Here is a 123,574-nt window from a genome sequence, read left to right on the forward strand (position 1 = left end):
GAGCCGGGAGCTGGCAGAAGCAGAGGTTCTGGTCAGGACTGCAGGTCAGCAGGGATTTGAGGGCGGGAGGGCAGGGCAGGGCAGGGCAGACTGAAGATGACCAGAAGGCTCCACCAGGTTCTTACCGTTGGAGTCCTAGAAGGTCACACTGGCTGGTGGCCGCCCCCATGGAAGACAGGGCCTCTCGGTCCTGGGGCACACCAGCTCTGGTCCTAGTGGGGGTGAGATGTTGCTGAGACCTGGGGGATGGCGGTGGAGTACCCCTGGGGGTGGAAGTGGGGAGCACCCTCCTTCATGAAGAGGAGAAGTCCTAGAGGCCTGAAGCGGAAGCGGAACCGTGCTTCAAGGTAAGGCTTTCTGCGTTTCAGGCTAGCGCTGGAGAGGGGTCTGGCACCACACCATGGATGGTTCCAGCTTCCAGGGCCAAAGTAAATTGAGACTTCAACCTGCGAACAGCATAAAGACTTCATGTGGATGTGGGCGACACCCCAGAATGGTGGAGCCACCAAACAGTAGGAGCCTGGCTCCCTGACACGTGACCCACCAAACCAGCCCAGATTGCTGTGCTTAACCAGATGATTACACGAGAGAGCAATAGCTTCTTTTTATCTACCACATGACTGTGTTGGGTCTCTACTGTGGCTGAACCTATAGCCTAATGAAGGAGTAAGTACGAGTACTGGGTATCCCTCGCCACAACAATGCTAACTGAGAAACCATCCCCAAACTCAGTGGACTGGAACGCCAGTTCTTGCAGGATGGCCAGGACAGCTGTACTGGAATGTTCTGCCAGCTGGGCCAGCGCTGCCTCTCACTGCTGGTCTACAGATCCGCAGGGCTAGCTCTTTGCCACCTGTGTTGGTTCTGGGGTCCAGGCTAGAGAGACTACCAGAAAAAAGCATAATAAGAGGCCAAACGGAAACTTCATCAGGCCTCTTCAAGCCCAGTCACAGAATAATCACACTTTCATTTCTGCCCATCTCATGGGCCAAAGCAAGTCACATGGCCCAGCCCTGAGGCAGGGGACAGGAAAGCACACTCTGTCCACAGGGACACACAGCAAGAGTGTGGACGCAGGGAGGGCCAATAATCCTATCTTTCCTGGGAAGGGACCGAGTCCTGGTTTAGAGGTTATGTACCGAGGCCCTGTTCCTCTAGGTGTCCTCCATAAATGGAGCAGAGGGAAAGATAGTCCATCAATGTGAAGGCCCCACCGCAGTTCTCGATTAGGGCAGGAACCCTGACAAGGCAAGAATCACATCTCCTTCCTCTCCCCAATGCCTAGTACCAGACCCTGCCTGCAGTGATGACTCAGGGATCTTACTGGGTGAATTTTAAACCACTTCTTCATTCTCCATATATGATTTCCTTATGAAATAAACTGACCTCCTATAGGTCAACATGTAGTGCTGTGAGTTTGCCCCAGAAGCTGTAAAGCGACTGCGCCACTGGGAGCTGGGATTTGTACATAAATCTGTCTACACTAAATCCTGTATCCACTGCCTCCCAAAGGAACCTCCAGAAGAAAGGGCTTCTACAAGTTAAACATCAAAACAGGGTAGTGAGGGTCGCCTGGGTAGCTCAGCTGGTTGAGCAACCAGCTCTTGGTTTCTGCTCGAGTCATGATCTCGAGGTCCTGGGATCAGCCTGTGTGGAGCTCCACACTCAGTGGGGAGTCTGCTTCAGGATTCTCTCTCCCTCTGCCCCTCCTCCACCCAAATAAATAAATCTTTAAAAAAAAAAAAAAGGTAGTGAAATTTCTTTCTCTGGAGTCCTTTTGAAACTAGAAAGATTCTCATTGCCTGAAACATCCTAAGAGGGAGGCTGTCTAAAGGCATCTGCATGGACTTCGGACAGGGAACCTGCATGGACTTCAGACAATTTGAAGAACAGTGAGATTCGCCACCACAGCCCCCAGGGCTCCACAGGGCATCCAGCCCCCCTCATCATCTCTTTTGCCAGCTCTCAGGGCAAAAGCAGAACCGGCTCCCTTAATTTCTGCCTTTCCCCACAAACTTCACACTCCAAAGGAGAACCATTTGAAGAGAGCCAGGATGAACCCCAGAGAATACCACCATCGCCACTGAATTCCAGGGATGGAGTGTGTGGGTGGAAAATATATTTTAGGGCAGTGACTCATGATAAGTTGCTTCCTCCAGTCCCTAAATGGGACTATTCAATGTCAAGCTATCTCGGTCTCGGGCTGATAAAAGCAGACGGATAGGGAACCTAGTGTTGTTATGAGCTGTTGGTCAGCATACATGAATATAAATACGGCTTGTGTAACTTGACCAAATTCACAAAGACATATCACTTGCAGTTATTTATGCTCCAAGTGAAAGAAATCCAACTAATACGCTTGAACCAAAAATGTCATACAATGGATCAGCTCATATACCTGGGAAGCCTAAGTGCTGGCTGCATCTAGGGCTCAAAGAACGTCATCCTCTCCCCATCTGTCCCTCAATTGTGCTTTCCTCTGGTTTCAGGCTTTGAGGGACAGTGATGTAGAGGAAAACCCATCCTTAAAGCTTGGACACCGTATCTGGGAAGAGCAGACTCTGATTGGCCAGCCATGGTCATGTGCACATGTGAGGTCAGGCCTTAAACCAGTACTTAAGTCCAGTTAAAGCACAGAGACTGAATTGAAAGTTGAGAGGGAGGTTGTCTTACTGGGAGATAAGGAGGTGAGGTGATAATGGAAAATCAGAGGCTGAAGCTAGATTTAAGGAACACCCACAGATGCGAATGTCAGTAAAACACAAATTCACTTAGGAGCAGGAGTCCATGATAATTTTGGGTCCTTAAGTATTTTTTCCCAATTAGTAGATCCTAAAGGTAGAACTACTATCATGAGCAGGTCCAAAGACTCTTCTGTTTTTTAATATTCGATAGGGATTCTTAACTGCAGATGTGCTCCATCAGAGAGAGAATAAAGAAAGCAAAGAAGAGAAGGGAACCAGGAAAAGGCCAACCCAGGAAGCATCAAGGGAAGATTTCAGGGTGAAAGCTGTGGGATAGGTCAAGGAGCGAGCTGGAGCGCAGAGGAGGACAGAACCCAGACAGAGGGTGACATGAACAATATTTACATAGTCACAGTTCTGTTAACACTATCAGTTACCGGGAAAGAGTGACATAACCAAAACCACCAAAAATGGACTGGGTTGTTAAAGAACTACTTGTCTGTGGTACTAGGAAGTCTGCTGACAGTAACTAAAATGGGTAAATCAAGAGCTAGAAGCACAGGACAGGTGGAGCTAAGCACCAGAAGATTCAGCCAGAAATAACCAGCCCCAGTGACCTGGCTCAGAAGTGTGGGCATGGGGAGAGGCAAGAAACTTCCATGGGTCATTACATTCCCTCATCATTTCATTTCATACTATTTGAACTGTAAACTGTGTATAATGACATTTGGGGTTTTTAAAAAAATTATTTTGTCAAAGCTTTATTTTTGTCCAGCTTTATTGATGTATAATTGACAAATCAGTAATTAAAAACACTTTAAATCCATTTTTTAAAAGGGTGGGGAGAACCAGCTTCCTACAACAGAACCCAGGAGAACATTAGCAATTCCAGTTTTGAGAGAAATGATTGCATTAGTACTAGTTTGATGACTTCAGTCAGCTGCCAAGTAAGGATACATCTGGGGTTCAAACAAGAAGGGCTCTCAAAAAATAAGAAAAAAAGAAATTCTCTCCAGTGCTCAGAGAGCAATTAAAAGCAGAGATCTGATTGGATTGGGAAGGTGAGAATTAGCTTGAACAATAATATAGCCAGTCATCTTTTTCTTTTCTTTTAAAAATTTTGTTCATCCAGGGACTCCTGAGTGGCTCAGTCGGTTAAGTGTCTGCCCTTTGGCTCAGGTCATGATCTCAGGGTCCTAGGATTGAGCCCTGAATCTGCTCCCAGTTCAGCGGGGAGTCTGCTTCTCCCTCTCCCTTTCTCCCCCCCCCCCCCCCGCTCATGCTCGCTCTCTCTCAAATAAATAAAATCTTTTAAATAAATGAATAAATAAATAAATTTTTGTAAAAAGAAGCAAAAAGAATTTATTCATCCCTTTGAGAGAGGAGCAAGAGAGCATGAGCTGTGGCAGGGGCAGAGGGAGAAGGGCAAGCAGTCTCCCCGCTAAGCAGGGAGCCCATTGTGGGCTGGACCCCAGGACCGACCTGAACTGAAGGCAGACGTTTAACCAACCCAGGTGCCCTACAGCTGGTCATCTTCAAATGCTTACTGCAGGCCAGAAACCATCCTAAGTATATTAACTTATTTAATCCCCTCATCAATTGATATTTCCCCCAATTTACAGATGAGAGAACGCAGGCTCAGATAGTCTGGGGGAATTTACCTAAAGGCACACACCCTGGCCCCTCTGCCTGAGGCTAAGGGGCCTCAGGGTGTTCTGACTTACTTCTCTTTTCTAATCATCAGTCGAACTTAGAAGTTTCTATCTTCAGTACTACCTCAAGGGGCCTGTGAAAACCACTGACCGTGGCAGTGGTCTTAGCCCCACACTTGCTGGGTTGTCTCAGGCCCCGCATATCGTAGGGAAGGCCGAGGGAACAGTATGTGCTGGTGTTCAAACCGAAGCATTCCTGGCTCCAAACCCCGCTTGCTCTGCCACTGATCTATGCCAGCCCACCAACTAGAATTAGAGCTGGCTGACAGTCCTTCCTCTACCATTCATTCACTAGTTGTGTGGCCAAGTTACTCAGCTTCTCTTAAGCCTGTTTTTGGTGGTTGATGAGGACAAATCACAATTCCCACCTGGCAAACAACAGAAGCATTTGCACAAATGTTAATCCCTTATCCCTCAGCTCCTAAGTTAAGACAGATTCTTGTATTTTCTTAAGCTTCGGATCCATACTGAAGGCAGGGCACAGGAGAGGTGGTCAAGCCGAAGTTCTTGGACCGCATCCCAGAGTGACTCCAGGGTAGGAGAGCAGTTCAGAAATCTACACGTTGGACCTGTCCCCAGGAAATTCAGATGCCTCACAGTTCTCCTGTTCTCCTATGACTTTCTGCATAACTCTGCATAGTGCTTGAAATCTAAGCAGACATACCAGTGGTGTATGAGCTGCCTTTTCAAATGTTTCAGCCCTTCCTACACTGGCCTCCAGCTGGGTCTGTGCCTCCTCCCTTTCCCCCTCACCCAATCGGTATCTCCCCACCTGTCCCAACCGCCTCCCCTTCCTCTGTTCTTACCTCCTAGCTTCCTCTCCACCTCCCTGCGGCACCGGCACTGTCCCCTGAGCTCAGCCCACATTCCTACCCACCAGCCATTTCTCTGCCAGTCTCTTCACCTGCAATGCTCTTTCCTCTATCCACCTGGTAGGCTCAGATACAAGTTGCCTCGTCCAGAATAACCTTCAAGCCCTCTTCTCTAGCACCATGGCATGTTGCATGTGCCTTTATTACTGCTCAAATGAAATGGTAATGTGAGGTTTTTGTTTTTTTGGTTTTTTTTCTGGCTGGAGACTACCTGGTGGACTCACGGCCCATGAATGGTGGCAGTGCGCACCAGAGCAAGATGAAGAGAGGAAGACAAGCCCTTGACTTTGCAGAGGAGCCAAGAGGCCTGGGAAGTAAAAGACCAGGAGATGGGGGTTCCTGAAAAGGCAGACAAGAGATTACTATGTGGGGGTTCTCACAGCTTTTTCAGACAGTGGCTGTGCAAAAATTCATTGGAAGAACTGAAGAATGTTGCCGGCTCCCTTTGGGGGAAGGCATGCTTGTGTCAAGACACTGATGCTCTTGCTGAGCTATTTTAACAAGAAACACTATTCTTTTGCCTAGGAAACGGGATTTCCCTAGAAAATTCCTTACTTTCCACCTTGTTTAACACCAAGAGAATACTTTGCCTCTATGTCCTTATCCCTAACTTCCTCCTTGATGATTAACCATATTGAATGCACTCAGATTCATCTAGTCTAAAACCAGGAAGAGGTGGTTCTTACTCCTAGAAAGAGAATTACTGAAGGGGCAGCCCCCACACACTCAAGTGCCATATCTCCCAACAGCTGGTTTTATAAATAGAAACAAGCACCGGGACCCTGACCTTCCCAGGAAGACCAATGGAGCCCCTGACCCAGATCAGTGGAGCTTGCTTCCAAGAACTGTGCTGTTCCTAGACCAGCCCTGTAGATACTCCTTAAGTTTCCCTGGACCTGCAGGTAGTACCTCTCCACCGGGGCACTCACCCCACACTCAGGCTCTAAGCTCCCATTTGACCAAAGCCTGCAGGTGTGAAGTATCGGAAGCAAAAGACACCACCCTCCCCCCCAACACACACACACACTTTTGACCTTTTGTTCTGAGTCCATCTGAAAGAGAAATGTCAACTCTATCAAGGAAAGCAAAGGAAGAATACCTGGCTAGATGAGAATATCCAGACCCTTGAACTTCGCGCCTTAGGGCTGAAAGGCAGGTTACAGGAGAAAGCCCTGGGGACCTAAAGGCTCCCTTGGTAAAAGGTGTGATCAAAACACGTGTGCTTTTCCCCAGAGCCGCCAGGCAGGAAGCACCACCCTCGCTGATGCCCTCAGAGAGGCAAAACTAGGGTAGGCTATTGGTCCAATTTTACAAGTGGGAGCCTTCCCACAGGAGGCCAAGAGACAGTCGCAAAGTTACACAGACGGTGCTGTGGCCAGGCGAGATCAGGAACCCAGAAGCCGGGATCTAGACTGACACAGATGCTGCTGGAGGCGGACAGGAGGACAGGTTCCGCCCGAGGCTGGTGACCTCGCCTAGTGGCCCCACCTCTTCGCGCGCACCTGGGGTCGTTGAGTTGCGAGCCTCCCAGATCCGCTCACCTGCTCGAGGTTTGGCAATTTGGGCTTGCGGGAGCGCTGGCCTCGCCCCCACGGCTCCTTCGCCCTACGATTGGCTCCGCGGGCTAGGGGCGGGTCCGGGCGTCCAACCGACGTGATTACGTCAGGCGCCGCGAGAGTCGTTTCCTGTTGTCAGTGGCGGAGAGGCCGCAGTGTCGGGTCGGAGGCTGAGAGGCTGCTGCGGCCAGGAGTGCTCCTCGTCCCCTCCCCGCTCCCTCTGGTGAGTTAGCGGTCGGGGGCGAGGAGGGCGAGAACGGGCGCCGGGCCCGAGACGCGAACGGGCGGTGGGCCACCAGCTCTGTCCGTGATCCCAAACGCCTTGTTGCCTTGAGACTGCCCTGCTTCAGAGCCCTTTCCCTTCCCGGTGTGAGCCCCGCACCCCAACCCACTCGGACCCGAACCTTCAGCCCGCACAGCCACTGCTGACCCGTCCCCTCCATCTTCTCCCGCCGGGGACCGAGCCCAGGCCTTTCCCCCAGCCCCTCACCACTGGTGTTGCGTAAATGCGGCCACGCTCTTGACCCCCACAGTAGCCCAGTTCCATCCCCCAGCGCAGCCACATCCCTCCGCTTCCCTCACCCCCCCTTGACAGCCGCAGTGTTCCACGCTAACCTCCTCTGATCCCCACCATTCTGGTTTCCCCCTTTTCTGGCTCAGCTTTCTTATCCCAATCTCCCTGCTCAGCCCCCCAAGTTCTGCTCAGCCGTAACACCCCACCTCCACCCACCCTCATTTAATACCTACCACAAAAGCAGACGCTCTGTTGAGCTCACCCCCTCTTCTTAATAACTCTGACCTCAGCCCTATACTAAGTTTTATATGTATTTTCGTGTCCTCACAGACTCAACCCCTAACTTCGGCGCCCACCACATCCTTTCTTATCACCTCCAGCCATCCTGAGGACCCCTCATCCCTAAGTCTTGGCTAAACTACCCCCAACTCTTGCCTCCCCAGTTACCACCCCTACCCAGTGTTACTAAAATGAGATCTCCTTGTCCCCATTTCTTCACCCCAGCTCTGCACCCATTCTTCCCTTGACGTGGTTCCCATTTGATCTGAGAACTTAGAGCAGTCCCCTGCCAACCCCACCTGCTTCCCCTCAGCAGCCAAATCAGGGTGCTTTCTCAGAGCTGGGCAGTTGCCGAGCAGCTGCAGGGTGCAGGGCCTCCGATGGTAAATAAGAAATAAGTGTGGAGGAGGGGAGATCCACCGCCTGTGGTTCAAGGGTTTTTCCTGGATGTCTGGTCCCCTGTACCTGTTGTCCTCAAGGATTGTGTTTTTAGCATTCATATTACATTACTTGTGTTGGCTGCTGGAATGGTAGGTATCATCCGAATAAGTGGAAGGTGAGGGATGGCTGCTCAATCAGACTGGGACAGTGGAGACTTACCACTTCCTTGTGGACGGTAATCTGTAGAAACTCAGAGGCTTCCACTGTGTGGGTTTGGCTCTGGTCACAGAACCACGTCCATAAGTGTTGTCCCGGCACTTAGAAGGGACCCTCACGTAGTGCTCCCCGCCAGCCAGAGCTGATTGCAGATTCGTCCCAATACCGAACACAGGGAAACAGTGCCAGAGGTGATGTTACATGTTGTGAAGAGTGTAGGTGAGTGGGTCCTGGGGAGGCTGAAGAACTAGGTGGATTCAGAGGCTGTTGAATTGCTACCTCTTTTTGCCGGCACTGAGTCATTGATTTTTGACCATTTTGATGACCCATGAACTCAAAGAGCCAAGTTATCTCAGTAGTTAGACCTTCTTGAGACATCCAGGCCCCATTGTTAGTATTTATGATCTCCTGGGCTTTTTGGGTGCACATCCCCTCTTAGTTCTGGTGACCAGACTCCAAAGGATTGGCCGTTTTGCAGCAATTGTAAGGGGCCCCAAAGAGGACCCATTGTCTTTGCTTGACATTTATAGTCTCGCTTCTTTGAAAATTGAATTCCCTTCTACCTTCAGTAAGGTGTGATATATCTACAGGGTTCACAGCCTATTGGCAGCTTGGTATGATGGACAGAATTCCACAGGGGCCCTCCCACTGAAAAGTTGTATACCCCAAATTCTTACAGTCTGGAGTGGAGATACCTGCCCTGAGCCTTCTTATTTTACTCATCTGTTCATTCAGCAAGTATATTTTGAGCACCACTGTGGGCCTTGCACTGTTCTGGGCACTAGAAATGCAATGGTGAATGAGTTGGGGCAAAGTTTCTGCTTTCATTCATTCAGAGTTTGGTCCCTGCTGGAATCCTAAGGGATGTGGGACAAGAATATGGGGGTGACATGGGGTGCCTGAGTAGTTCAGTTGGCTGAGTGTCAGACTCTTGGTTTCAGCTCAGAACATGATTTCATGGACCGTGAGATCGAGCCCCCCACTGGGCTCCATGCTGGCCATGGAGCCTGCTTAAGATTCTCTCTGTCTCTCCCTCTGCCCCTCCTCACACTCATGTGCGTTCTCTCACTCTCTTGAAAATAAATAAATCTTTAAAAAAAAAAAAAAAAAAAAAAAAGATGGGGCGCCTGGGTGGCTCAGTGGGTTAAGCCGCTGCCTTCGGCTCAGGTCATGATCTCAGGGTCCTGGGATCGAGCCCCGCATCGGGCTCTCTGCTCAGCAGGGAGCCTGCTTCCTCCTCTCTCTCTCTCTGCCTGCCTCTCTGCCTGCTTGTGATCTCTCTGTCAAATAAATAAATAAAATCTTTAATAAAAAAAAAAAGACTATGGGGGAAATGTGTGTTGTAGGGGAGGAGGAGGGAGGGAGGAAAGAAAGATACCCAGTGTTCATACACTTCACATTTCTGGCCTCACCCACTAGCCTTTAGACTGAGAATCACGAGCTAGAAGTTTCTTGCCCTCCAGCTGGTATTCATTTGCTTCAAAGGCCTAGTCGCCTTCACCCCCAGACACACACACCCATCCCACCCTTCACAGGACCCTTGTCCAGAACTCCCAAGTTTCTTCAGGTAGAGGGAGGTGCTGTTCACTCACTCAGCACTCACATGTCTGGAGGATCAGCTGCCTTTCTGAATCAGAAGATAACTCTGTCTCTCGTTTCCGACTGAAAACCCTGACTCATCACCTGGGGCAGCAGCTGGAGGGCTTAAACACCAGCCTGTTGTTCTGCATAGCCAGGTACAGGATCGGATTCAGGCTGTAGAGACCGAGGCTGTCACGGATGGCGGGGAAGTCTCCAAGAAGAGGAGGTTGCTGTTTACTGGTGAATGGAGTGTTTCGAAAGCGGTGAAGCCAGGTCATCCATTTCTTCTTTTAATGTAAGTCTCGTCTGAGCCCTTGTCTTCTTTTCATTTTTTCCTTCGTCTCTGGAGGAAGTGAGATTGGAAGCATATAGAAGGGCATATAACAAAGAAAATCAACCAGAATGTTTCCTTCCTGTGCGTTGGAACATTTAGGAAAGGACAGTTCTGAAACCTAGCTACCATGGAAAGAAACTGTGCTGCAGAGGGACTTAGGGAGTATCTTCAGGGCTGGCCTGGGAGCAGGACAATTCTTGGAAGCAAGCTCCACTGATCTGGGCCAGGGCCTCCACTGGCCTTTCTAGGAGGGTTGGGGTCCCAGTACCTGTTTCCATTTGTAAAACCAGCTGTTGGGAGATGTGGCACCTGAGTGTGTGGGGCCTGTCCCTTTAGTATGCTACGGATCTGGTGGGCAAGGTTGTTTCTCGTTTGTTGGCTTTCTTTGATAAAATGGAGCTTCTGAGTCCCCCGGAACAGTCTGAGTGGTAAGTTTGCCTACAACTCTTTGAACCAAGAACTCAGAGGCACAGGACTTGAATGAGGAAACCAGAGAATTCTGTCCCTTACCTGAGGCCCATTTCTACTGAGCCTCAGTTTTCTCCTCTGTAAAATGGGGGATAATCATCCTCCTCTTACAGGATTGTTTTAAGAATTAAATGAGATTAGAGAATGAGGTCCTGTGCCAGGGGGAATCAATACTAAAGGGCAGAGGTAGACTTAGGATGGCTTGGAGTTTCCTAAAGGTAGACGCCACTCACCCTTTTCTGCTCAACTGTGCCTATAATGTTTGAGGCTCTCTATTTGTTCTCCTCAGCCTGGGTCTCCTGAAGAGACACCCCTCTTTGGTTTGGTTTTTGGTGTCAGTGAAGACTGTTCTGAGGATAGGAAGTGAAGCCAGTCCCATAGGATGGTAGATTGGGGATCTGGGCCTGCCAGGAGCCTGCTGGAGTGCTGACCTAGCTATCAGGAGACCCAAATCCCAGAGATCTCCTAGATTGTCATGTTGCTGCCTCTGAGCCGGTTTCCTGCCTCCCTGAGGCATTGGGGGACAGGCAGGCCTAGGTAGGGTGCTTTGGCTCCTTGCAAAGAAAAGTGTGCCCATAACTTTGGCCTGATCCCAAAGTCTCATCCTATTTTGTGAATTGTCAAGTGGCTCTTCTCCTGGATTTCTCTGCACTGTTGTCATTTTGTGGGTTTTCTGACACTTTGTTTTAGGCGACAGTTGTCTCCTATCCAGCCCTGCTCTGACCTCTCAGTGTCCATTGACTTTTTTTTTTTTTAGCAGATCCTGACTTGGCCAGAGCACCCACTCACTGATAAGCCTTCCTCCCTCTGATGAATACTCTATTATTTTGGCTTAATTCTTTAATGAGGCCTTAATGGACCTACTATTCTGATTGTTGCCATCCAAGTCCTAAGGCTGGCCAGGGGAAGGGCAGTTTGGGAGCTTGAGGTTCTTTCTGGAACAACAGGCCTAAAAGGAGGCCTTAGGCCTCTGGAATTGCTGAAAGGGATTGGATGCCAGGGTCTTGGGACCAGAGAACCTGGACTTGACCTTCAGGGCTACATAGGATAGGCTTGAAGGAACCTCACCTCCAGGATCAGGCACAATTTCAGGAGGGGACTCTGACTGCAGCCCATCCCCTGTTCCCATCGCCCTGTGGCCAGAGCATGGAGCTGGTCGCAGAGGAGGGTTCTGAGAACCTCAGGCATTAGGAGCCGGGAACATGGTGACAGGAGAGGTGGTCAAACGGGCTGTGACCAGGGGCCAGCATTCTTTCTGGCGGTCTGTCGTGCTCTGACCAGAGCTGGTGCTGCAGGGGCCATCCCCCCACACACAGATCTCCCTCCCTCTGCATGCCCTTCCTTAGGAAGCTTGGCTCTGGGTCCTGTTTACCCTCACCAGCTCCAGAGGCCAGGGCTTAAGTCAGAGCATCTAATGTCATTTAGGGCCACCCTGCAGTTCTCTATAAACCTTTTCTACCTGACCTTGACATTCCCTTGCACCCCCTCACCTGGGCCCTTAGCTAAAGAGCCCTCTCCCAAACCTTCCCCTGCTCCCTCCCCACCTACCCCTTAGCCCTAGCTCACACTGGCCTCTTCCAGAAGGGTTGAGAGAAGGTTAGTCCTAATGGGAGGTGGTGGATTCTGCCACTTATCAGCCCTGGAATCTAAGGAAGTTCCTTGACCTGGGTCAGCTTCTATTTCTTATCTGTTAGATCAGGATAATAAAACAGCCCTCCCAGGGTGATTAGGAGGAACGCAGGAAGCAGTATCTGGAAAAAGAGTACAAAATCCATTTAGCAGGCCTCAGCTTTATTAACTTCTTTGGACCAGGAGTTTTTGAGAACAAGGACAGCAATGATCTAGTTTTGGGTGTCCCCTCATGCTCAGCTGCGTGGTCACTAGAGGTCTGTTTAGATGGGAAGGTGCCTACCCCATACTGGTCCGTCCAAGTGGCTAGGGTGGGGTCAGGCCAGCCAGCAGCCCCCTTCAGGCTCAGGTGGAAGCCCTCCCACCTCAGCCCCCCTCAGGAGGAAGCCAGTGCCCTGAGGGATTTACTTCAGCTACTAGCACAAGCGCATTCACGCCCTGGCAGTCTCCTGGCAGTCTTCTCGTGTAGGTTTGGATGGCCACAAACACTAGGGTTGTAGATACTATTCCTCCTTAGTACCTTCAGGCCCTGTGCTGGGCATTTTCCACATTCTTTTCTCCATCCGAGAGGTCTGATACGGTGCCCTAGCATGCTTAGCTGGTTAGCAGCAAATCGAGAGTCTAGCCCGTCTCCCTTTAGACATGTCCCTGTGCTTCTCCAGCTTAGCCTGAGGAGAAGCAGATGTGTAGTGAGAGAGCCCTCCCTCTGGAAGCTGTTTCAGTTGTCACTGTCACTGCTGAGCTGGCAGACACCAGACTGGGACAGGAGTCACAGGGGGCAGTTGCAGGGCCCAGGCCCTCAGTGTGAATTGTGAGCGCCTGCTTCCTGGCCATGTGGGCCCTTGACACCTTCTTGCCCCCTTAGCTTGCGTCTAAAGCGGCCTTATATGCCCTGCTTTTTGTGGCAGTACTGGGTGTGGAATCCAGAGCCATTTCTGGGCACTGCTTGGGCCAGACCCACCCGTGGCATACAGGACTCTGCATGTCCTGAGATCTGAGCCCACGGATTTGTTTTCCTTCCTCCTTTCCTTCCTTAAAGTCCACTCTTAGCTTTTCCCTCTATATTCAAATGCCCTCCCATTGCAGTTTAAGGAAGAGGGGCTGACCTCCTGCTGCCTGCTGGGGGCAGAGGGCGAGTTGGCTGGGGCTGTGAGCTGGAACTTGCTCAGCTGGCCGCCATCTGTCTCTGCAGGTGTCATGTGATTCTCCGAGGGAGCTGCTGTGTGAGTGGAAATGCTCTCAGTGGTGGAGAATGGACTGGATCCCCGGGCTGCCATCCCGGTAGGCTGCAGCGGCGGGCGGCGGCGGGGGGGGGGGGGGGGGGGGGGTGGTGCTGAAGGGTGGGGAAGGGTGCACAGGACAGCCATTTCATCGATTTTTCAATGAACAAGGACTGCCCGGAAAGTGAGGCCTTGGGTTGAGAAAAAGTGATAGCATAAGCAGGCTCTGAGAAGATCCTGGCCTTTCTAGAATATCTTATTGGTGATAAAATGGGAATTTACAAAAAACGATGGTCGTTTAATATAGGCTACCTAAAGACCAAGGATTTCTCCAAAGAAGGCACACATATGACCCACAAGTACATGAAGAGATGCCTAACATCATTAGACATTAGGCAAATGCATTCAAAATCACAAGAGACTTCTTTGCACCCTCTGGGATGGCTAGAATCAAAATGACATAAGACTAAGTGGTGGCCCAGTTCCACTGCTAGGTGCGTACCCAGGAGACCTAAAAACTTACGTCCGCATAAATACTTGTGCATGAATGTTCATAGCAGCATTATAGCCCCGAAGTGGGAACAACCCAGATGTCTATTAATCGGTGAATGGATAAATAAAATGTGGGGTGTCCACGCAGTGAAATATGATTTGGCAATAGAAAGGAATGAAGTCCCAATACATGGTGACAGTGTAGACAGACCTTGGAAACATGCCAAGTAAAAGAAGCCAGACACAGAAGGCTGCCGCCTGTGTGACTCCATGTATACAGAATGTCCAGAATGGGTGAATCGTCAAGACAGAAAGTAGACGAGTGGGTGCTCGGGGCTGGGGAAGCAGCGAATAGGGAGTGACTGCTGATGGGCACAGTGTGTCTTTCTGAAGCAGTGAACATGTTCTAAAATGAGGTAGTGGCTGTAGTTTCACAACTCTGTGAATGTACCCAAAACCACTGAAATGTGTACTTTCAATGAGTGAATTTTATGCTATGTAAATTAGGTCTCATTAAAGCTGTTGTTTAAAAAAAAAAAAAAGAACATTCAACTTTTCAGAGAACATTAAAATGAACTGTTTGGGCTAAAATAAAAACAAAAACAGCAAAATATTTATCCGTAATCCTATCAGCTAACGATTCAAACCAGTTTTTCTGCATTCCCTTCTAGTCCTTTTCCACACACTTAGGTAACTTTGACACGCTCATATTATGACCAGACTAACCTTATATTTCCAAACGATTCAATGTATATGTATTTTATAATTTACTTGCTGAACATTTAACTGAGTACCTACATGTGCCTGGCACCGTGCCAAGTGTCAAGGACCCAAAGACGAATAAAAGACCAGTCCTGCCCTCCGGGTAATCCCCGCAGTGCTGTAGTTCAGGAAGTATGCTTTCTGTTTAATGGTGAGAACATTAAGCTCAGCGAGGTTAAGTGAAATGTCTGGGGTGACCCCTCTGGTGACTGACCGAGCTGACACTCACCTGAGCCTCTGACTGCCCAGTTGGGATCTTTCTCAGTGTGGACTGTGATCCCTTTTTCTTGTTCAAAAGTAGCACTTGTTGCTTCTTGGTAGAATCGTAGTCAGGCGAGTGAGGTAGACGGCTTCCCCGCTGCGCTGGGTGGGTTCCCCGAGCTCGCATAGCTGTAATGTGATGGAACCAGTGTTTAAACACGAGATTTATATGGATGTCAGTTCACTGAAGTTCAGTTTCTTTTGTCATTGTTTTCATTTGAAGTTCAGTTTAAAAAACAAAACAAAAATATACAAATAGCTTTGCAAAAAAAAAAAAACAAAAAAAAAACATCAGTACCACTGTGCTCTGGCTTTGTTTTGTATAATTAGCTTGTGTGAGCTTTGCTGTATAGACACACACATAGATGTGTGTGCCTGCGTGGGTGCTTGTGTGTGTGTGTGTGGCGAGAAGCAGTCCCACTGCAGGATCTCCTAAAGGGGTGTTACGTCTGCCGCTGACCAGGTGATCAAGAAGAAGCTGGTGGGATCGGTGAAGGCGCTGCAGAAGCAGTACGTGTCCTCGGACACGGCGGTCACTAGCGAAGACGGAGATGCCAATGCCATGTGCAGCGCCCTGGAGGCCGTATTTATCCACGGCCTGCATGCCAAGCACATCCGAGTCGAGGCCGGAGGGAAAAGGAAGAAAAGCGTCCACCAGAAGCCTCTTCCTCAGCCTGTCTTCTGGCCCCTCCTGAAAGCTGTCACTCACAAGTGAGATGAGCTGGGGAGGTTTTGCTGTGGGGAGGACACGGGACTCTCCCTCGTCAGCTGTGCGGGAAAGCACCAGAGCCAGTCTGTTCTAGAACAGAGATGGGTGAGATAGGGGTTATTGTTAGACCAAGCCTCAAGGGCCCCTCAGCCTTCAGCCATGGCTGGTCGCCTGTAGCAGGAGCCGCCGTTACCACACCGTGGCAAACTGAGGTGGTTGTAACAGAGAGAGTGTGGCCTGCAAAGCCTATCATCTTTACTATGTGGCCTTTTACAAAAGAAGTTTGCTAACCCTGCCTCAGGGTGTTTGAACATCTATATTGCTAAATCTTCTAACAAGGGATGGCCTTTGTTTTCTTTTTAAAAAAGTGGAATCCAGACCTTCTGACTATTCACCCTGGGACGGCTGTCTCCGTGGCCCTGCTGAGGACGGCCTGGGCTGTGGAGCCGGGAGCTGACGTTGGGCCTTGAAGGGCTGCTTAGTGCCACCTTTGGCCCAAGGTGTCTTGTGGGTCTCTGTCTTCCTTTTCCTGATGACTGCCACTGCCCTGTCTCAGGTTCTTAACCACACTCCTGGGTGACCGTGGCTTTCTGATTGTCCTCATCTTATTCTGTCTGTCTTTAGCCCAGTTGGCTGGGCTGCACTCACTGAGCTGAAACTAAGCAGAGTGCATTTGCTGGTCCCACGGAGACGGGCTGCGCTCCCACAGGCGAGACGTGCAGGGCACTGTGGAAGTCAGGGGAGGGGTGTTTTCAGCAGATCAAGGATTCAGGAACTCCATTTGCTATATGTGGGATCTGATCTTATCCAGAACGGCCCCCAAGACATCTGCATAACCTGTGGTCAAGTCACTTCCCTGTGCGAAAAACCTCAGGCTCTCAAATCTGGAGTGTGATTCACTCAGTGGAGGCCCCAGAATCTGTATCTTGACCAGGTTCCTGGGTGATTCTGATGCACAGACAGGCGTGGGGACCGCTGCCCCACTTTGCCTCACCCGTTGGATACTTAAGACCCTACCTTACCTGACTTTGCAGCCTAATCGCCTGCTCCTCCTCCTCCCAGTGCTGTAATCAGAGTGCTCGCCACTCCTGTTACACAGCTGTTGCCTTCCTGCCCTTCGTGCCTTTTTTCTCTCAGTCCTCTGTGCCCAGAAGGTTCCCCTTCCATTTTCACCTCTTGAAATCCCTTAATGGCCCAGCTCCGATACTGCCTTTTCTATGGCATTTCTCTTACTGAGACCCGGTAATGATTGTGTACTCCCACCCCGGCTCTGCTGACAACAGGCTTCATGTGCCCCTGAAAGGTGGTCACCTGGATTGAGGACAGGACCATGTCTTTACCCTGTGTCTCTGGGCTCTGAAGAGACCTTGCACTGAGGGGCTCATCAGATGTGTGCTAGATGAGCACATGATGTCAGGGACCCCCGAGTAGCCGTAAGGAAAATGGCAATTATCCTTCATGACAGCAACCTCAAAAAGTTGGGGGTTATAGCTTAATATTTCTAAATTCCCCATAAAGCACTGTTATCCAAGATTTTTTCAAGCCTCTGTATATGGGCAGTTGTTATGACGAGCTCTTGCTAACCAGTGGCTAAAACAAGACCGCAGTGATTGGAAATCCTTTCTTGAAACAAGCCTGTCCTCCCATCCCCAGACACATCATCTCGGAGCTGGAGCACCTGATCTTTGTGAGCACAGACGTGGGCCGCTGCCGGGCCTGGCTGCGGCTGGCCCTCAACGATGGCCTGATGGAGTGCTACCTGAAGCTGCTCCTCCAGGAGCCGGCCCACCTGTGCGAGTACTATCAGCCCACAGCGCTGCTTCGAGACGCTGAGGAGGGGGAGTTCCTCCTCAGCTTCCTGCAGGGACTGACATCCTTATCCTTCGAGCTCTCCTACAAGTCCGCCATCCTAAACGAGTGGACGCTTACCCCGCTGGCTCTCTCTGGGCTTTGTCCGCTCTCTGATCTCGACCCCCTCACTACCTCTGGGACAGAACTACAGCGGAAAGAGTCTCTGGATTCAATTTCCCATTCCTCGGGCTCGGAGGACATCGAAGTCCAGCACTCGGGACACAAGATCCGACGGAACAGGAAGCTCACAGCCTCCTCCCTCAGCCTGGACACGGCCAGTTCGTCCCAGCTGTCTTGCAGCCTAAACTCTGAGAGCTGCCTGCTCCAAGAGAACGGCTCCAAGAGTCCAGACCGTTCTGAGGAGCCTATGTCCTACGACTCAGACGTGGGGACAGCAAATGCTGAGGATTCAGACCTGTCTCTGCAAGAGTGAGTGCTCCTCCCCCCACCCCTTCCCCCCTCTCTTCCTTCCTTCCTCCTCTTCCTCTTTCAAGTCTCCCTTCCTATAGCATGTGATTGTCTGTCACTGATCACTGACCACTATAGGGGCATACAGAAAAACAAAGGGGACATCCTCTCTCTTCCTCAGGGACTGGAGTTGCTGGGACCTGTAACTGGAGGCCACATGGGGCAGTGAGGAGAACGGCTCTAAGTAGGGCTCAGAGCTGGACCAGGCTCCATGCAGCGCTGCCCCAGGGTGAACTTCAGCAGGTGACCTCCTCTCTCTGAGGCGCAGTGTAAAATATCATTGCCTCTAGAGGAAAGGAGACTCACAGTTCAGGGTTACATGTACAACTTCCAAAAACCGCAGGGAAGCACAGTGGGTAAGGGTGCTCCTCTGTGACCTCCCAGAAGGCCTCCCAAAGACGCAGACCCTGAACTGGAGGAGATGGTAGACAAAAGGGGCCAAGCAGATGTATGGAGGGAAGAGTCCAAGGAACAATGAACTTGACTAGAGGACGGAGCCTGGCCAGAGCCTTCTCTTTTAAAAAATGTTTTTAATTTGAATGTAGTTGATAAACAATGTTATATTAGTCTCAGGTGTACAACATAGTGACTCACCATCTCTGTGTTAGGCCATGCTCACAAGCAGACCTTCTTTATATAGGCTTTTTAACGGTAATATTTGAGCAGATGATCTATTATTATGGTTGGAAAAAGGCTAAAATGTATACAGCGAAAAGCCTTTCGCACCTCTGTCACCATAATTATTGATTCCTTACATTTTCTTCTGATGTTTCTAAATGCATCTAACCAATATGAATATACAGATTTTTTAAATGTTTTTTATTCCTTATCCCTGCTCCCTTACCCACAAAAGCTATTATGAATATACCGTTTGACACTCTGTTTTGGAAGAGATAGTATCAGTTTTCAGTTTGGAGTATTAGAGCTTCTTTATTTCTTTTGTTGTTGTTGCATATGTTTCCATTGCTGGATAGTTTATTTAACCAGCCCTGTATTTTGTGGGTATTGGAATTCCCTATTTCTATAAATAACCTTGTATATGTGGTCTTTTAATTCTTTGCCAGTAACTCTGTTCAGTAAATTTCCAGAAACAGAATTTCTGAGCCAAAGGATACATTAATGTGTGATTTTTCCCAGGTACTGCCTAGTTACCCTCCATCGGGGTGTACCTTTGTCCTTTCAGCCTTGTCAGCAGAAACTATTATTCAACTTCCGGGTATTTGCTCATCTAATAGATAGAAAATGGTAAATTTTATAAAACATTTCCTTCAGCCAGACCCATGCTCCCCCAGCCTGTGTTTAGGACCTTCTTGTCTACTCCTGGGTGCCCCCATCCTCTTGGTTCAGGCCTTTACACAGTTCCCAGCTGGTGTAGGAATAACACCAGATTGGGTGCTGGTGTGGGCTGGCTTGCGGTGGGATCGAGTTTCCAGCTCAGTTCTGCCACTTATAAGTTCAGTAACGGCTGTCAAACCGCTTACTCTTTGAAGTTGTTTCTGCATCTTTAAAATGGAGAATCCACGGGAAGCCTGGGTGGCTCAGTCATTAAGCTTCTGCCTTTGGCTCAGGTCGTGATCTCGGGGTCCTGGGATCAAGTCCCGCATTGGGCTCTTTGCTTAGTGGGGAGCCTGCTTCTCCCTCTGCCTGCTGCTCCCCCTGCTTTTGTGCGCGCTCTCTCTCTCTCTCTCTCTCTGACAAATAAATAGATAAATCTTAAATGGAGACTCCCTGATTGGGCTGTCAGAGAATCAGATCAGATGCCTGGGAATGAATTGCATGCGTACAGCAACTGGTAGACCCCTGACGTGGCTTCTGAGCAGATTGGATAGAACTTTCAAACGTCAAATGGAAATATTTAGATAGAACATGCTGAAAAGGAGCAGTCCCGGGGCGCCTGGGTGGCTCAGTGGGTTAAGCCGCTGCCTTCGGCTCAGGTCATGATCCCAGGTCCTGGGTTCGAGCCCCACATCAGGCTTTCTGCTCAGCGGGGAGCCTGCTTCCTCCTCTCTCTCTCTGCCTGCCTCTCTGCTTACTTGTGATTTCTCTCTGTCAAATAAATAAAATCTTTAAAAAAAAAAAAAAAGGAGCAGTCCCCACTACGTATCTGCTAGACCAGTGGCGTGACTTGGGTGTGTTCACCTGTCTCAGCCCCTTCGTTCTCTCTCTCCTCCCACAGGTCAGCCATGTGTCTTTGTCATGTGTCTTGCTTTTATCTTTCATGAATCTTGTGATTGGAAAATTCCAGCTGCAGGTCATTGAATCAGTGACTGTCCACCCTGTGTGGGAAGTGTCCTGGGCGTTATGGGAGAACTCGGGGAGAGGGTCAGGACGTACAGGCCAGCGCTGGGCAGTGGTGTGAGGAACCAGCACACACTGGAAGCACACACACAGAAGCACAAACAACACATCAGCACCATCGCTTTGAGAGCTGGGCTTGAAGGGAGTCTTTGCACATCTCCGAATACCAGCTCTTCTTAAAGCGTATGTCTTTTTTTTTTTTTTAAAGGTTTTATTTATTTATTTGACAGAGAGATCACAACTAGGCAGAGAGGCAGGCAGAGAGAGAGAGGAGGAAGCAGGCTTCCTGTTGAGAAGAGAGCCAGATGCGGGACTTGATTCCAGGACCCTGAGATCATGACCTGAGCCAAGGCAGAGGCTTATCCCACTGAGCCACCCAGACTCCCTAGAGGGTATGTCTTAAGAGTAAAGACTCTCACCGACATTTAAGAGTTCACTTATTTTTATTATATTACTTAAATATTTGTAACTTAAAATTAGGCATAAATACCATGGGCTTATAATTCCTGCAACAGTAAAATCAGAACATCAACAAATTAAACATAAACTACAAAACACATAACATTCCAAATGAAATGTATTAATTTAATCTTTCCCAGAAACCAAATTGCAGTTTGCTTCGTGAATAGAGGATTGATGCCACAAATAGCTTCTTTTGTGTTGGTTGGCTCTGAATTACAGTGATCACTGAGAAGCACGACTACAGTCTAGTGATTAGGAATGTGGAGTCAGGCACCAGACCGCTGGCGTCTTCCATTAACCAGCTTCACGACCTTTGGCAGTTTATTCAACCTTCCTGACCTTGATGTCCTCATCTGCAAAATGGGCATAAGAATGCTAGGAAAAATTAATGAGTTAAGGTATGTAGAGTGCTTAGAGCAGTGCCAGACATGGGATGAGTGCTCGGTAGGTGGTGTCATTGTCATTTTACTACTAGTGTCCCTGTGATGTTGGTTCTCCCATAACTTGTCTCAACCTTCACAGCTGTAAAACCATGGTTAGTGGTATTGATAATGTCGTTGTCATAAAGCCTTCTCTTGGGGGAAATGATTCTTCGCATATACAGCCCTCCTCCGGGCTTTTATTAGTGTTCCCTGACATCCAGATGGTGCCATGGACCACCACACACCAATCCACAGGAAGAGCACAGGCTCAGAATCTCTTGGCAGGGTTAACTGTAGGAGGCGGTCATCAGATCCTCTGGCCCATGCTTTTTATTTATTTTACACCTGCACCTCTATGAACACATGTATACATATGTATATAATACATCTTCTTTTTTCCAGTGTCTTCTAAATGAAAGCACAGCATTCTAGAATTTTTGAATAGACAGTTTTTTGTTGTTTTTTTTTTTAAAGTGCCCTGAGCTGGACAGAACAAAAGTGAAAAGACTAGAGTGGTTTTAGTCCAATGTTGCATTTTCTTCAAAGGTTTTGAAAATTTTTCTTTTGCCTTTCCTTTAAAATCTCATCTCTCAAAAAAAGAAAATCTCTAGCACATTTTTGCACTTGACATAAATGTCTCTCTTATTCTCTTTGGGTTCTCACAGCCAGCACTGATTCTGGTGAGGCTCTGTGAACTTGATTTCACCTTGACCTTGGCATTGGTTTGGCAGAAACTCTATTTTATCACACAAGTTCTTATTGTTGGATGGCATTTCTTTATTCCAACACCCAGTCTATCTACTCTGTCATTAAAGTTTGTCTTACAGATTAGGATTCATTGATAATTGATAACCATTTTGGTAATGCTAATGAATATTTCCATAATTCTTCTCCTTTCCTTACATTTTTATATTTGGGTCCATGGAGGCTAAGTAGTCTTACCAGTGATGATAAGAACACCCACAGTAACAAATTGAGGTTAATGTTTATTGTGTACTTGCTTTGTGCTAGACACCCTACTAAGCACTTGACCTATGTTATCTCACGTAGCCTTTAACACACTCATAACAGGTAGGTACTGTTACCACACATGTTTTACAGGGAAGGGAATGAAGTCCTTGAACTTTAGAAGCCTATTGGGGGCCACAGCAGTGTGCCAGCCAGAGCCAGGACGCTGGGACCCTGCTCTTGGTCAGTCACCAACCCACCTCTCAGTTCTCCACAAAGAGCTGGCACCTCCCAGGGGCCATTTGCATCTCTAGCTCATCTCAGAAAGTGGCCCCATTCTGTCACAATAATTTGGACACAGCAGTTGGTTAACAAATGTCCCTTCCTTCTCTGCCTGTGGAAACTACCCCTTTGTGTCCAGAACCCGTGAGTGCCTCAGTGCCTGCTCACTGCCAGCTGTTCTGTTGGATTTGGATTCTCACTGGTCTTTTTTCAGAGTGAGGCCAAGAGCAAGAACCAGCAGCCACCTGCCTCCCCCTGTAACTATTCCACCAACACATTTATACCTTCTTCTCATGGGGAGCCTCCCGGTTTGCTGAGATATGATTCACCTACCATAAAAATCACCGTGTTAAAGTGTCCAGTTTGGTGGGTTTTAGTATATTCACAAGGTTGTACAACATCACTACAATATAATTGAAGAACGCCTTCATCACCCTGGAAGGAAACCCCTTACCCATTGTGTGGATATACAGTTTGTTAATCTGTTTATCAGTTAGTGGACATTTGTTTTATTCCTACTTTTTGGCTATTATGAGTAATATTGCATGAACATTCATGTACAACTTTTCTGCGAACACTGTCTTCTAATTCTCTTGGGTATATACCCATGAGTTGAATTGCTGAGTCATATGGTAACTCTGTGTTTTACTTTTTGAGGAACTACCAAACCGTTCTCCACAGAATCTACAGCATTTCACATTTCTACCATCAGTATGTAAGAGTTCCATTTCCTCTACATCTTTGCCAACACTTGGTATTCTCTGTCCTTTTTTATTACAGGAATCCTGGTGGGCTTATAGTAGCGTCTTATTACGGTTTTGATTTTTATTTCACTGCTATTTAATGATATTCATCATCTTTTCACGTACTTGCTCTAAAGGTACTTGTATGCCTTTACAGAACTGTCTCTGCAAATCCTTTGCCCATTTTTCTTTTTTTTTAATATTTTTTAATTGTTTATTTGAGAGAGAGAGAGAGCAGAGAACACGAGAGAGAGCAGAGAGCACAAGCAGGGAGGTGGGGGAGGGAGAAGAGGGAAGGGTAGAAGAAGACCTCTCCCTGAGCAGGGATCCCAATGCAGGGCTAGATCCCAGGACCCCAGAGCTGAGGGCAAACGCTTAACTGACTGAGCCACCCAAGTGCTCCTCCTTTGCCCATTTTTCAGTTGGACTATTTGTTCTCGTACTATCAAATTAAAGAGCTCTGTATGTTCTGGAGACTAGACCTTTTCAGGTATATGATAATACTTGCCTATAAGATATGCAGATATTTTTTCCTATTCTGTGGGTTGTCTTTTTAGTTTCCTGACAGTATCCTTTTGAAGCACAAAAGCTTTTAGTTTTGATGAAGTCCAACTTAACCTGTTTTTTAATTGGGTGCTTATCCATTGAATGTCGTATTATAAGAAGCCACTGCCTGATCCAAAGATTTATACCTGTTTCCTTCTAAGAGTTTGATAGTTTTAGCTCTTAACCTTTAGGTGTTTGATCCATTTTGAGTTCATTTTTTAAATCATGTGAGAAAGGAGTCCAACTTCATTCTTTTGCATGGGGACTATTCACTTATCCCAGCACCATTTGTTGAAAAGTCTTCTTCCCCCACTGAAATGTCTTGGTTGAAAATCAGTTGCCCGTAAATGCATGGGTTGGTCACCAATCCTGGACTAACTAGCATGTCTTGAAATATTGTTTGGGGTTTTGATGTTGTAAGTAAGAGCAGAGCTCGGCCAAAAGACACCAGGGTAAAAATGTGAGTTCTAAAATCCTCATTTCCCTAAGCCAGCATTAAGGGGAGTTTGACATACCTTCTGACCCAGTCTAAGCCATTAGGGCAGATAGACGCAATCTCTTGGGTCCAGCTAGCTTGGTTGCCATATGAACCTGCATTTGCCCATGATGTACTCTACTGGGTTCATAAGCAGAGGAGGAGACAGCAAAATAGTTTGCTTGAGAAACAGAACTTGGATTCTCAGAAGCCTCAGGAGAAGGGGGAGCAGCCGCTAGCCAGTGCTCATTTTAGAAGGCCCAGGAGTATGTTTCCGTGTGTATGTGTGCGTGCGTGCGTGTGTACACAAAGGCAGTAGCACTGGCTCCCTGCATTCCCTGTACACCCTTGAGGGGCAGGAAGAGCCAGTCCCACTGGAGGAGCGCACAGCCCGTGTCTGCTTGCGTACACACTCATGCACCTTGTGTACTCATCTCCAGCGGTAGGCCCTGGGCATGGCAGGCTTCCTGGACTCCACCTGCAGTCTGGCTCCAAGGCAGCCGGGCCCTTGCACCATCCCCCCCCCCCCCCGACCCTGCTGTCCACTTACTGTCCCAGGAACAGAGTGGGTCCTCACTTCCCCCCAGTCTGGGTCCCGGGAGTGGGTTCTGAGTCCCAGCCGGGGAGAAGTTTCGTGAGGCCTGTCAGAGGAGGGCTGTGTGGGAGCAAGGGAGCAATGGACAGTGACCAGAGTGGTGTTTGTTTTGTTTCTGAAATCACAAAACAGCAGTTTTCCATTCTTAACCACTGCCCCCTAGCCTTGGGCATTCTCACAGACAACCTGTCACACAGGTTTCTTTGTTTAAAAACTTCTAGGGTGCTGTCGGAATTCAGCAAAGCCCAGGTGAACTCTGTGCCAACCAACGGACTGGGTGGACTCGGAGAAGCAGAGATTCCCACTGGGCGGGCCTCACTCTCCATCCCTGGCCCGGAGGCCAGCATCCCGTCTGATGGGCCCGCAGAGCCCCTCCCGGTGCAGGCGTCCCCTGTGGCTCCGGATGGGCATTGCAAGCAGGACCCCCCTGCCCGAGCCCCTGGCGCCCTGGGCCTGCCGCTCTCGGGCACTGCCCAAGCTGTCCCTTTGGGAAGTGCTTTGGGCCAGCAGCCTGGCAGTCCCATGAGAGTGCCCACCCAAGCGCTGGCCCAGGGAAGTGGCCAGCAGAAGCCCCCGGAGGATGACGGAACTGCATGGAGCCTTGGGGTGTCCTCACCCACCAGTCCGGTGAGTGGTACAAGCTTTTCAGGGGGTGGCCTTGGGGAACTGTCTCAGAGCTGGTGCAGGAAGGCATCTCGGGCTCGTGACCCCGAGGGGTCTCTGCCTTCTCCGTGTTAGCCCCCATGTCTCTTGGCGGATGTGAGCCAGGCACTGTGCCAGTCCCTTCCCACGGGTGTCTCTTGTCATCTCACATCAACCCCGTGGAGAAGATAATTCTCATCTGACTGTCGACTCTGCTCTTGTTCTTAACCACTGGCACTTATCAGCGTAAGGCCTCCGGCCAGGCGCTTCACCTCACTGGGCCTTGTTTTCCTCCTTAGTACTTGTTATTTTTAAATTCATATCATCTAAAATACCAGGCTTTGAGAATATTGAGTCTTGCAACATGAACCACACTTACAACTGCGCTGACCAGTATGGCAGCCATGAGCCACTTAAAATGGCAGCCATGAGCACTTAAAATGTGGCTAGTCCAAACTGAGACAAGCTGTGTAAACACCGCATTTTGAAGACTTAGTATGAAAAAAGGAATGTGAAATATCTCGATAAAGTTTCACTGATTACATGTTAAAATGAAAGTGTTTTTGATATGTTGGGTTAACTATATTATCCAAAATTAATTTCACCTGTTTCTTTTTACATTTTAAAAATGTGGCTAGTAGAACATTTTAAAATGACACACAAGACTGGAATTCTATTTCCGTTAGGCAGTGCTGTTCTAATATAAGCCAGTCTACTTTGTGGATAACCCAAGGGAAGCCAGCCCTGGGAATCTTCTGGACAGAGCCATGGGTCAGAGGCGTGAGAACTGTCATCAAAGCTGTGGACCCAAATTGTTTGGCCATTTCGCATTTGTCTTGTGTCATGAACAGCCTGGGTCGGAAGCTGTACGCTCGTGTGCGCACGGACACACAAAGCCCTGAGTTTACCCCAGCTGCTGTCTGGTGTTCGTGTTGGAGATAGTCTTGCTTTTTCAGGTCCATCCATGCGCATCTCTCATCTGGCCTGTAGCTTCCAGGTCCTATAACTCGGGATGGGGCCAAGGCCACGAAATAGACTAGGAGAGATGCGCGCACACACTCTTGTTTTTAACAGCTTTTTTGAGCTATAACTCCTATCATATATAACTAACCTAATTGAAGTGTATAATTCAACTTTTTTCGTATATTTGCAAGGTTGTGCAACTGTCACTACGATCTAACTTGAAAACTTTTTCATCCTGCATCAGAGAAATCCCTTGCCATTAGCAGTGACTCCCCATCCGATTCTCCTCCCCCACCGCCACCCCAACCTCACTCCTCTCATCCCCTGGCAACAGCTAATCTCCTTTGTCTATAGATTTGCTCTTCTGGACATTTCATGTAAATGGAATCATGTAATACGTAATCTGTTTGTGACTGGATTCTTCCAATTAACATATTATTTTCAGGATATTTCCCCTGTGTAGCCTGATCTGTACTTCAGTGAGTGATAATTCATCGTAGATTAGATTCCATTATATGAACACGTTACATTTTATTTTGTCCTTCATCAGTTGATAGACGTTGGGTTTTTGCCCCATATTTTGGCTATTACAAGTAAAACTGCAGTGAACATTCATACACAAGTGTTTGTGTGGATATATATTTTTAATTGTCTTGGGTGCATACCAAGCAGTAGAATTTCTGGGTCACATGGTAATTCTACATTTAACCTTTTGAGGAACTGCCAAATTGTTTTCCAAAGCAGCTCCCCATTTTATATTCCCACCAGCAGTGTTTTCTTCTATATCCTCACCAATAGATCTTATTGTCTCCATAAAAATTGTTATTATAGCTATCCTAGGGGGTAAGGAGTAGTATCTCATTATGAGTGTTTTGATTTGCTTTTCTAAAATGACTAATGATGTGGAGTATCCTCTTTCTATGTGCCTTTTGGCCATTTATGTATCTGCTTTGGAGAAATGTCTATTCAAAACCTTGGCCCATTTTTAAGTAGGATTTTTTTTTGTCTTTTTATTATTGAGTCATAATAGTTCTTTATATATTCTGGATTCTATACCCTTATTGGATACATAATTAGCAACTATTTTCTCCCATCCTGTGAGTTATCTTTTCACTTTCTTGGTGGTATCACAGCATGAATGTTTTTAGTTTTGATATCATCCAATTTATCTGTTTTTTTTTTTCTTTCATCATTTGTGCTTTTGGTGTCATCTCTATACTCATTCCCTGATTCAAGGTCACAAAGATTTACTCTTATCTGTTCTTCTAAAAATTTTATGGTTGTAGCTCTTCTGTTTATATCTATGATCCCTTTTGAGTTGATTTTTGTATATGGTATAAGGATGCGGTCCAAATTGATTCTTCTGCATATGGATAGCCCATTGTACCAACACCATTTGTTAAAAAGACTATAGTGCTCGCTTCGGCAGCACATATACTAAAATTGTTAAAAAGACTATAATTTCCCCCTTAGAAAATCCTTGGGTCCTGGGATCGAGCCCCGCATTAGGTTCTCTGCTCAGCGGGGAGCCTGCTTGCTCTCCCTCTGCCTGCCACTCCCCTGCTGTGCTCATTCTTTCTCTCTCTCTCAAATAAATAAAATCTTTTTTTAAATGTTTTTAATAAATAAATAAATAAGTAAATAAAATATAGACGCTTTCCAGCCCACCAGAAGGCTCCCTCATGCCTTCTGCCATTGTTCCCTTCCAAAGGAAGCCTCCATTCTGACTTGTAGCCCCACAGATTCATTTTCCTGTTGTTGAACTTCATTCATATCAGCGAATTTGTACAATATGTACACTTGCTTCTTTCACTGAGCATTTGTCTGTGAGATTAGCCTGCGCATTTAGTGCGAGGCTATAGTATGTTCTTCTCCATTGTTCTGTAGTATTCCATTGTCAGACTGTATCCCAATGCATCTATCCATTCTCCTGCTAATAGACATTTGGGTTGTTTCCAGGTTCTGCCTATTACGATGAAAGCTGCTGTGAACATTCTTGCACTTGCCTTTCAATGACTCTCTGTACTCATTTCTGTGGGTATATCTAGGAGTGGAATTGCCAGGTCATTGGGTAGGCACATGTTTACTTTAGTAGCTACTGCCGAGCATTTTCTAACAGTGCTTGTACAGACTTGTACTCACCCTAGCAATACGTGAGCATTTTTTTAAAAAGATTTTATTTATTTATTTGACAGAGATCACAAGTAGGCAGAGAGAGGGTTGGGGGGAGCAGGCTCCCCACCAAGCAGAGAACTCAATGCGGGGCTCGATCCCAGGACCCTGGGATCATGACCTGAGCTGAAAGCAGAAGCTTTAACCCACTGAGCCACCCAGGCACCCCAATACATGAGCATTTTCATTGCTCTTTATCCTAGCCACTGGTGTCATCAGTCTTATTTTTAGCCACTTTAAAAGTATGTAGTGGTATCTCACCGTGGTTTTTTTTTTTTAAGATTTTATTTGAGAGAGAGCACATGCACATGTGGGAGGGGGTTGGAGGAGGCAGAGGGAGAGGGAGAAAGTCTTAAGCAGACTCCTCACTGAGCACAGAGCCAGATGCAGGGCTCGATCCCAGGACTCTGAGATCACAACCTGAGCTGAAACCCAGAGTCGGATGCTTAACTCACTGCACTACCCAGGCGCCCCTCACTGTGGTTTAATTTGCATTTCCCTGATGACCAAAGATTTTGATACCTTCTTGTCTCCTTATTGGCCAGTCCTCTTTTGGAAGTGTTTAAGTCATTTTTTCATTCTTTTTTTTTTTAAGATTTTTATTTATTTATTTGACAGAAGTAGGCAGAGAGGCAGGCAGAGAGGGAGAAGAGGAAGCAGGCTCCCCACTGAGCAGAGAGCCCAGTGCGGGGCTCGATCCCAGGACCCTGGGATCACGACCTGAGCCGAAGGCAGAGGCTTTAATCCACTGAGCCACCCAGGTGCCCCAGTCATTGTTTCATTCTTAAATTGAGTTGTGTGTATTTACCTTTATTTCTTTGTAGGGACTCTTTATGTACTATGAATAGGTCATTTATTAGAGAAAAAAATATATAGCATAAATACATATAGTAGATGTCTTCTTTGAGTCTCTGGCTTGCCTTTTAGATCTCTTAATGGTATCTTTCATGGAACAGAAGTTCTTGATTTTAATGATCTTCAATTTATCAGTCTCTCTGTGGTTAATATGTTTTGGGTCTTTTTTTAAACTCTTTATCTACCCAAAGCAGTGAGACTGAAAAGCCCTGTATTTTCATCTAGAAACTTTACTGTTTTACCTTTTACAATTAGGTTTATGATCCCTCTGGGATTAATTTTTGTGTATGGTGTGAGGTAGGAGTCAAAAGTCGTGTTTTTCCATAGGGATAGCTGATGGACTAGCTCCGCTTACTGACTATGACTATGTAAATCATGTCACTGTGTAAGTGAGGGTCACACTCTCCATTTTTACTGTCCTGAGGATTGCCTCAGGGCCCAGAATGTCACAGGACCCTGAAGGTTATGAGCAGACAACTTTCATCACTCTGAAGGGTGAAGGAGAATACCTCCGCAGCCCGTACCTTGAGCTGGCAGCAGAGGGCTCTCCCTAGGGTCTGTGGCTGTGTGCCCCCGCAGGGCTCCATGGGGTGGCATTGACTGAGTTGAGTTCACTCCAGTCTTACATTGGCTCAGACATCCTGTCCTGCCAGGATCCCAGAGCTGATGGGACAGGGCAGCTTGTCACCCATGCTCCTCTGCTCATGGAGTGTTGACGCTCTGGCCTCCTTGCAGCTCCTGTCAAAACAAGCTCCTTCCAGCCCCAGGCTTTTCCATTTGCTGCCGGGACCTTTTCCAGCTCGCTCCTTTTCCTCGCTTTTATCTCCGTCTTTCTTGATGGTGCTCAAAAGCACCATCCCCAGGGACTCCCTCTCCCATTTGCCTGCTTTACTTTGTTTATAACACGCATCACTGTGTGAAATCATATTGTCTCTCGATCTGTCTACTTGTTTATTTTCTGCCCTGGGACTCGCATATCAGCTTTCTGATATAAAACAACGTGTCTGCTCCCCTCTGTAATGTCAGCTCTGAGCACTGTACCTGGGAGAGTATAGGCATAATTAATAGTTCTCGAACTCTCAGAGACTCTGGAGATGCTAACTTGTGAGTTTACACTGAGAAATACACCATCAAGTGCACCAGGTGGGCTAGTTGGTCTGACCAGGGCAGGCTCCACCTCACTGCAGGCCTCAGGGGAGTCAGGTTGCTGAGGGCCACAGGACCCACTCATCCATGCACTCGGTAGACAGCCTCTGGGCTCACACTGGTCCAGTGCACCCCCAGTCCTCGGACAGGGTAGTGCCCTGCCCCGTGTGTCACCTCTGTTGTTCTCATCTTTCTGTGAGTCAGACACTGAGTCACTGCTATTTATTTGACACTTGGGCAGTGTGGGGTGGACAGTGTGGGGAGTAGAGGGTAGTCACTAACAAGTTGTATCACCATGAGAGCCACTCAGACTTTCATTAAAGAAAGACCATTATTTTCTTTCCCTTTTTTTTTTTTTTTTTTTTTTTTGACAGAGAGAGAGATCACAAGTAGGCAGAGAGGCAGGTAGAGAGGAGGAAGCAGGCTCCCGCGGGGCTCCATCCCAGGACCCTGAGATCATGACCTGAGCCAAAGGCAGAGGCTTACTTAACTCACTGAGCCACCCAGGTGCCCCAAGACCATTATTTTCAATTCACTCAAAATAAGGCCCTGCTCTGGGCCAAGCACCGTGCTTGGTGCAGTGAAGTAACAGGATGGGCACAGGCCCTGCTCCCTGCAGACAGACACTGGATTAGACAAGTCACTACCCACATCATGACTATGCTGGTGACAAGAGCTGGGAAGGAAAGGAGCAGGGAGTGGGGGAGTTAAGGGAACTTTTATTTGTGGAATCTGGGGGGTTGTGAATTGATTTCTCAGTTTCATTCCAGAGGACAGTCTGAATTCTAAAACTTCATCCTGATCACTACCCTCATGTGGTCCCCTCATCACCGCCTGAGCCATGTGGTCCCCTCCTCCACACAGGAGTGCAGGCGTAATCTCTTCGCGTGACGTAACGAGGCTAAACTGGCTAAAAAGCACTTTTTCTGAAAACAGTCCAGATGCCTAGTATCTCTCTCCTCAGCCAGAGTCTCCCCTCTGAGACTTAGCTGTTGTTTATGGCCTACTGTACCTTTAGTAGCTCAAGTGGCATTCCTCTGTTTTGGGTCCCTAGCGGCAGGTGCTGCTCTGGCTCAGACCCTTGCTTGATGGTGGTTTCCCCCACTGTTACAGGGACAGGGAACTGGCCAGATGTGGGGCCTTAGGTGAGCAGAAGGTAGGAAGGTGGTAGGAAAGGGGAGGGAGAAGGGCAACAGTGGTGTGCTCTGCCCTCCCTACCTCATGGTGTGGTGCGGGGGAGGGAGGCTGGGCTGGGGCACAGCTGCAAAGAGCTCCCTCCAGGCCTGTGCACAAAAGCTCCAAGGACCCAATGTTCCCACTGTTTTTTCTCTGTTGCCTAAGAGAACAAAAGATTTTCCCTGGAGTATCATTTCCTGGAGACTGACCTATGGCCACTGGCCCGTGTCTGAACATTTCCTAGCAGTCTCCCTCGCGTCTTCAGAGAGAGAAGCCCTCACCAATGATCATCACCTCACAATTCACATTTGTCTCCTTCCTTCTTATCCCTTCACCCCACCCTTCTTATTTCATGCTAAAGACATTGGGATAGTCAAGATTTATTCCCTCATCTGTTATAACTCTGTGCCAGGTATTAAGAAAAATGAAAGACAGGATACCTGGGTGGGTGGCTCAGTCGTTAAGTGTCTGCCTTCGGCTCAGGTCATGATCCCAGGGTCCTGGGATCAAGCCCCACATCGGGCTCCCTGCTCAGCGGAGAGCCTGCTTCTTCCTCTCCCACTCACCTTGCTTGTGTTCCCTCTCTTGCTGTCCCTCTCTCTCTCTCTGATAAATAAATCAATAAAAATCTTTAAAAAAAAAAAGTGCGGGGGGGGGGATGAAAAATTGCAACAGCTTCATAGGTACTAGGGCTAGGGGTAAGCAAAGAATGCCATGGGAGCCCAGAGGGGTCCCTGAGCCAGCTGGGATGTGGGAGGAGTGTAGACTGGGGAATGATAAGGAAAGCGTCCATGAGGAGGTGATGGATGACCCCTGGGCTGAGGGGAATAGTGCTAAGCACTAAGGAATAGTGCTCTTTCCCACTGGAGCCATTAGCTGGGGATGGGAGGCCACAAGACTTCCCAGGTAGGTACCTCCGGCTCTGTGAGGCTCCTCCTGTCCATTTTCCTTTCCTTTTCTTTTTTTTTTTTTTAAAGATTTTATTTATTTATTTCACAGAGATCACAAGTAGGCAGAGAGGCAGGCAGAGAGAGAGAGATAGAGGAGGAAGCAGGTTCTCCGCTGAGCGGAGAGCCTGATGCGGGACTCGATCCCAGGACCCTGAGATCATGACCTGAGCCGAAGGCAGAGGCTTAACCCACTGAGCCATCCAGGTGCCCCACTTGTCCATTTTCCTAAGGGAGTTCCCCTGGGTCTCTGTGGCCTAGGCAGGCTTTGCTCAGAATCCTGTGTTGCAGGTGGCCCTCAAGTAGCCACCCAGATTGACACATTGTCCTGGCACTGGCAGAAGGAAACACCTGCTAATTTGGAGGGTTTTTGGAGGAAGCCCTGGAAGCCCAGCATTGTGAGGCCCTCACACTCCTGACTCAGAGCTCTCTACTCTTGGCTTAAGGAGACATCTAGCATCAGAATGGATTAACCGATTCTTCTAGGGCAGTCCCAGCCCTGCTCCCCGTCCTTGTCTCTGAGAGCAGGGAGGGCAATCTGATTTAGGGGTTGGAAATAGCAACTTCAGGGTGAGGTTGGTGACACTTAACAGAACAGCTGGACTGGGCCCACCCCTTGTGTGAGTCATTTCCTCTGTATAGACAGCCACTTAGGGCAGTCCAACCAGCTTTCTTCTTGCCTCTGCTCGTCCGTGCTTAGGCACAGAAAGGCAGGGAGTGCTTGAATAGTGAAGAAGAAAAAGCTGAAATCCATTCCCACAATCCCCTGACCCCAGACCCACCCCACTTCTCCCAGCTGGCAAGCAACTTCAGACTCTGCAACAGAAGGGAAGGGGCAGGGCCTGGCTGCCTGGGGCTTCAGGGGCCTCCTCAGAAGTGAGGAGCCCCAGCAGAGGTGCCAGTGAGGCCCCTGGGTCCCGCTTACCTATGTCTCCCTCATCTCAAACCCTATAAGCAGGGTGGAAAAACTCTACAGCTCTTCAGCAATTGGTGCTGGGATAACAGGATATCCACATGCAAAAGAATAAAGGGGGACCCCTTCCTCACACCATATGCAAAAATTAATTCAAAATAGATTATAGACCTAAATGTAAGAGCTAAACTGTAAAGCTTTTAGCAGAAAACATAGGACCAAATCTTTGTAATCTTGACTTAGACAGTGGTGTCTTACATATAACACCAAAGGCAGAGACAAAAGAAAAAATAGATACATTGGACTTCAGCACAATTTTAAAATTTCGTGCCTCAAAAGACACCAGCAAGAAAGTGAAAAGACAGCCCCCAGATTTGGAAAAATTATTTGCAAACCATGTATGTGGTATGGGCTTAGTATCCCAAATATCCTAAGTATATAAAGAACCCTTACAACTTGTGTTTGTTTCCTAAGGCCTCTGTAATGAAGTACCATAAATTGGATAGCTCAAAACAAGAGAAATGCATTCTCTGATAGTTCTGGAGGCTTGCAGTCCAAAATCCAGATGGCAGGAACCGTCTGGAAGTCCGGAGAAAGAATCTGTTCTTCACCCTTCTCTCAGCTCAGGGTTGCCAGCAATCCCTGTTGTTCCTTGGCTCAAAGACCCATTACTCCCAGCTCTGCCTCTGTCATCACGTGACTTTCTCACTCTGTGTCTCTGTCTTCACTTGGAATTCTCTTCTGTGTGTGTGTGTCGTGTCTTCTAAGAACACCAATCACACTGAATGAAGGGCTCACCTTCCCCTAGCATGACCTCTTCTTAACTAATTATATCTACAACAACCCTACTTCCAAAGAAGGTCACATTCTGAGAGACTGGGGGCTAGGGTTTTAACATATCTTGGTTGGGAACACAATTCCATCTATAACACAGAAACAAAAAGACAAACCAACTTAAGAATGGGCAAAGGATTTGAATAGACATTTCTCTAAAGAAGATATACCAATGTCCACGAGGCACAAGAAAGGTTGTTGTGTCATTAGATACTGGGGAGATTGCAAATCCAAACCGCAAGATGGTACTTCACACCCATCGGGATGGCCATAATCAAACAGACAGACAGCAAAAAATGGTGGAGAGGATGTGGAGAAATTGGAATCCTCTACATGGCGGGTGGGGATGTAAAATGGTGCAGCCACTATGGAAAACAGTTTGGAAATTCCTCAGAAAGTTACACATAATTACCATATGACCCATCCATTCCTCTCACGGGTACATGCGCAAGGAAATGGAAAACAAACATCCACACAAAATCTTGGACATGAGTGTTCACAGCAGCATTATTCATAATTGCCAGAAGGGGAAACAACCCTAATCCCATCGGCCTTTGAGCAAACAGTGTGGTACATCTGTACCTTGGGATACCATTTGGTCAGAAAGAGGAATGAAGTCCTCACAGCTGCTGTAACGAGGACAGACCCTGAAAACACGGTGCTAAGGGGAAGAAGGCCGACACAAAGATCATGTGTTAGAAGATTCCATTTATACAAAATGTCCAGAATGGACAAATCTTTGGAAACAGAAAGTAGATTGTTGCTTGCCTAGAACCGGAGCAGTTGAGGGGAAATGAGGAGTGACCGCTCATGGGCATGGGCTTTCTTTCTGGAAGAATGAAAACATTCTAAATTTAGATTGTGGTGGTGGTTGCACAACTCTGTGAACACACTGAAACCGTTAAACTGGACACTTGAAATGGGTTAATTTAATGATAGGTGAATTGTGTCTCAATAAAGATGTTCCTAAAAAGCTTCAAAAACAACCTCTGGGGTGCCCGGGTGGCTCAGTCGGTTAAGGGTCTGCTTCAGCTCAGGATCCCAGGGTTCCGGGATCAAGTCCCCCATCGGGCTCCCTGCTCAGCTAGGAGTCTGCCTCTCCCTCTCCCTCTGCCCTTCCCTGCCTGCTCATGATCTCTCTCACTCTCACTCTCTCAAATAAATAAATAAAATCTTAAAGAAATAATAAATCTTGAAAAAACAAAGAAACAAACCTGTCTTCACTCCTTTCCCACTAGAAAAGCAAGAGCTGGATCTCTGAGGATGACTTCTACAGGCCTCCCCAGGAGCCGCCCCCAGAGAGCCCCTCAGAACGCTCCGTGGCTTCTTCTGGAGGGACGCCAGAGTCGAGTCCCAGTCTCCTCCGGCATTTTTCTCAAGGACCAAGAAAAAGCTTCTCCACGGGAGCCTTAGACAAAGCATGTGTGCCTTCCCCGGGAAGCAGGAAGAGCAGGACAGCCGCGGCGCAGGAGCATAAGAACTTCCGGGTGGTGCACCGCCGGCAGATGGGTAGGTGGCCTCGGGCTCCCAGTGACCTGGTCCCGCAGGGCAGCGCCTTCCAGAGAGTGGCGCTGCCGGCTTCTGGGGGGGTCTTCTCACAGGCAGCACCTCTTCCCCAAATGTCATAAGGAGCACCCTTGCGGAGTAATTCAGGAAAGCATTTCAGGAAAAGTACTATATTTTCTTGTAAAATCTCAACAAGGTAATGCTCAAAAACCTGTTTCGTGTAGTGAAATAGGGGCGCCTGGGTGGCTCAGTGGGTTAAAGCCACTGCCTTCGGCTCAGGTCATGATCCCAGAGTCCTGGGATCGAGCCCCGCATCGGGCTCTCGGCTCAGCGGGGAGCCTGCTTCCCTTCCTCTCTCTCTGCCTGCCTCTCTGCCTACTTGTGATCTCTGTCAAATAAATAAATAAAATCTCATGTAGTGAAATATGGCAGCTTTTTCCTGGAAGTCGTATGATTATACGAAACCCTGGGTTCTGCCTGGAGCCCGGAGCAAACCCTGCCCCTCGAAGGCATTTCAATGTCCCTTCCCCAAGGCCTTTATCTTAGGTGGTTGGTTTAACAGCTCCCGTAGGGTATATCAGCTCTGCTCTCTGGTTAGTGTCCTCTCTGTGCCATTGACAGTGAGGCCAGCTCCATTCCCATGCCCTGTGAGATTCTAGACAGTGGTCAATAACTATAACCTAGTTTTTCCACAACCCCCATAAACAAAAAAGTGTGCCCTGGAGTCCGTCTCTTTCTCGCTCCGTCTGCAGTGAGCCAGCAGACAGTTCTGGCCAGGTTCCTAGCTTGGGGAGTATAGGTAGAGCTCCTGTCTCCATACTCGCTTCATTTAGGTTTTTCTTAAAGTCCACGTGGTGACTGTAACTGTGCCAGAGCAGGTGTGCTTCATGCCCAGGTCGTCAGGTTCCCCAAAGGGTAGGAAGACCCTGTACAGGTGTTTGAAATCTCCAAGGCTAGTCCAGGCTGGGCGAGAGAGAACTGCGTGTCCTGTGGACCCCCAGTTGGCGGCAGACCCCTGTGAAACAGGGAGCACTGAGCAGGGTGTGCTGGTTGGGCACCCGCTCATTTAGCAGATGGTTTTCTGTGACGTGCCAGCCTGTTCTAGGTGCTGGGGACACAGCAGGAAGCAAAACAAAGTCTCTGTCTTCACAGACTTATATCCTAGTACACGAGGCAGGAAATAAGAGAATGTACCAATAAATGCATGGTATGGGCCAGTGACAGTCATTGTTATGGAGGAGAGTAAATTGGAGCACCAAGGTGAGGAGTGTACTGTTTCATGCGGCATGGCCAGGGAAGCCCTCACACATAAGATGATCTTTGAGGAGATGGGAAGGGAGGGAGGGAGGGAGGGAGGCACAGGGCAACGTTTGTGTCTCAAGCAGGAGAACAAATGCAAAGCCCCTGCATTGGGCACATGCCTGGGAAACCGAGGAGTTGGGGAGAGGGTGGTTAGAGATGAGGGCAGAGTGACGGAAGGCCTCACGGGCCCCAGGAGGGGCCTTAGCTTTTGTTCTGAGGGAGATGGCAGCCAGTGCGGGATTTGGGGCAGAGGGACGATCTGATTCCCTTTAAATGGGGAGTCATCCTGACTCATATGTTGAAGGACCTCAGGGAGAGAGACCAGCCAGGTGGCTGTCGCCATCCTCCAGGCCAGAGGTGACAGCCGACTGAGCCCGTGTGGTAGCGGTGGGGGTGGTGAGAAGTGGGGTGTTCCAGATACGCCAGCAAGGTGTGCAGACGGACTGCATGTGTGATGTGGAAGAAAGGAAATCAAGGACAACTCCAAGGTTTTTAGCCCAAACAGCTGGAAGGATAGTGTGCCATTTATGAAATGAGGAATGTTGGGAGAGAAGCCGGTCTACAGTGGGAGGGTCAGGAATTCATTTTCAGGCATTCAGCTTTGAGGTGCTTATTAGATATTAGACGTACACGGAGCAGGTAGAGATCTGAATCTGAGGTTCAAGGGCACGGTTCAGGTTGGAGATAAAAACTGGGCCTAGGGACACGTGGGTGGCTCAGTGGGTTAAAGCCTCTGCCTTCAGCTCAAGTCATGATCTCAGGGTCCTGGGATCGAGTCCGTATCAGGCTCTCTGCTCAGCAGGGAGTCTGCTTCCTCCTCTCTCTCTGCCTGGCTCTCTGCCTACTTGTGTTCTCTGTCAAATAAATAAAATCTTTTAAAAAGGGGGGGGGGGCTTGTTGGCATAAAGCCCTGCCAGTGGGCAAGATGAGGTAGGAGGTGGGTGTTGATGGAGGAGAGGACCCGGGAGTGAGCTCTGGGGTGCTCCCGTGTTGAGATGTCAGGAAGAGAAGGAGGAACGAGCCCAGGGAACAGAAAATGGCCTGTTAGGGCTGAGAAAGACCCAGAGTGGCACCTCAGCAGCCAAGGGAAAGAAGGGGGGCTCAGCTGTCTCCAGTGATGCTGATGGGTCAGGCCAGATGGGGACCAACGATTAGCCTTTGGAGTTGGTGACAAGGAGGGCATGGGGCTTTCCGAGTGCAATTTCAGTGGAAGGAGGGGTCAGACGCCTGACTGGAGCAGATTCAAGATAGAATGGGAGCAAGGGAACTAGAGACAGTTTTGATACCTCCTCAGGGGGTTTTCTGTAAAGGGGGACGGAGGAACAGGGTGGTAATTAGAGATGTGAGTGCCATCAAGAGAGCTATTTTTAAAGATGGCAGAAATAACAGCATGTTTGTGTGCTGGAGGGAATGATCCAGGAGGGAAGGGAGAAAGCAGTGACACGGGAGAGGGAGAGAGGATTGTTGGAGAAATGTCCTTGTCCTTGAGTAGGCAGGGGAGGGGGGAGGAGTGTCCCCAGCACAGAGGGGTTGGCCTCAGACTGAGCCGTCAGTTCATCCTTTGTGACAAGGGGCAGGTCAGACTGTGGGTACCGGTGCCAGAGTGAGGGGTCTGTGGAGGTAATCTTTTGAGTCCTATTTTTGTCTTGGTAAAATTCAGGAACAAGGTCAGCAGCGGAGGGTGAGGACGGTGGGGCAGTGGGGGAATGGCCCGCAGTCTAAAGCGCCTCTTTCTGCCCCCAGGACTGTCCAACCCGTTCCGGGGTCTCATGAAGCTGGGCACCGTGGAGCGGCGGGGGGCCATGGGCATTTGGAAGGAGCTCTTCTGCGAGCTCTCGCCCCTGGAGTTCCGCCTCTACCTGAACACCGAGGAGCGCACCTGCGTGGAGACATGCTCGCTGCTGCGCTGCGAGTCTGTGGGGCCGGCGCACAGCGATGGCCGATTCGAGCTGGTCTTCTCCGGCAGGAAGCTGGCCCTGCGGGCATCCTCCCAGGATGAGGCTGAGGACTGGCTGGACCGCGTGCGGGAGGCCCTGCAGAAGTGCCGGCCGCAGCAAGAGGATGAGTGGGTGAACATCCAGTACCCCGAGCCACCTGAGGACCCCCCAGATGATCCCCAGGGTGGCCTCCCCTCCCACCCAGACCTGCTCCCTGAGCCTGAAACCCTCCAGGCCACACAATTCTGTTGGTCCTCTGCCCAAGATCCCGAGCCAGACGCTATCAAAGAATCCCTTCTATACCTGTACACGGATAGGACCTGGATGCCCTATATTTTTTCCCTCTCCTTGGAGTCTCTGAAATGCTTCCGAGTGAGAAACAACGAGAAGATGTTAAGTGACAGCCATGGAATTGAGACCATCCGAGACATCCTGCCAGACACGAGCCTTGGGGGCCCCTCCTTCTTCAAAATCATCACGGCCAAGGCCGTCCTGAAGCTGCAGGCCGGGAGCGCCGAGGAGGCCGCCCTGTGGAGGGATCTGGTGCGCAAGGTCCTGGCGTCCTACCTGGAGACGGCTGAGGAGGCCGTGACCCTGGGTGGGAGTCTGGACGAAAACTGTCAGGAGGTGCTGAAGTTTGCCACGCGGGAAAACGGCTTCCTCCTGCAGTACCTCGTGGCCATCCCCACGGAGAAAGGCCTGGACTCCCAGGGCTGCTTCTGTGCAGGTGCCCACTCGCTGTCCCCCCTCCCCCCACCATGCACCCGCCTCCCGCTGCCTTGGGTGGGGGGGTTCCTGACGCAGGTTCTCCTGGGATGTGGCAACGCGTAGCCCCTGCTTCTCCCCAGTGCCCATGGAGGCCGGCGCCGCTACCGGGGGTCGGCACCTGTGGGCGGCAGCTCTGCACAGTGCTGCTCTCTGCTCAGGGAGTTCCATCAGGGGAGCTCTGTTCTCCAACCCCTTCGTTATCACATTACCATATCGTCCGATCCTTTTGGAGTGGGGCATGGTGCCCTTCCAAAGATTCCTGCATGCTCTCGCAAGTACACACAGTCTTCTTCCGTTACAAAAGTGGGCTCGTACATCCCAGGGCTATGCAGTGCAACTTTCTCTGATGATGAAAACATTCTAGATCTCTGCTATCAAGCCACATGTGGCTCCCGAGTACTCCATGTACAGCTAATGTGGCTAAAGGAACTGAATTTTCAGTTTAGCGTAAAGGTATTTAAATTGAAATGGGTACCTGTGGCTTGTGGCCGCTGTTTGAAACAGCATAGCTATCTATATTGTCCTACAACTTGGTTTTTTTCCTACTTAAGAATGTATCACGGCTATTATTCCAAGTCCGTACACCTACTATATCATTACTGTCCTCAGATCTGATTCTCCTGCGGGGGGCACTGGGCCAGTTGCTTTATTTGGATTATTTCATTTATTCCTCACAGTACCTATCCCGAGGTGGAGTCAGATGAGGACCTCGACCGTCCTAGAACCTTGCTCCGCTCAAGTCCGCATAGGCCCTCTCCACTGCCTTGCTTTTCAAGGCATGAGATAGTCCACAGCTCACATTCCATTTTCAGCTCTTCTCCCCGATCCAGACACCCGTTTCCATCCCCATGGGTGCTCCAGGCCAGCTGTGAGAGAATTTCACCCTGCTGCAGAGCGCCACAGCAGGAAACCTGGCTCCAAGTGGCTTGAGGGCCGTCCTGTCGGCTGGAGCCTATGGGACTAGAAGGAAAAGTCTGCTTTGGGCATCTGGAAGGAAGTGGTCTGCGGTTTTCTTCCTACAGAAAACATGTTCAGGTCCCTGCTCACCCCTTCCCTCCACCAGCCTCCAACCCTCACACTTTGCACCTTCAGCCTGTGGGTGTTGGGCTCAGGGAGGAGGCCAGGCCCCCAAAGCCCATGAGGAGAGTCCCCCAGTGGGCGTCAGTGCTGGCAAGGGGCACCTCTCGCTGTGCCTGTCGCCTGCCAGCCCCCGGGGAGCTTGGGCTTCCTTCCTGCCGCAAGCACAGCTCTGTGGCCAGGCTCGTACCCGCTGCTGACGTTTGGCCGTGTTCATGGTATACAGGGTGCTTTCAGAATCTCCTCGCACTTAAACTCTGTAATCACCCCACAGAAGAGCATGTAGCAGCTGAATTTTACAGAGACCACAATGGAACCTTGCAAAAATTCAGTGAAGGTTAGAATGAGGCAACTAGGAAGTAGACGAGCCGACCCTTCTGGTCCCAAGTCCAAGGGGACCTTTTCCCATGCCGGTGGGAGGCAGCCATGTGTGCTCGGGATTAGAGCCAGGCTTTTGCTCTGCCCTGAGCATACCCCACCCAGCTTCTCGCTGCCCACCGCTGCGGAGGGACCTCCAGCCAAGTGGCTAAAGCTGGGCCCTGCCCCACTGTCCCGAGGTATCGGGCATCTCTGACTCCCAGCCTGCACTAGGCAGTGTCCAGACTGCCCCCACCTCCAGCTGGGTTCCCCACCCCCTCCCTGTGGCCAGCCTCAGGTCCCCAGCTCCTACCCTGCTCACCAAGGCCCAGACTCGGTCACTTCCATTTCTGGGCCCCAGTGGAGGGGGCAGACCTACAGGAGGTTGGCCTGAGTGAGCAAGCAGTGGGAACGTTGAACACAGGCGGCTAGGCAAAAGAGGATGTGGGTGCTAGCGGCAGCCCAACCCCAGTCCAGTGGCCAGCTGTGCCACGTCATCGGCCCGTGACAGGGCTGGTCTCCTCGCCTCTCTCTGCACTGATTTCTTGAGCTATAAAATGGCGACGACAATTGTTAACAGGGTTCTGTTTTTGTCGCTCAAGAATGGGGTTGTGTCTGAGCAGTATGCTTATGAGTGAGGGTGCCTTTATCTCTGTATCTTTTGTAATCTGTCCCTTAAAGAGCAGGTCCTTCAGCTTAGTAACCCCTGCCCTGATCGCAGACTCGCACCGCCCCACTGCTCACTCTCCCGCCGTCCTTCTCCCCAGGCTGCTCCCGACAGATTGGCTTCTCATTCGTACGACCCAAGCTTTGTGCCTTCTCTGGCCTCTATTACTGTGACATCTGCCACCAAGACGATGCCTCGGTGATTCCGGCCAGGATCATCCACAACTGGGACCTCACCAAGCGCCCGGTAAGCCTGGAGCCTGGCCTGTCGTGGCCGCACAGGCTGCTGAGTGGCAGAGGAATGGTCGCTCTTCTCGCTGCTGCTCTTCATCTGTGTGGAGGATTTTGGCTCCAGGGAAGCCCGGGTCACTGGTTCAGGCCCCATGATGGGGGTGGAGGGGACCAACCAAGGGAAAAACGTGGTGCTGGTCTCTAGTCCCTGGGCAGAGCTCTGTCAGTGCCACCTTGGTCCTCAGCTGGAGGTCTGAGGGTGGTTCTTTGTAGCTCCCCGTTGGCCACAGACTAAACTATGTAAGGCACCAATGACCAGACAGATAGATAGAGATAAGGAAGGATAATTAGGATAGACTAGATTTGTAGATGGACGGTTGTGGGTGGATGGGTGGTGGGTGGGTGGATGGATGTGGGTAGGTAGATGATGGATGGGTGGGTGGGTGGGTAGATGGATGTAAATGGGTGGGTGGGTGGGTGGCTGGCCAACCAGCTATGCTCCCCCCAAACCCCCGAGTGTCAGCCTTCTCTGTGGATCTGTTTACATATGTTTGAAAGTTGGGATCATCCTGGACTTGTACTGCTTTATAACCTGCTTTGTTCACTGAGTATCACTTAGTCTTAGGTCCCTATGTTCAAATGCTTTTGAATTAGATGTCTTCCCAGGATCTTTCACATTCCCCTTCTCCACCTGAGCTTACCCGCTGACCTAGCTGTGCTACCATTAGCCAATTATTTGACTTCAGTTTCCTCGTCTGTAAAGAGGGATTCATAAGTGTGTGCCTCCGGGTTGTGTAAGGACTAACAGGGATGGCCCTGCCATGTCTTAGGGCCCTGTGTTAGTGCCCTTCCTTTCTCCTGAGGCCTGTCACACCTTCAGCCCCTGATTCACTTGGTCAGGCCCTGCCTCAAGGAGTACAAACTTGGTTTTACGCCAGAAGCACAGATTGCTGCTTAAGACAGACACAGAAGCACAAAGGAGAAGTTGTCTACTTCTCTCAGGACCCAGGCCTGCTGGCCGCGGATGTGTCATCAGAGCCCAGGGAACGTGTGTGACTCTCAGATTCTGTGTGACCCCAGCCTCCACTTTGCTAGGGACCGGAACGCCAGGACATTAGCTTCACTGTCCCTCACTCTTGCCCCCAGTGGAAAGTATTTCACTAACTACATGTAGAATGTTAAACCTCAGAACCACCACAAATGCAAATAATTCCTTGGCCATTAAACACACTCACTATTTCCACGTCCGGACCCTTGTGAAGCCGCCTCCTTAATCGTTGCTGCAATTATTGTGCCACTTCCTTTTCCCAGCTAGAAAATGACAGTACTCTTCTTGGCATATCTGACGTCAGGAAATATCGAGCTCTCACTCTCAAAGATCCCTGGCCTGGGAAAAGACAGGAACATTCGAAATAGAAAGTGGCTGGCTCATGGGTTAGGGGCCTCCTTGTTCACTGTTGCCTCCGGCGGATCCACTTAGGGAAGGGCTAGCTGGCACTTGGCCATCCCGGGACTGGGGCATCTTGCTCGCCTGTCTCCTGCAAGCCTCCAGGCCAGAAACTGTCCCGGGGGAGCAGGAAGCTCCTGCCAGTCGGTCTGTGGCGCTTGGCAGCTCTCAGCGCACATTCCAGTGTGTGATTTCATCTGAGCCTCGCCCAAGGCCTGAAGCTGAGTGGTGGGAAGGGCTGGGCCAGGGATAGAGATGAGCTGTCGGAGGAGAATCCCCAGGTCTTTGCTGCCCGGCTGCCCACCGGCCGGGGGGCTGGTACTTCAGGGCTCTGGGACATGGGAAAATGAGCTGTCCATTGCGGGGGAGGCAAGAGATGGTGGTGGAGCTGGATGACAGGAGGCCAGAGGCTCCTAACCCTCCAGTGTGACCATCTCCCGAGGGCTCTGTTATGTCCCCCATGCTTCAGGGGACCGTGGGGCCACACAGGCACTCAGAGTCAGAAGGCATCTCCCATTCCTAAGGATATGCTACGTTTTTTATCTCTACTCAAAATAATCCCATAAGGGAGGTACTTTTGTTTTCCCCATTTTACAGACAAGGAAACTGAGTCACAGAGGTTTAATGTTAGAAGGTGACACTGCTAGGAAGTGGTAGAGCCAGGATTCAAATTCAGTTCTGACTTGAAAGCCTGACTCCTAACCACCGCACAGTAGCTGATCGTGGAGAACGTCTCAGCTCCTCCATCCTTGTCACAGTGAGGAGGAGCCTGAAGCGGGGAGGGCTTCTCGTTAGTGAGGCTGCCAAGTGTGCAGAGACCACGCTCAGTTTAGGCCTGGGCTCCACTTTCTGCAGGTGGATTAGATAAGCCTCTTCGGCTCCTGGAAGCCTCAGTTTCTTTATAAAATGGGGATGATGAAAATAAATAAAAAATCTTAAAAAAAAAATGGGGATGATGACATCTTCCCCATTAGCTTGTCATAAGCATGAGGAAAGGATGTGGCTGAGACCCACAGCCCACTGTCTGGCACATAGTAGGTGCTCAGTAAGTGGCTTTGGCGTGAGGGTCAGGACTGAGGGAGGGACCTACAACACCCTGTGAGCTGGGAGAGGCCGGGACTGACGCCTCATCTCCACACACGGCCTCGGGGGGACCCTGGTTGGCGCTGCTGGCAAGAGCTGGGGGGCTTGGGAAACATCATTAAGCTGTGTCTGATCTCTGGCTTCCTGTGGCTGGAGCCTGACTCAGCCAGTCACCTGGTTCCTGAGGCGGCCCTGGGGGTGTGCCTGTTTCCGTTAGGCAGGAAAATGGGGGCTGGGAAGACAGGAAAGAGTAGGAAGGTCTGTGGGCCCAGGGGGAGAGGGGCTGTAGCGGGTGCCGTGGAGGGGGACTGGGTTTGGGCCTTAGGTTACTGGGTTCCCACATTGACTTTTATGAGCGGTAGACCTAGGCCAGGTCACTTCACCCCTGGGCCTCAGTTCCCTCATCTGTAGAATGGAGACAGTACCCTTGGAGTAGGGTGGGCGGTGAGCGGGTCGGTAAGGCCATGCCTGTCCCAGAGGCACTCACCAGACGGCCGTGCTGTCCCGTCCCCGCTGTCCTCGGGCGGCGCTGCAGATCTGCCGGCAGGCCCTGCGGTTCCTGACGCAGATCCGGGCCCAGCCCCTCATCAACCTGCAGCTGGTGAACGCCTCGCTGTACGAGCACGTGGAGCAGATGCGCCTGGTCCGAAGCTGCCGGGAGCAGCTGAAGCTGCTGGGGGATTACCTGGGCCTGTGCCGAAGCGGGGCCCTGAAGGAGCTGAGCAAGAGGTGAGCGGCCTGGACACACACCGGCCGGCCGACACACACTCAGCCGCAGCCGGCTCCCGCGCCTCTCGGGAGGGAGGCCAGGGCTGGGCAGAAACCAGCTTCCCACTAGGTTGGGGAAACAACCACATGCTTTGAGAGCGGCTTTTATTTGTTCGTGTATTCATTTCATTCAACAAATATTTACTGAGAACATTCTGAGAGCCCAGGTTTGCAGGCCGGTTAAGAGGATTGGAGGAGGGCAGAGCAGGGAAGACTTCCTAGAGGAATTGACAAACAAGGTGAGGCTGAACAATGAGTAGGAGTCTCAGGAGAGAGTGATCCGGACAGAATGGAGACTGTGCACAGGCCATGAACGAAGTCCCCCTTGATGAAAAGAGCAGAGAGAACTTGGGTGGGAGGTGCCAGGAGGGAAGGGGGAAGTGTGAGGAGGCTGGGAGGCAAGGGCCATGTTGCCCTGGCCTCTCCCTCCTCAGTACCCCCCCCCCGCCTGCTTTGCTGCTGTCCAGCACAGCATCCCTCCCAAAATCCTCAGAAGAGGGTAAGATTAGGGTGGGACCGTCAGGGTGCCCTTTGAGAAGCTTCTCAGCCCCTGGAGCCTGGGGGCCTCCTCAGGGTCAGAGGGGATGCTGTGCTGCAGCATGGACTTAGGATCTGTCTGGGCCCCTCATAAATGCCTCCTGGCACAGTCCATAGCCTAGGGGCTGGGCTCTCCTCGGGCCCTCAGGAACTCCCAGCCCTCTGCTGGGCTGCAGTTCTAGGCTCCTTGTTCGTGTCCCGGGGCCATTGCTGCGTGTCTGCATGGGGCCCGGGCAGTGCCCAATACAGGCCCCCCAGGACCCTCAGGAGGGGGCTGCAGGGAGCTCTCTCTCAGACATGGGGGAGAGGCAGGCTCTCAGAGCAGCCAGCTAGGCCCTAGTCAGGCGGCCACCATGAGGGACCCTAGCAGGCTGCTTCCTGGGGAGGTCTTGCCTGTCATGGTCATCCGCTGGCACCTGGGTCTCCCCTCACTGCCCTCCTTTCTGAGATTCTAGGACTCAGGGCTCCAGAGAGTCTCCCTCCAGCCCCCCCAACCCCGACCAGGGTGGTGAGATCTCGCTGTCGTCACTCTCCAGTCAGAGGGATCTCCTGCGGACCTGAGCTGACTCGGTGCCTGCAGGGTGGGTCCTGGGTGCTGGCCTCACTTCCCTGGCCCTGGCCTGCCCCGATCAGTCGGTCTTTGACCTTGCTGACCTGTCTGGGCTGACCTTTGGGGCAACCCTGCCTCCTTCTCCCTGATCCTGCCGTTCCCATCCTTGGGTAGCTGCACTGGAAACCTACTGTGCAGCCTACCAGCCTTTGAGAGAGCAAGGTGAGGCCAGTGGACATCCCATTTTGAAAGCAGCATGGGGCAAGTGGAAAAGCTCGGGAGCAGCCTCTGCCCAGCCTCAGACTTGCTGTGTGACTCAGAGAGGTCGGTTCACTTGTCTGAGCCTCAGCTTTCTTGTCTACCAATGGGCCAGTCATCTCTGTGCTCATGCAGCCTTCCAGAGTTGTGGTGAGGGCCCCTTGAGGGGCTCAGAGTCTGGAGAAAGACACAGATGGCCCTGGGTCAGCATGATTTGTGCGGTGAGGGAAAGCACCCGACCCAGGCTTGTCAGGGCCGGAGGGCCAAGAAAGCTCCTAGAGGAGATGGTGTCTGAGTGGAGGGTTTGCAGCATTTTCTTATCTTCTTTAAAAAAAAAAAAAAAAAGAAAAGAAAAGTTTCTTTTTTATAGAGATAATCAGTATTCAGACAGCATAAAAGAATCAGGCAGAAAGTTCCGATCGCCCCTCCCCACCACTATCAGTACTGTTAGAACTTGCTTCTAAAATTCTGTCCTTACCCATGCACATAGTGAACTGGGATTTTGCAAAAAAAAAACGAAGAGAAGGAAGAAGGGAGGGCCCAGCTTTCCTGGCTCAAGGGGACCCGTCATGTGGATGGGGATGGGAGTGTGGTTCACCAGGACCCTTGAGGGGTTCCATGCAGCTGGATCGTGAGGGTGGACGCCAGACCTCAAAGGTCCTAAGTGCCACACTAAAGGGGTTTATCCTGCCAGCAGCAGGGAGCGCTTTGCAAGATTTTGAGCCCGGGACTCAACATTCTCCAGGGTTTAAAAAAGGCCAATTTAGGAGGTGCCCTCCTGGCTCAGTCGGTAGAGCATGCAACTCTTGAACTTGGTGTTGTGAGTTTGAGTCCCACATTGTGTGTAGAGATTACTTAAACATAAGATATACAAAGAGAGAAGAAAGTAAGCACGAAAGTGAAAAGCCCAGTTGGGCAGGAGTGGGGCACCGGGGCTGGTTTAGTAATTAGGGACATGAGGAGGCCTGGCCTGAGTTGGTCAGAATGGAGGCTGAGGACCAGAATGGTTGAGAAGGAGGGACAGGCCTTGAGTGTGAGCGGTTAAGTCAGGGAGGAGTTCACCGTTGCTAGTGGCAGCCCTCTGGCTGGGCCCTCTGAGGGAAAGGGGATCCTCAGACAGGCCTGGACATGTCTCCAGGGGCCAGAGAAGCCCCAGAGCACCCTCTCGATCCCTGGAAAGGAGCCATTCTAGAAATGCCCTGGAGGGGTGGTCGGAGGAGGGACCTGAGTTCAAAGGAGTCACACAGCCTGGGCTTGGAACCCAGACATAGCAGCCCTGCCTGTGCCATTTCCCGCCCCATCACTGGCTGCAGGGGTGAAGGGGCAGCCTTGCCTCTGTCTTCCAGAATGCCCTACACTCCTCGACCCCTTCCCCTGGGCAGTCATCCTCACACAGAAGAGGACAGAGAGGAGTCTCAGGATTGTGGGGGAGAGAACAGAGTCCCGGAGTGGCCCTGGGGTGTGGATTTCTCTCCTGATGGCAGGATGAGAAGCATCTTGCCCAAGAGCCCATGCTCTTGTCCCCTCCAGCTTGGACTGAGTGCCATGAGGAAAGCACCTGCAAACCCTCACTGAGTGCGTGACAGGCCCAGGGACAGTGGCTCTCAGGGAGGGTCTTGGGCCTGGCCGCTCCGCCCCCCCATGACTGTGGGGGCAGAGGGCAGATGACAGAGATGGCTCTCCATCCAGATCAGCCCCACCCTTCCTGCCAGTTCAGGGACAGCCTGTGTGCCCCCCCCCCTGTGTTTTCCTGGTGATAAATGGCAGCTTCCTGTTCCCAGAAAGCTGGAAGTTTACTGGGGAAACCAGCATGGTGAGCTGAGCAGCCAGCCGTCAATGTCCTCACCCATTGTGGCACCATGGCCTGCCGGGCTGCTTGGTGGGGCTGGTCATCTCCACCCCAGACTGGGTTCCCGCAGACCACAACTGAGGCCGTGGGGTGGAGCGTGGCCGAGCCCCTGTTCCAGATGCCCCAGGGCCTCCTTAGGCTTGGAGCATTCTCCCCAACCCCAGTACCCACAGCAGCCGGGCCAGCCAGGTGTCATCCCGGGGGGATTTCTGCAGGTGTTTCCTCTCCATCCCTCAGGACAGAACCCCTTGAATGTCTGCCCTTGCCGAGGTGGAGAGTAGAGTCGCCCTCCGCCTCTGTCTCCCCCGTGCCCCACCCCTCAGTGAAATGGGATGTGCCAAACTTAGGCCATCTCTGTGCCTCTCACATAGCACCGAAACTGGATGCTTGACTGTCCCTCAGGTAGCCCAGGGGCGACAGGAGAGCAGAGGCCATATGCTATGTATTTCTGTCCCCAAGCGCTGTCCTTGGTATGTGATGGTGGCAGTAATGACAACAGCTAACACTTCTGGGCATTCACTGGGTGGGTAAGGGTGCGGGCTCCAGAGCCAGACTCCTGTGTTCAGACTTCCGCTCTGCCACTCACTAGCTGTGTGACTGCAGGCAAGCTGTTTAACCTCTCTGGGCCTCTGTTCCCTCTTCTTCTCAAAGCGGGGATTATAAGTGTACCGACCTTAAGGGGTGGCAGAATGAGTCAGTGGCTAAAGCTCTGAGCCCAGTTCCTGGAACAGATGTTAGCTTTGGTCATTGTCCTCCTTGTTGGCTAACTTTTTTGTAGATGCTTTATTTTTTATACCTTTAAATTTTTTTGCAATTTTTTTCAGCTTTGTTGAGGTGTAACTGACCAAATTGCGAGGAATTTACAGTGGACAGCATGATGAGTTGATGCACATTTGTATACCATGAAAGGGCTCCTCCCTCTGCTTCGTTCACACATCACATCCATCCCTCACTTCTTACATAGAGACTTTTGATGAGAGCATTTGAGCTCTACCCTCTCAGCAAATTTCAAGTGCACAGTACAGTGTTGTCAGCTACAGGTGGTAATTATTCATTGTTTACCGTGTGCTGGGCGCTGTGCCAAATGCTTTAGATAAATTATTTAATCCTCAGAACAGCTCCATTTCTAAGGTGAGGAAGCTTGAGGTGCAGAGAGGCTGAGTCATTTGCCCCAGGTCACCTGGAAGACCAGGTCCCCACCCCAGGCGGCTCAGCTGGCTCTTAGGGACCGCCCCACCAGGCGTTCATACCCGGGTAGCAGCTGAAGGAATGAAAGCAAACAGAGGTTGGCCCGGATCGTGGAAAACCTTCTAAGGAGCCCCTTATGTTTTGTTTGAAGGCTCAACCACAGGAATTACCTCTTGGAGTCGCCCCACAAGTACAGTGTCGCTGACCTCCAGCAGGTGAGAATGCCTCCTTGACCCCCACACTTCTGTGGAGGGACCTCATTCCTGGAGAAATCAGAAATGGGGACGCAAGAGGGGGGCTGCAGCTTCTCAGGCCCTCAGTCTGCATGTCTCACTGTCATGTGCTTCCCAGGCAGTGACCGGGCGCCAGCCCCTGCGGTGAGCAGGTGGCCGGTGGAACCCGGGCCACACGAGCTCCTCAGCCCCATCCCTGCTGCGGGGCTCATCCCCAGTGGGAGGGCAGGTCCCGGGGTGAGAGCCAGGGACATTCCTTTCCTCGAGGGAGGGCACTGTGGATTTGGGTCTTGTCTGCCAACACGGTTATCCCCAGTGACCTCTGCGTCCGGGAGCTAGACAGCCTCCTCGTTCGGCCTGATCCAGGGAGCCTTTCTTGCCCAAGCGGGGAGAGACTTCTTTGGGGGTAGGAGTCTTTCAGGTAGAGTTTCAGGAGCGGCCGCAGGCCACGTTTTCCAGACGGCCTTGGCCTCACTCAGCACAGCTGCCTGAAAGGCCTGGTGGCCTGCACTTGCCCTCCACAGATCGCAGATGGGGTGTACACAGGCTTCCTCAACGCCCTCATTGGATTCGCCTCCCAGCATGTCTACCACTGCGACCTGTGCACCCAGCGTGGCTTCATCTGCCAGATCTGCCACCACCACGACATCATCTTCCCCTTTGAGTTCGACACCACAGTCAGGTATGCGGGACCCCCGGCCGGTTGCCCACCCCTGCCCACAGCCGGCCCTGGCATTCCAGGAGGGCAGGAACCCAGAACACAGAACCACGGGCTGGGGAGGTCCTCTAGAGTAGCCGATGCCCAGGCCAGTCACGGCCAGCTTTGGGCCAGCTTGGGGGACAAGAGAGCCCTCCGAGGACCCCTCCCTAGACCAAGGAAGCTATCTGTCTCCCTCGAGAAGAGGTAGCTTGCTGAGTCTTTGAGTGGGGGCCTCAGTTTTGTCATCTACAAATGGATTGAGAAGGGACTGAATGAGCCGCTGCCCCAGAGGGTGGGCACGGGCCACACAAAGTGGGCACCCAGTAGGGGCCCCCCACCTGGTTCCCTCCTGCAGTGATGCTGGTTCTTACCCGATTAGCACTCATCAGGAGCCCCTAAATGGAAAAATTCAGCCGCCAAACCTCCAGCCCAGGTGGGAGTGGAAAACTGAGCAGGCGGGAGCATTCATTCGTTTGCAGTAGGTGTCTCATGGCCTAGATTCAGCCCCTGGGCTCCGTTTTTCAAACGGCAGAGTGTTCTCAGCATAGGCAAGGATCATGTCACGAGTCCCCAGCAGCATCGGTAGGAAGTGTGGCAGAAGGGAGCGTGACTATGGCGTGGCGCAGGGTCGGCGCCCCAAGGTTTTGTTCAGAGATGGGGAGGCAGCACACGGGCCTTGGGTTGTGGGTGGCACTGGGCCTCCCCGCGGGCTCCGGTCAGAACGCTGGCTGCTGTCCCCCAGGTGCGGCGAGTGCAAGACCGTCTTCCACCAGAGCTGCGAGGCCGTGGTGAGGAAGGGCTGCCCCCGCTGTGCCCGCAGGCGCAAGTACCAGGAACAGAGCGCACTCACCTAAGCCAGCGTGCTGTCCCCACCCAGGACCACCGGGCAGGGACACCCCGCTCAGCTCTGCCCTCCCAGCTGGGTTTGGCATCAGCCTGGATCCCCTCAAGGTGTCACAGCTGTCTCCCCTGTCAGGAAGACTCAGATGTGACCAGAGCACGAGCCTACCCGATGAGGCCCTCGATGATGTCCCCCAGTCCCTCTCCCGTTCATCTGCTCCAAGAGGTGGGGACACCATCAGATGCCCCCTCGTCCCAGGGGAAGCGGGAAAGGGAGCTTTGCACTAACCAGGCCCCCAGCTCGCCTCACAGACGCGACACCTCCATGAGGATTGTTCAAACACTGTGGACATGAGACTTGGGCACATTCTCGATTCCACATTCCTGATTAAAAGGTCTAGTTTTTTAAGACAGGTTTTTTTTTTCCCTTCATATTTCAACAGAAAGTATTTTTTTATTCTTGACCCTACCCAAGTCACCCAAGAAATCCAGGCATTCTCACGTGGAGCAAACATGTGGGAACATTTGGCCCACAGGCAGGCAGGTGGCGGGGAGGCCACCAGGGGGCCTGAGCCTGTCAGCCAGACGGGCACCTTTTCTTCCCGTACACCGGGCCCTCGCTGCCCACAGCTCAAGTATGTGCCAAACTGCCCGGGAGCTGGTGGGATTGGTCCTGGTGACCACCTTCTTCCTCTGCCTCGCCTCTCTTCACCCTGCCCTGTCCTCCTCCCCTGAAAACCCTGTCACCTTTTTCCGGGTCAGAGCCCCCGGCTCCCCTAAGCCTGGGATTTCGGTCCCGGCGGGAGAAGGGAGTGACTCGGAACCAGCACTGTCAGCACTTTGCGCCTTCCTTGGTCCAGGCCAGGGTCATCTTCCCTCCCCCTCAGCCCCTTGCCCTCCTTGCCTACCGCAGACATCCAGCCCGATGGCTGCTGGAGACATGCTGTCAAGGGGACACCCCTCCCCCAGAAAGGGCAGTGACCCTGGGCCAGGGCCAGTCTTGGGCATCATGACTGCCAGGCTCCGCACTGTGGAGTGGTGACCCCCCACCCTGTCCTTCCACGAAGAGTGCAAGGCCTGCTGCAGAGATGGACGGGGACACATGGGAGCGGCCACCTTGTGGAAGGATGCCCAGCCTCAGTTTACAAAGCCATGGCTTCCCAAAACCTTGCTGGACTGGCCCAGGAGGGGCGCTGCCAGTACTGGAAAAGGTCACTGGAGGGTGATTGCCTTTTCAAGGGGTCTTGGGGTAGAGTGGGAGCCTGGAATTGTTTTCAAAATGACATTGAAACCCTGTGGTTCGGGGAGATTTCTCTGCTGCCTTCTCCCATCTCTTCTGGACCCACAGCCCCTCATCTCCCACCGGGGTCCTCTGGCCATCCTGTCTGCTCTCAGCTTGGATGGGGGCCTCCGGTGGAGACTGCCCGTCACTGTTAAGAGATGAATCTACTCCCACCTCTCCCTTGGGGTTATTCGGCTGCTGAGTCACCTGCCCAGCCCTGTGGAGCGGGGTAACTTGTGCAATAGAACAGAGGAGGTGGTGGGCAGGAGGGGAGGGGAGGGCTGCCACACGGCTTCTCTGTCCCCGTCACGGAAGACGGTGCACGCCTATGCCCAGCACACCAAAGCCTTCTAAATGGGAAAGTGGGTCCTTATCTCTGTCCCGCACCCCCACAGCCAGCATTAACGCTCCCCCACAAACCCAGCCCGAAAAGAGCCACAGGTGCCCCAGTCCCCAGGTGGACAGAGGCTGGCCGGGGATGGATGGTGCAGCCGGGGGCCACCCTGGAGGGCTCACTTGGGTTGGGTGAACAGGCTACCTCCTGTCCACAGCCGCCTCCCAGGGACTAGTAGCATTAGAACAGACCCCCTGCCCAGTAAAAGCTGCTGCTGCTTCCAGATGAGTTGGCTTTTACCCTCTCACCCTCAGTGGAAAGCTGATGTGAACCTCAGTGGTGCCCACACTATTTTTAAAATGCCATTTTATGCAATAAACTGTTTCTAGTGAGGGCCGCTGGCCCTGAACAGTGCTTTGCAATGTGTGGAAGAAACTGCTGCGGTGTGATTTTTGAATGATTTTGCAGTAAACCTGATTTTTCTCACCTCTGGTCTCGCTTCTGAATCCTGACGCTGCCACTGGTTGGGGGAGGCCACTAGCCATCCTGTCGTCCTTGGATTGGGCCCCACTCTGCGCCTGTTAGCATGGAAGGCCTGGAGAGGGGTGGCTGGGGTAGACATCTGCAAGCAGGGGGTTTGCGCACCAGGCATGGGCATGCCAGGGAGGAGAGGCGACCGTGTTCGGTCTGTCCCTTCCCAACTAGGAGTCAGATGAAGGGGCTTTGGAGGGATAGCATTTCAGGCCCGTGGTGCGGAGGTTTCCTCACACACACTCATATGTGACAACTGAAGCTGATCCCTGAGATCCCACCACAGGGACTTCCTCCCTGTGCCTGTCAGAGCACAGACCCCTGGCCCCGGAACATGAGAGATGTCGCGACTGTTCCTCTGCTGGGTTTTCCAAAGCAAGTGAGGGGGCTCAGGGAGGAAAGGCTCTTTGAGCAGGGCCGGAATCAGGGTGCATGGGTTCAGGACTCCATGTGGCCTTTAGTTGGCTGCTCCCTTGCCCTGAAGTTCCAGGAGGAGAAGGCCACCACTGCCCGTGGCAAGAACAGAGGAGGGAAACAGACTCGTTCCCTGAAGCGGCTCACAGGAAAGTGGGATTGAAATATTAGGCTTTGCAGTTCCTTGTCCCTGAAGAGGACTTTCAGCCCCTGGGAGGGGGGAGGGGCCCCTTCTGCGCATCCCCTGAGCACCAGCTTCCCTCAGGGGCCTCAAGTCCCTCCAGGGTCAGTAGGGGGTGGGCTCTGAGAAGACTGAAGGACCTGGGTTTGAGGCCTGGGGACAGGGCCCCGTGACCTGGGTGCTCCCTGCCTTTTTTCTCCATCCTCAGCAAGATGCCTCTGTGGACATTCCTTTCTCCCTTCCCCGCTTCTGCCTAAAGGAAAATGTAGAGTTTGGAGACCTCAACCCAACACCGAAGGGGAGGGCACTCATAATAAAAATATTAATGTGTGTTCTTAAAATAATAATGTGATAATACTACACTGTGCTTCGTGCAACTCCTTCTCATCCGGTCTTACCAACCATCCTGCAAAGGAGGCGCCCCGTCCTGTCTACAGAAGAGAAAATGGAAGTGCTAAGGGCAGGCTGCTCTCGGCTTACCCTGCGGAAAGCCTGCAGGGGGGCCCTCTTCTAGAGGACGATCGGGGCAGCTGGGGGATGGAATCGCACAGTGGGAGGGAAATCTGGCCAGAAGTAGTTGAGGAGACTACCCCCACCCCCAACCCCACAGGCCACCATCCCGGCCCTACTGCTTCCACCTCCCAGGAGACAGCCAGGTGTGGCCCATGATCCCAGGAGGTGCAGGGGGGAGGGCGGCGTCTGACTCTCAGGGCGCTGGCCCAGCCCAGAGGGGACAGGAAGCCAGGACACCGGGGATTGTCTCTAGCAGCCGCAGCCCTGCCTCAGCCCGGGAGGAAGTTCTGCCGGGCGCTCTCCGCTGGTGCCTCCCTCGCTGTATTGTTGAACAGGAAACCGGGCTGCGCGGGAGCTGGGCGGTGGAGGAGGGAGCGGCGGACGCCGAAACCACGCGCGCCTGCCGGGACAAGTGGAGACGAAGCCAGTGAGCGGACACCCCGAGGTGCCGAGGCCGGGCCGGGCCAGGAGCTGGTGGGGGCGGGGGTCGGGGCGGGGGGGGGGGCGGTGCCGCAGGTGGCGGGTCCTCTCCCCCAGGAACGCCGCGCGCCTGCTCCCCTTCACCCGGCGCTGGGGTGGGAGCTGCGCGCACCCGGGAGCAGGGCCGCGCGGGTCGGATCCCCAGCGAGCAGCAGAGATGCGAAAGGCTGCGGTCCGTCCGGGGACGGGAGGGGCCCAGGTGCAGGCCACCGGCTCCGACCCAGGCGTTGACGGCGCTATGGTTCGCGTCGCCCGGGCAGTGGACCCAAAGCACCTCCTGGCGACCGGTCGGCCCCCGAGTTCCAGGGATCTTCCCGCTCCGCTTATTCCTCCGCTTCTCTACGCTCTCCCCGAGTTGGGAAAGGAGCCGTGTCCCGGGTCCCCTCCCCACCCAGCCCGAGACTCTGCGCTCGGGTAGGCATCCCTGCGGTGGGAACTCCGCTCCGAGTTTTTCCAGGCCCCGCCAAGCTGCGCCCGGAAAGGGCCTGGGGAGGGCGGAGGTGGGTCCGAATCGAGCAGCGCCTGGAGAGGGCTGGTGGTGGGTGATTCAGGGTGCAAATGGCTTCGCTAGGTATGGGAACCAGGGAGAGACAACGACCGGGGTCGGGCAGTCCCAGAGCAGCGCGCCCGCGGGACGCAGAGGCTGGAGGACAGCAAATTCCGCGACGGGGTGGGAAGGAGGCGGGAGGGGCCGCAGGGGTGGGACCCTACCCACCTTGGGCTCCGCTCGCCACCCGGCAGCACCCCTTCCGTCGCAGCCCTTCCAGCTGCCGCCCCTCCCTTCTGCCTTCACTTGCTCTGGGCCCTGCTTCCACCCAGCCGGCCCAGACACACTCATTCAGGCCCTCCCAGATACAGCCGGGTTGGAGATGGGGGGCAGCCCTCCTGAGCATCCCTCTCCCTCTTTGCTCCCCTTGCCAGCTCCTGCTCCCCGAGGTCTCCCCTGGCCTAGCCCTTGGAAGCCCCGCCCGAGGAGATGGCAGGGGCCTAACCTGCATCCATCCGCTGGCTTTGCCCGTCCAGCCCATGGGCCCACAGAGACCTGACCCGCCAACGTGAGTGAGCCGCAGGGGCCCAGGGGAAGGTGACCAAGGGGTATCCTCCCAGGGGTCTGTTGACCTAGCTCCGGGCAGCTCACGCACCACACCTCCAGGGCCCAGTGTGCACCCCTTTCCCCCTCGAGGAAAGCTTAGGAAAGTAGTGAAGGAGCGCAGTGAGCCTCCCGCCAGACCCCGTTCTTTGGGTTCCTCAGCCTCAGCAAGCAACCGACTCCCAGCTGCTCCCGGGACACCTCTATTGGGCAGGAGATGGGGTCAGTGCAAAGGCTTGGAGCGACCAGCCCCTTAGGGAAGGAGCCTCTAATTCATCTCTTTGATGGGGAGATACAGGCAGGTTTACAGTTAGGCTCTGACCCCCAAGCCCGCGGCACTAAGAGCCAGGCGAAGCTGGCACGCGGAGGGTTGGGGTGCCACGATCACTCCAGGAGAGCTCGGGGGAGGACACCGCATGGGTAGTCATTGTCACAAAGTGCATTCTCTAGGGGCCACTCTCGTGGGGCAATGCGGAGATCACAGGGCAGGTGGGCAGGCTGGGGGGTGGAGGGGCAGAGCCTCCCTCTCTCGTGAGGTGGAGGTGGGGGCTGGAGAACACGGGGCTGTGCGGGCCGGTCTGGGCGGGCCAGGCTCCGGGTTCATGTCCGCGGCAAAGCCGCTGGGTAAGGAAGGAGAAACCGAGAGAACCGGTTCCCCGGCCTTGGCAGTCCCGGTCCCTTATGCCAAGGCCCTCGGACTAGGGGAAGCAGAGACACTCCCCGGGTAGAGCGGCTCCGGGAAGGCTCCCAGAGCCCCGCGCCTCAGCTCTGACCCCGCCGGCCCGGGGTGCAGAAGCCTGGAGGGAAGAGGCTCTGGAGACCCGGATTTCCTGAGGGCTTGTGGCATCTGGGAGGGGCAGAGCAGGGGGCAGAGGGAATGGGCTGTTTCTCGCACTTCACAGGCCGAGAAACTGAGGCCCAGTCAACTTTGTAAGCAAATGTGGCCTATGGCCAGCAATCACCCTATCTCTTTGAGTCAAGGCTTCCTTGGCTGTCAAGTTGGACTAGTATTATCCACAATCTCCCCACCAAGGGATTGAATCGAGGCTCAAATCATAACCAATAACGCAGAATGAAAGTGTTGTCATAATTCCATCCGCGAGTGTAAGAATGGGAACGTTTTAACGTGTTTGGTTTTTTGGGGTTTTTTTTTTTTTTTTTGAGATTTTTTTCCCAAAGATTTTATTTATTTATTTATTAGAGAGAGGGAGAGAGAACACAAGTAGGCAGAGCAGCAGGCAGAGAGGGAGGGAGAAGCAGGCTCTCTGCGGAGCAGGGAGCCCGATGCGGGGCTCGGTCCCAGGACCCTGGGATCGTGACCTGAGCCAAAGGCAGCCGCTTAACCAACTGAGCCACCCAGGCGCCCTTTAGAGATTATTTTACCCAAGTCCCCCGCTTTTGACATAGGAATATTGAGACCCTAACGCACACAAGGAAGGCAGCCTAGGGACTCGAACCCAAGTCTTTTGTCCCGCCCCCCCCCCCCTCTAGAGCTGCGCTCCTCCCGGTTCGGTGGCCCTGACCTCCGAGCCCTTCTTCCTTGTCGCCCACAGGGAAACGGCACGGCCGCGATGGCGGCGGACGTCGAGGGGGACGTGTACGTGCTGGTGGAGCATCCCTTCGAGTACATGGGCAAGGATGGGCGCCGCGTGGCCATCCAGCCCAACGAGCGCTACCGGCTGCTGCGCCGCAGCACGGAGCACTGGTGGCACGTCCGGCGCGAGCCCGGAGGCCGCCCCTTCTACCTGCCCGCACAGTACGTGCGCGAGCTGCCGGCGCTCGGGGACCCCGCCACCGCCTCGCCTCCGCCCGCGCTCCGCCCGGGCCCCGCAGCCCCCGAACCGCTGGCCTACGACTACCGCTTCGTGAGCGCGCCGGCGCCCGCGGGCCCCGACGGCACGACCACCAAGCCCCGGGGCCGCGTGAGCTCCCTGTGCGGCTCCGCGCGGCGCGGCGCGGCGACCCCCCACAGCAGCCCGGCGCCGGGCCTGCCCACCTGCCTGTACACGCGGCCCGCGGCGCCCGTGAGGCCCGCGCAGTCCCTGGACGACCTGGCGCGCGCCGCCGTCGCGCCCCCTGCGGGTCTCCTCGGGAGCGCCGGCAGCTTCAAGGCCTGTAGCGTGGCAGGCTCCTGGGTGTGCCCGCGGCCCCTGGCGCGCAGCGACTCGGAGAATGTCTACGAGGCCATCCAGGATGTGCGCGGCCCGCCGCGGGAGGAGCGCCCGCCGCAGGTACGCGGAGCCGGGGAGCGGGGAGGCGGGCGGAGGGCTGGAGACCCTCTCGGCTTAGCGTCCGGCTCAACGCTGAGCAGCAGTGTCGGCTGGCCCTGGACGTGCTCCTTCACCCCGAGCCTCACTTTCCTCAACCGACAAGGGTGCAGGCTCCCCATCACTTATCTGCAATTCCAGAATGGCAAAGCCCCCCAGAGCCCAGATATTTTCCCTAACTCGGTGGCAGAATTTGACTTGAGCCATGTGAAGCCACCCGTGGCACTTATCGATTACCTGTGGTTTTCCTGCACAAATGCAGATGAAATTGATTAAGGCGTGCTGGCCCAAGCTTCCTGGCAGGTGCGTGCGCCACATGACCTAACAGCCGCACCATTCCGAAACTCTTCGGGTATGGAGCCTTCGACCTGCAGGCAGCCCTAGGAGCCTTTCTCATAGAAGCTGGGGGGTCAGATGAGATAATGGATGTGAAAGACAGGGGTCTGCTTCCCTTTTTGGCTTCTCCCAACATTTCAGTTCCCCTTAAAAAAAATTTTTTTTTATTTGTTTGTTTCCGGAATAGGTCCAGTTATAGTGAGGATTTTGTTGTTGTTTCAGAATCCAGTTGTGTTAATTTGGGAAATTGAAAATAGAGCACTTTTTTTTAAAAAAAGATTTTGTTTATTTATTTGACAGAGGTCGGCTGAGGGGGAGGGGGACGCAGGCTCCCCATTGAGCAGAGAGCCCAATGTGGGGCTTGATGTGGGGCTTGATCCCAGGACCCTGAGATCATGACCTGAGTCGAAGGGAGTGGCTTAACCCACTGAGTCACCCAGGTGCCCCAATAGAGTATGTTTTAAAAAACACTTGTACATCCTCAGGATCCTTCGCTTGGCCCTGACACCTGACATCTTGAACTTTAGGAACCTGGGGCGGGGGAGGGGGTTGAGGGGGAGCCCTGGAGGGAGGATGTACAGACTCCCTTATGACAACTGCCACCAGCTGGGTGATTATGTGCAATTCACTTCCTCTCTCAGGGTCTCAATTTGTCCTTTGGCCCAAAGAGGGGTGGAAAGCATGGATGGATGACCCCTAAACCTTGCGAGTCTCTGATTTCTTTCTTTGTACTTGATGTAATGTACTTGATGTAAACATTGATGCCTGGCACATGCCAGGACTGAGTCTGGGATGCCCAGCGGAAGGAGGCACCGTCCCAGTGTTTGACCTCCTGGGTCTTCCCACCGCGTGTACTGGTTACAGTGCAAAAAGCTCAGGATTTGAAGCTAGAGAGACTCGAATTTGACGCTGCTGGGTCACCTGCCAGCTGCTGAGGGGTCACTTAATTCCCCCAGCCAGGTGTCCTCCTGTGTAAAGGATTAGTGTTGTGAGCCTTCAACGAGGTGAGGCATGGAAGTACTTGGCACGTAGTAGGCGCTCTACCAAGCAAGGCTGGCTGGGTCCCATTGGGTACCCCTGTCTGCGCCACCTTCGCTCTGGTTTCTGCAAGGAGGAGCCCGCCCTCTTGTGGCTATGGCGGGGAACAGCACTCGGCGGGTGAGGACCGCGACCCGGACTCCGCCCAGAGGGAACGCGGGCGGGGCAATGGGGGCTCTTGTGCCCGGCGTCCCTGCTGGCCAGTTGGCCGGCTTCTCTGGGACAAATGGCTGGATGCCAGCGCTCCTCACCCCGGCGTCCCTCCGTTTCCTGGGCAGGCTCTCGGGGCCGCATTCCGGGGCCTCCCCACATTCTCCGTCCTGCTTGCCCCTCCGTCTTTCCGAGCAGTTACAGCGGTGTGATGGGGGTGGGGGACACAAGTGATGGCGGGGGGAGTACTCGCTCGGGGAGGAACTGGGGCGTCTGCAGGAGACCTGGGTATCGTAGAGACGCTCGGCCTGGTCCGGCTTCTGGCCCTAATTCACTGTGGGACGCTAATGAAAGGCTTAAGAAAACTTAATGTTTCCTCCCTGTGTGATGGGTATAATCTCACACTCCCTGTGATCCTGCCTTATCCCAGTGTCAGCTGTGGGTCTCCTTGACACCCCTTCCCCTACATATGCCAGGGGTGGGAAGTCGGTTCTCTCCTGGGAAGGAAACCTTGTTCTGCTCTTAGCTGTTCAAGGCAGCATTTAGAGAAGGAATTTCCTGAAAGGTGAGCCTTCCTGGTTTCTTCTTGAAGGAGGCAGGAGAGGCCGCTCCTACCCTTCCCCTTCATTCACTCATTAACTAAGCAGGAACTGGCCTCCCACCAGCCAAGCTCCTGGTGAGGCACAGCCCCCCAGGCCCGGAGAGCTACCATCCAGGTGAGGGGCCTGGCAAGAGAGGACAGATGCCTCAGGCCAGCCTGGCACAGGCCATCTGGGGCAGAACGACACACAATGTCGTCATGGGTGTGGGTGTGAGACGTGCACCCCTGGAGCCTTACAGCCCCGCCCCTACCCTACCCTGCTGGGGCGCTGTGGGGGAGTGGGTGGTGCCTCACCCAGCAGAGCCTCATGGGCTCTCACCAGGGATGTGGATTCCATTCTGCAGCTGCTGGAAGATTCTTAGCACAGAAGGGAATGGGGCACAGAAAAGAACCCCGTGGCTGGGACTTTGAGAAGAACAGAGGACCTTCATGGTGTCCCAGGCACGCAGGGATGACGGGAGATTTGGGAAGCCGATGCCAAGGGATCTGGGGGCTGATGGGCTGAGGAAGGTGGGAGAGAAGGCGGGATGTGTCCCTGTCTCCCAGTTGCATGCCTCGCAGATAGTGGTCTGTTTATCCGGTGGTGACAGGGCCAGGGAGACTGCTGCCCAGGAGAGGGCCCTCAGCCTGTAGTGCTGGAGATGGGGCTTCGGAGAGCGGAAAGCGGAGAGCGTGTGGAGAGGAAGAAATAGGGAGCAAGGCGGAAAGCAGGAGAGTGCTGGCCCAGACACCGAGAAGTGTCCAGAAGGAAGGAGAAGTCAGATAAAGGCCATTAAACATTTATCAGAAATGGTGACCACAAGGTCAACCAGCCACCTTATCAGGAGCAGGTCAAGGGGTTACTGAAGGCAGAAGGTGGACGTCAGAGGGATGAAGGTGAGGACACAGGCCACGTGTAGACAGTTCAGAAGCTTGGCAGGGAAGGGAGAGACGCTGTGTGGCCAGAGGCAAGGCTCCCCAGATCGAAGTGAGTGGTCAGAGCCCAGAAGCGGGGAGGCTGAGGACGGTGAGGAGGGGGTTAGTGAGACAGGATTGGGGGAGAGAGGCCAAGGGGGTGCCCAGGGCAGAGGGGGAGCAACCCACTGACTCTGAGGCAAGGGGCAAGGATGTAAAGATGGAGCATCAGGGTCGTCTCGAGGAGGGTACACCAATGGCCAAGGGGAGAGGGTGGCATGGGGATGGGGCCGTCGGCAGAGGCAGAGGGACCCCCCCCCCCCAGAAGAGAGAAGCCTCCACATTGGGTGGCATTTTCCGGTCTTGTCATTCACCTTCCAATCAACTAGCCCGTAATGAACACCTGGTGTATCCTGGTCAGAGGGCTGGACCCTGTGGACACAAAGTGTGTCACACATGATAAGACATGACCCTGTCCCAAAGGGGCTAATGGTCCCGTGGGCTCTCACCCAAAGGCTCATCCTCGAAACAGCTCAAAAGGCAGGCATGGGTGCCCCCCTTTGCCAGAATGCAGAGTTCAGAGAGGGGTTAGTGGCTGGCTGAAGGTCCCCCAGGCAGGAGGTGGCCGAGAGCAAGTCACTTCCATGCTTCCTGACCCCCAGCCCTGTGCGGGCCGTCAGTTCAGTCTCAGCCAGTTCAGTCTCAGCCGGGTGGCCTGTGGGCTTGGCCATTCCCCTCCCCTCGGCGGGGACAGTACAAGCCAGAGGCGAACACGGATTCCCTAAGAGGCCTGTATGTGCCCAGTCCTGGGCACAGGCCACAGGGAGGGACGCAGGAATTCCAAACCTTCATCTCCCACGCGGCCCCCAGGGGGCCTAGGAGGAGACCCAGCGTCCCAGGAGAGGGCAGAGGCGCACCTCCGGAGGAGGGAGAGAAGGAGGAAGGCTTTGCAACGGGAGCTCTCTGCCCCCACCCCCTCAAAGGAGGGGCTTTTTTGAGCCTGGAAGCCTGGGGGGAGGGGCCCCTGAGACTCCTCCCCTGGGGCCTCGGGCAGGGTGGGGAGGAGTGGGGACCTGCTGACTCCAGGATTTCAGGGTGTGGTCACCATCCTCGCCCCAGGGCCTCGGAGGTGGAGAGGCCCAGGCCGGCAGTGGGGCCTGGAGCCCACCCCTGCTGCCCAGGCACTGGCCACAAGGCAGGAGAGCCCCGGGCCTCCGCAGCTTCCCGGGCAGCCGGCCCAGGAGGCGCCTCACCTGAGTAGGCGGCCGGAACTGGAAGGAGCCCCAGGGTGGCCCTGGTTGCCTGTCCTCTGCTGAGAACTGTGAGTGACCCCTCAACTCCGAATGGGGCACAGGGGGGCATGGCGTGGCAGACTTCCCACTCTCTCCCCTCCTTCCCTCACCTCCGCCTGCTCTTTGCCCGGACCCGGGCTGAAACCCACCTGCCCGGTGCCTCACCCTCCTCTCGGGATCGCAGGCCTGGCACCCACTCCTTGGGACACACTCCAAGAGCCGCCCCAGGCAGCTCTGATTGGGACAAGGGAAATGGACTTGGACAGACCCACCTGGATCTCCCTTTGGGACAAGTGGGGGCCCTCTGGAAAGGGAGTCTAGTAAGAGCAGGGGAGCTGAGGCTGGAGGGAGGGTCCAGTGAGTCCCCCTCATCTGGTCTTTCTCCTCACCCCCTCCCCCACCCAGGGAGGTCAGCTGCCCTGGGGTGGCCCAGCCGGTTTCTTCACACCTGGCCTGACTCACCTGCAGCCCCAGGCTGACCTTGGAGCCCCGCTGCCCAGCCCGTGGCCTGACCCATGAAGGAGCAGGTTCTTGGGTGCCCCCCCCCAATCCTCGGCCCACATTCCCGGCCACCAGTGGTCCTCCCCACCCACTGCTCCCTGAGAAGAATGGAGCAAACCCCGGGGGCTTGGCAGCCCCCATGGCTCGATGGGGTCCCCTGGGTGATCTCCCCTGAGCCTGGGCCTTATTATTCACCTCTCAGTCTCTGGTTCCCCTAACCCCCCCCACCCCGGGCCTCCTGAGACAGGTCCACCTGCCTCCCCACTTCCTTCCTGAGCCCCAGCAGCTGGCTTCTCTCTCCATCTATTTTCTCTGCCTTTCCTGGGGCTGTCTGTGTCCAGCAGTGGGGAGGGCCAGGCATGCAACACTGAAAGGCAACCCCGATGACCAGTCAGTGCCCCGCCCTCAGCATGGGAAAGCCCATCAGCATGACTGGGGTCAGCTGATCAGAAAGGGGTCAGGGTTCCAGACCCTCTCAGGGGACAGTTCATGTTGGTTGGCATTGAGGGAAAGGGGGCTGCCAGGGACTGGATCCAAGGGACATAGGGGTTCTTGCTAAAGTTCAGGAGGATCTCTTGCCAAACTGAGGAAGGACTGTGGTGTTGAGGGGACTTCCAGAGCAGCTGCGAAAGCATAGTGAGGCCTGCAGGACCCAGGCTCTGGGCTCCTACGAGTGCTGCCCCGCGTCCTCTCCTTCCCCTGGGTGGAGGTCCAGCCTGAGGCATCAGGGGAACAGAGCAGGGGTCCCTGTCAAAGCTTCCATGTCTGTCCCAGGGCCTGGGTCAGCTTGGCCAGAGAGAGGAAGCCAGAGGAACCAAGAAAGGTGCCAGAAGGGGCCCGCCCCCAGCTCCCCCCAGCCACCTTCCCCCACTGTCTGTGCAACTGGAGTGCTCCTGGCATCATCTGAATTTGCCAGTTACTCTTCCCCCCATAAAAATAGTTTCATGCCACTGCTAATGGGGGGACATCTCCATCTAATGACGACTAGCATTTTGGTTTCTCTCCATCCATCCTGCTTGGCTCTGGGTGGGAGAGTTTTGCAGACCTCGGGAATCCCGGGGCACTGACAAGGGCACTGTGATTTTTCACTTACTGTGTCATTGATCCAGGACGGAGCAGGGGTGGACTGGGCACTGGGAGGCAGTGAGACACAAGGCGTGCTCCCTGCCCTCAGGCAGCTGACTGGGGTAGAGAGCTGGGCAGGCAAACCCAAGGTTCCTATCTGTTGTGGTGGGAGAACCTGCAGGTGCCACGGCTGGAGAGAAACCTAGGGTCTCCTCCCGGCCAAGGGAGAGGGACAGCAGGTGCATCCCAAAGGTTTCTACCATTCAGCCTCCTCCATGAACCCCTCTGGGCCTGGTGCTTTGTCAGGGGCACACTTTCTCTTCAATGGTAATTGGATCTTTCCAAGTTTTCCATTCATTCTTGTTCATTTTGACCATTTTGGTTTTTGACTAGGAAAGCATTCACTTTTTCCTCGATTTGCAAAATCTTCTAAATTTACTTCTAAATTTACATATGGATTCCTTTGTGACCGAGGAAAGGATTTTTTTTTCTAAGTTTTTCATAGCCGTGGAAAAATTGTATATTTTCCATTTAAAGGACATCAGGTACCCCCCCAGAGATCAAGCCAAGCTGATGGACGCTATTATTTTTTTTTAAAGATTTTATTTATTTATTTGACAGACAGAGATTACTAGTAGGCAGAGAGGCAGGGAGAGAGAGAGAGGAGGAAGCAGGCTCCCCGCCAAGCAAAGAGCATGACCCAAACCGAAGGCAGAGGCTTCCACCCACTGAGCCACCCAGGCGCCCCATGATGGACGCTATTATTGAAATGTGGGTTTTCTTTGTAGATCTCTTTTTGGTTTTGTCTTTTACTCCAGGTCTGATAGAGGTTTATTACATCTCCCACTCAGATTTTCTCAAGCAAGTTCTTCTTGTACTTTTAGTAGGTTTCGCTTTTGACGTTGAGCTAGAGTACCGCTGGGAGCGCCCCGATCTGGACTGCTCTGTCTTCACAGAGCTTACCTTTGTATCACGACTTGGTGTCCCTCTTTATCCCGTGGGGTCCTTGCGACCCTAAACTCCACCTTTCCTCTTAAGAACCTGGCCACTCTTTGTATTTTATTCGATTTTATTTTTTGCACTCGCCAGTACCTCTCAGTATCCTTTAAGTTTCAACGTTATCACCTTCTTAAGTGTCTTTCTTAAGTGTGTGTGTGTGTGTGTGTGTGTGTGTGTGTGTGTGATACCACTGAATTTTGAAATCCAAGCTGACTGTCTTCTGATGGGATAATGCACTCTTTTGCAATTTTGTTTAATAACCCAGCCTACTGGATTTTGTTCCTAATGGATTAATTACATGTATTGGTTTTCCTGTGGTTTGCTTTCCCCCTTCTATCAGGCTGCTACTGATTCTTTTCTTCTCCGCCTGTCACTCCCGTTGTCCTGTGACACTTGGCATTTCATTCATGGCTTCTGCTTGTCCCTGGGGTTCCTAGTCAAACATGCCCTTGGATGTGCAGAGATGGGGATTCTTTTTCTCAGCACTCCCCCCTCCCCCGGAACTCATAGAACCCCATCAGTGTCTATACACAGCCTTGGGTCTTTTTTTTTTTTTTTCAGCTTAGAGAAATCTGTTTGTTGCATGATTGTTGTGTCTTTGACTTTTTCTTTCGTTTCATTTGCACGTTGGCTCTCTTGACGGGCTTCTCCAGTTTTGTAGTTTTGCCCCCTTTCTTTCTTATCTCTGTGTGTGTTTGTTCTGAGAGATTCCTCCTGCTTTATCTTCCAGGCCACAGATTTGAGTCTGGAGTGTGACTCTCTAGCCTCACCTTCAATGAGTAGCGCAATGATATATTCTAGGTTCTAAAATAGTCTTTTTTCTCTCTCTCTTTTGTGCTTTACTTGAATCTCCTTAAGAATTCTTTTTTGGTGTTGTTTGGGTTGTCACTGTGTTTTCTAGCTCCTCTATCTTGCTAATAGCGAGATTTTCTTAATTAGATAATGTGGGACACCTGGGTGGCTCAGTGGGTTAAGCCTCTGCCTTTGGCTCGGGTCATGATCTCAGGGTCCTGGGGTCGAGCCCTGCATCAGGCTCCCTTCACGGCAGGAAGCCTGCTTCTCCCTTTCCCACTCCCCCTGCTTGTGTTCCCTCTCTCGTTCTGTCTCTCTGTCGAATAAATAAAGTCTTTTTTTTTTTTAAGTATATAGTAAAAACTCCCACACGTACCCCTGCTTCTCTGCCTGTTCTCCATCAGCTCTAAGTCACCACTTTCATTAATTCTTTCCCTACTCTTCTGGAGTTTCTTTATACAGATACGAACTTGTATGAAACCACATTTGATTCCCTGATTTTTCTGTCTCCCTTACATACAGGTAGCAAGCAGTACACACAACCCTATATCTTGCTTGTTTTTTGCCTATTTGATTTAGCAATGTACCTTGGAGATCACGCACAGAGAGTATCAGTCCCCTTCCTTGTAGCTACATGGGTTTTCCTTGTAGGAATGTATCATAAATTCTTCAGCCGCTCCATGGTTGATGGGCCCTTGGACTGTCTCCCAGCTCTTGCCATTACGCACAAAGCTATAATAAATAATCTTTCGTGGAGTACAGGCAGTAAATCAAGGATGAATCCCAGAAGTAGGATCGCTGGGCGGAAAGGTAAACGATGGGTATTTGTTCAATTTTGCCAAATTGCTCTCCCTGTCCGTGGGGATTATACCAGGTTACATTCCCACCAGCACAGATGTGAGCGTCTGACTCCCCACAGCCTTGCTAACCACATGTTGACAAGATGTTGGTTTCTGCCGATCCAGTAGTAAAATATATGCTCCAAGGGCAGCTGGGATTTGCATTTTTCTTTTCAGCGAGAGTGAGCATCTTTTCATAGATGTAGGGTCTGTTTGTTTTCCTTTTTCTGTGACCGGTCTATTCATAGCCTGTGTTCCCTTTTCTCTCGAGCTATTGGTTTTACTTATCAGTTATTAGGAGGCTTTGCCGTTCGAGGGAGACCAGCCTTGGATCTCCAGCATGAGTTGGAGTCTCCCCACGTTTGTCTTCTGACTTTGCTCATGTCATGTTTTGGCCACACAAATCACTTAATGTAGAAATCACTAATCTTATGGCTTTTGGATTTTGAGTCTCTGTCACCAAGATCTTTTTTTTTTTTTTAAGATTTTATTTATTTATTTGAGAGAGAGGATGAGAGAGAGAGAGAGCATGAGAGGGGGAGGGTCAAAGGGAGCAGTAGACTCCCTGCCAAGCAGGGAGCCCTATGCGGTACTCAATCCTGGGACTCCAGGTTCCTAACCTGAGCCAAAGGCAGACACCCAACCAACTGAGCCACCCAGGTGCCCCAAGGTCTTTTTTTTTTTTTTAATAGAATTTTGCTCATGTTTTCCTCTTTGAGTCTTTTTTTTGGGTTTCACTTTTTATATCTGACTCTTTGACCCTTTTGGGGGGTGTATCTGAGCGGACAGAGTGAGATGTAGACCCACTGTTAATGATTTTTTGTGTGTGTGTTTGGCTGTCCAGCTGTCCCGTCACCTTTACTGACAAGCTCCTCTTCTCACCGGGGTTTGTGAGTGGTCCGCAGCAGGTCCGAACCCCGCTGAATTAAGGTCTGCCAGCTCAGGCCCATTTGGGGGTTTTTCTGTTCCAACTCTTTCCAGCTACAGGCTTGCCAGAGGACTGGAATTGATTTGTCTTTGCTCACTGGGACTGGGATTGAGCTGTTGGAGTACCCCACTTGATGGGGCCCTAGAGCAGAAGAATGGTGGTCTCCGCCAGGGGGCCGGTGGGGCTAGCTGGCCAGGTCCCCTGCAAAGACACCATCAGAAATTCTCCCTGCTCTCTGCCCCTCGGCATTCCCAGCTTTCCAGCAGAGAGCCCTGAGCCCACCTGTTTGGCTCCCCGTGGGCTCCTCAGGTCACCCTGCCTTGCCCCTAGGGTCTTATGGTGGGCCAGGTCTGCCTGGGGGCCCCCTGAGTTCCAGCTTCTGTCTCAGGCACTCCGCCCATGCCAGCCAGCCCTGCCCACCGGCTGGCACAGCCCCTTCAAAGAGGGTCGCAGTAGGGGGAGGAGAGGAGCAGGACATGTTTAAGCTGCCATATTTCCAAAATTCCTAACACCAGTGCCGCATCATAAAGGGAGAGAAATTACTACTGGGGGGAGTGCAGGGGAGAGAGCTGGAAGGGCCAGTCTTTCTGGATAAGAAACAATGAACACTTCACAGAGTCCTAACATGGAGATTGCAGAAGAGTGAGAAAGTCTATGGGAGGGTTTTCTCCCCTTCTGTTATGAAGATTGTCAAACATACAAAGAAACCAGAAGAATAGTAAAAGGAATATAATTATACCTATTACTTAGATTTAACAATTACTGCTCGCCAAGTTTGTTCTTTTTTTTTTGCCAAGAAACAATAAATTCCAGACTTTATCATATCTCATCCCGCCAAAATTCAGCATATATATCTTAAAAGTGTTTTTCTTTTTTTTTTTTTTTAAAGATTTTTATTTATTTATTTGACAGAGAGAAATCACAAGTAGGCAGAGAGGCAGGCAGAGAGAGAAAGGAGGAAGCAGGCTCCCCGCTGAGCAGAAAGCCCGATACAGGGCTCAAACCCAGGACCTGGGATCATGACCTGAGCCGAAGGCAGCGGCTTAACCCACTGAGCCACCCAGGCGCCCCTTAAAAGTGTTTTTCTCCATAATCACAATACTATAACCATTATTATATCTAAAAAAATCACATTAGTTCCTTAATAGCATCTCAGACCCGGGGCATAGTCGAAAGCCCCTCATTGTCCTGAAACCGATCTCTCCCAGCAAGTTCGTTTGAACCAAGGTCAACTCGAGAACATGCATTCCACTGGACTGTCCCTTCAGTCTCTCTTGATGGTCCCCTCCCTCTCCTCCTGCCCTGGTAGAGGCCAGACCCATTGCCCCATAGAACATCTATTCTGGATTTGACTGTCTGCTTCCTCATGGTGGTGTTGCCGAGTTCCCCCGATGTCGGTGATACGTGCGGACTAACAGGTCTGAAAGGCTCAGGCAGCTCCGGTCACCGTGCTCGGTGACCCTAGGTCTCGGCTTGAACAACCGAGATGATGCCCAGATGGGAAGCAGGAGAAGGAAGGTGCCCCGCATCTCTGGAAGCGTATCAAGGACACCCAGGGCAGCAGTCGGGGGCCTGCTCCTGGAGCTGCGCTGGCAGGTCGTTCGTTACCCGAACAGAGCTGGCTGGGCTTCCTCAGGACAGCAGAGAAGCAAAGGTGGGACCAAGCATCAAGGATGTAGACAGAGGAAGAGGAGCACGGGCCCAGAGCCCAGCAGGCACCTGAGGAGGAGGGAGAAGGCTGTAAGGACTAAGTGCTGGAGGGGAGTCACACCCAACAAGGACCACATTTGTCACGAAGGAAGTCACAGGACACGCGAGCTGTGGGCTGGATGTCAGGGTGAGGGGCCAGCAGGATAGTGGGGATGTGCCCACTTTCAAGAAGTGGGCTCCGAAAAGGAGGCAGGTGGAGCTGGGTCCAGGGGCCTCCTTTTGCTTTTCGATGGGGAGACCTCAGGGCACCTGGGTGACTCGGTTGGCTAAACGTCTGCCTTCAGCTCAAGTCATGGTCCCAGGCTCCTGGGTTCAAGCCCCCCTTCCCCAGTCAGGCTCCCTGCTCAGCGGGGAGCCTGCATCTCCTTCTTCCTCCCCACCCCCTACAGATGCACGTGCTTGCGCGCGCGCTCTCTCTCTCTCTCTCTCGCTCTCTCTCTCTCTCTCTCTCTGTCGAAGAAAAATAAAATCTTAAGAAAGAAATTAAAATAAGATGGAGAGACCTCAAGTTTGTTGAAGTGCCAAAGGGTCAAAGGCAGTCAAATGGGAGGGGTTAGAGATTTGAGGAACAGCTGCTTCTGGGCAAGCGAGAGAGGCGGTGGGATCCTGGGATCCCCTTGGGCCTGCTCGGGGGAGGTCACTTTGGACAGGGGCACCTGGTCCCTCCACTAGGGAAGTGAGGAGGAAGGGTGAGTGCATGTGCCGCTACAGTTGAAGCCCCAGCCACATTCTCCTCCCTAGGCTGGCTCCGCAGGCCCGCAGTTTCCTTGACAGACGGTTTCTCATTCCTCCTGGCCCAAGCTCGGGAGACAGCCTGGGTGTCTGCCAGCCTCATCCAGAGCACAGGGTGTGGGAGTGGCGAAGGGGCTCCGCCCCAGGCCCCACCTGCCCTGGAGGAGCAGGCCAAGCACACAGTCCCAGGAGGCCACCGAAAGGCTGGGGGCAGAGTCCAGAGCCAAGGGCATTCCATTGAAACCGAGAAACAGAAAAGCAGAAGCACAACCCTGCCTTCTTCCCCACCGTCCCCGGTGCGGGGGGGAGAACTCGGGGGCCTGCTCGGCACTTTTACGGAAGCCAGGCTTTCGAGCAGGGAGAGAATGACAGACAGCCCAGTCTATGGATAAAGAAACAGAGGCCCAGAGATTCAAGGGGCTGCCCAGAGAGAAACTAGGGCACAATCCACGTGAGAAGCCATGTCCCTGAATCCTGCTTCGTTCTTTTTTTCTTTTTAACCCAGTGACGATGCTTCCGCTCCAAACCCCAGGGAAGAATCTCATCTCGGGCCACTGTGTTGGGACCCACAAGCCACAGGGCAAAGCAGTAGGATTACACCGAGCCTCACCTTAACACAACCTGTCTGAGCCGCAGCCCAAATCACTTCTACCAGACTCTCCAGGTTCGGGGTTGGGGCAGCGGTGCTTGGCAGCTCCAGGCATGGTTCCCCACCATTCTGAGGCTTGGAGACCCTGGAGGGTGACCCACTGCACACTGGTGGACTTGTCTGTCAGGGCTAGGGGCAGATACGGTGAGGCCCGGACTCTGTCCTGGAGAGGGCGTGCTCAGGGGAGGGAAGGATGCCAGTTCTGGGCACTGCGCTAAGCTCCCTGAGGCAAAGATCACAGTTTATTCTCCACTCTTCCTCCACCCAGCCTGGCTGGCCTGGAGTCAGCAAAAGAGGTCCTGTCCCCTCCATGACCCCCTGAGCCGGTCTCTGGGCTCTAGTCACTGGTTTGCAGGTATTTCTTTTGCCTCTGGCCCCAGAGAGCTGATAGGATTTTCTGGTTGCACCTGCTTATGAGGTTTTTGGGGAGAAAGGGTGAGGACAGAGGGCTGGAGAGGCGGCCAGTGTGCAGCTGGCTTGTTCTGTCCCCTCCTCCACCGTGTGTGAGGGTGTGGTTAGCGGGGGGGGGGGGGGGGGGGAGGACCCCGGGACGGGGGAGAGCTGCTGTGGTCACACCTCCTCTCCCCGGGGAGGGGAGGCCTGGACTGGAGGCTGGAGGAGCCAGCCTCCAAGAGCAGCCTAGAGCTGTGTGGGTTTGGCTCTGTCCCCAGGGTGTGGGGCCAGAGCCCTCTGGGAGCCCCCCGAGCATGGGGCCAGACTTATTCCTGGGAAGAAACACCACGTGGCCTGCATTTTCTGTGGTCCCAGTCACCTGTACTGTCACTCTTGTTTCCTGCCGTGGGGAGACCCCCCCCCCTTCCTAATTCTAGAGCCGGCCAGTGCTAAGGGCCAGGGTTCCCCCACCTGCTTCCTCCCTCTCCTTCCCCTCCCCGGCTCCTCCCTGCTGCTGGCTGCCCTGGCATTTACAGAGGCTCTGCCCGTCTCCTGGGCCTGGCTCCGACTCCCTTGGTGACCTAGCATGTGTGTGGCCCGTGTCCCTCAGGGCGGGGGCAGCAGGATGCGTCATGTGTGTGACAAGTGGGAGGACTCCAAGCCTCTCTGCCCGCAGTGTTCCCGGCTTCCATGCCCCACAAGGGGTGTAGTGTACTAGAGCTTTGAGGGCATAGTAAGGCTGACGTCCCTGGCTTGCGCTGGCTGTGGTCTGCGCCAATGTCCCACGCTCCCAATCTACACCATGCCGGGCGCTACTTGGGTGTCCCTGTCCCGAGGTCATAGTGGGTGCAGGGAAGGAGTGGCCTTCCTGGGGGACATGGGCAAGGGGGAAAGTCGGGCCAGGACTGGGAACAGGAGGCTTACTGAAATGGGAGAGCAGCCCACAAGGGGCCTGGGATCTGGGGTGGAAGGTGGGGTTCCAAGCCCGAAGCAGGAGCTGGGTAGCCTTTGTGAGAGAGCCATGGGCAGTGGGTGGGTGGGCGGCAGGGTGCTGCCTGGCCTCTGGAGCTAGGGAGGAGGCACCTATGAGGGTTTGTAAGACAAGGTGGTCCCCAAGGGCTGGGGTGGAGCGCAGCGTCTCACCCAGGACACGCTGTGCCCATTGTGCATGGCTGGGGTTTGAACACCCACCTGACGAGAAGGTGAAGAGAGGGGAGGCCAGGGGAAGCTGTTGGTTGTAGGGCTGTGGAGGAGCTAGTCCCTGTCCCCTTCTCTGGGTCCTGGGAGCGTGGGGACACGTGACTGGACACACAGGCAGGGGCATGTGCACGCATCTTGGTGACCAAGGCCGGAGGAGGCAGGCTCAGACAGTCAGGCGAGTGGCTTGTGATGTGGTCAAAATCCCACCTGTCCTCTGTGTGGCTGGAAGACTCCAGACGCTGGCCGCCTCTGATACGATGGCCGCCCAGGCCCCTTCCTCTTTGAGACGTTCCCCCCCCCTGCAGTATACACACCAGCTTCCTCTTCCCCATCACATCCTCCCCATGCTTTGGGGGAATTGAGGGCCACTCTGTGTCTTATCCAGGCCAGCCCAGGCGCTGGGCACCCAGCAGCCCCCCTCCGCCTGCTCCCAGCCATGCAGCCACCCCCTCCCCCACCCATGGTTCCAGTGCCCTCCCGCTCCACGGCGGGAGCCGGGCCCGGGACTCAGAACCCGCCGGTGATCAGAGCATTGAGTAGGAAGGCTCACCAGGACACATAAAAATACCCAGACCTGAGACACCCCCACTCCACCCCACCCCACCCTATCTCAGGCAGCTCGTCTCAGGCAGCACTTCCGCAGCCCCGACAGGAAATGGGCTGGAGGCTCAGCTTCCCTCCATCTCAGAGCAACTTCTTGTTTCCCCCTTGCCCTGTGCCAGCCCTGGGGTTGTGCCCCCTTGGCTCCACCCCTGAAGCCTTCCCAGGGCTCTGTCCCAGCATCTCCGAGGGCACAGGATGGTGGACATGATTGCCAAGCTGACCAAGAGGCGGAGTCGGGCCCTGCGGGCACAGGTAGGAGACCCTGGCATTTTGGGGCAAGCTCAGCCTCTGATGGGGATGGCTGAGGGCCTCCGCGTCAAGGGGCCCCGGGGGCGCCTCCATCCTCTGGCCTTCTCAGGAGGTGGGTGAGCTGGGTTTTGGAGCAGGACATCTCCCAGACTTGGGGGGCTCCTCCCTTCTTTCCTCTTTCCTTTTCCAAGGCCTAGCCCATCCGTGAGGGGCTGCAGAGGGACCCTGAGAGACGGTGGTCAGCTTGGGGGAAGAGAAGCAGGCCAGCCACCTGCTTGTGGGCCAGGGGCGGGAACTGGAGACAAAGGGAGTGCTGGGGGGGGGGGGGGAGTCAGGCAGCTGGGTGTGGTGAGAACCAGAGCCCCTCTTGGCTCTGTCCTCTGGCCTGAGGTGGAGAACCACTTCCCCTTTCCTACTGGAGGACCCCTTGTCACTGTCGTGTTTGTGGGTCTGGGCCTTAGGAGCTGCCAGTGCCCTTGTCAGGGCCCTGTTGCCAGGTTATGATGGGGTGTAGTCTGGGCCTCCATGAGTTGGGGGCCCAAGGTGGTAGACCCTGCTCTAACCTTCAGCCTTCCCCTTGAAGGCCAGAGGGCCCAGAGGGACTGGCCCCACCTGGCTTCCAGTCTGATCCTGGCTCTGCCAGGAAAGTGCCTCTGTCTTAGCACTGTGGGGGCCCTACAGAGGGTTCTAGAGTTTGAAGGGCCCTCAGGGCTGCTGCGGTCCAGCTCCCTCCACAGGGCAGCAACCTCACTAACAGGGGCTGGACTCTGCCGGCTCATCTCCAGTGGAGGCCCCTGACTGCCTCCTGAAGCAGCCTGTGTCTCTGGGGCAGCCCCAATCCTTAGAATGTGCCTGCTTCCAGGGGGCCCTGCCTGCCCCCTTTTGGCCTCTGATCTGCAGTCTGGATCCCCATGGTATGATCCTGTGTCTCCCCTTCCTTGTGACAGCCCTCCCATGCTGGGGGCCTAAGCCTCCACCTCCTAGGACTGCCCTGCCCCCTCCTAGGTATGCCCTGCCCCCGCTAGGGGTGTTCTTGGTGCAAGATCCCCTCAACCTGACCGGCCTGGGACTCCCCTTGCGCTCCTAGCCAGGACCAGCCGGCTGCAGGCGGAAATCCCCGCTCCAAATAGCCGGAGTCCTTCCTTAGCTCATCTCCTCCCATGCCTCCATATGACCTTCCAGCTCCTGTCTCGGGGACGGGAAGGCCGCTGTCTCAGTGGGTCCAGAGGGAGTGAGCAGGAGACATGTCTGGGCCACCCACCTTCCTCTGCCCACCACCTCCATGCCATCCTCCCAAGGAGTCTCCTAGCTCCCTCGCTGAACCCTTATTCCAGGAAGCCCGTGTTCAAAGCGAATCCAGTCAATCCTGAAGTGTCAGGGGTGTGTGTGTGTGTGTGTGTGTGTGTGTGTGTGTGTGTGCATTGGTTGTTGTTGAACTGTGTCCTGGCATTGGCTTGCGAACTCAGTCAGTAAGTCCCTTCAGTGGACGGGCTGCATGCCTCAGGGCATTGGGGCACCTGCTAGAGGGCAACTGGGGTCAATTATGTCACCCTGGGTCTTGCTCTCAAAAAACCCCTGCCTTTGGGGTCAGAGGAGGTAGGCAGAGGGGCGGACGACGAATGGGCCAGCAGGGCAGAGCACTGCCAGCCCCTCGCAGGGGCATGAAGACAGTGACAGCGGGTTAGGCATCTCTCCTGAGGTAGAAGTTCTCTCCTGCCGGGAGGCTTGGAGTGGAGCCACAGCGAGGGCAGGTCATAAGAGTGAGGGGTTCCAGAACCCCTCTGGAGCAAAGGTCCAGAGCTAAGAAGATGACTTTTGTGTTTGGGGGAGGGTCTGCAGGCTGGTATCTGGGATGCTCGGGAAGGCTGCAACAGGCCGAGTGAAAGGAAACGTGGCATGGAGGGTCTGGTCTCAACCACACAAGACCTTGTGTGGGGAGGGAGAAGAGTGAGAAACTGGGGCACCTGGCTCTTCCCACTCCCTCCATGCCTGGGACCTGTCCCTGGTGGTCTAGAATCCACTGCTTATCTGAAAGTTGGTCTCCTTGCGAACAGTCGTTATCATGGATGTGCGTGCATTTTGCTTATCACCTTGTTGGGCTCCCTGCCCCCTCCCCGACCATTCACACAGGCTGCGCAGTAGGGTATTGGGGTCCCTTTGTCCACTGCTGCATTCCCAGTGCCTAGAATGGTGCCTGCACCGGGCGTGAATCTTTGTGGGACACATCAGCGTGTCTTGGGGCGCTTACCTAAAGACTCAATTCCCCTCTTGAGGATCTTATAGCTTAGTGAAGGCATCATTAAGCAACAGAGGAACTTTTGTGATTAAAAACGGTGGCAGGGGGCGGTTATTATACACAGTTTTGAGAAAAAATTTAAAGAAAAATAATCTCTGTAATTACACCACCCAGAGATAACCTCTGTTAGCCTTTTGGAAGGTTTCTAAAAACGCGTAATTGGAACTATAGCTGTTCACTGTGTTGAAATCTGCTTTTCCATTATAGCGTTATATATTCTTAGAAACAGTATTGGGGCGCCTGGGTGGCTCTGTCAGTTAAGCCTCTGCCTTTGGCTCAGGTCATGGTCTCAGGGTCCTGGGATGGAGCCCTACATGGGACTCTGCCCAGCAGGGAGCCTGCTTCTCCCTCTTCTTCTGCCTGCCACGCCCCCTGCTTGTGCTCTCTCTCTGTCAAATAAATAAATAAATCTAAAAAAGAAAAAGAAAAAGAAACAGTATTAATCTGGGGTGCCTGGGTGGCTCAGTCAGTTAAGCATCTGCCTTCTGCTCAGGTCATGATCTTGGGGTCCCAGTATCAAACCTCCCCAGTCCCCCGCCACATTGCTTTGGGCTCCCTGCTCAGCAGGGAGTCTGTTTCTCCCTCTGCCCCTCACCCCACTGCTGCTCTCTCTCATTTGTTTGCTCTCTCAAATAAATAAAATCTTTAAAAAAAAAAGAGAGAGAGACAGTATTAATCTTCTGCTGCTATGCTGCTGCCTGGGGTTTGATAGTATCGTTATCCATCCCTCTGGCAGCCCGAGGGTGCTGGGCTACGGTGGGCGCACCAGCGGAATCTCGGGAAAGGTCTTGAACCTGACACACTAGCTGAGTCCTAAAGAAAGACTTGGAGTTGGCCCTGTGAGAAAGGGGTGGGGTGAGCCTAGGTGGACTGTGCTTGGGCTCAGCCCAGGGTGGGGCCTCCAGCAACTCCCTGCTACCAGAGCTTAAAGTTCAAGGCAAGGGGCCAGGAATGGCCGGAAATAAGGTGGAGGACAGGCAAGTGACAGACGCCTCTGGTGCCCTGTGAAGGCGCAGACTTTGCCCCGTGGCGGCGAGGAGCAACGGCGTGTTGAGCATGGTCAGACTCATGTTCTGTGTGACTAAATCCTCCAGCTCACCTGGCTTTCCTTTGGCAGGCAAGAGGGGCTCATCTCTCCTTGCCCCTCCTTCCTTCCTCCCATCCGACTCTCCTCCCCCTTTCCCTTCTCTGCCATTGATTCTGAGCCCTGCAAAACCCACATTCAGGACATTTCAGTGCCAGATCCAGAGGTAGTACTGATTCCAGTCCCAGAGCTTTCAGGGCCAGGAAGGAAGGAGGTGGAGGGGGGGAATGGAGAGTGTGGTGGGGGGGCTGCCCCCATGTGACCTGAGTGGAGGAGGAAAAGGAAGGGGGCCCAGGCCGTTTCTCTATTCCTGTCCAGCCTCTGATTCACCCCCTGGAGGCAGAGTAAGTACACAGCTGGGAGAACTCAGTTATCCATAACTGATTGTTGTTGTTGTTGTTGTTTTTAAGATTTTATTCATTTATTTGACAGATAGAAAGATCACAAGTAGGCAGAGAGGCAGGCAGAGAGAGAGAGGGAGAAGCAGGTTCCCTGCTGAGCAAAGAGCCTGATGTGGGGCTCAGTCCCAGGGCGCTGAGATTATTACCTGAGCCAAAGGCATAGGCTTAACCCACTGAGCCACCTAGGCGCCCTAATATCTGATTATTGTCAATAAACACTTAATGTAACTGCCCTACGCATGTGGGACATTTCATACTTTGCAATGCACTGTCAAGAATATTTCCTCATGGGGCGCCTGGGTGGCTCAGTGGATTAAGCCGCTGCCTTCGGCTCAGGTCATGATCTCAGGGTCCTGGGATCGAGTCCCGCATTGGGCTCTCTGCTCAGCAGGGAGCCTGCTTCCCCTCTCTCTCTCTCTGCCTGCCTCTCCGTCTACTTGTGATCTCTCTCTGTCAAATAAATAAATAAAATCTTTAAAAAAAAAAAAAGAATATTTCCTCATTCTCTCTTCACTACAGTTTCCGGAGTGGGCAGGGCAGACGTTGTGCAGCTGGTGGAACTGAAGCAAGGGGTGCTCTAACTTGCCAAAGGTCACCCAGATGGCAAGCGGCCGAGTCGGGACTGTGTGACCCCGGAGCTGCCTGCCCGGAAGGTTACGTTTCCTTTCTCCGCCCACAGGTGGACGACCCCCCGGAGCCCGTGTACGAGAACGTAGAGAGGCAGCCTTCGGTGTCTTCGCCGGGCGCCACCGCGGGCCCCCGCCCCCCGGTGTGGGAGACGCACACGGACGCGGGCAGCGGGCGCCCCTACTACTACAACCCAGACACGGGCGTGACCACCTGGGAGTCGCCCTTCGAGGCTGCAGAGGGCATCTCCAGCCCGGCCACCTCCCCCGCCTCGGTGGGCAGCCGCGAGAGCCTCGAGACCGACTGGGGTCAGTACTGGGATGAGGAGAGCCGCAGGGTGTTCTTCTACAACCCGCTGACGGGCGAGACCGTCTGGGAGGACGAGACCGAGGACGAGCCAGAGGACGAGCTGGAGATGCAGCCGAGCCTCAGCCCGCTCTGCCCCAGGGACCAGAGGGTGAGGGGGCGGGGCCTGGCCCGGGTGGGCGGGGTGGCTCTGAGGCCTCAGACCCCGCCTCCTGCTCTCCCACAGCCCCCCCAACTGCTCGTGGGGGGCGTGGTCTGGCCTAAAAGGGCGGGGCCAAGGGTGCGTACTGGCTCGGAGACCCTCCGACTCGGTCTTTGCTCCCTGCAGCCCCCTACCCCTGAGACGGATTACCCCGAGTCGCTGACCAGTTACCCGGAGGAGGACTATTCCCCCGTGGGCTCGTTCAGTGAGCCCCGGTCTGCCTCTCCTTTGGCCACGCCCCCCGGTTGGTCTCTCCGAGTGAACCCCGACGGGCAGACGCTCTACACCAACAACTTCACCCAGGAGCAGGTACGTGCAGTGGGCGGATATGGCCAGACAGCGCCCCCGGTCATTCCTCCAGCTCTTCTAGTAGCTCAACACCGTCAACTGCAGCTCCTGGGCGGGCTCCAAGACACCCCGTCGCCCGCACCTGACCCTCCCAACTCCTTGGGGCTATATCGGGTTCTGGTGCAAGAGGAACTTTGCCTGCCCTCCCACGAGGCAGGCGGGGAGGCCTGACCGCCCCTCTCCCCGCAGTGGGTGAGGTTGGAGGACCAATACGGAAAGCCCTACTTCTACAACCCACATGACGCCTCCGTTCAGTGGGAGCTGCCCCAGGTAACCAACTGGGAGTGGGAGAGTCTTGGGGAGAAGGGAAGGGACTGTGTATGATGGTGTCTTTCTCCTCAGGTTCCAGTCCCTGCCCCTCGAAGCATCCACAAATCCAGCCAGGACAGTGAGACCCCAGCCCAGGCCAGCCCCCCTGAGGAGAAGGTGAGGGTAGAAGCATGTAGGCCCTGGCAGGACCCCCAGAGAAGAAATAGGAGCTTCCTGAAGGTTGTGGGGGCTGGGCCGGGGCCAGGTATGTCTCCCCCACAGGCCCCAGCAAGACGCTGGGCTGAATGAACGTGGGTCTGGGTCATCCCTGGCCCACGGCTGGGTGAGGTTGGGAGCTGAGAGGAGATCTCCCCTGCTTGGGTGAGAGCAGGCACCCCGCCAGCACCAGCAGCAAAGAGGGTTCACCGGTGACTCAGCCCCAACCTGTAAGGAGTTGCTGGCTGTGAAGACTAGCCTCTGCACCCCCTGTTGCCACCCTGTTAACTGCCTCTTCTTTCCCCTCGTCTTTCTCAGACCAAGACTCTGGACAAGGCCGGGGTGCTCCATCGCACCAAGACGGTGGACAAGGGAAAGCGGCTCCGGTGAGCACCTGGCGGCACCCAGACCAGGGCGGGATGGGCCTTAAGGATGACGTTCACTGAGCATGTCCTGTGTGCTAGACTCTTGTTAATCCTCAGAGCAGCTTTCTAAGAGGTCCCATGAAGACCCTGAGGCCTCTAGAGATAGGGATTTGTCCAGGGTCCCTTGGCTACCAAGCGTGAGAACTGGGAGTCCAGGCCTCACCGTTGGATGCCCCAAGCTGAGCTGTGTTTTCAGCTCTGTGCCCTGCACCTGGGGGCATATGGGGGCCTCAGTCCAGGGCCAGTGCAAGCCCAGTCACCCCCCACTTCCCCACCTAGGAAGAAGCACTGGAGTGCATCCTGGACGGTGCTGGAGGGCGGCGTCCTGACATTCTTCAAGGACTCAAAGGCCTCAGCTGCAGGCGGCCTGGTGAGGCCCAGGGTCCCAGGACAGGGACCCCCCACCCCCAGCAATCTGCTCCTGACTTCTGCGGCTCTTTACGTGATCTGGCTTGTCAATGGCTAGGTCTGCAGCAGTGGACCATGAATGCCAGGGGAGCTGGGCCTTGGCAGGGGGTGACGACAACAGATTCAGATTGTGACAAGCACTTCCAGGCACCCTGGACATGGGGAGCAGTCCTTGAGGGTGGCCACTCCAGTCTGATGGGCATGCAAATAGGGTCTGGGCCACGCCTGCTCTCAGAGATAAGGGCTGTGCCCCTTTCTCCTTTCCTGTCCTGGGTGGGCAGGCAGCAGGCCCAGGACCCCTCGGCCCCCCTTCCCCATCCTGTCCCTGGAGCCAAGGGAGCCTGGTGGATTGGAGCCCGGAGCCATGGCAGGCCTGTCTGGGCTGAGGGCTCCCTGTAACTGTGCTCCCCCCAACCTTTCTCCCCTCTCCCACAGAGGCAGCCTCCCAAGCTCTCCACCCCTGAGTACACAGTGGATCTCAGGGGGGCCTCCCTCTCCTGGGCCCCCAAGGACAAATCTAGCAGAAAGAACGTGTTGGAGGTGAGTGGTGGGGGTTGGGAGAAGGCGAGGGGGCTTACTGATGGCTTGAGACCCTCAGTAGGCAAGCCCCAAGAAGGGGGACCTGGGAAGAGTGGGACTGGAATTCTCAGGGCTCAAAGCCAAAGTCGTATCCACCTTGCGGATCTGTCCACAGTGTTTCTGACACCGCGGATTCTGCAGTTCCCTCTCCAGGAACTGAGTTTATAGTCCTGGAGGGTGGTAAGGAGTAGGGAGCCTCGGGGGAATGAAATCCATGCCTGGAAGGACAGCCCTCTTCCCAGACAGGAGACTCCCTCTCCCCAGCTACTCACTTTGACAGGTTGGAAACCAGCTCCCGCCGGTCAGAGCCAAGCTTCCAACTGAACTGGGTCCTCAGTGAATTAACTGGGCCCCAAGTTTCCCAGGCTCCCCTAGCAGGAGGACTGGGCCCCAGTAGGACCCAGGCAAGGACCCTCATGGTGCCACACCCTCCACTGTCCACGTGTTGTCTTGCTTTTCAACTACCTTTGTCGTCACCTCTGTCCCCAGAAGTTCTGAGGAAGGTCACAACAAGAATAGCAACAACCAAACAAACAAATAAAAACCACATGGGGACCTGATCAAATCCACTGAAAAGCCAGGAGCAAGGGGCATCAGGGGGCCGATGATGTACAGGGGAGAGGTTATTGCTGAAAAAAATGAGGTCAGGTTTCCTGGTAGCCAAAGTGAAAAGAGAAGGAGAATCAGTGACGTGGTTCCTCTTTTGGCGGGGGGAGCTTTCCCAAATTTTGAGTGAGATCAAAGCTTTTTCCCAACCCTTAGCTCTTGAAGCCATTTTTAGTGTCTGGTTCCAGGGTGGGTTAGTAAGAGACCCTCGGGGCTGCTTCAGGTAACGTGATAAAAGCAAAAAGCACAACGTCACAAATCAGCTCAGAAAAAGCAATTCTGCCGGGAGCTTGAGAGTGTAGCTTTCTGAAGATTCCTCAAGTTTCCTCCAGCACATCCACAGAGCAGGGCTGGAAAACCAGTTTGATCTCTTGAGCTGCCCTGGTCGGTGGGTCTGGAGCCTTCCTCCAGGCTCAGCAGGGCCGAGGGCGGTGATCAGTTAGCGATGTCTGTCATGGGTGTCCGACTGAAGAAGGCCATCACTTGCATCACTTGACCTAGAGGGACATCCTTCAGCCCATGCTCCATGTCATCTCTCTATCTTGCCTTGGAGAACACTGCTGAGTAAATGCTTCCGAGTTGTCTTTTCTGGCAAGAACTAGAAGGCAGATGGGACTCTTGGAAGCTACTCAAGCTGTCGGGAAGGCTGACAGTCTTGAATGGAAATGGAGGAGCCCTCTGCTTCCTGGCTGGCAGGCGGCCATCCTCCCTCCACTCAGGGGGTGGCCTGCAGGCACCTCTAGGATTTTTCTGGAGAGACAGCCCCACATTCTAGATCGTGGCCAGGTTAGTGGGGCCTGGCAGATTTTCACAGCGGGTCTCCCTCGTCACTCCAGAACCACAGAAAACTTTGGGAGTGATAGACCTCCCAAAACAGCTGGTCTGGGGCAGCTCAGCTCACCTGGGCGTCCAGCAGGATGAATGTTTTGGGAGATGTATTGCTGGGTAACTGTATAGCTTTTCCTTCTGTATGAACCTTCCAGAGAGGAACTGGTTATGTTTTGAGAGGGCCTCGGTTTGCCCATCTGTAACAGATAGGCTATCACTGCTTTTAACAAGGAGGAATGCCTGGGCCTGGGGTAAAGCCCTTGTTCAATGGTGCTCTTAGTTCCTGGGGCCAAGGACAGATCATCTCCACCACTTCTGTATCTCTCTTCCCTGCACTGCCTACTCCTGAGGCCCGGCCCCAGGGCCGACCCAGGGAGCCAGAGATGACTGAGAGCTCGTGTGTCTCTCCAGCTGCGGAGCCGAGATGGCTCAGAGTACCTGATCCAGCATGACTCCGAGGCCATCATCAGCACCTGGCACAAGGCCATTGGCGAGGGCATCCAGGAGCTGGTGAGCAGAGCCTGGGGCCTCCAGGGCTGGTGGGGATGGGATGGACAGCCATGAGGAGGAGATCTCTCCAGGCCAGGTGGGGGGCACATCCTAGCGGAATGTTCCATTTCAAGGGAGGCAGGAAGAAAAGGAAATATGGGAGAAAGAGCCTCAGGCTGGAATGACAGGCTAAAATCAGAAGGGAAAACTTCAAAGGATTAAATTGAAGAGTCTGTAGTTTTTTAGATTCAAACTATTCCCTGCATAAATGCAGATGGGACAGGTCCCCTCTGACAGCTCTTCTCCAGGGGCTTTTTGACCCTCAATTCCTTAGGAGCCAACACTGAGTACAGAGTTTGGCTGTATTTCTAGAGGTAGGAATCCAAGGGCGGTGATGCAGTTGTTGGCAGTGCTGAGGCCTCAGCCGGAACTGTAAGTCTGGAACTAGGAGCCCCATACTGAGGAATGCTGACCTCGTGGACTGTGTGCAGAGGAACTAGGAAAATGTGGGCAAGGGGGGCCAGGATAAGAAAGAGTGGGGCAGGGCAGGGTGGCTGTCTCCAACACCGGAAGGTCTCCAGGCAGTCAAGGGAGGTGAATGTTCTGAGGTTCCCTGGTGGACGTCAGGGGAGTGAACTGGAGAAGGGAAGTGTGAACTCTGGCCTGGCTGGGAGGGAGCAGGCCCGCTGGGAGGGCACTCCGGGCCCCTCACCCCGTCCCAGAAGGCCCTCCGGCTGGCCCCAGGCCCTGCCTCTCTGAGGCCGCGTGATTGCAGTCTGCAGACCTGCCCCCGGAGGAGGAAATCGAGAGCAGCAGCGCGGACTTCGGGTCCAGCGAGCGCCTGGGAAGCTTGCGGGAGGAGGAGGCGCGGGCAGGTGCAGGTGCGCGCGGGGGTGAGGGGTGGGGGGGTGGGGTGAGGGAGTGAGGAAGGTGGGGAGGTGGGGAAGGTGGGTGGGGGGAGGGCGTCTCCAGCCCCGCGCCGGGGTGGGGGTTACGCCCTGGGGCTGGGGCCAGCCTGGCCAATCCCGGCGCCACCGAGTGACTCGGCCCCGCATTCCCGGGCCCAGGCGCAGTCATCGCGGAGAGCGACCTCAGCAGGGTCCGGCAGAGGCTCCGCAAGTTCCTACTAAAGCGGCCGACGCTGCAGTCGCTGCGGGAGAAGGGCTACATCAAAGGTACCTGGGGAAGCGGGAGCGCGCGGCGCGGGGGACCCCGGGGCCGGGCGGCGCTCACGAGCCTCTCCCCCAGACCAGGTGTTCGGTTGCGCGCTGGCCGCGCTGTGCGAGCGCGAAAGGAGCTCCGTGCCGCGCTTCGTGCAACAGTGCATCCGCACCGTCGAGGCCCGGGGTACGCGCGGTGCCTGAAGGCCTCCCTCCCGAACCCCATGACAGAGACCCCTGGGGAGGGCGGGGCGGGGGGATGGGGGGAAGCCTCTGAGTGGGAATCCGATCGGGAGCTTCAGCCCCGTCCCCTCCAAACCCGAGGTCAGCGCCTCCCTCTGCCCCAGGGCTGGACATCGACGGCCTGTACCGCATCAGTGGAAACCTGGCCACCATCCAGAAGCTTCGCTACAAGGTGGACCACGGTAAGGCCCCGCCCCTCACCCTGGGGCCTGAAGACACCAAGGGGTGCTGAGGGCTTCTTCCAACTCCTCCCCCCGCACCCGCTTGCCGCAGATGAGCGCCTGGACCTGGATGACGGGCGCTGGGAGGACGTCCACGTGATCACCGGAGCCCTGAAACTCTTCTTTCGAGAGCTGCCGGAGCCCCTCTTCCCCTTCTCGCACTTCCGCCAGTTCATCGCTGCCATCAGTGAGCTCCGCGGGGCGGGGGGGGGGGGGGGCGGGCGGACCGGGCAGGGTGCGGGCCGGACTCCCCACCCCGCGCCGGGACTCAGTCCCTCCGTCCCCCTCGCCGAGCCGACCCACCCCTCCCTTCCCCAGAGCTGCAGGACCAGGCCCAGCGCAGCCGCTGTGTTCGGGACTTGGTGCGCTCGCTGCCCGCCCCCAACCACGACACGTTGCGGCTGCTCTTCCAGCACCTGTGCCGGTGAGCGGGCGAGCGGCGCGGGGATGGGAAGGCGCGGGGATGGGAAGGCGGGTGCCAGCGGACCGCCTATGCCCCCTCCAGCTCTGGGCCCTAATTCCCGCCTCCCCTCCCCTTCCTGCTGCAGGGTGATCGAGCACGGCGATCAGAACCGCATGTCGGTGCAGAGCGTGGCCATAGTGTTCGGGCCCACGCTGCTGCGGCCGGAGACAGAGGAAACCAGCATGCCCATGACCATGGTGTTCCAGAACCAGGTGGTGGAGCTCATCCTGCAGCGATGCTCAGACATCTTCCAGCCGCACTGACGGCGGGCCCCTATCCCCACCCCCGCAGCTGGTGCTGCGGACCCGGGACTGGGCACCCCGACACTGGTTCTGCCTTGGAAGCTGGACTGTTGGAGGCAGCTGGGCTGGACTCCTCTGTGAGACCCTCCGCCTCCCACCGGTGCACAGGCTGGAGTGAAATCTGCATCCCTTGGTGCAGTATGGTGACCCCTGGTGGGCAGTTTGCAAAATGTGATTTCCCCCCCCCTCCACCCCCGTCCCTGGCCTGTCCTGTTTGGGGCTTACTTGGGTTCTGTTCTTTATTACAGTGACACCTACTATGTGTGTGTGAGAGAGAATGTGCTGGGATGAGACTGTTTTCCCCAATGGTTGGCGCTGGGGGAAGGAGTTTGGGTGAGGGGCTTCTGGGCCTCATCAGGCCTGCAAGTGGGGGCCTCCCTGGGGCAGGGGGTGTCAGTCCCAGAGCAGCCACCTCCAGCGCCCCTGCCACCCGGCTTGCCTCCGGCCTAACTCATGCCTGACACTGTCCACAACCAACGTGGGCCATTTCCATCTGCTCTCCTGTTTCGGGCCATGGCCTTCCCAGACCCACGGGTGTTGTGTGCACAGGTTCTTCACACTCAGTGTGTACCCTGCACTGGCCGCCTGACCCACACCATCTCCACACACAGTCCCATTGGACAAACAAAGAGAGGGAGGCGGTGGTGGCAGCAAAGTGACCTGCTCAGTGTCCCCTGGGTGGTCTGACTGCCCAGCTAGGGCTCCTCTCACACCACCGTCTCCTGGGAGGGCGCTGTCAGACCTTTCAGCACCCCCTCCCCTCCAAACACCCTGCACACCCCTCTGCCAGTTCTGCTTGGGCCTGGGGACATCCTGAAGGCAAACAGGACACCTGCCGTGGCTGTTCTTAGCCCAGAGGGGAAATAGTGTTGGTGGGAGCTGCCTAGCCCTTCTCAGCGCTCTGGCTGTCCGGCTGCCTGCCAGGGGCCCACCTTGTCCTAAGGAGCTGGGAGAGGCCTGCAGGACTGGGAGAAGGTGGGTACAACCTCTGGAAAGGAAGCGTGAACCCTGAGGCCAGCGATGCCCCTTCCCTCACACACAAAGCACCTCAGCTTCTGGGTCTCGGCCCCCTGCCCCACCTACCGCTCGTCTGTTTAACAGTAATTGTTACTATTTATTGACATTTCACCCTGCCAAGCATTTCACTTGAATCATCTCGTTCGTCTCTCACAGCCAGTATTTATTCTTTGCTCTTCTGTGCCAGGCGCGGTGCTCGGAGGCAGGGGTACTGCGCGGGCCGCCTCTTGGGTGGGGCGTGTGCTCGGTGGCTGACCCACGTCCCCCCAAATGCCAACAGGGCCGGGACAAGAATACAGATGGTCGCCTCACACCATCCATGGACATACTGTAAACCTACAAATCAAGTTCTAACTGTTAAATAAAATGTGTTCTATTCTCCTATTTCGACAAATACACGTTCCTAATGACCTCAAAGACGAGGTTCCAACCGAAACTTCTTTGGCGATTCTGGATTCTGTGCTCAGGGACATTGGCGTGAGAAGAGCCAGCTGTGTTGTCAGCCCGCCCCCTGTACCTGCCCTCAGAGCCATCCTGCCCCAAGGGAAGGTCCACATGCACACACGTGGACAATCCCATCTGCTGGCACACACCGCCATGCCCCCTGCCGCCCCATGGCCACCCCATATGGCCCACCCTTCAGGGAATGGGTCACTTGGGCGGGGACTTCTGGGGTCTTGGCTATCAGGAGCATGGTCCAGAGGGAAGGACCTGGGCTCCAAGGTGCCCCGCAGGTTCCTTATCACATGGGGGGAGGGCACAGACAGAGAAGGTGAGGGTAGAGCCTTCTGAAGTGGGGCACCAGCAGCAGGGCGAGGGTTCCTCACTCCCAGGTCCAAGGACAGAACAAGACAGATGTTAAACAACTGATTACTTGGTTACATTCCTTTATACAAAAGTCAGAGAAAGCCCAGGGTGCTCTGAAGGCGTGTCATTCGGGTGTCACTGTCCCTCACGAACCTGAGATGCTTCTGCAGAAGCCCCACCTGGGCCCAGTAGTAAAGAATGAAGAGGAGTTGGCAAGGTGAGGAGTTAAGGGAAAGGTGTCTAGTCAGAGGGAACAGCATGTGCAAAGCTCTGTGGTAGGGTACGAAGTGAAGCTGGAGAAGTGGACAGGGGACAGTGTGTGCAGGGCCTTGCAGGCCACAATGAACAGGGGCAGGACAGCAGGCAGGAGGGTCCTTGGATAGGGAGGTCTTGGGAAGTGTCTGCTCCCCGGTCTGATCCTCACCCCACCCCAGGCTTCTGACGCTGCCCAGGCCTCGGTGAGCCAACAATGTGGCAGCAGGCAAATTGGAATCACCATGTCCTGTCACCAGGAAGAGCTGCAGAAATCACCCACTGCCCATGAGGAAACTCCCAGAGAGACAATGTCATAACTCAGTGGAGGTCACACAGCAGACAGGTGGCAGAGCCCACCCGCAGCTTCGTCTACAGCCTGAGCTCCATCAGACGTCTGGGCTCAGCCGCGAATCCGCAACCCTGAGCCTGGTGCTCAGGGAGCACTGTAGGTGCTCACTGAATATGTCGGGAACGAACTGGATTTTGTGTGGAGACACATACATAAAAATAGTATCTGCCCTCTTGAAGCACCAGCCGGTTGGGGGACAGACCAAAAAGTAAGTGCCACAGGGGATGGGGCGGTCACAGAGGGCCCTCTCCCCAAGCCTGCCCGCTCTCAACAGATGCTCCGACCCTCCTACAGCCTGCCATCTGCCCCTGAAGCTGTCCCAGAAAAGGTCACCAGTGCCCACCTTGTTGCCCGGTCTGGCAGGCATGCCCGATCCTCACGCAAGGGGACACGTGAACGGCCTGTTGTCCCCCCACAAAGCACGCTGTTCCTTTGCCTTCAGCACCATGGGTCTTTGCAAAGCCTGTAAACAGTGATGCCCGCTGGGTTGTGGTCTCAGCCCATGGCCCTCTCCCCTCCATCCTCCCTAAAAGCCCTGATCCCTTCCATTCAGGGGACTTAGTCACCAGGCCTGCGCAGGGGTCACCCAAATCTCTCGCCAGCCACGGCCACTCTCTCCTGAGTTCCAAGTGCAAATGACCACCTGCTTACAGGACACCTCCGCATGAATGGCAGCCGGACACCCTGCGTGCGACCTGCCCACAACAAAACTCGGAGACCAGCCCTTCTCCCTGTAGTGAGACACGGCCCCTCCATTGACCAGAATCTCCTCCCTGCACTGCCCAAGCCAGTCAGCGCCGCCCCCCCCCCCCAACCCATCCTTATCTTCTACCTCCTAACTCGTCCCCGGGTCTGCCTCCCGTCCCCCTCAGTCTCTCAGCTCAGGGGCCCAGTGGCCTCTGACTGGACTCTTCTCCCGGTTTCATCCCCCACCCAGCAGCCGTCTTGACCGTGTCACTTCAGCATGTGGCCTCCAAGGCCATTCGCACGCAGCCCGTCTCCCACCTCTTTACACATGAGCTGTGCCCAGCCTTAGCTCCCAGCCAGGCTGTCCCAGCCTCATTGCCAAGCGCTGCCAGTCACCCTGCTCACCTCCCCTTCACCTGCCTGACTCCTCCTCTTCCCCTTCCTCCTCCCCCTCCTCCCCCTCCTCCTCCTCCTCCTCCTCCCACCACCACCCGCCTCCCCCAGCTCTCAGCCGGCCTCCCAGCACTGTACGTGTGCTTCCGTTCTGCCTGTCCCCACCAGGCTGTGAGCCAGCCTGTCCTCACCGCTCTCTGCTCTCTTCGTGGCCAAGTAAATCCCATTGTATGGAGACACCGCATTTCTCTCCTCATTCATTCACTGATGAACATTTGGGTTGCTTCTACTCCCCATCCCCCCACCCCCCCACCCCACACCCTCCAACCCCACCCCCCCAACCCCGCTCTTATGAATAAGGCTGCTGGGACTTTCACGTGCAAGGTTTTATGTGGACACACTGTCTCAGCTGGGGCTGCCGTCACCAAATGCCACGGACTGGGTGGCCGAAACAACAGAAAGGCTTTCTCGCAGTCCTGGGGCTGAAAGGGTCAGAGCAGGCCGCCAGCGTGGGGGGCTTCTGGTGAAGAATGTCTTCCTGGCTTGCAGACGGCTGCTTTCCTGCTGTGTGCTCGCCTGGCTCGCCTGGTGGTCCTCCCACTCCAGCCACAGCTTCTCATTCTCTTCTGCCCAGACAGGAAGGTCAGTGTCCTTGGGCCCAGCCCCTCCTCTCCCTCGTACTCCCTCCCTGAGTGATCCTACCCCTACCCAGGGCATCAGTGACTCTCATCTGTAGTGCCAGGCCTGACTGCTTCTAGAAGCTTCAGACCCCTGTGTCTCCCTGACAGCCTAAGACTGGTTCATGATCTTCCCCAAACCTAGCCTTCCCCCGGGCTTTTACCTGTCCCAGGAAATGACTGCCTTACCCTCCAAACTGGGCAAGTCAGAAACTTAGGACTATGGCCATTCCCTCCTTCCTGCCCTCTCTCCACCCTCCACACCGGATCTATGACCACGTCTCATTACTTCTGCCCCTCACACCCACCCACTCCAGTGGTGGCCCACCTCATCTCAGAGGCTCATGTCTCCTACCTGGACCACTGCAGTACCTTCCAGCCCCTTCTCTCCCCACATCCTCTTTCCCCTCATTTAAAAATACGAACCTAGGGGAGCCTGGCTCCCTTCAGCTCAGGTCAAGATCTCAGGGTCCTGGGATCGAGTCCTACATTGATCAGGCTCCCTGCTCATTGGAGAGCCTGCTTCTCCCTCTCTCTCTGCCTCTCCCCCTGCTTGTGCTCTCTCTCAAATAAATAAATAAAATCTTTAAGAAAAAAAAAAAAGAACCTGGGGCACCTGGGTTGCTCAGTTCATTAAGCATCTGCCTTCAGCGTCATGAGCCCAGGGTTCTGGGATCAGGCCCCACATCAGGCTACCTGCTCAGTGGGGAGCCTGCTTCTCCCTCCTCTCTCCCTCCCCCTGTTTGTGCTCTCTCTATCTCTCTGCCAAATAAATAAATAAATAAAATCTTGAAAAAGATTAAAAGATAAAAACCTAATTAATTAATCCCCCCAAACTATTGGGAGGGAGACAAACCATAAGTGACTCTTAATCTCACAAAACAAACTGAGGGTTGATGGGGGGAGGGGGTTGGGGGAGGGGGTGGGGTTATGGATATTGGGGAGGGTATGTGCTATGGTGAGTGTTGTGAAGTGTGTAAACAAGGCGATTCGCAGACCTGTACCCCTGGGGATAAAAATATATGTTTATAAAGCTGTAAAAAAAAAAAGAAAAAAAATTAATCCCCCCAAACTAAAAATACAGACCTGATCATATCACTGCCCTGCTCAAAAAGCATTCTGCTTATTTTAGGAAAAGATCACAAGCTTTAACATGGCCTCTAGGGCTCTGTCTGTTTGTCCCCTGCGTACTCCTCAGCTTCCCTTCACGGAGCAGTATAGCTTAGTGGTTCAGAGCAAGGACTCTGGAGCCAGACTGTCTGGATGCAAACCTAAGCTCCACAACACACCGGCTGAATACTTCTGGGTAATTGACTCCTTCCTCTGTGTCGCCATCTCCTCATCTGGAAAATGGGGATGCTGATAGCAGTAGCATAACCTCATAGCATAATTGTAAAGATTACGGAAGATACCACTTTTAAGGTTCTGAGAACAGAGTCTCCCAGAATAAACACTCAGTGAACACTTGCTGGGCCTGTGCCTTACTTGCTTTCCTGGTTTCTGCACTGCAACTACACTAATCTCCCATCGGTTACTGAAATGTCTCATGATCCCTCCGGCACCAGGACTTTTGCATGTGCGCTCCGTGTGCTTATCTATAAAATTAGGACGTTTGTGCTTACCTCAGAGACTCCTTCCCATTATAAAATGAAATGTGTGCAAAATGCCTGGCCCAGAACCCGGTACAGGAACATCGGCGAAGCCTTGCTAGTCTTCATTCCTCAGGCTTGAGGGCGGTCCTGGGTCCTAGGCTAAGAGAGCCTCTGTGGTGAGGCCAGTGGGAGCCAGAAGCAGACGTGTCCTGAGGTGCCTCCAGGTGCAGCCAGATTATCTGGGGGGCAGGACAGCACATGGGACTGGGACCCTTTGGTGTCCCAGAGCTCCAGAGCAGAGTTTCTTCATGACTTCGGCCTGAGTCCCAGCAGGGCCAAGGGAAGGGTACTTTGTCCAATTTGAAGCCACAGCATCAGAAGAAGAAGAGCGCCCCCCTCTGGCCAGTATAAGAGGGGACCCATCGGAATTAACAAGCGCAGTCGGCCAGGTGGCGTCCGGGCTATGAGGTCCGCCCCTGTGCTTTGTCAGAGAGGATGTTCCTCCGCGGCCGCCAGCCTCAGAGCAGGGCTTGGTTCATTAAAAGAGTTGACAGATTTCCTTTCATGGACTTCCCCCTCCACGAGCCACCGGGTACCCCTGAGTAAACGAGCAGGTGGATAAGTCCACGTATGCTTTTTCTTCTCCTTATACACTTTTTATTTTGAAAGAATTCTTGACGGACAAGAAGTTTTACAAATAATGTAGAAAGGTCCCATGTGCCCAATCCCTAACTACCCTCCTCCCCCCTCTCCCGTTCCCCACCCCCCACGCCCCCGGGGCCGGTGGCAACATGCATAACTGTGGTCACCATGGAGACCAGGAAAGTGATCAGCACCATGCAATTAACTAGACTTAGTCGATTTCACCATTTCTTACCTGCACTCCCTTTTTTATTTTTTGTACGTCTTTGTGTATAATCCCGTGACATTTTATCACATGTATAGATTCATACAACCACCACCACAATCAAGATAATTGTTCCATCACCTTAAAAGATAGCCCCCATGCTGCCCCTTCACAGGCCCACCCTCCTTCCCCCTCCCTAATGCCTAGCAACCTTGCCTGCTCTCCATCTCTATAATTATGCCATTTCCAGAACGTTATATAGATGGAATCATAAATTATGCACTCTTTCGAGATTGGCTTTTTGGGCTCGGTGTAATGCCTTTGAGATCCATGCAAGTCCTCCTGCGGAGGCTTGTTATTGCTAAGTAGTATTCCACAGATAGAATTTTAAAGAGGTTCTCCCAGCTGCGGGTGGAAGATGGAGGGAGGAAGACCAATTAGGAAGCTTCTGGGGTCCAGATAAATATCACAAGTCAGACTTCCCTCCTGCAGGGCTCCCAGCCTCTGGAACCAGCCTTAGGTGTGTCTGAGTGGGATGCTAGCAGGGACAAGGGATTGGGGTCGTTGGAGCGCAGCTGACAATAGGGGGCGCCAGAGGTCTTCTGTCCAGGGGGTGATTCTCCACGGTGACCGCCAGGGAGGGTTCCAGGGCACTTTGGGCAGCTGTGCGCGCCAACCCAGAGAACTCTGGGGTCCTGTCCCCCTCCGAAACCCAGCCCCGAGTTTCAGGGCAGCATTGAGCTCCAAGACTTGGGGATGAGGCTGATGAGGTGTAGTGGAGGCCTGGACCCGAGGAAGTGGGCAGGTCTGTTGCGGAGGGAGAGGCTCTGACCCTCCACCAGCCCAGCGCTCCCAGTCACAGGGCGGCTCTGAGCTCAGGCCGCTGGGCTGGGCCTTGGCAGCTCAACCCACTTTTCATAATCTCAACCCGGTCCCGGGGTTCCTCGTCTGGCATGCTCCACCCCGCGCGTGCCTGCGGCTGCCTGGGTGCCAGAACGCCCCACAACCTCCCCCCTGCACGCCCCTCGCTCAAGGCCTTCCCTCTTCATCAACAGCCCTGCGCGCATGCTCCAGCTCTCTGTCTGCTCTTCCAGGCCGTTTTCCCCGTGCCTAATGCCCAGTAGGTTCCAAAAGTATGAATTGCCAGCCTCTGTGCGCCCACAGCCTATGTCACGGGTACTTCCACTGCAGAACCTTCCGCCCGCAGCCTGGCCCAATAAATCGATAAATCGTCCTTTGCACATCTGTGTCCCCCCGGACACTTCTCAATCATCTCTGAGTCCTGTGAGCCTGGCACTCGGAAGGAGCCAAGTCTGATTGAATAAATGAGTGAATGCATCAGTGGACAGATCTTTGAAACCCTGCTTCCAACCTTTTCCCCCTCTAATTACTCCTGGGGGGAAGTTTTGGGGAGTGCTCTCTCCCCGCTGCCTCAAACTGCTGGCATTCTGCCCTCCCCTCTGCCACTCTGTTCCCCTCCCTAGGAAGGCCCCAAGTTCACCCTTCGGCCCAAAGGCCCCAGCCCCTCGCAAACCTTCCTTGTCCTCATCTGTCTTTCCCACTATCTTTCCCGTGAACGGTGAGCTCCATCAGAGCGGGAATCTTGCTGACAGAGGGCTCCAACTTCTGACAACTGCGCATGCTCAGTAAATATTTGAGGCACGAATGAATGAATGGGAAACTTTCTCCGTGGGGTGTTGGAACCCTTCAAATTCAACATATCTCAGATTGGTTTCATCATCTCCTCCCTCCCCACAATTTCCTTCTCCAGTCTTTGCTACCTCTCTTCTCCCAACCCTCCAACTTAGAAATCTGAGTCTCACAGACATCTTTTCCTCTCTTAACACATCCATCAGCCAGTGCAATGCCCAGATTCTACCTCCTGTCTCTCCAGTCCTCACACCCACCCCAGTTCCTGGTACTTACACCTGGACCTCCTCCACTGCTCCTATCCTGGGTTCCTCACCTCTGCTTTTATTGCTATCTGCATTGCCACCTGTACAATTCTTCTAAAACATCCATCTCATGATGCCAACCCTCACTTAAGACCCTCACTGTAGGGACACCTGGGTGGCTCAGTGGGTTAAAACCTCCGCCTTCGGCTCAGGTCATGATCTCAGGGTCCTGGGATGGAGCCCTACATCGGGCTCTCTGCTCAGCAGGGAGCCTGCTTCCTCCTTTCTCTCTCTGCCTGACTCTCTGCCTACTTGTGATCTCTGTCAAATAAATAAATAAAATCTTTAAAAAAAAAAAAAGACCCTCATTGTATTCCTATCCCCTACAGTTGTGTTTCCCAAAGCGTAGACCTCACGCAGTGGGTGGCAGATGACATAATTACTGGAGGCTCAAGGACAAAGGGTACTCAAGGGTGATAATATGGAGTTGCAAAATGAGAAAGTTATTTCTTTACTAATTATTTCTGGCCTTGGTGTCTTTAACACTTCTTTTTGACTTGCTAATCACTTACCAGGGATCAGGACCTAGCCACGCTACCAGCAGATATTAATGACATTGTCTTATTTTTAGTTTATATATTTTATAGTCACCTACTGTCTGTGGCAGGAGGAACTGGCTTTTTAGTTATGCTAATAATGATCCATAAAGTAATTTATTTGGGAAAAGATATTGCGAACCATATGTCTATCAAAGGACTAACATCCAGAATATATAAAGAACTCTTACTTATCAAAAAGAAAAATTGGGGCACCTGGGCAGCTCAGTTGGTTAAGCATCTGATTGCTGATTTTGGCTCAGGTCAAGATCTCAGAGTCGTGAGATCAACTCCCAGGTTGGACTCTGCAGCACTGGGCGGGGAACCTGCTTAACATTCTCTCTTCCTCTCCCTCAGCTCTCCCCACTCCATCTCTAAAAGAAAAAAAAAAGGGGCGGGAAAGAAAAAGAAAAATCAATAGAAATTGAAAATCAAATAGAAAAACGAGCCAAGACTTAACTACTTCATAAAAAGAAGATATATAAGTAGCCAATAAATAGAAGAAAGGGCTCAACCACATTAGTCATGAGGGAAATGTGAATTAAAACTACAATCTGATATCCCCGTACACCCACTAAGACTCAGATGAAGAAGATTCCCGGTATCAAATGTTGGCAAGGATGTGGAATGATTGGAACTCTGATTCGCTGATAGTAGGCTGTAAACTACCTACTTTGGGAGGCTGGCCAGATCTACTGAAGCAGAGCATAGCCATACTCCTCTCTGACCCAGGAGCTCAAGCCTCCAGGGTATAATTCCAGCAGAAAAGAGTGCCTGCGTTCCCCAGGAGTCAAGTACAAGAATGTTCACAGCAGCTCTATTCGTAACAGCCCCCAAATCGAAAATAGTCTGTATGTCAGCAGTAGAAGGGATTCACACATTCGGATACACGCACATCATGGAATACTGTACGGGAGTGAGAATGCATACATTAAACTCTACCAATGTTGAGCCAAACACACAAAAAGGAACAGTCCTCATGGTTCCATTTATGTGAAGTTCAAAAGCAAACAAAACTCATCTCTGCTGTTAAACCTGTAAGAGTGGTTGCCCGTGGGGTGGTGCCCGGGAGGAGGCACAAGGCTGGCCACTGAAGGGCTCGGAATATTCTGGTTTTGACCTGGGTGAACAAATTACTGTTTTTCACATGAACGAAAATTAATTGATCTATGTACTCCTTCATATGTATGTTGCACTTCCAGAAAAATTACTTAACTTTTTAGAAAGTAAAACATCTAAAGGCAAGCATTAAGGAAATGAAAGTCTGAGGCATGACCAGTTCTCTGGAAGGTGGAGTGAAAATGGCAGCCGTTCCGGAGACTCTGCCTTCTAGAACCAAGGCCAAATGGTTGGCCCTGGCTTCTCAGGTCCCACATCATGTTATGGGGTGATTCGGTACGGTGGTTAGGAGCACAGATCTGGGGATCTGATGAATCTGAGTTTGAACCTGAGCTCTTCCACTGGATATGGGACTGGAGACAAGTTACATAACTTCTGTAAGCACCAGCTCCTTCCTCTACAAAAATCACCTAAGAGGGCAATGGGCTTGATCAGTGGGATAAAGTAATCCAGCACAGGGCCGACGAGGGGGACTTGATAAATGGAGCCACAAGCAGCCACAAGCAGCCACTTGCTGCTCCCTGAGCAAGCTGTGCCGTTTCCCGCCATGTGTCTGTGCATGCCGTTCCCTCTCCTGGAATGCCCTTCCACCTGGTAGATCACACCGCCCATCCTTTGATGCCCGGCTTAAACACCCCCCCCCCATGAGATCCACCCTCCCCTCTCTTCACCATCCCACCCACGAGCACATATAGTGAATATGGTTGGCTATTCCAGGCAACCGCTTGTACAACAGGGCGGAGATACGTAATCGCTGCGTGAAAAAAGTGAACAGTTCTCGAAATGGCTCTAACTTCTCTGTGGGTTCCTTCTGCGTGCTCAGGAGAATATCAGCCATGTAGTCCTGCCTTAGGGACCTCAGCCACCTCAGCCACCATGGAGAACTGGCACCACGAGATGTGTTGTGGTGAGTGGTTATCACCATGACGTCAGCCTCAAAGGTTAGGGATGTCCCCAAGTCATCCCAGTTCCCTTTGCCACCCTATATGGATAGGTCACCCATGACAGTGCCTCCAATGGCTTCTTAACCTCTTGGTGGCCTAACAGGTTCCCCCAGCCAGCACTTGCCGTGTGAAACAGAGACACTTAGTTTTAAACCATCACAGGTCTTCAGCCGAGCAGTAGGAAAAGTGGGACAACCCGGTGAGATGTGACTTCCCATGTGACGGAGGTCGTGGCTTCCTTGGTGGTTTACTGAATCGGGACATGGACCCTAGCAAGGCAAGTGCTATAAGACTCCGTTTGAAACCTGTCCAGCCATCCAAGATGTGGCACAAGGCCTCATGCCACTTCACCCCAACATCCTGTACCCCATAAGCTCCCCAAACATGCAGGCCCTCACACTGCCCTCAGCAGGGAATACTGTGCCTCCCCTTGTCAGCGCGTGGAATGCAACCCAAAGGTACGGTTGCCACCAAGATCCATGCCCGTCAGGATAACAGTTGGAGGGCTGCCTGGGTGGCTCTGTCGTTAAGCGTCTGCCTTCAGCTCAGATCATGATCTCAGGGTCCTGGGATAGAGCCCCTCATTGGGCTCCGTGCTCAGTGGGGAACCTGCTTCTCCCTCTCCCACTCACCCTGCTTGTGCGCTCTCTCTCGCTCTCTCGCTCTCTGTCAAATAAATAAAGGGGGGGTAATAGATGGAAAAGACAAGAATCCGGGTCCTCCTGGGTTCTAAGTGGAGACAGATCCCCATGGAAACCCACTGTGGTGAGGAGGGTAGTGGGGAGGGGCACAGGGCACCAGATTTGGGGAGGAGAATTAGAGAAGGCTTCCTGGAAGGAGGTTAATGTTCTGATCGCTGTTCAGTCCACAGAACCTAAGCTCCATGGAGGCAGGGAACTCACACTTGTCCTCAGCTGTGCCCAAGGCCCGAATGTCTGTGAGAGGATCGGGTAATCACTGAGCCGCGTTGTGAGGGATCAGTGGAAGCTGGCGCTTCTGGAGGCACTCTAGGAGGGAGGTACTTTTTTACCCGAGGGCTGGAGGTAGGAGCAGCAGGTCACGGAGGGAAGGCAATACAGCTGGGGTTGGGTCAGAGAGGGACCTGGGCAGGGAGGGTGAGGTGGGCAGGGTAGCAGAGCCTTCTTCCTGTTTCTCTAATGAGGACCCCTTCCCCAGCACTTTGTTTACACTTCTTTCACACCCTAAATCTGGCCTCATGGCATACGAATTCATTCACCAGCATTTATTGAGCACCTACTGCATGCCAAGTGTGGTGCCAGAGCAAACTCCTACCATGTGCAACATAGGCCAGTTTCCAGAGTGATCTCCTGCCCCCATCACAGCTGATCCTCACAGCAACCTTAGAGAAAGGAACCCCTCCTCCAGTCCTTCCTTCCTTCATTCATTACCACATTTGACAAAAAGAATAAACTCAAACCAACTCACAAGGTGGCCTTAGGTTATGATACACTCTGTACAAGGGACAACAAACACAGGGATGCGACAGGGAGTGACACGGAGTCACTGGTGGGGCTGCACCAGCTGTGTGGTCCAGGAAGGCCCTCCAAGGAGGTGACATCTGGGAAGTCACCAGCCATGAGTCTGGCAGACCGTGAGCACAGCACATGCAAAGGGGCTGGGGTGGGACAGTGCCTGGGGCATTGGAGAAGCAGAGGAAGGTGCTCAGGATAGCTGGAGAACTAGAATGTTCAATGGGGGTAAAGTGAGGGGGGAAGGATGGAAGTAGAAGACAAAGCCAACGGCCAGATTATGAAAAGGGGTTGTAGACATTTGGATTCATTCTGTAGTGAGATGTGATCGCACATGAAGCATTTAAGGAGGGGAGCGGCTTCATCTGACTGATGTTTTAACAAGACCACGGGGCCAAGCTGGAGGCAGCAAAGATGGGAGACCTTCACTGGCTTAAGATCTACCTGGGAGGCCAGCCTCTCAGAACCAGCTGCAAGGAGCCTTGGTTTCTCCTCCAAACCTGTTTCTGCCCATCTTTCCCGTCTCAGAAAACAGGTCCCACCACAACCTACTGCTCCAGCCAGAAATCTCTAAGTCCTCCTTGTATCCTTTCTCTATCCTACCCACACCCAAGAGTTCTGTCTGTGTCCCCACCAGGAAAACGGAGTACTGTCTGGGCAGGGCCGGGGGCCCATCTAAGCTTAAGGTGAGTCCAAGTGGCCTGGCTGTGGGATTGTCTCGGCAACCTCTCACCTCTCTGGTGCCGGTGGGGAGAAAGAACAGAGCTGGCGTTGGCCACCGTGAGGCTGTGCCAGGCAAAAATGACAGACGGAGCAGGGAACAAGTGTCAGGGTTGTTGCACTAGAAGAATCAAAATGGTAGACAACGGAGTTGTCTAGGTGTGATGGCCAGTGAGTGAATGGGAGTGTCACCAGGTGGGCGGTTGGAGGAGCCTCCCCAAGAGAAGGGGAGCTGGAAGGATGAGAGGTGTGGTCAGGGTGGAAATCCAGGGACGGTCCTGTTAGCAACGAGGTCGAGCTCTAGGGGGTGACTGGCACAGGCAGACAGGGGCCTGGCAGACAGAACCAGTTCGTGTGCATCTAAAGGAGCCGGGGGCTGGGGGAGGAAGGTTTGCAAGAGACATAGGGGAAACCAGAAGGATACCCACCTCCCCCTCCTAGCCCTGAGGTGCCTCCTCTCGGGGGCTGCTGGGAAGTCTCCCCCAGGGCCAAAGGTGGGGGGTACCCTAGAACCCCAAGGCCCCCAGACAGGGCTGCAAAGTGGCTGAGAGAGAGGCCTGGACAGAGGTGGTCCATGCTGACATCTGGCAGACCTCCCAACTAGCAGAAGTAGAAGAACGAGCCAGCTGGGCAGCAAGATGAGGGGAAGAGAAGGATGTGGAAACCTTGCGATGTGGTAGCAGAGGGCGCTGTGGAGGGAGGGAGGGTCCCTAGGAGGGTCAGAGGTTAACTAGCTTTTAGCAGGGGTTAAAAGCAACTTTTCTAGAACTACAGAACCATCTCCCCAAGCCCCGTTCCTCCTTCCCCCACTCTAAGGGGAGGGTCCCCTCCCAGCCAGACCTGAGGCTGCACAGACCCAGGTGCAAGTACCTGAAGGGCCCAGTGAGGGCGCCCCCCCCCCCACGCTGCTCCTTTGCAGATAACCTCCGTGGGCACCAGAGAGGCACTGCCTAACGGCACAGAAACGCTCTTCAACCACGAGGAGGGTTGCTGGGGAGCCTGGGGCACCAGATTAGCCACCAGGCCTCCCACAGTCTCCCTACCGCATTTGCTGTGGAGAAAGCAGGTGCCTCCCAGAGGGTCATGTCTACCGTATCCGTATGTGCAGGTGGGACCTGATTAACACTACTGTCACTTTCCTCTTGACACGCTCCCATGGCACTTCCAGCTTGGGGAAGAAACCAAGAAGAAACGGGCCCTGTGATCTGCCATCTTGTTGTCACAGAACAACAATCCTTAAAGTGTCACAGAGGGAAGCTCTGGTGTTTCAGGTCAAAATCTGAAGAAAGCCAAGGTATGAGGCAATCTCAGGGGAGGCTTTGACCAACTCACTCTCTTCGCTGTCCATTTCCCAGCACTCACCAGGCAAGAGTCGGGCTAGACACTGGCACCCAAGGGCTAAGGCCCGGTGCTTAAACCCTGGGATTTCCCACACTGAGAAGAGATCAATGTGCCAGAGCTAGGGTTGGGGGACACACGGTTGGGGGGACTGGGTGCCGCGGGAGCCGCAAGGAGGTGCCTCATCTGCTTGGAGGATCAGAAGCCCAGATACACTCATGGGTTGGGAATCTTCATGGCACCTGGGCCAAGGGCCAGCTGGAAGCCTGGATCTGTCATCCTGGTCAGAGGAGACTCAGCCTGTGGCAGCCAATAATGATAACAATCCCCATAATCCCCACTGGATCTTTAGCAACACACCAGGCATGAGCTCCAGTCCATCCCCTCAGGTCACCACCAACAGCTCTGATGGACAGGCCCCATCATGGCGCCCACTTCACAGAGGAGCCAGCAGTGCCTGGTCTACAGCTGGTCTGGCCTCCCAGGGACAGACACACCTTCCAACCATTCACTTACCTAGTGAGTGTTTGTTTACCCAGCACCTACTCTGGGCCACACAGCGTTGTAAGTACTGGTCATGCAGCAGAATTCAACACAGATAAAATTCTGTGAGCTCCTACCCTACTGGGGAGCTCATACCCTACTGGGGAGTGAGTTAACTAATAAAGAAATAAAGGAAACGTGGATTAGAGAGTGGGTGTGCTTTAAGAGGCCAGATCATTGGTCTCTTCTAATCCAATGACCATGAGAACGCTCTGTCCGGTGGAGACTTTTAGCTCAAGAGGCGGGGGCAGCCCCCAGAGCCAAGGTCTCACTGTTCTGAGCTCAGATGTGGGGGGCTCTGGCCCTCTGAGCCCATCCCTCTCTGAAGACCCCGATAACATTGAGTTTCTGGGCCTGCAAGCTGTGTGTCTTCATCTTAGGCGGCTCAGAGTGCCTAAGATGAATGTCCCTAGAGAACATGAAGGAAGGTGAAGTTTCTAGAAGACCTAGCCTTGGAAGCTGTATCCCAGCACTTCTGCCATACCCTATGCCGTCGTACTCTCTGTCAGGTTGGCTCAGCTTCAAGGACAGAAGGCATAAGAGGCCATTTCTCAAAATGGACACAGTGCCAAAGAAATTGTGGACATGTTTTAGAACTATCACACCCAGCAAGGAGTGGGGGCACCAAGTGAACTGGGGAACACTGATGGCAGAGTCCACAGGGCTTCCCAAGATCCCAGACTGCCAGGAAAGAGAGGGAAAGCTCTTCACTAAGGCAGTGGGTGTGATCCTGGAGAGGGGACAGAGAGGACGCTAACAAGGTAAAAACTCTGTCCTGTCCCTCATGCACACCCCAAGCTGGATGCACAGAGGACTGGGGACCGCTGCGCTAGGTGGGTGGCTCTGGGTGGCAGGGTGGGGGAGGGGACGGAATCAGCACCTAGCCCCCCCGGGGAGAAGGGAGGAAGAGGCCCCCGTCCTCAGAGAGCCTGGACAAGTCACAAGCCAAGCTCCTCAGGGTTTTCCAGAGGAGCAGGTAGGAGAGCATTAAGGATGTCAGATCCTTGCCCAGAGTGTAGCCACCACAGTGAAATTTGGGAAGTGAAACTTTTTCAAGGACAAATTTCTCATTTGTTGTTTGAGGTTAGCTTTCAGTGGCGGGCCCTGCTCAGAGCTGCAGACAGAGCCCCAGGGCTGAACTGCCCAGAATCTTGCTGGGGGAGGGGGGATGGGAGGTGCGGGGGAGGGCGCTGAGCACAGGCTCCCAGGTGACCCTCCTTGGGGATTCCCAGTGGGGAGAAGGGCGGTGAACTCACGGGGCCTTCTCCTTGAACACCACAGAGGCTGCGGCCCCAGAGGGGGCAGGGCAGGGACTCTGGCCTGGGAGTCAGACTGGGTTTCAGTGGCCGCTCCGCTAGGAAAGATCTGTGTGACCTTCAGAAGGCACTTCCCTCTCAAGGGCTCAGTTTCCTCATCCACCAAATGTCAAGTCTGCTATCTTTAGAGGCACTCCTCTCCGCTGACATGACCCGCTGACTGTCTTCTGCAGAGACACGGCTCACCCCCAGACCCTTCTCATTACCCCCACCCAGAGCCCGGACAAACACACAGGAGATGTTCTGAAAGATGAGGTCTCGGATCCAGCCCAGATGCACCTTGACCTCAGGTAGGGTGTCTCCCCAGCTGGACCGGACCCCTCCCACCTCACCTCATTCCCAGGGAGGATGGGGAGAGTGCGGATGGCTTGGGAGCGGGGGTCAGCATCCCTGTGGGAACTGCCACGCACACTGACCCTCCTTCCCAGGAATCAGGGGCATCTCTCCAAGCATCTCTCCTTACCCCTCAGCATGGCACCCACCGGGCAGGAAACTGAAGATAGGAATGGGAGGGAAGAGATGGAAAAGTCCCAGGCTCGGGCACCCACACAGCCTGTCCTTACGGCTCGGACATGTCCTAGGGGCTTGTCACAATGCCCATTAATCATGTAGGGTAAATCATGCTACATATTTCTCTTCCTTGCCAGACTGGAAGCTCCGTGAGGGTAGGGACTAGTTCTGACTCACTGCTCTGTCCCCAAAGCTTGGGACTGTGACTTGCATATAGAAGATGTGCAATAAATAATTTTTAGTGAATGAATGAATGAATACTTTTAAAGTGCTTTTAACCTACTGGGAAAGATTAGGTACCTACAAATACTATGATAAAAAGCTTTTCATGTCATTCGACATTTATTATTACTATACCAGCAAACCGGGGCACCTGGGTGGCTCAGTCATTGAGCAGATGACTCTTGGTTTCAGCTCGGGTCATGATCTCAGGGTCCTGGGAATCGAGCTCCAAATTGTGCTCTGTGCTCGGAGCAGAGTCTGCTTTAGACGCTCTCTCCCTCTCCCTCCAGCTCATTGTGCCCCCCTCTCTCTCAAATAAACAAATAAATATCTTAAAAAAAAAAAAAAACAGGGATGCCTGGGTAGCTCAGTCGGTTAAGCATCTGCCTTTGGCTCAGGTCATGATCCCAGAGTCCCGGGATCGAGTCCTGCATCGGGCTCCCAGCTCAGTGGGGAGCCTGTTTCTCCCTCTGCCTGCCTCTCCCCCTGCTTATGTGTCTTTCTCTCTGACAAATAAATACATAAAATATTTTTAAAAATAAAAATAATCATAATAAAAAATACCAGCTAACATACACTAGGACTAACTCTGTGCCAGGCTAAAGTTGCCAGATGTAGCAAATAAAAATACCAGACACCCAGTTAAATTTGAATTTCAGGTAAACAACAAATAATTTTTTTAGCACAGCTGCATCCCAGGCAATACGGGTGTCTTGCATTTTATCTACGCCAGGCCACATCTTCTAATCCTCACACCAGCCGGATGGGAATGGTATTGCTTTTATGCTCCTTTACAGATGAGGGAACTGAGGCACCAGAGGGATAAGTAACCTGTCAGAGGTCACGCCACTGCCAAGTGGCCAAGTCAAGGCAAGATCCCAGGTAGCTGGAGCCTCTGGTCAGCCTGCTAATCACCCTGTTCTCTTTCTCCCCACCAGTGCTCCCAAGTGGTAGCCACCGGACTGGGCTCTGAGACCCAACCGGGAAGGGTCGGCTTTGGCTGGGGTGGACAAGACTCTTCCCAGAGGAGGGATAGGAGAGGAGGTGGGACCCAGGGCAGGCAGAGTCTTGCAGGAGGCAGGTCAGGGAGAGAGAGCTGCTCAGACTCAGACCCACCAGCCCATTCCCAGCTGTGACCCCCCACCCCCCCACTCCCCCCCACCCCACCTCCCCACTCCCCCACCCCCACCCCCCACCCCCGTCTCTGAGCCTTGACTCTGGTGCTGGGGGTGGGGGGGAAGAGACACAACACAGACCCATGGTCTCTCATCTAAACTCCTGGGTTTTGGAATTCAGAATTTTTCAGGTTTTAGGAAGGAAATTCAGGGCATCGACTGTATATTATGTAGCTTCTGTAGGGGACCTGGGGCAGCATCTTGTACTCAAGAGAGGTACATGTTCCACAGTAAAATCTGGAAGCATCCACAGTGGGCAGGATAAATAAGGACTGCAACTCAGTCCCGTGTCCCTTCAGGCCAGGTTCTGCCATCCTGTACATCTGCCTTTTAGGGATTTGGGGATTTTTGAGCTGGGGACAAGGGAGAACGCACCCATCCTCCCTAAAGCCTGTGGGTCCCCTCCCCCCACTCCTCCTAGCCTTGCAGAAAAGGCGCTTGTCCCCAGGCTTCCCCTGCCTTCCTTCCCAGCCGCCTACGGGGGACCAGGGAGGAGACTGGATGGTTGGTGCGGAGGCGGCTGAAGAGTTTCCAAATAGGAAAAGCAGCGGCTGCGGGCCCCGGACGAGGCCGGGCGTTCCCAGGCTGCCTGGGCAGTGAGTCACAGATCAGCAGCAGGCAGCGCGCAGGAATGCGGCGGGGGGGGGGGGGGGGGGGGGGGGGCGCGGGGGGGGGCGGGGGGGGCGGGGGGGCGGCGCCCCGAGAGGGGTGGGCAGCTGGCAGGAGAAGGCAAGCCCGGTGCGGAGCCCCCCAGTAACCAAGCAAGACCCTCCCTGCGGATCCCCGTGGGGCGGAGATCGCGCACTGCACTGCGTGACGGGGAGATCGCGCCCCCCATCCCCACGCGCCTCGCCCCGACCCTACTCGGCCAGCGCTCCCCCTTGGAGAGCCTCGGAAGGGGGTGTGGGAAGAAACAGTACAACTTCTGTTTCTATTTCTTTGTATTTCATCCTTTTCATTTTTTTTTTTTTCCAAATATGTGGCATATTATACGCCTGAGAAAGGTAGATACAACGGTCTGGAAGAGATATTTGTACACCCACGTGGGTAGTGACATTGTTCACAATATCCAAAAGGTGAAAGCACAGGTGTCCGTGGAGAGAGAAACGGATAAACAAGGTGTGATTTAAGCACGGGGTGGGATATTATTCAGCCTTAAAATGAAGCTAATTCTGGGGGCACCTGGGTGGCTCAGTCCTTAAACATCTGCTTTCCACTCAAGTCTTGATTCCAGGGTCTTGGATATCAGGCTCTCTGCTCTACCGGGAGCCTGCTTCTCCCTCTCCCACCTCCCCTGCTTGTGCTCCCTCTCTGGTTCCCTCTCTCACTCCCTCTTTCCCTCTCTGTCAAATAAATAGTCTTTTAAAAAGCGAGGGGGGTGGTGGAGGGGTGGGGGGGGGCCTCTGCTGCAAGATGGGTTTGCTGCAAGATGGGTGAACCTTGTAGGTTGTATGCTAAGTAAAAGTAGTCTGTGACAAATCTCCTAGGATTGCACTTCTAGAAAGTGCCTGGAGTGGGGGGGCCAGAGAGTGGGTGATTAATTGGCACAGAGCTCAGGCTGAGAAAGGTGGACCCCTTCTGGGCGGGGCCGGTAGGAATGGCCCTGCGGCAGTGCAAAGGCGCAGGATACCATGGAGCTGGGTATCCTGAATGGTTACAGTGGTGAATTTCCTGGCATGTGTATTTTACCACAACTTTTTTCAGGAAAGAAAAAAAAGGAAATGTCCAAAAGTCAGTCTTCCACTCCTGTCTAGCACCCCAAAGCCCTAATGTCCCACCAGTTTTTCTGTGTCCTTCCAGACAGAGGCTGTGCATTTACAAGCGAGTCTACATGACACGTGTATGTATAAATACAAACATGAATAAATCATATCGACGTACACCTTCTCTTTTTTAAGAAGTGCGAACAGCAGCATACTCACACCTTGCTTTTTCCACTTTACACATTTGGAGATCTTTCTATACCAATGCTTATGAGTGTCCTCATTTTTTTTTTTAAGATTTTACTTATTTATTTGAGGGAGAGAGAATGCACAAAAGCAGGGAGGAAGGGCAAGGGAGATGGAGAAGCAGGCTCCCCGCCAAGGAGGGAGCCAGATGTGGGGCTCAGTCTCAGGACCCTGGGATCATAACCTGAGCAAAAAGCAGATGCTTAACCAACTGAGCCACTCAGGTGCCCCTCATTTGTTTTCTTAAAAACCCAGGAGCACCTGGGTAGCTCAGTCGGCTAAGTCTTGTAGTCTGCTTGGGATTCTCTCTCTCTCCTCTCCCTCTGCCTGCCCCCCCCCAACCTGCCCTTGCTCGCTCTCTCTCTCCAAATAAATAAATAAAATATATATATATGTATTTTTTTAATGGCTTTCCTCTGCTCACTTTGGGACACCTAAACTAAAAACAGCCTTCCTGCTAGAATTTGCACAAAACTCATCCACTGTAAGTATACTAGACAACGATATTTTAGATTTACAGAGTTGTGCAGCTTTGAGTACACTCGGTTTGAGAATGCTTCCACCATCCCTAAAGGTACTTCGGGTCGCTTGGAGTTTAATCCTCATCCCTACCCCTCACCCCCACTAACCACCCAGCTGCTTCCCGTCATTACGGCTTGCCTTCTCTGGAAATTTCATACAAATGGAATCATATACTATGTGGTCATTTGTGTCTGGCTTCTTTCACTGAGCATCTCATCTTTGCGGTTTATCCGTGTCGTAGCCTGTTTAATGAGTTTGCTCCTGAGTAGCGTTCCATTGTACGGATACTTCACATTTTGTTCATCCACTCACAAACTGATGGATGGTAGGACGTCCACAGGTTTTTATAGTGTAAATAATGCTGCTATGAGCATTCACATCTAAGTCTTAGTGGTGCCCGTGTTTTTACTCCTCCTGGGTAGGATACCTAGGAGAATTGCTGGGTCACGTGGTCAGATTTTGTTTCACTTTTTAAGAAACTGTGAAACTGCTTTCCAAAGCGGGGGCAACATGTTACATTCTCCCCAGCAACGTATGAACATTCCAATTTCCCCACATCCTCCACGACACGTGTTATGATCTGTCTTTTTGATTACAGCCAAGCGAGAGGGTAGGGAGGGTTGTGGTTTTAATTTGCATTTCCCTAATGGTCAATGAAATGGAGCATTTTCGTGTGCTTATTGGCCATTTGTCTATGTCTATTCAAATCTTTTCTCCATTTTTAAAGGAAGTTGTCTTCTTATTATTGAGTTACGAGACTTCATTCTTTTTTTTTTTAAAGATTTTATTTATTTTTATTTATTTGACAGAGAGCATGTCCACACGTGCACAAGCAGGGGGAGCAGGAGAGGGAGAAGCAGGCTCCCCAATGAGCAGGGAACCCGATGTAGAACTCGATCCCAGGACCCTGGGATCATGACCTGAGCTGAAGGCAGACACTTAGCAGACTGATCCACTCAGATGCCCCAAAACGACATTCTTTTTTATAGTTTGGTAGTTGGTCTGTTGTATGGATGGACCATAATTAGCTTGTTTCTTATTGAAGTCTCTTTTAAACTTTCATTTTTTTGTATAATTTTACCAAGACATATATAATTTTATAGTGGGCATACTATATTAGTGTAACAGTATATGTTCCTGACATAAGTAAAGAAATACATTTGGGGGGATGTAGTATCAAATGACTTTCCTGAGAGGGTATCAGTAAACCTTGGTGACCCCTGGCTTGAGCCTTTATCCTTCTGCCGGCCAGTCTCACCCCATCCTTCAGGCCTGTTCCAATCATCCTAAGCTTTGTAGAAATCTTGTTAAAAACCTAATCTTCTGGCAGCTTGGGTTCCCCAAAGATCCTGATCATTGTCCCCTAACTGAGAATTTGTGGCTCAGAAGACCCCCCCCCCCAGGGGACATTTGGCACAGTCTGACTTTCCACAAAGTGGAAAAAAAGCCTGTGGCACAAAGCCTCCCTTAATTTGGGGAGCTCCAGGATGGATGACTTGATAACATGTTCCTGGGGGGCTCCCTGAGCCCAGCAGGGGAGAGTTCAAAGTCCAAAAGCTTTCTTTGAGGCTGATGCTGCCATCGGCCCCAGTGCTCTGTCCACCCCCCCCATATCGTCCCCCCACACCTGTCTACCCAGCCTGACGACATGAGCTCACACGCAGGCGAAGGATAAGACTCTGCTGGTCGTTTCCTCCCTCCCTGGTTGGTTCCTTCATCTTCATCTTCTTTGCCATCATCGTTGCCACCATTTTTGGCAGAGGTTCTTTGTGCCTGGATAAAACGTTTCATCCTCCCACCAAGCTCGTGAGGTGGAGCATAGTCATTCGTTCCATTTGGCTGAAGAGGAAACAGAGGCTCAGGCCGGTGATGCATGTTGGCCTGAAGGAATAGCGGCGGCATTCACGCACAGGCTGACTCTGGAGCTTGCACCTTTGGTCCATGACCGTCCACGGGAGGGACTTCTGCTGATTTTCCTGATTCTTCCAAACATCTCAGAGATATCTCTGATGAGGGCAGGGTCAGGGGAGGAATTGAGAGGTGAAAATTGAGGGTAACCCCCTAGCCCTGGGCTAGGGCAGCCGCAGAGCAAAGCTATTCAAGGCAGGACACAGGGATAAGGCAGGAAAAGAACTCTGGAGAGCATGAGGGGCCCAGAGCATGGCCCCCCTCTGGCCTTTCCCTGGCCCAGCCTCAGGTTCAGCCCACAGGGTGGGAGAGAGGAGGTTAAGCCCAGAGTGGCTGGTTGGGGGGATGTCAGGCTTTCTGTACTTTGGGAGGAGAAAGCTAAGCTCTGTAATCACATTTGGGGTTTCCACTTTCCCTGTTTCTCAGTAAGAATTTCTATTGGAAAACTCCAGCCTTGTCTGAGTTGAACCAAAGGAGAAGAGATCTGTGGGAGCCCAGGGCACCCGGGGGATAGGGAAAAACAGGGGGTTAGTATCAGTTCCTGAGAGCTCAGATCTAATATCCCCATCCTTGGCTCCAGAACCACGCATAAATACCTCCCAAATCCGATCCGTATCTCCTTGACCGGACATTCAAGGCCTTTCCCTCATTTGGCTTCAGCTTTTGCCACTCTTTGTGCTTACCTCCAGGTTTTTGCTCCCATCATTCCCTCAGTCCCGAATGTTCTTTCCTCCCCCCACTCCCCAGCTCTAACATTCAAACCACAATCATCCTTCAAGGAGGCAACCTCCTCCATGAAGCCTTCCTTGCTTGATCCACTTAACTAGAAATGACATCTCCCTCCTCTGAACTCCCACAGCCCCTGGCTCATACCTCCAGGAGCGCACACTTCACTGTCTGACCAGCAGCAGACACGGACTGGTAGCCCCCGTAGCACTCTTCTTCCTTCTGATCGTCACACCCCAGTCTCCCCCCACCATCAGTCATGTGATCCAGAAGAAGCTGACTACATCCCAGGATCCAGAGAGGGGCCTGTGACCCAGCCTAGCGGTCAAACATCCCTTCTTTTCATCCACCCCCATCCCCATCCCCAACCACGGCAGAGATTGGTTCAAGGTCAGACCTGGGACCCAGAGTCCGTTCAATCAGGCCTTCTCTGGTGAGACTAGTAGATGGGCCCCGTCCTTTCAGGTGAGAATGATAAACACAGAGCATAGTCCTAGAAGTATGAGCTTCAAGAATGAAGCCAAAACAAAGAAAAGCAGAATCAGGCAGATCGCATACAAGGGCTTGGAATCAGCCGAGCCTGAAGTTGGAATTTTTTCAGACACGACGACAAAATATTTCTTTTTTGAGTTGGTTCAGTTGGATAACTCAGAGCATGGACTTAAAAGGTAACCGCTAACCTAGGGGACCAACAAAAAGAGAAAAAAGATTTCAGCTTTGATAAACTTCACTTGGAATTTTGTAGTCAGAACATCTAAAGACTCGGTGTGAATTTTGGCATACACACACATCACACACATCATTTCAAAAAATAGTGTCTAAAAAAAAAAATAGCGTTTCTGGGGCCCTGGGTGGCTCAGTCACTGGAGTGTCAGACTCTTGGTTTCGGCTGAGTTCCTGGTCTCATGGTTCGTGGGATCAGCCCTGCATTAGGCTCCATGCTCAATGGGAGTCTGCTTGGACATTCTCTCCTTCTGCCCCTTCCCCTGCTCTCTCTCCTTCTCCCTAAAGTAAATAAATAGGGCCCCTGGGTGGTTCAGTCGGTCAAGTGTCTGCCTTTGGCTCAGATCATGATCCCAAGGTCCTGGGACTGAGTCCTGCCTTGGGCTCCCTGCTCAGCAGGGAGTCTGCTTCTCCCTCTCACTCTTCCCCTCCCCTCTGCTCGTGCTCTCTCTCACGCTCTGTCTCAAATAAATAAAATCTTTAATTAAAAAAAATAAATACATAAATCTTTTGAAAAAATAGGGTTTCAGAAAGTAACTTTTGACTGAATCAGAAAGAAGCACACAACCTTTTCTCTCTAGACTGTAGAGAGAAAAATGTAACTGAAAAATCCCTGACAAAAAAAAAAGAAAGAAAAGAGAAATCCCTGATTGATACACTCCCCTATGCCGTGTTTTTCTGTAGCTACTGTCCTACTTGAGCTGACAGGATAGAAGTTTCTGGAACACAGGGGCCACAGCCTCTTGCCTTTGTGCTCCCCCAGCAGCACACACAGGGCTGGCCCCACAGAGACGCTCAGAGATGAACGCTGAAGGACTGACTGGATGAGGAGTGGACACTCTTGCCGTCCTGGCCCAGGCAGGAGTCAGCCCAGGGTCCTGAGACCCCTGCCCTCTCCCTGAGCCTGACCTGACAATGGGCAGCCCTACCCTGGGCTTCCTGTGTTGCCACACCCAGCCGGTGGCTCCAGCCAGCGGGGGGCCAGAAAGCAGTGACTGCCCAGATTACCACAGCTCTGTGTCCACAGGGATACATCTCAAAGACAATGTGAGGCTCAGAGACACTTCCAGGCACTCTGGCCAGCATCTGGAGAGGAACCAGAGGCATCCGGGCCTCAGCTTCTGGAAGCTGCGTTGAGGGTGGAGACAGAGGGGCTGCACCAAAAATGGGTAGCAGGGAGAAGCCTGAGGTCAGGTGGAGGAGGAACTGGAAGGAGGGGCCAGGCCCAGGGAGTCCCTGCTGCCCAGGGGCTCGGGGAGACCTTTGGTGCTCTTCCATCTGCTTCTGGGGGCCTGTCTCGGGGCTGTCACCTCAGCCTCAGGCTTCCTCTGGGACTCTGAAAACAAAGTGTCTGAGGGACTCTGCTGTCCGTAGCCAAGTGGCTGCAGCCGTGGTGGGCTGGGCGTCCTGTTCTGGTGTGTCAGTCAGGAGCGGCCACAGTGAGCTGCGGTAACAAGGGAAACTCCCGCTCACAGCGCAACAGGCGTCCGTCTCATGCGCACAAAGCTCCTGCAGGTCAGACAGCTGTCCAGGTCAGCTGTCCTTTCTACAAGGGCCTGCTTCCTTCTGCTGGCTCCTTCCTTTCAAGCCATGGCCTCTGTCATCACCGTGAACGGGAACAGGAGGGTCAGATGCCAGCACTTAAATGCGTTGCTCCAGAAATGACATGGGTCCCTTGCATTCATAGCCCACTTGTCAGTCACATGACCGTGAGGAAGGCTGGGAAGTGTGGAGAAACACGTGGCTATTCAGGGAGCACTGGGCGCCCCTGCCATACCAGGGGCCACAGGGAATAGGGACACAGAGGCCCAGAGGAATTAGCACTTTGTAGTTGGATATCTGGGTTCAAATCCAGCCTCCACTCATCATTAGCTCTGTGACGCTGGGAAAGTTCATTTCTTGCCTGCAAAACAGGGATAAAATAAAATCCCTACCTCATTAGACTGTTGAGAAAATTAATCAGATAGTATTCATAAAAAGTACCTAGCAATGCCTGGCGTATAGTAAGCACTAACAAATTCATACAATTTAATTCATCTCGAGTTGCTCAGAAAAAGTTGAAGATGTTCAACAGAGGGTTGAGAAATGTAGCTGAGACACCAACAAAGTGAGAGACATTAGGCCCACAGCTGGCCATGCCCTAAGCATGCCCTTGTCTTCTTCCCTCCCTTCTAGAAAGATCTATGAAGACCTGCAGCATGAAAGAATCCTGCCCTCTCTCCCAAGGCACATTGGTTAGTTGTGAGGAGAAAGACTTGGTCCTCGGTTGAGAGAATTCCAAATATTGTGAGTATATGAGGAAGGGGGACCTCTGCCCCCAAACGTTGTTCCGGCTCCTATTTATGGCAAAAAGGCTGCTCAGAGAATGCGAGACATCAGTGTGGATATTAAGATCTCTGGAAAGCTTCTCAGAAGGGTCAGATTTAGGTGAGTGTCTAGGAGGAGGGGAACCTGGGGTGGGGGCTAAGTGATGTGGAAAGCAACCTCAGAGGCAGAGGAAAACCATGAGACACCCAGGTTGGGGATGCGGCTTGTCACATCCAAACAGCCCTCTACAGTTGACAGAGCGAGATCTCAGGGCTCAGTGGCAGGGACAGCAAAATCCAAGCTCTTCTCTCCAGGTTATCGCTGGGAAAGAGCTGCAGAGCCAGTGGCCACATCTTCCAGGACCCCTTGCCTCGAACTCTAGCCCCATGACAGGTTACCAGTGGAAAGTGAACCAAAGTAAAGGGTGTCACCTCTGTGCCAAGGCTTTTGCCAGGTGCTTATGCTTTCTCGGGGTTTCTCTCCTCTCAGGGTAGATGGGTGCCGAGGATGACAGTTAGACCAAGGGATGACAGAGCCTCATAATGCAAAAAGCCTTGACTGTAAATCACAGCATGGGAGGAAAGCCACCGACAATCCAGGGAGAACTGACAGGTACACGAGTGAGAAAGAAACATAATAGATGCGGGGGTTTCATCGTTACAGCAATTAGCATTGTCTTAAAGCACGGTAGGAACACCTTTCCTGGCAGGGGCTTCGGGGGCATCGTGGGGAGCACAGAGGGGCGACAGCCCCCCTTGGCACTGTCACTGCCCCCTGCTACATTCCTTTTGCCCAGCCCCGGGGCAGCTGCTGTGGCATCATCCCCTCCCTCTCAACAGGGACAGAACCCAGGATGGGTGGAATTTCGCTTTGTTCAGTTTCTGCTTCTTGAGAATCATTCCGTAGAGCATGACGTGGAAGTTTTGGCCCTTGTGAGAGGTGTGGGCAGCTGCCTCTATAACTGGGTGGGGCGACGAGAAGAAATGGCCAGAGAAACCATTGAGGATGGCAGTAGGTGGGGGAGAGCTGACAGCCCGCCCAGGAATGTGGCTGTGATGTTCTGAGCAAAGTAAAACCCAGGTGTTTCTGCTTCCATCTCCTCCCTGGAGGCTGAGGCAGTTGAGGACTGGAGGCCGTGGTGGCCTCGCATAGGGACAGCAGAATGTGCACCGAGGCCAGCTTAACTGTCCACAGAGAGCCACGCTCTTCCCAGGCCAAGGTGGCAGCCCCACCCCCGCCACCCCCAGAGGGCTGGTTGGAGGAGATAGCTCAGCAACTCAGAAGGTTGGAGAAGGGATCACAGAAGCACCTTCCCAAGGCCCCAGTTTTGGCACCGGCTTGCCCTTCCTCTCCTAGGAAGCAGTTGAGGAAGGACCTCCTTTCTTAGGAGCAGGAGAGAGAAAGGAAGCTGGCCTTCCTGGCTGTATCGTGCCTCTGACCTCCTTCCCATCACATAAACCACACTTGTCACCCCCTCAGCCCCTCTGTAGCTGCCTACAGATGGCACCTCCCCCATCCCCATTTCCCCATACCTAGGACCTCCTGAAGGTCTGTCCTTTCTGTCACTGTTATGGCTTTCAGCGCTGCTTCCAATGCTAGAAAATGAAATCTGAAAAATTTCATTCAACAACAGCATGAAAAAAACCCATGAAATACTTTGGAATACGTTTCATAAAAGATGTGCAAGACCTGTGCACTAAGGACTATAAAATATTGCACAAAGAAATTTGAAGTTCAAGAAGACCTAAAGAAATGGAGAGGGGCGCCTGGGTGTCTCAGTGGGTTAAAGCCTCTGCCTTCGGCTCAGGTCATGATCCCAGGGTCCTGGGATCGAGACCCGCATTGGGATCTCTGATCAACGGGGAGCCTGCTTCCCCCTCTCTCTGCCTGCCTCTCTGCCTGCTTGTGATCTCTATCTGTCAAATAAATAAATAAATTAAAAAAAAAAGAAATGGAGAAATATATTCATGGATTGTAAGACTCAAGACTGAGTATCAATATTGAGATGTCTGTTCTCTCCAAAATGATTTTTTAAATTTTTTTAAGATTTTATTTATTTATTTGACAGACAGAAATCACAAGTAGGCAGAGAGGCAGGCAGAGAGGGGGTGGGGAAGCAGACTCCCCGCTGAGCAGAGAGCCCCATGCGGAGCTCCATCCCAGGACTCTGGGATCATGAGCTGAGCTGAAGGCAGAGGCCTTAACCCACTGAGCCACCCAGGTGCCCCTCCAAAATGATTTTTAGATGCAACCCATTTTCAATCATAATTTCAGTAGATTCTTTTGGAGAAATTCACATATTGGTCTGAAAATTTTTATGGAAATGCAAAGGATCTGGAATAGTCAAAGCTTCTTGAAAAAGAACAAAATTAGAGAGAATTTACCCAACCTGACTCCGCGATTTATTTATAAAGCTCGAGTAACCAAAACATTGTGGCATGATCACAGTGACAAACAAATAGATCAATGGGAGAGAAAAAAGAACCCAGAAATAGACCAACAATTAAACACTCATTTGATTTTTTTTTCTATACAATCACCAAAGAGCTTCAATGGGAAGCGGAAAGTTTTGACAACAAATGGTGCTAGAACCAGCTATCCATATGAAATAAATTTTAAAAATAAACTTAAACTCCTCCTTCATACCATTCACAAAAATTGATTTTAAATGAATGATAGACCTCAACCAAAAACTAAAATCATAAAGCTTCTGAAAGAAAACACAGGAGAATATCTTTATGACTTAGCAGTTGGCAAAGGTACCTTAAAATAGATCACAGAAAACAATAACTATCTTTAAAAGATTGATATATTATACTTTAAAAATACCTTCTGCTCATCAAAATGTACCATTAAGAAAATGATAGCAAGCCTCAGACGGGAAGAAAATGTTTGCATAATATATCTGACGAAGGACACGTATACAGAATATATAAAGAACACTTACAACTCCGTAAGAAAAAGATAGAGAACACAATTTTTAAGATAGACAAAAGATTTGAATAAAAATTTCACAAAGGGAAATATACAGATGGCCAAGAAGCACAGGAAAAAGTGCTTAACATAATTAATCATTAGGAAAATGCATATAAAACCACTATGAGACACCAGTAGACGCCTACCAGAACAGCCAAAACTAAAGAGTGACAGCATCAAATGTTGGCACTATAGTAATCAGAACTCTCACGCATGGCTGGAAGGAATGTAAAGTGGTACAACCACTTTGGATAATGACATGGTCGCTTCCTAAAACAAAATCTATCTCAGCAATTCTGCTTCTAGGCTTTCACCTAAGAATAATGAAAGTATGTCTATATGTATATATTTATATACATATTATTATGTATACAAACATATATAATATATTATATATATATATATATAATCACAAGAATGTTCATAGCTACTTTATTCATAATGGCTAAAAACTAGAAACAGCTCCAATGACTATAACAGAAGAATGAATAATTTCTTCTGGTATAATCACATAATGGGATTTACTTAGCAATGAGAAGGATTAACTACCCATACATGTAACATCATGAGCCAGTCTCCCACCGTGCTGAGAGAATGAAGCTAGACACACAAGAGTACATGTAATACAGTTGGACTTACACGAAGTCCTAGAATAGGTAAAACTGATCTCTGGTGAAAAAAATGAGAATAAGGTTACCTGGGTAGGAGGAGGAAGGGACTGGGAGGAATCATGGGGGATTTTCCAGGGTGATGATGATATACTATTTCCTGATAGGGGTTTGAGTTATAGGGGTGCAGGCAGTTGTCCAAATTCACCCATCCTTGAGATTCAGGTATAATTCAGATCTGGGCATTTCTCGTATATAAATTTTACCTAAAAAAAAAAAAGATAAACAAATACTGAACTCTTGTTGATTATATACATCCTGAAGTGTTTCCGGGTAAATGATACTGAGGTCCACAACTTTCTTTGAAATGATTCAAAAAAATAAAAAGATGGAGGGATAGATGGATGGGTGGGTGGATGGAGAGAGGTGTACGGACATACGATTAAGCAAATAGAGCAAAGTGTTCACTGTAGAATCAGTTGGCATATAAGCGCTCACATAAAACTCTTTTAAATTTTCTATATGTTTGAAATTTTCCTTAATGAAGTGGTTTGGTGGATAAAAGCGGAACAAATTGTTCGCTGCTGTAACCTCAGCACCTAGAACAGTGCCAGAGCATGTAGGAGGTGCTCAATAAATGCTTGTAGAAAGAAAGAGGGAGAGCGAGAGGAGGTGAGGAGACAGTTTCAATTAGAATATAAAAGCAGTCCCTCTGAGTACCCTCCCTTCCCACCTCCCCATCTATACGGAGTTCTATTCCTTCTTGTGACAGTTGGAAGAGTGTCACTGCTCCTCTCCAAGACCATTGACTCCATATGCTGCAGATACCATCTCCTCTCATCTTATCAAGATCTGGACTCCTGAGAAGTTCTATCCCACCTGCCACCAGCAATTCCTCCACTGAATCAGATTGTTTCTCTTGCCTCTATCATCTCCCCTCATTTCAAACCCCTCCTTGACCTCATGCGCACATGCAGCTACTGTGTCTCTCTCTGTTCAGGTGGTTCTATTGATTCGCTGTATTAATTCATTGATTTTTGGATGTTAAACCAGCCTCACATGTCTGGGATAAATCCCACTCGATCGTGGTGTATAATCCTTCTGCTATGTTGCTGGGTTTGGTTTGCTGTTTGCTAGTGTTTTGTTGAGGATTTTTACATCTCTAGTCATTATTTTTATTGGGCTCTAGTTTCCTCTTCTTGTACTGACTTTTGCTTGGTTTGGTTATCAGGGCAGCGCTGGCCCCATAGAATGAGTTGGGAAGTGTGTAGTTTCTTTCTGACTAATCTTTTGCTTGAGTTTATCTCTTGATCTTTACAACACTCTGAGAAAAGCCAAGGCCAGGGAAGGTTTAGCCGGGGTTCTTGACTTCAGCCCACATCACAATTAACTGGGAACTTGTTCAAAGCGGATTGTTGGGTCCTGGCTCCAGAGATCCTGACTCAGAGCATCTGCAACAGGACTGCAGATTCTGTACTTCCAACAAGCACCCCCAAGAGATTCTGGGATGAGGGCCCTCCCATTTCTCTTTAAGAAACATTGACACAGCTAAGTAGCCACAGAGGCAGGGCTAGAAAAGTAATGTTTCTTCATCTAGGAGTCTTGGCTCCTGGAGGCTCGAGTATGCACTGTTTCCCAAACTTTTTTTTTTTTTTAAGATCTTTTTTATTTATTTGAGAGAGAGAGAGCAATTACGAGCAGGGGGAGGGACAGAGGGGGAGGGAGAAACAGACTCCCTGCTTAAACAGGGAGCCAGTGAGATGTGGAGCTTGATCCCAAGACCCCAGGATCATGACCTGAGCCAAAGGCAGACACACCAACTAAGCCACCCAGGCGCCCCTTCCAAACTTATTTGTCCACAAAATCTTTTAACTTTAGAGAAGCCCTTCACAGGATTGATGTTCCCTAAGGGCATGCTTTGGGAAACATTGTCCCCAGAATTATTCAAATGTCCCTCTGGGCTCTCACAGGGCTTTCTTTATTCCAAGCACTCACCCCTTTTGGCCTGCAGTTGCTTGTATATGCATGGCCGTCAGTCAGAGGTCATCTAGGCCTCGACTGGGGTTACATGAGTTGGGCATTTGCCTTAAGAGCAACATTTCAGGAGGTACCAACAAACCCAGTAATCAAGATGTGTTACTATCTGGCAGCTAGGTTGACCAGCTAGCCCATCAGACAGCCGGTGGGATATGGGAGGGCATAACTGTGTGGCGGGAATAGAGTGACTCCTGAGAGTGGGGCCAAGAGCCAAGGTCTGCCCAGGTGGAGTTCAGCCCCGGGGCAGCCAGACAGTCAAGCCAGACCTGTTGTCTGTCTCCCCCAAGGCCTGTGAACTCCTCGAGTAGAGGCAGGCCTTCCTCACCTCTGAACCCCCAGTCTGAATCCGCAGTGCCTGGAACACAAAAGTGTTCAACTCCCCCACTCGGAGCACACAGGGACAATGCCAAGTTCATTTACCTCCCAACCCCGCTTGGGCATCTAACCCACCACTAGGCACCAGGAGATGCAGCCAACGCATACTTTGAGGCAACTGAGTGGACTTCGTCTAGAAAGCTTCCCAAGCATCTGAGCAGCCTTCGCAGTGATGCCTTACTTTGGATATGCTCCCAAACCTGAGTTGGGGGGAAGAGGGGGCTGGATGCCAGAGAATTTCTGGAAAAAGTCTGTCCTTTCCCGAATACCCTTCCTCTCTGTGTCCAACAGAGCTTGACCTCAAATGTGCAAGTTCTATTATTCAGAAAAGGTTGGGCTCTCGCCCTATTGGGCTGGCACGAGATTTGTGTAATCATTGTGTTTGTGATTTGTGTAATCATTGCGGGCTGGTTGGGCTCTGTAGCTGGGAGGCCCTCAGGCCTGAGCTTGGGGAAAAAAAAAAAATCTGGACTCCAAAAGCAATCTCCTGGGGATACTTCCCTGGGCCCGCCCTTCGGGCTGGTTCCAGGACAATTCCCCTACCTCAGCCCTGCTCATTCTGGTGTCTCATTAGAAGGGCTTTCTCCTTCTGTCTCTTCCTTAGAATTTCCATTTCTTTCTTCCAGGAACTATAAACTCTTGTCCATTAATTGGTGACCACAGGAACAAGAACAGAGTTCCATTTAAAAAGACGGGTGTCAAGAAGTTTTTAGTGTCTCCACGCCGACCTGCTCAAGAGAAGAAATGTTTTCACTCTCTTAGGCAGCATCCAAGCTGCAGATAAGTCCCTAGCTGATCACAGAAGATGTTCTACTATGCAGTAAAAAGCTGATTCCCCCATGACCTCTACTTGTCAACACCTCATAAGTTCACTTTGAGTTGCTTCATTGCCTCAAAATTACAATGATGTCTTCTGGGAATTGAGCTTCATCATAACGTGATTGTGCTAAACAAATAAACTTCAGCAAGTGGGGCCAGCTCGAGGCCAGGGAATCTGCATGGACACGCAGGCTTCAGGCTGGCTAGAAGGCTGGTTCTTAGGGATTATGAAATCAGCCCTAGCTCTGGGATGCTGGTTCTCAAACGAATGTCATTTCACAGAGCAGGAAACCGAGACCCTAAGTGGGAAAGAGAGCTGCTACATCCACATATATTTACACAGTGGCAAAGCTTAGGACCTTGGTCTCCAGACACCCAGATCCTATCTCCCTTTTCCTTCCCACTCCCAGGACCCATCCTCTCTGCTCTAATCCCCTCCCTGCCAGGAAGGTGCAAAAGAACCTGACCGCTGATGGCGGAGCGCGTGTGAGAAGATATTCAGCCGCTCTCTCTCCTCAATTAGTCATTGCATTTTAAGCCATTTATCTCAATTGTGCCGTGGAAGTCTTCGAGCCATGTCAAATGAATTTCAGGCAGGTGGGAAAGGAGTGGTAGGAAGGCAGAGGTCCTGAAGTCACATCTGGGGCAAGGCCAAAGTGCTCACCCTTGGCTATATGGTAGAATCACCTGGGGTCATTTTCCTTCTTCTTCTTTTACTTTTTTTTTTTTAAGATTTTATGTATTTATATATTTGAGAGAGCGAGATCATGCGTGCATGGGCACAAGAGGGAGCAGGAGGAGCAGGAGGAGCCGAGGGAGAGGCAGACTCCCTGCTGGGCAGGGAGGGTAAAGCGGGGCTCCACACATCCCAGGGCCCTGAGATCACGACCCCAGCTGAAGGCAGACGCTTAACCAACTGAGTCCCCCAGGGGCCCCACCTGGGGCCCAACGTCCAGGCCATACCCCAGATCGATCACCTTAGCCTCTCCAAGACTGAACTCTGATCTCAGGATTTTTTTGTTTTTCCACCCTTTACTGGGTACCAGATCACCCTTTACTGGTACCAGATCACATGCTTTGTCGCATGTGATCTGGTATGGGGTTCCCGGGCCTGCCCCTTCGCCCATCCCCGTCACCACAGGGAATCCTTCTCCCTGCAGCTCGTCTCTCGTGAGGCGTGCTCTCTGGGCACAGCCTCCTTTCCCCGCAGCAGCCCAGCAAGCCAGATGCGTTCATTATCGGCATTTGGAAGATGACAAAGCTGAGACTTGTTTCAATGTGACAGGAACACGGGTTTGTGTGACTCCAAAGCCTCTCTTCTGGGAAATATTTTTGAAGTCCTTATTGTATGGATGAATACTGTATGCTTAAATATAATAATGGCTTCAACAAATATTTCCTGGGTACCCCCTGTGGCCCGGGCATAGGGAAAGGAGCAGGACAGGGCAAGGCCCAGCCCTCGGGGAGTTCACCACCCAGTGGGCCAAATGGACTCTATTCTAAAACCCTGCTCCAACAACCCAACGCATAGAAACGGGTCATTTCCAGAGGCTGCAGCTGTGAAGGAGGCCACCAGGCAGGCGGTATTGGGAGCAACGGTGAGGGCTGCTTCCCCTACGGGTCAGAGTGGCGGGAAGTCCTGAGAAGGAGCCAGGCTGGTTCCGGGAGGCAGGAGGTCTCCCCCATCTCCTGGGAGAGCCCAAGGAGGTCCCCGAGGGTTTCAGGCAGGACAGTGACAGGATCAGCTTCGGGACATTAAGAGACCATCACCCGTTCAGTGGATTCATTCTGCGTCTCAGCGCCTATGAGCTGGATAACCTGTCCTCCCCCAGCACCCCCGCCCCCAGCCCACAAAGGAGGTGTGATAGCCGCGGCACCTCAGGCCACAAGCCCACAGAGCCCACGGGTAACGGACTGAGGAGCATGGTTGCAGACAGCCCCAGCTCAGATTCTCAGGAAATACCGAACAAGAGACCAGAGTGACCTAAACTCAGCCAGAGAAGCTGGGAGGTTTTAATCAGAAACATCAGAGAAACGAGAATCTTAACACGAACAATCCTTGCCAGCTGGAAATTCAGTTCCGTTCTCGCCTTCAACATCTTTAAAAAAGAGTTCTGTGTACACAACCCACTAGTCCGTTTTGGGGTTGAAACAACACTCGTGGGCTGGAACGCCATCCCCAGCCTAAATCTTCTTTACTGAAATCAAACACGACCACCAGCTGATTTTCACCACACTTCTCTATTTGTGACCCTATGTATACTTAAAGGTAGTAAATCGTTTTCCAATAAAAAGTTAAAAATGAAAGAGGAGCCTGAACTTGGATATAAAATAATAGTTGTTCCGTTAAGCCACCTTCTTTCCTGGGTTCTGTATCCAGTAGGTGCCTAATTTGTGTTGCCAGAAAGGAAAGAGTGGGGCTCCCTTGAGGCAGGCCCTGGGCCAGACACTTCTCACAAGATCATCTCATAAGAGCCTCAGGAGGCAGACGCCCTCATGTCCCCTTTTTACAGAGGAGGAAACAGTTTCCATGCCAGACTGAGCAGGCGATTCCCATACGATCTCTAAAAGCTCATCCCTGTGCTTCTTGGCCATGGTGGGAAGACATGGTTTCTGTGGGACAGGAAAGTGCCAGGAGCTTCCCCCATAGGGCTGATTTATCCTGTAGGCCCAATACTGTTAGGGTCCCAAGAAAATGTTTTCATTTTCATTTCTTTTAAAACCACAGAATAAGGGGTACCTGGGTGGCTCAGTGGGTTAAAGCCTCCGCTTTCAGCTCAGGTCATGATCCCAGGGTCCTGGGATCGAGCCCTACATCGGGCTCTCTGTGAAGCAGGGAGCCTGCTTCCCCCTCTCTCTCTGCCTGTCTCTCTGCCTGCTTGAGATCTCTGTCAAATAAATAAATAAAATCTTTAAAAAAAAAAAACAGGATAAAACAATCATGAAAACATAATCATGAGTCCAGCCTGAATCATATTTATCTTTATACCAATATAGCTGTGGAATATACTTTTTAGTATTTTTTTAATAGAAGAAGGGGCTCATGAAGGCGAAAGTCACATGTGACCCCAGTGCCCTATAATTCTGTCCCCATACAGGAGAGGAAGGCCAAGAGCTCCTGCTCCTGCCTCCCCACCTCCCCACGTCCTCTTGGCCCCTGGGGAGCTCAGCAAGGCCTGGCCAGAGCCCAGCCCATCTGTCCAGGCCCAGGCCACCCTGGCTTGGCCGGCAGAGCCCCTACCCCACACCCTGTCCTGTGACCTGACCCCAGAGCCCCCCAGCGTCCTCGCAGCCCAGGGCTGAGGAAGGGTGTGTTCTGATTCCTGGCAGAGACCAGCTTCCTGTTTTTCTCCAAGTGAACGAGGTCAGGCTGCTGCTGGACAGGGACATGGGGACTAGTTATGGGCCAATAGATCCTAACGGCGCTGATGGGCTTGGGGGCTGAGAGAGGCGGGCGACAGTAGGCTGGTCACACTGGGCTCCTGGACGCCCTCTCTTCCTGACACCCCTCCCCCCGCAGGTCCCCAGAGACCTTCACAAGGCTTCCTTGTCCTCTCTGGCCTCCTGGGCTTCAATGTGCTCATCTGTGAAACAGACAGGGAGGTTCTGCAGTGTCTGTCCACCCACTAAGAGGATCCAACTCAGGCTGACATGGGAGCGGAAAGAGCTTTGTCTACTGCCAAGAGCTCATCAGTCATCGGCACACTAAAGCTGGCGAGAGGGTGCCGCCATGCCGGCGTCTGTTCATTGCCTCCCTGCCCCGTGTGGGGCTCTACCCCGATATGGTTTTTCGTCTTCACCTTGACATGGAGGATGGACCTATGTTCCTATTTTGTGGCTGAGGAAAGTGAGGCTAACTGCCTCCCCTCGGGTGCCAGGGGTAGGAAGGGACTGATGTCAAGTTGTCCCCACACCACAGCCCTCTCCTTCCTTGCAGCTGGTGTGGACGATGCCAACCCAGAACTAGGGAATCCAGCTTCCCTCTGGCTGGTGGACAGCAGGGCCCTGACCAAGGTGGCTGAGGAGCTCCTGAAGCTTCATAACCTGTCTTGGCCTCAGCCCCATCCCCTAGAAAGTGGGAATGATCATTGTACTGACCTCACAGGGCTCCTGTTCCGACGGAGGCACTCGTGCATTAATTCATGACAGATGTCATTATCAGCACCCTCTCACACTTCCATCTTTTCAACCTCTCTTGCCTCCTGGGGCCTCGCTCCTTTCTTCCACTTGCCCTGCCCCTTGCCCTCTCTGCCTTACCCCTCCCTCATCCCTTCCAGACCCTTTCCTGACCTTCAGAGAGGCATCCAAGAAAAGGAGACACAGGCCAGGAGTACACAAGGCCATGGCCAAGGTAAGATGGAGGTGGGGAATGCAACCATGAGAGAGAGTGGGGTTCCAAGCTGCCAAGGTCCTCATCTCCCACCAAGGCTTCTTGGGTCCAGGAGGAAGGGCCATTCATGGGGTCATTCAAGTCATTCATGGTGCTCACTCTCTGCCAGCAGCAGAAGGTCCAGAATGGAGGACAAGAGGTGGTAGCTGGACCACAACGGAAGCTGGTTTTCCATTTGGGTGACTTTGAACATGAACAAGAAATGGCAGGGGACAGGGACTCCCATCTAGGCAAAAGCAAGCCCAAGGCTGCCTGCCCAATAGCTCAAACACTTGTGGGATGTGGAAGAATAAAATAAGAATTTAGTGCCTGATGCATGGGTAGCAACTAAAGAAATATTTGTCGAATGGATAAATGACTCCATGCGGGAGTGGGGGTAGGGTGTGTTGGAAAGAGGAGCCAAAGGGAGATGAGGCCCAGGAAGGGCACCAACAGCCACATCTACCATGCTGAACGCACACCAAGATGGCAGCTCACAGGGCAATACCAACAGCTCACCCCAGAGGGGCACTTCACATATA

At 52.8% G+C, this 123,574-nt stretch overlaps 2 protein-coding genes across 9 annotated transcripts; both read left to right on the forward strand.

Annotated features, from left to right (window-relative positions):
- The first annotated feature begins 6,941 nt into the window (after positions 1–6,941).
- Positions 6,942–53,807, forward strand: PLEKHM1 (pleckstrin homology and RUN domain containing M1). 4 transcript variants are annotated; one of them, XM_047707665.1, is made up of 13 exons: positions 6,942–7,047; positions 9,947–10,090; positions 13,419–13,507; positions 15,425–15,672; positions 17,324–17,950; positions 24,982–25,387; positions 35,647–35,917; positions 38,960–39,880; positions 42,123–42,268; positions 45,318–45,511; positions 50,084–50,147; positions 50,690–50,847; positions 51,608–53,807. In XM_047707665.1, exons 3-13 carry the CDS (start codon positions 13,460–13,462, stop codon positions 51,717–51,719), a joined length of 3,195 nt encoding a protein of 1,064 aa, XP_047563621.1. In that variant the 5' UTR covers positions 6,942–7,047; positions 9,947–10,090; positions 13,419–13,459; the 3' UTR covers positions 51,720–53,807. The 4 variants fall into 4 exon arrangements, with proteins under 4 accessions (XP_047563621.1, XP_047563618.1, XP_047563619.1 ...); XM_047707662.1 differs by lacking the exon at positions 51,608–53,807 and having other exon boundaries at positions 50,690–51,306; XM_047707664.1 differs by lacking the exon at positions 51,608–53,807 and having other exon boundaries at positions 6,950–7,047; positions 9,951–10,090; positions 50,690–51,306.
- A 133-nt stretch (positions 53,808–53,940) lies between these two features.
- Positions 53,941–85,481, forward strand: ARHGAP27 (Rho GTPase activating protein 27). 5 transcript variants are annotated; one of them, XM_047707666.1, is made up of 18 exons: positions 53,941–55,405; positions 56,362–56,495; positions 58,077–58,761; positions 78,229–78,633; positions 78,811–78,993; positions 79,222–79,302; positions 79,375–79,458; positions 79,816–79,883; positions 80,202–80,292; positions 80,766–80,870; positions 82,755–82,853; positions 83,608–83,713; positions 83,900–84,007; positions 84,081–84,179; positions 84,340–84,417; positions 84,509–84,643; positions 84,775–84,880; positions 85,005–85,481. In XM_047707666.1, exons 2-18 carry the CDS (start codon positions 56,467–56,469, stop codon positions 85,180–85,182), a joined length of 2,640 nt encoding a protein of 879 aa, XP_047563622.1. In that variant the 5' UTR covers positions 53,941–55,405; positions 56,362–56,466; the 3' UTR covers positions 85,183–85,481. The 5 variants fall into 5 exon arrangements, with proteins under 5 accessions (XP_047563622.1, XP_047563624.1, XP_047563623.1 ...); XM_047707668.1 differs by lacking the exon at positions 56,362–56,495 and having other exon boundaries at positions 58,084–58,761; XM_047707667.1 differs by lacking the exon at positions 53,941–55,405 and having other exon boundaries at positions 56,360–56,495; positions 58,084–58,761.
- The last annotated feature ends 38,093 nt before the right edge of the window (positions 85,482–123,574 follow it).

Source organism: Lutra lutra, chromosome 16 (genome assembly GCF_902655055.1).
Source record: "Lutra lutra chromosome 16, mLutLut1.2, whole genome shotgun sequence".
Lineage (NCBI taxonomy): Eukaryota > Metazoa > Chordata > Mammalia > Carnivora > Mustelidae > Lutra > Lutra lutra.

What these genes read in the sequence shown, in the direction of transcription:
- PLEKHM1 (XM_047707662.1), top strand. Translation starts at nt 13,460, where the DNA reads ATGCTCTCAGTGGTGGAGAATGGACTGGATCCCCGGGCTGCCATCCCG. An exon ending in GGGACCTCACCAAGCGCCCG is followed by an intron (nt 42,269 to 45,317) that starts GTAAGCCTGGAG and finishes GCGGCGCTGCAG; the next exon opens with ATCTGCCGGCAGGCCCTGCG. An exon ending in GTGTCGCTGACCTCCAGCAG is followed by an intron (nt 50,148 to 50,689) that starts GTGAGAATGCCT and finishes TGCCCTCCACAG; the next exon opens with ATCGCAGATGGGGTGTACAC.
- ARHGAP27 (XM_047707666.1), top strand. Translation starts at nt 56,467, where the DNA reads ATGGGCCCACAGAGACCTGACCCGCCAAC. An exon ending in GCGAGGGCATCCAGGAGCTG is followed by an intron (nt 82,854 to 83,607) that starts GTGAGCAGAGCC and finishes GCGTGATTGCAG; the next exon opens with TCTGCAGACCTGCCCCCGGA. An exon ending in CCGCACCGTCGAGGCCCGGG is followed by an intron (nt 84,180 to 84,339) that starts GTACGCGCGGTG and finishes CCTCTGCCCCAG; the next exon opens with GGCTGGACATCGACGGCCTG.